At 45.0% G+C, this 143499-nt stretch overlaps 5 protein-coding genes across 11 annotated transcripts; 2 read left to right on the top strand and 3 right to left on the bottom strand.

The window, feature by feature from the left end:
* Positions 1 to 34340: 34340 nt before the first annotated feature.
* LOC121546042 (minor histocompatibility antigen H13-like) lies at positions 34341 to 44634 on the bottom strand. Of its 2 annotated transcripts, XM_041857032.2 has the most exons (13): positions 44257 to 44634; positions 43322 to 43357; positions 42174 to 42272; positions 41795 to 41877; positions 41598 to 41686; positions 41412 to 41497; positions 40929 to 41054; positions 40516 to 40573; positions 37122 to 37205; positions 36905 to 36941; positions 36708 to 36810; positions 36533 to 36618; positions 34341 to 35706 (listed from the first exon to the last, which is right to left on the bottom strand). In XM_041857032.2, the coding sequence occupies exons 1-13, from the start codon at positions 44482 to 44484 to the stop codon at positions 35634 to 35636; spliced, it is 1188 nt and encodes a 395-aa protein (XP_041712966.1). In that variant the 5' UTR covers positions 44485 to 44634; the 3' UTR covers positions 34341 to 35633. The 2 variants fall into 2 exon arrangements, with proteins under 2 accessions (XP_041712966.1, XP_041712967.1); XM_041857033.2 differs by lacking the exon at positions 43322 to 43357.
* Positions 44635 to 46127: 1493 nt separating this feature from the next.
* LOC121546791 (deoxyribonuclease gamma) lies at positions 46128 to 52827 on the bottom strand. Of its 2 annotated transcripts, XM_041858031.2 has the most exons (10): positions 52652 to 52827; positions 51355 to 51444; positions 49107 to 49261; positions 48786 to 48874; positions 48334 to 48420; positions 47997 to 48109; positions 47799 to 47911; positions 47472 to 47629; positions 47229 to 47325; positions 46128 to 47038 (listed from the first exon to the last, which is right to left on the bottom strand). In XM_041858031.2, the coding sequence occupies exons 3-10, from the start codon at positions 49245 to 49247 to the stop codon at positions 46886 to 46888; spliced, it is 951 nt and encodes a 316-aa protein (XP_041713965.2). In that variant the 5' UTR covers positions 49248 to 49261; positions 51355 to 51444; positions 52652 to 52827; the 3' UTR covers positions 46128 to 46885. The 2 variants fall into 2 exon arrangements, with proteins under 2 accessions (XP_041713965.2, XP_041713964.2); XM_041858030.2 differs by lacking the exon at positions 51355 to 51444 and having other exon boundaries at positions 52652 to 52826.
* An 18113-nt stretch (positions 52828 to 70940) lies between these two features.
* On the top strand, positions 70941 to 75053 carry LOC121546040 (sorting nexin-21-like). Its single transcript, XM_041857031.2, has 4 exons — positions 70941 to 71086; positions 72085 to 72367; positions 72778 to 72935; positions 73011 to 75053. The coding sequence occupies exons 2-4, from the start codon at positions 72097 to 72099 to the stop codon at positions 73779 to 73781; spliced, it is 1200 nt and encodes a 399-aa protein (XP_041712965.2). The 5' UTR covers positions 70941 to 71086; positions 72085 to 72096; the 3' UTR covers positions 73782 to 75053.
* Positions 75054 to 75135: 82 nt separating this feature from the next.
* Positions 75136 to 123402, bottom strand: LOC121546039 (inositol 1,4,5-trisphosphate receptor type 3). Of its 5 annotated transcripts, none has more exons than XM_045209486.1 (58): positions 122980 to 123402; positions 112409 to 112479; positions 111294 to 111415; positions 110638 to 110724; positions 104067 to 104225; positions 103762 to 103860; positions 103403 to 103486; positions 103093 to 103239; positions 102867 to 102962; positions 102308 to 102367; positions 102042 to 102181; positions 101827 to 101926; positions 101574 to 101734; positions 99952 to 100093; positions 99636 to 99797; positions 98764 to 98936; positions 98535 to 98654; positions 98200 to 98388; positions 94476 to 94727; positions 94206 to 94350; positions 93891 to 94035; positions 93498 to 93694; positions 93218 to 93338; positions 93049 to 93103; positions 92450 to 92615; positions 92075 to 92242; positions 91917 to 91991; positions 91683 to 91811; positions 91434 to 91556; positions 90483 to 90683; positions 90009 to 90260; positions 89700 to 89825; positions 89019 to 89144; positions 88277 to 88397; positions 87907 to 88082; positions 87448 to 87596; positions 87208 to 87316; positions 86921 to 87032; positions 83476 to 83651; positions 83006 to 83168; positions 82644 to 82798; positions 81748 to 81948; positions 81484 to 81594; positions 81276 to 81371; positions 80997 to 81098; positions 80787 to 80873; positions 79951 to 80061; positions 79602 to 79794; positions 79175 to 79294; positions 78852 to 79024; positions 78497 to 78661; positions 78167 to 78356; positions 77557 to 77655; positions 77261 to 77382; positions 76967 to 77132; positions 76720 to 76880; positions 76377 to 76538; positions 75136 to 75889 (listed from the first exon to the last, which is right to left on the bottom strand). In XM_045209486.1, exons 1-58 carry the CDS (start codon positions 123069 to 123071, stop codon positions 75761 to 75763), a joined length of 8034 nt encoding a protein of 2677 aa, XP_045065421.1. In that variant the 5' UTR covers positions 123072 to 123402; the 3' UTR covers positions 75136 to 75760. The 5 variants fall into 5 exon arrangements, with proteins under 5 accessions (XP_045065421.1, XP_041712961.2, XP_041712962.2 ...); XM_041857027.2 differs by having other exon boundaries at positions 77261 to 77379; XM_041857028.2 differs by having other exon boundaries at positions 91692 to 91811.
* A 12680-nt stretch (positions 123403 to 136082) lies between these two features.
* Positions 136083 to 139890, top strand: LOC121546038 (G-protein coupled receptor 37-like 1). Its single transcript, XM_041857026.2, is given in 3 exon segments — positions 136083 to 137109; positions 138161 to 138894; positions 138896 to 139890. Coding segments are annotated over 3 exon segments (1659 nt in total). The 5' UTR covers positions 136083 to 136293; the 3' UTR covers positions 139005 to 139890.
* Positions 139891 to 143499: the final 3609 nt, after the last annotated feature.

Below are 143499 nucleotides of genomic sequence, written 5' to 3'. Positions count from 1 at the left end.
AACAACAGACCTCGTTGAAGACCGAATGCGGCCCCCCGGGACAAAATGAATTTGACACCCCTGGGCTAGGGTGAAGAGTCAGTGAGGTGCGTTCAAACACAGATAACCGTTACAGGACCTGTGGAGAGGAGAGGCCTCATCATGATCCTTCCTTTATGGCCCAGCTGTGGGGCTGTGGAGAATGGACCCAAGGAGAGAGGGAGGGGGGGGAGGGGGGCTACCCCCAGCCCCCCCCCTAGCCCCCAGCCCAGCCACCACATGACCCCACAGAGGAACCCACATCTGGCCAAAAGGACATCATCCTCTCCCACATACATATCACTAGTCAAATCTGACAGTTTGAGATTACAAGGCCTTATACCACGGTTCTGGACAGAGTGTTGTTGATTATCCTTTACATCACTGGTCACCAAGTCAAAATGCAAGCCGAGATCTACCGTTTTTTTGTTTTTTTTTACATGACTTGTAAAAAATGTTAAGCCTATGCAACATTAACCTATTATAAACAGTAATGTAGTAATTCGTTTTGTGCAGTATGCTATAGGCCCAAAACATTATCACCACATATTGGCTTTGCTTGAATTGCCCTGCCAATGCATTGTTGTTCTTCTCAGACCATTTAAAAAAGCTATGTTTCAACATTTGAGGTAGGCTTTATGATCACACCGGTAATAGATCATTTGTTGTATTACTTGTGAGGCACAGCTGAGGTAGCATACATTTAAATTAGCTTTATTTTTATTTTACTGGGCTGATGGTGCCTGCATCTGATGGTCAGTCTCAGTGGAGGGAGAGGGCAGCAGACTGACGGTCCGCCTCTCAACGTCCTTCCGCTCTCCCTTTCCTCCACCGACACTGACCAAAAAGGGACACCGTCTTCCAGCTGATGACGAAAGTCGAGTTCCACCGCATTATTTCTGCCTCATGCACAAATTCATGTCTTTACTCCTATGACCAGAGAAAGTGAAATATTCCTCGATATTAAAAAAGACCCAAGCCACTAATAATAACAACACAAGCCTATCAATACACTTTCCTACTCATTCATTGCTGCACCACAAAGGATTGTGGGTGATATGAGACATGCGCTATGGGTGAGCAGACAGGCAAGCCCATGGGAAATGTGTGGGCCGTATGTGGCAGGGAGGCTGGGCTTGGCCTGACTGGGTTGTTCTGAGCTGGTCTTGGCTGGGTTGTTCTGAGCTGGGCTTGGGTTGTCTGTGGCACATCAGAGAGCCACATGAACACGACGGTGGCAACACAGTGCCGGGCCTCAGTGCCAACCAACTTTAACGAGAGGCGCTGAGTAATGACCCACAGCTGGACTGAAGGAAGAGGAGGGGAGGGGGGCAGAAGCCTCTTCCCCCTCAGGAGACTGAAAAGATTTGGCATGGGTCCTCAGATCCTCAAAAAGTTCTACAGCTGCACCATCGAGAGCATCCCGACTGGTTGCATCACTGCCTGGTATGGCAACTGCTCGGCCTCCGACCGCAAGGCACTACAGAGGGTAGTGCGAATGGCCCTGTACATCACTGGGGCCAAGCTTCCTGCCACCCAGGACCTCTATACCAGGCGGTGTCAGAGGAAGGCCCTCAAAATTGTCAAGGACTCCAGCCACCCTAGTCATAGACTGTTCTCTCTGCTACCGCACGGCAAGCGGTACTGGAGCGCCAATTCTAGGTCAAAAAGGCTTCTCAACAGCTTCTACCCCCAAGCCATAATAATCCTTAACAGCTAATCATGGCTATGCGGAATATTTGCACTGCCCCCCCACCCCCACCCCATCTTTTTACATTTACATTACATTTACGTTATTTAGCAGACGCTCTTATCCAGAGCGACTTACAAATTGCGCTGCTGCTACTCTGTTAATTATTTATGCATAGTCACTTTAACTCTACCCACATGTACATATTACCTCAACTACTTCAACTAGCCGGTGCCCCCGCACAATTACTCTACACCGGTACCCCCCCGTATATAACCTTCCTACTGTTATTTTATTTTACTTCTGCTCTTTTTTTCTCAAAACTTTTTTGTTGTTGTTGTTGTTTTATTTTACTTTTTTATAAAAAAAAGTAATGCATTGTTGGTTAAGGGATGTAAGTAAGCATTTCACGGTATTGTCTACACCTGTTGTATTCGGCACATGTGGCAAATAAAATTTGATTTGATTTGAGACATGGGGTTGCAGAGGCTGCTGTTGGGGGTTGTAGAGAGTAGACCTTTCCCTGGGGAGAGGGGCACCCTGAGTGGGAGGGGAGCCTCTCCCTGCCCCGCCCCTGGCCGGTGCCCCCACATCCCAGCCCAGACCCACTGGAGCCAGGCAGCAGGCCCTCACATCCTCCTGTTGTGTGTGACATCCTGCCGCACCCTGCTGATTAGGCCTTGAAGAGCTCTCTTCCTGAAGCCCGGAGTCCACTTCCTGTGGGCAGCTGCCGCCACAGCCAGCACTGGGGAGATAAATACTATTCTCTTCCTTTGTCAGGTTTTTTTTATCCTCTTCTTTTTCTAACCTCTTTTTCTTATATATACTCCCACTCCATTGCAAATTACAAGGCTGTGTTTTCTCTTACCAGGGCTGGTTAAAAATAAGAATAAAAACAACAAACAAAGGCAGTGCCGGAATTAGATGTGAACGTTGAGAGTGCTGTGTAGAGCCATTATGAGGTCATTTGTCACACAACACAATGAAAGGCCCTCTTCAAAGAGCAAGTGTTGAGACAACAGTGGGGACACCAAAACGTCCTTTGTCCAGGGCGATGTCCTGAGAGTGTAGCTACAGGACCCCTCCTCTGGAGTTAGTGCACTCATTCATAGAATATGTCAGTGAGGTAAGGGTCACTGTGCTTTTAGTCAACCCTCATGTGTTGAAGAACAACCTAGGAAACCTAGGCAACGAGGTTAAATAGAATGACTGGCAGTAATCTACCTGCATACAGTATATATATATTTTTGTTGAATTTTTTGTGTACTTTTTACCCCTTTTTCTCCCCAATTGGTAGTTACAGTCTTGTCCCATCGCTGCAACTCCCGTACGGGCTCGGGAGAGGAAAAGGTCAAGAGCCATGCATCCCCCGAAACATTACCCCACCAAGCCGCGCTGCTTCTTGACACACTGCTCACTTAACCCGGAAGCCAGCCACACCAATGACAGACAGACAGACAGACAGACAGACAGACAGACAGACAGGCAGGCAGGCAGGCAGGCAGGCAGGCAGGCAGGCAGGCAGGCAGGCAGGCAGGCAGGCAGGCAGGCAGGCAGGCAGGCAGGCAGGCAGACAGACAGACAGACAGACAGACAGACAGACAGACAGACAGACAGACAGACAGACAGACAGACAGACAGACAGACAGACAGACAGACAGACAGACAGACAGACAGACAGTCAGGCAGGCAGTATGGACAGTGTGGAGAGAATGGGATAAAACTGCAACTAACGAGAACACAGACATCCACTGATGCAATCCCGCATTGATGATTCATGGAATGTGGACAGACATGCTTCCTCTGTGTGGACAGAGTCCTAAGAGACAAAGTTCTGAAGGATGAGGGGCCGACACTGTGAGAGACTCCTCTTCAAATGAGCTGGAGACAAGGTAGATGCTTAATCACCTAGCACCATGTTCTCTCTCTATGTCTGTCTCTCTATGTCTCTGTCTGTCTGTCTGTCTGTCTGTCTGTCTGTCTGTCTGTCTCTGTCTCTGTCTCTGTCTCTGTCTCTGTCTCTGTCTCTGTCTCTGTCTCTGTCTCTGTCTCTGTCTCTGTCTCTCTCTCTCTCTCTCTCTCTCTCTTTCTCTCTCTTTCTCTCTCTCTCTCTCAATTAAATTAAATTCAAAGGGCTTTATTGGCATGGGAAACATGTTTACATTGCCAAAGCAAGTGAAATAGATAATAAACAAAAGTGAAATAAACAATAAAATGAACAGTAAACATTACACTCACAAAGGTTCCAAAGGAATAGAGACATTTCAAATGTCATATTATGTATATATACAGTGTTGTAACAATGTGCAAATAGTAAAATAAAGAAACATAAATATGAGGTTTGTATTTACAATGGTGTTTGTTCATCTTTTTAACTTCAGAGAACGATAGGAGTCAAACCTACAGTTGAAGTCGGAAGTTTACATACACTTAGGTTGGAGTCATTAAAACTTGTTTTTCAACCACTCCACACATTTCTTGTTAACCAACTATAGTTTTGGCAAGTCGGTTAGGACATCTACTTTGTGCATGACACAAGTAATTTTTCCAACAATTGTTTACAGACAGATTATTTAATTTATAATTCACTGTATCACAATTCCAGTGGGTCAGAAGTTTACATACACTAAGTTGACTGTGCCTTTAAACAGCATGGAAAATTCCAGAAAATGATGTCATGGCTTTAGAAGCTTCTGATAGGCTAATTTACATCATTTGAGTCAATTGGAGGTGTACCTGTGGATGTATTTCAAGGCCTACCTTCAAACTCAGTGCCTCTTTGCTTGACATCATGGGAAAATTAAAAGAAATCAGCCAAGAACTCAGAAAAAGAATTGTAGACCTCCACAAGTCTGGTTAATCCTTGGGAGCAATTTCCAAACGCCTGAAGATACCACGTTAATCTGTACAAACAATAGTACGCAAGTATGAACACCATGGGACCACGCAGCCGTCACACCGCTCAGGAAGGAGACGCGTTCTGTCTCCTAGAGATGAACGTACTTTTGTGTGAAAAGTGCAAATCAATCCCAGAACAACAGCAAAGGACCTTGTGAAGATGCTGGAGGAAACAGGTACAAAAGTATAATAATATAATATAATATGCCATTTAGCAGATGCTTTTATCCAAAGCGACTTACAGTCATGCGTACATAAATTTTTGTGTATGGGTGGTCCCGGGAATCGAACCCACTACCCTGGCGTTACAAGCACCGTGCTCTATCAGCTGAGCTATATCCACAGTAAAACGAGTCCTATATCGACATAACCTGAAAGGCCGCTCAGCAAGGAAGAAGCCACTGCTCCAAAACGGCCATAAAAAAGACAGACTACGGTTTGCAACTGCACATGGGGACAAAGATCGTACTTTTTGGAGAAATGTCCTCTGGTCTGATGAAACAAAAATAGAACTGTTTGGCCATAATGACCATCGTTATGTTTGGAGGAAAAAGGGGGGACTTGCAAGCCGAAGAATACCATCCCAACCGTGAAGCACGGGGGTGGCTGCATCATGCTGTGGGGGTGCTTTGCTGCAGGAGGGACTGGTGCACTTCACAACATAAATGGCATCATGAGGAAGGAAAATTATGTGGATATATTTAAGCAACATCTCAAGACATCAGTCAGGAAGTTAAAGCTTGGTCGCAAATGGTCTTCCAAATGGACAATGACCCCAAGCATACTTCCAAAGTTGTGGCAAAATGGCTTAAGGACAACAAAGTCAAGGTATTGGAGTGGCCATCACAAAGCCATGACCTCAATCCTATAGAGAATTTGTGGGCAGAACTGAAAAAGCATGTGTGAGCAAGGAGGCCTACAAACCTGACTCAGTTACACCAGCTCTGAATGGGCCAAAATTCACCCAACTTATTGTGGGAAGCTTGTGGAAGGCTACCCGAAACGTTTGACCCAAGTTAAACAATTTAAAGGCAATGCTACCAAATACTAATTGAGTGTATGTAAACTTCTGACCCCACAGGGAATGTGATTAAATAAATACAATCTAAAATAAATAATTCTCTCTACTATTATTCTGACATTTCTTAACATAAAGTGGTGATCCTAACTGACCTAAGACAGGGAATTTTTACTAGGATTAAATGTCAGGAATTGTGAAAAACTGAGTTGAAATGTATTTGGCTAAGGTGTATGTAAACTTCCGACTTCAACTGTATTGTGGAACATGTTTGTGAACCTGTTTAGATTTGATTCAAAGTGACTGTACAGCCTGTTCAAACAGAGCTGAGACAGTTGTTGTGGTTCTAAAATCGTATGATTATGACATGAACAATGTGGCCCCTTCCTATCCCCCAGGCCATAGCTACAGGAAGTAGTGGTGCTGAGGGTGCTGCAGCACCCTCTGAAAAATCACATATATATATATATATATATATATATATATATATATATATATATATATATATATATATATACAGTGGGGAAAAAAAGTATTTAGTCAACCACCAGTTGTGCAAGTTCTCCCACTTAAAAAGATGAGAGAGGCCTGTAATTTTCATCATAGGTACACGTCAACTATGACAGACAAAATGAGGAAAAAATATCCAGAAAATCACATTGTAGGATTTTTAATGAATGTATTTGCAAATTATGGTGGAAAATAAGTATTTGGTCAATAACAAAAGTTTCTCAATACTTTGTTATATACCCTTTGTTGGCAATGATACAGGTCAAGCGTTTTCTGTAAGTCTTCACAAGGTTTTCACACACTTTTGCTGGTATTTTGGCCCATTCCTCCATGCAGATCTCCTCTAGAGCAGTGATGTTTTGGGGCTGTCGCTGGGCAACACGGACTTTCAACTCCCTCCAAAGATTTTCTATGGGGTTGAGATCTGGAGACTGGCTAGGCCACTCCAGGACCTTGAAGTGCTTCTTACGAAGCAACTCCTTCGTTGCCCGGGCGGTGTGTTTGGGATCATTGTCATGCTGAAAGACCCAGCCACGTTTCATCTTCAATGCCCTTGCTGATGGAAGGAGGTTTTCACTAAAAATCTCACGATACATGGCCACATTCATTCTTTCCTTTACACGGATCAGTCGTCCTGGTCCCTTTGCAGAAAAACAGCCCCAAAGCATGATGTTTCCACCCCCATGCTTCACAGTAGGTATGGTGTTCTTTGGATGCAACTCAGCATTCTTTGTCCTCCAAACACGACGAGTTGAGTTTTTACCAAAAAGTTATATTTTGGTTTCATCTGACCATATGACATTCTCCCAATCCTCTTCTGGATCATCCAAATGCACTCTAGCAAACTTCAGATGGGCCTGGACATGTAATGGCTTAAGCAGGGGGACACGTCTTACACTGCAGGATTTGAGTCCCTGGCGGCGTAGTGTGTTACTGATGGTAGGCTTTGTTACTTTGGTCCCAGCTCTCTGCAGGTCATTCACTAGGTCCCCCCGTGTGGTTCTGGGATTTTTGCTCACCGTTCTTGTGATCATTTTGACCCCACGGGGTGAGATCTTGCGTGGAGCCCCAGATCGAGGGAGATTATCAGTGGTCTTGTATGTCTTCCATTTCCTAATAATTGCTCCCACAATTGATTTCTTCAAACCAAGCTGCTTACCTATTGCAGATTCAGTCTTGCCAGCCTGGTGCAGGTCTACAATTTTGTTTCTGGTGTCCTTTGACAGCTCTTTGGTCTTGGCCATAGTGGAGTTTGGAGTGTGACTGTTTGAGGTTGTGGACAGGTGTCTTTTATACTGATAACAAGTTCAAACAGGTGCCATTAATACAGGTAACGAGTGGAGGACAGAGGAGCCTCTTAAAGAAGAAGTTACAGGTCTGTGAGAGCCAGAAATCTTGCTTGTTTGTAGGTGACCAAATACTTATTTTCCACCATCATTTGCAAATAAATTCATAAAAAATCCTACAATGTGATGTTCTGGATTTTTTTTCTCAATTTGTCTGTCATAGTTGACGTGTACCTATGATGAAAATTACAGGCCTCTCTCATCTTTTTAAGTGGGAGAACTTGCACAATTGGTGGCTGACTAAATACTTTTCCCCACTGTATATATATATATATATATTCTCACAAAAGTAGTGCACTGGGCCTTTTCTATTCCTGCATTAGCGGGCGGATATAGCCGTCTGTAACGCGGCCCCAAAAAAATGTGGCTATGGGGAAGCCTCTGACCGGATCTCCCCTCCCTACAGGGCTGTTGGGGCCAGTCTCAGGCCGGGTCACCTTCTCTGTATGATCCATGTGTGTGACATGCCGGTAACAAAGCATGGCCTCCATACTGGTAGTGACGTCAGACTATGTCCCCTTGCCCCTGTGGGTCACAGTGATGAGTGAGGAGGGACAGGCAGATGGCTCGTCCCCTCAAACAATCAACTTCCTGTGCCACCAGCCTGCTCGCGTCTGGACAGGAAGTACCAACATTCCGACAGCAGCAGAACAGAGAGGCGACCAGCAGCAACAAGTTGTTTTCTCCCCTCTTTTGTTTTTCAGATCCTCTCATTTTATGGACGTGTGACCTAGGTGAGAAGTTTTGTGAGGGGACATGTGTGTCACAGATTAGCGTGAAGAGAAGGATGGACTGTATTGTTTATCATTTTGAAATGTAACATTAAATGGTAATAAAAAAAGGACCCCAGTTTGATTCATAAAGTTGGATGCTATAAAAATCAGTGTATTTTATTATTAACATCATATTTTCTCTAGAAAGAATTGAAACGTCTTCATTCATTCTAACTCTGAAACACAAGCACATGGATAATCCAGAGAGCAGGACCATCTCCAAATAAAACAACACATTCCTGAGTCACATTTCATATCAAGAGAGAGCGAGGGAGAGAGACAGAGAGAGAGAGAGAGAGAGAGAGAGAGAGAGACAGAGAGAGAGAGAGAAAGTAAGAGATTGAGAGAGTGATAGAGAGCGAGAGAGAGAGAGACAGATGAGAGAGACATAGAGAGAGAGAGACAGAGAGAGAGAGAGTGAAAGAGAGAGAGAGAGAGACATAGAGAGAGAGAGAGAGTGAAAGAGAGAGAGAGTGAAAGAGAGAGAGAGAGAGAGAGAGAGACAGAGAGAGAGAGAGAGAGAGAGAGAGAGAGAGAGAGAGAGAGAGAGAGAGAGAGAGAGAGAGAGAGAGAGAGAGGGGATAGGAATGGAATGAGTGAAAAATAGAAAAATGACTATGGTCTGAATAAAATTCACCCTAATTTCTCTGTTTTTACCCTCCCTCCCTCCCTCCCTCCCTCCCTCCCTCTCCCTCTTTATTGGGTCTCTGAGAACATGTCTTCCCCAGCTGTGCGGCCCCACAGACACACACAGGCCAGGCTCCCGGCTCTGAGCACAGCTGGCCAGACTTTGTGGAGCCAGTCGTCAGCCTGCATGAAGCCCTGCCCGCCCTCGCTTCCTACGCAAACATGCCCAGGTGTGGGGGGCCCGCTCCCTGCTCCCCTGTCTCCTCTCCCCCTCCGATGTGCAGCCATCCAGAGGGCCAAGCGGGGTGTGTGTGTGTGTGTGTGTGTGTGTGTGTGTGTGTGTGTGTGTGTGTGTGTGTGTGTGTGTGTGTGTGTGTGTGTGTGTGTGTGTGTGTGTGTGTGAGAGAGAGCTGTGTCCACACTGAGGGAGGGGGACACCCAGGGGGAGACTGTTAACAACAACAATTTCTGCTTAGTTCCAGCTAGATTACTGGTAACTAGCTTCACAGCAAGACTAACTACTGGGCAATATCATGTTGCAGAAAAAGTGGGAATAATTAACTTTCAATCTCTCTGAGAAGCCTCATGTTTAGACCAATGACTGTATGGTTTTTAGACCATTGTCAATAAGCAAAGCCCTGCTTTTAATTATCTGTAGAGCATACACTGGAAAACAGTTCAACCTATTCAAACTGTATTGGACAAATATTTCACATATGACAGATAATAGCTGTAATTATTCAACTTAAAATGAAGTTTCAATTGGCATCCTATTGTCATATCAGAGTAAAAAGCATTGTACCATATCTGCTCAAAGTTTCCAGTACCATTATTACAGTGTAATAATGGGGGCATTTTCATCTCTTGATTTAACTCATTAAGTAAGATACTGATGTCTGTGTGATACGAGCTCCTCCATCTCTAACAGCTGTAAACAACTGTAACTCCCCCTAGTGTGAGGGTAGATATCTGCAGAGATAGGAGAGATGGGGGAGAGGGACAGAAGACAGAGATAGGAGAGATGGGGGGAGAGGGACAGAAGACAGAGATAGGAGAGATGGGGGGAGAGGGACAGAAGACAGAGATAGGAGAGATGGGGGAGAGGGACAGAAGACAGAGATAGGAGAGATGGGGGAGAGGGACAGAAGACAGAGATAGGAGAGATGGGGGAGAGGGACAGAAGACAGAGATAGGAGAGATTGGGGGAGAGGGACAGAAGACAGAGATAGGAGAGATGGGGGAGAGGGACAGAAGACAGAGATAGGAGAGATGGGGAGAGGGACAGAAGACAGAGATAGGAGATATGGGGAGAGGGACAGAAGACAGAGATAGGAGAGATGGGGGAGAGGGACAGAAGACAGAGATAGGAGAGATTGGGGGAGAGGGATAGAAGACAGAGATAGGAGAGATGGGGAGAGGGACAGAAGACAGAGATAGGAGAGATTGGGGGAGAGGGACAGAAGACAGAGATAGGAGAGATGGGGAGAGGGACAGAAGACAGAGATAGGAGATATGGGGGAGAGGGACAGAAGACAGAGATAGGAGAGATGGGGGAGAGGGACAGAAGACAGAGATAGGAGAGATGGGGGAGAGGGACAGAAGACAGAGATAGGAGAGATTGGGGGAGAGGGACAGAAGACAGAGAGATAGGAGAGATGGGGAGAGGGACAGAAGACAGAGATAGGAGAGATGGGGGAGAGGGACAGAAGACAGAGATAGGAGATATGGGGGAGAGGGACAGAAGACAGAGATAGGAGATATGGGGGAGAGGGACAGAAGACAGAGATAGGAGAGATTGGGGGAGAGGGATAGAAGACAGAGATAGGAGAGATGGGGAGAGGGACAGAAGACAGAGATAGGAGAGATTGGGGGAGAGGGACAGAAGACAGAGATAGGAGAGATGGGGAGAGGGACAGAAGACAGAGATAGGAGATATGGGGGAGAGGGACAGAAGACAGAGATAGGAGAGATGGGGGAGAGGGACAGAAGACAGAGATAGGAGAGATGGGGAGAGGGACAGAAGACAGAGATAGGAGAGATGGGGAGAGGGACAGAAGACAGAGATAGGAGAGATGGGGGAGAGGGATAGAAGACAGAGATGGGGGAGAGGGACAGAATACAGAGATATGAGAGATGGGGAGGGGGACAGAATACAGAGATATGAGAGATGGGGAGAGGGACAGAATACAGGGATATGAGAGATGTGGAGAGGGACAGAAGACAAAGATAGGAGAGATGGGGGAGAGGGACAGAAGACAGAGATAGGAGAGATGGGGAGAGGGACAGAAGACAGAGATAGGAGAGATGGGGAGAGGGACAGAAGACAGAGATAGGAGAGATTGGGGGAGAGGGATAGAAGACAGAGATAGGAGAGATGGGGAGAGGGACAGAAGACAGAGATAGGAGAGATTGGGGGAGAGGGATAGAAGACAGAGATAGGAGAGATGGGGGAGAGGGACAGAAGACAGAGATAGGAGAGATGGGGAGAGGGACAGAAGACAGAGATAGGAGAGATTGGGGAGAGGGATAGAAGACAGAGATAGGAGAGATGGGGGAGAGGGACAGAAGACAGAGATAGGAGAGATGGGTGAGAGGGACAGAAGACAGATAGGAGAGATGGGGGAGAGGGACAGAAGACAGAGATAGGAGAGATGAGGAGAGGGACAGAAGACAGAGATAGGAGATATGGGGGAGAGGGACAGAAGACAGAGATAGGAGAGATGGGGGAGAGGGACAGAAGACAGAGATAGGAGAGATTGGGGGAGAGGGATAGAAGACAGAGATAGGAGAGATGGGGAGAGGGACAGAAGACAGAGATAGGAGAGATGGGGAGAGGGACAGAAGACAGAGATAGGAGAGATTGGGGGAGAGGGATAGAAGACAGAGATAGGAGAGATGGGGGAGAGGGACAGAAGACAGAGATAGGAGAGATGGGGGAGAGGGACAGAAGACAGAGATAGGAGATATGGGGGAGAGGGACAGAAGACAGAGATAGGAGAGATGGGGGGAGAGGGACAGAAGACAGATAGGAGATATGGGGGAGAGGGACAGAAGACAGAGATAGGAGAGATGGGGAGAGGGACAGAAGACAGAGATAGGAGAGATGGGGGAGAGGGACAGAAGACAGAGATAGGAGAGATAGGGGAGAGGGACAGAAGACAGAGATAGGAGAGATGGGGGAGAGGGACAGAAGACAGAGATAGGAGATATGGGGGAGAGGGACAGAAGACAGAGATAGGAGAGATGGGGGAGAGGGACAGAAGACAGAGATAGGAGATATGGGGGAGAGGGACAGAAGACAGAGATAGGAGAGATGGGGGAGAGGGACAGAAGACAGAGATAGGAGAGATGGGGGAGAGGGACAGAAGACAGAGATAGGAGAGATGGGGGAGAGGGACAGAAGACAGATAGGAGATATGGGGGAGAGGGACAGAAGACAGAAATAGGAGAGATGGGGGAGAGGGACAGAAGACAGAGATAGGAGAGATGGGGGAGAGGGACAGAAGACAGAGATAGGAGAGATGGGGGAGAGGGACAGAAGACAGAGATAGGAGAGATGGGGAGAGGGACAGAAGACAGAGATAGGAGAGATGGGGGAGAGGGACAGAAGACAGAGATAGGAGAGATGGGGGAGAGGGATAGAAGACAGAGATGGGGAGAGGGACAGAATACAGAGATATGAGAGATGGGGAGAGGGATAGAATACAGAGACATGAGAGATGGGGAGAGGGACAGAATACAGAGATATGAGAGATGGGGAGAGGGACAGAAGACAAAGATAGGAGAGATGGGGGAGAGGGACAGAAGACAGAGATATGAGAGATGGGGGAGAGGGACAGAAGACAGAGATAGGAGAGATGGGGGAGAGGGACAGAAGACAGATAGGAGAGATGGGGGAGAGGGACAGAAGACAGATAGGAGAGATGGGGGAGAGGGACAGAAGACAGTCACTCATGCTGCTAAGTGTTTAGATATCCACGAGACAGACACTGGTCACATGGTCAGGATATTGACAGTGATTTGCGTAGGGGATGAGACAACGCTCCCACACACACACACACACACACACACACACACACACACACACACACACACACACAAACAAACACAAACACAAACACAAACACAAACACACACACCGCAAAACAAGGGGTCATTTGTTTTCTGTAGGGCAAAATAAGTTAATGAAGCACTCAGCAGAATGAAAAGGAAGTATTGCCCTAATACCAACAAATTGGAACTATGTTCTAGAGCAGGGCTATTCAATTCTGGTCCTGGAGGGCCGACACACCTGGTAGTTAATTACACTCACCTGGTGTCCCAGGTCTGAACCAGTACCTGATTACAAGGAGAGGATGAAAACCAGAAGTGTTTTGGCCCTCCAGGACCAGGATTGAACAGCCCTCTTCTACACAGAGGTATCTTAGCTCAGGGACACCTTGTTAGTCAAAGTGGTAGGCCAATGTATTCTTTATTCACCAGGGTTGGGGTCAATTCCATTTCAATTCCAATTCCACATTTCCTCATTCAAAAGCATTGAAGAGAATTGGAATTACAGTGTACTTCCTGATTTCACTGGAATTTAAATGGAATTGACTCCAATCCTGTTATTCACAATCTATCTAAACAGTACTCTATCGTAGTGCTTTAGGGTCATAAGAAGGCAGAGACAGGGTAAATGTGTTGAACACATGCTCTGACAGGGTCACGCTGGGCCGGGTCACAAGGCCAGGGCTGAGGTCAGACACAGCCGTCAGCCAATCTGCTAGTTACTCAGCCCAGCCAGCCAAGACTCCAAGGATGGACAGACCCTAACTGCTAACCTTCTACCTCCACCAAAGCCCTCGTTAGGGAATCGAATCTCACACACTCCTACAAGAGAACAGCAGATAAGAGAGGGAGCTTATTATCCTCAAAGTGAGTGGTGGTGGTGTGTGTGTGTGTGTGTGTGTTTGTGTGTGTGTGTGTGTGTGTGTGTGTGTGTGTGTGTGTTTGTGTGTGTGGGTGTGTGTGTTTGTGTGTGTGGGTGTGTGTGTGTTTGTGTGTGTGTGTGTGTGTGTGTTTGTGTGTGTGTTTGTGTGTGTGTGTGTGTGTGTGTGTGTGTGTGTGTGTGTGTGTGTGTGTGTGTGTGTGTGTGTGTGTGTGTGAGTGTGTGTGTGCGTGTGTTTAGAAGAGAGTAGAAGGAATGCAAAAAAGCAACACTCATCAGAAACGCAGAGACTCCTGACTGGAAGGGAGGGAGGAAGGAGTGGATGGAGGGAGGGAGAGACAGAGAGAGAGAGCGGGGGAGGGAGGGTTTAAATTGATTCAGCAGCTTTCTGAGCAGGATGCGTGGGGCATCCATGCTCTCTCACCAGGCTTCTCTCAGAGGCAGACGTTTCCAAAGCAAAGCAATGCCTCAACAAACAGACAGACAGACAAACAGACAGACAGACAACACCCAGAATACTGTCTGAAGAGACAAAGGATGCTAAAACCAACAATGGATCTGGTCTCAGAAAGATGGACACAGCTGACACACAGAGATCTGATAATGAGAGCTATGGACCCTGGTGTTATGATAGACCAAAGGCCCCAGGTTATAATGGTGCCACTGCTAAAAGTGATATAGTGTTATTTTATTTTTAATTTTTTTTATTTCACCTTTATTTAACCAGGTAAGCCAGTTGAGAACAAGTTCTCATTTACAACTGCGGCCTGGCCAAGATAAAGCAAAGCAGTGCGATAAAAACAACACAGAGTTACATATGGGGTAAAAAACATAAAGTCAAAAATACAACAGAAAATATATATACAGTGTGTGCAAATGTAGCAAGTTATGGAGGTAAGGCAATAAATAGGCTATAGTGCAAAATAATTACAATAGTATTAACACTGGAATGCTAGATGTGCAAGAGATTATGTGCAAATAGAGATACTGGGGTGCAAAAGAGCAAAATAAATAACAATATAGGGATGAGGTAGTTGGGTGGGCTAATTTCAGATGGGCTGTGTACAGGTGCAGTGATCGGTAAGGTGCTCTGACAACTGATGCTTAAAGTTAGTGAGGGAGATAAGAGTCTCCAGCTTCAGAGATTTTTGCAATTCGTTCCAGTCATTTGCAGCAGAGAACTGGAAGGAATGGCGGCCAAAGGAGGTGTTGGCTTTGGGAATGACCAGTGAGATATACCTGCTGGAGCGCAGACTACGGGTGGGTGCTGCTATGGTGACCAATGAGTTAAGATAAGGCGGGGATTTGCAGTGATTTATAGATGGCCTGGAGCCAGTGGGTTTGACGACGAACATGTAGTGAGGACCAGCCAACAAGAGCGTACAGGTCACAGTGGTGGGTAGCGTATGGGGCTTTGGAGACAAAACGGATGGCACTGTGATAGACTACATCCAATTTGCTGAGTAGAGTGTTGGAGGCTATTTTGTAAATGACATCGCCGAAGTCAAGGATCGGTAGGATAGTCAGTTTTACGAGGGCATGTTTGGCAGCATGAGTGAAGGAGGCTTTGTTGCGAAATAGGAAGCCGATTCTAGATTTAACTTTGGATTGGAGATTCTTTATGTGAGTCTGGAAGGAGAGTTTACAGTCTAACCAGACACCTAGGTATTTGTAGTTGTCCACATACTCTAGGTCAGACCCGTCAAGAGTGGTGATTCTAGTCGGGTGGGCGGGTGCCAGCAGCGTTCGATTGAAAAGCATGCATTTAGTTTTACTAGTGTTTAAGAGCAGTTGGAGGCTACTGAAGGAGTGTTGTATGGCATTGAAGCTCGTTTGGAGGTTTGTTAACACAGTGTCCAATGAAGGGCCAGATGTATACAAAATGGTGTCGTCTGCGTAGAGGTGGATCTGAGAGTCACCAGCAGCAAGAGCGACATCATTGATATACACTGAGAAAAGTGTCGGCCCAAGAATTGAACCCTGTGGCACCCCCATAGAGACTGCCATAGGTCCAGACAACAGGCCCTCCGATTTGACACACTGAACTCTATCTGAGAAGTAGTTGGTGAACCAGGCGAGGCAGTCATTTGAGAAACCAAGGCTATTTAGTCTGCCAATAAGAATGCGGTGGTTGACAGAGTCGAAAGCCTTGGCCAGGTCGATGAAGACGGCTGCACAGTACTGTCTATTATCAATCGCGGTTATAATATCGTTTAGGACCTTGAGCGTGGCTGAAGTGCACACATGACCAGCTCGAAACCGGATTGCATAGCGGAGAAGGTACGGTGGTATTCGAAATGGTCGGTGATCTGTTTGTTAACTTGGCTTTCAAATACTTTCGAAAGGCAGGGCAGGATGGATATAGGTCTGTAGCAGTTTGGATCTAGAGTGTCACCCCCCTTTGAAGAGGGGGGATGACCGCGGCAGCTTTCCAATCTCTGGGGATCTCAGACGTTATGAAAGAGAGGTTGAACAGACTAGTAATAGGGGGTTGCGACAATTTCGGCGGCTAGTTTTAGAAAGAAAGGGTCCAGATTGTCTAGCCCAGCTGATTTGTAGGGGTCCAGATTTTGCAGCTCTTTCAAAACGTCAGCTGTCTGAATTTGTGTGAAGGAGAAGCGGGGGGGGCATGGGCAAGTCTCAGCGGAGGGTGCAGAGTTGGTGGCCGGGGTAGTGGTAGCCAGATGGAAAGCATGGCCAGCTGTAGCAAAATGCTTGTTGAAATTCTCGATTATTGTAGATTTATCGGTGGTGATAGTGTTTCCTAGCCTCAGTGCAGTGGGCAACTGGGAGGAAGTGCTCTTATTGTCCATGGACTTTACAGTGTCCCAAAACTTTTTGGAGTTAGTGCTACAGGATGCAAATTTCTGTTTGAAAAAGTTTGCCTTTGCTTTCCTGACTGCTTGTGTATATTGGTTCCTAACTTCCCTGAAAAGTTGCATATCGCGGGGGCTATTTGATGCTAATGCAGTACGCCACAGGATGTTTTTGTGCTGGTCAAGGGCAGTCAAGTCTGAGGAGAACCAGGGGCTATATCGGTTCTTAGTTCTGTATTTTTGAATGGGGCATGTTTATTTAAGATTGAGAGGAAATTACTTTTAAGGAACAACCAGGCATCCTCTACTGACGGAATGAGATCTATATCCATCCAGGATACCTGGGCCAGGTCAATTAGGAAGGCCTGCTCGCTAAAGTGTTTTAGGGAGCGTTTGACAGTGATGAGGGGTGGTCGTTTGACCGCGGACCCGTTACGGACGCAGGCAATAAGGCAGTGATCGCTGAGATCCTGGTTGAAGACAGCTGAGGTGTATTTAGAGGGTATGTTAGTCAGGATGATATCTATGAGGGTACCCATGTTTACGGATTTAGGGTTGTACCTGGTAGGTTCGTTGATAATTTGCGTGAGGTTGAGGGCATCTAGTTTGGATTGTAGGATGGCCGGGGTATTAAGCATATCCCAATTTAAGTCACCAAGCAGTACGAACTCTGAGGATAAATGGGGGGCAATCAATTCACATATGGTGTCCAGGGCACATCTGGGGGCTGAGGGGGTCTGTAGCAAGCGGCAACAGTGAGAGACTTATTTCTGGAAAGGTGGATTTTTAGAAGTAGAAGCTCAAACTGTTTGGGCACAGACCTGGATAGTATGATAGAGCTCTGCAGGCTATCTCTACAGTAGATTGCAACTCCACCCCCTTTGGCAGTTCTATCTAGACGGAAAATGTTATAGTTGGGGATGGACATTTCAGAATTTTTGGTGGCCTTCCTGAGCCAGGATTCAGACACTGCTAGAACATCAGGGTTGGCGGAGTGTGCTAACGCAGTGAATAACTCAAACTTAGGAAGTAGACTTCTGATGTTTACGTGCAAGAAACCAAGACTTTTGCGATTACAGAAGTCAGCAAATGATAGCGCCTGGGGAGTAGGAGTGATACTGAGGGCTGCAGGGCCTGGGTTAGCCTCTACATCACCAGAGGAACAGAGGAGGACTAGAATAAGGATACGGCTAAAGGCTTTAAGAACTGGTCTTCTAGTGCGTTGGGTACATAGAATAAAGGGGGCAGATTTCCGGGTGTTGTAGAAAAGATTCAGGGCATTATGTACAGACAAGGATATGGAAGGATATGAGTAAAGTGGGGGTAAACCTAAGCGTTGGGTAACAATGAAAGAGATAGTATCACTAGAGGCACCAATTGAGTCGGTCTCTGCGTGTATGGGGGTGGGACAAAGGAGCTATCTAAGGCAGGTTTAGCTGGGCTGGGGGATCTACAGTGAAATAGTACAATTAGAAATAACCTGAAACAACAATAAGCTAACCATGTTTGGGCTGAGGCTAAACATAAACAGGATGTAGTACCGTAAAAGGAACAGTCCAGCAGACATCAGCTGTATAGCTGAGTTATCATAAGGTCCGGTGAACAGCAATAGGATAGTTCGGAGGCTGCTAAAGCACTAGCAGGTAAGAGGCCACGGCTAGCGTGTGCTAGCGGGCGGGGCTAGCAGATGGAATCTTCGTGGTCGGCGTCGTCGTAACCACATCAGACGATTTCGTCGGCAGACCAGTCGTGTAGGATCGGGCGGGGCTCCGTGTCAACACTAGGTGGTCCCGTCCGGTTGACAGAGAGGTAGATAGCCGGGAGATGGGCCTAGCTCAGGATGATTAGCCAGACCACAGCGTCCATTTAGTTGAAGCTAGCTGGTAGCGATGAATCCGGAGTTAAAGGTCCAGTGATTCAGTGATTCCGGCAGAAAAACTGATATGTTCTGGGTCGATAACGCGCTGTGCAGACTGGCCGAATATCCGGTGATTAATATCCAGTGATTAAATAAATCCCGCAGAAAAAAAATCCAATGTTCTGGGTGAAATACCGCTAACTGTGGCTAATAGCAAGTAGCTAGTTAGCTGGCTGTCACACCCTGGCTCTGGGGACTCTATATGTTGAGCCAGGGAGTGTAAATTCTATGTGTTTACGTTCTGTGTGGGAGTTCTAGTTGTGGTATTTCTATGTTGGCCAGAGTGGCTCCCAATCAGAGGCAACGAGTGTCAGCTGTTGCTGGTTGTCTCTGATTGGGAGCCATATTTAAACAGTCTGTTTCCCTTAGTGTTTGTGGGATCTTGTTTCCGTTTTGGTTTGTTCCTTGTTGGTCGTGTTGACCGTAGGACTGCACGTTTCGTTTGTTGTTTTGTTCGAGTGTTTTTTCTCTTTAAATAAATATGTTTGCAACTAACGCTGCGCATTGGTCTACTCTCTACGACAATCGTGACAGAAGATCCCACCATACCAGGACCAAGCAGCGTGTCCAGGAGCAGGCAGCCTGGACGTGGGAGCAAATATTGGACGGGCAGGGGTCCTGGACCTGGGAGGAAATCCAGGCCGGGATGGATCGCCGTCCATGGAGTGAGACGGTAGAGGCGCGACGGAGAGAGGAGCAACGGCGTCAACAGTGTCGTCGTCGGACGGACGAGAGGCAACCCCTAAAAATGTTTAGGGGGGGCATACGTCATGGGCGACGGGGCAGCAGGAGGCAGCTACAGGGCGTAGTAGGAGGTTAGGTGAGGAGGCCACCAGGTTAAGGGGGCTATTGGCGCAGAGGGAGCAGGAGTTAGTGGTGCAGAGGGTGGAGCTATTGGAGGCGTTAAGGGAGAAGGTGAGAATTGAGGCACGGCGAGAGGAACTCGGTAGGCAGCTGAGGGAGCGGAGGGTTATGACGAAACCCAGTCCCGCTCCTCACACCAAGCAAGTGGTGTGCGTCACCAGTCCGGTCCGGCCCGTTCCTGCTCCCCGCACTAAGTGGATGGTGCGCGTCGCCAGCCCGGCCCGGCCTGTTCCTGCTCCTCGCACCATGCCTACGGTGTGCGTCGCCAGCCCGGCCCGGCCTGTTCCTGCCCCTCGCACCAAGCCTACGGTGTGCGTCGCCAGCCCGGCCCGGCCTGTTCCTGCCCCTCGCACCAAGCCTACGGTGCGCGTCGCCAGCCCGGCCCGGCCTGTTCCTGCCACTCGCACCAAACCTACGGTGCGCGTCGCCAGCCCGGCCCGGCCTGTTCCTGCCACTCGCACCAAGCCTACGGTGCGCGTCGCCAGCCCGGCCCGGCCTGTTCCTGCCACTCGCACCAAGCCTACGGTGCGCGTCGCCAGCCCGACCCGGCCTGTTCCTGCCCTTCGCACCAAACCTACGGTGCGCGTCGCCAGCCCGGCCCGGCCTGTTCCTGCCACTCGCACCAAGCCTACGGTGCGCGTCGCCAGCCCGGCCCGGCCTGTTCCTGCCACTCGCACCAAGCCTACGGTGCGCGTCGCCAGCCCGGCCCGGCCTGTTCCTGCTACTCGCACCAAGCCAGGGGTGCGAGTCGTCAGCCTGGTAAGGCCCGTTCCTGCTCCACGCACCAAGCCAGGGGTGCGCGTCGCCAGCCCGGCCCGGCCTGTTCCTGCCACTCGCACCAAGCCTACGGTGCGCGTCGCCAGCCCGGCCCGGCCTGTTCCTGCCACTCGCACCAAGCCTACGGTGCGCGTCACCAGCCCGGCCCAGCCTGTTCCTGCTACTCGCACCAAGCCAGGGGTGCGAGTCGTCAGCCTGGTAAGGCCCGTTCCTGCTCCACGCACCAAGCCAGGGGTGCGCGTCGCCAGCCCGGCCCGGCCTGTTCCTGCCACTCGCACCAAGCCTACGGTGCGCGTCGCCAGCCCGACCCGGCCTGTTCCTGCCCTTCGCACCAAACCTACGGTGCGCGTCGCCAGCCCAGCCCGGCCTGTTCCTGCCCCTCGCACCAAGCCTACGGTGTGCGTCGCCAGCCCGGCCCGGCCTGTTCCTGCCCCTCGCACCAAGCCTACGGTGCGCGTCGCCAGCCCGGCCCGGCCTGTTCCTGCCACTCGCACCAAACCTACGGTGCGCGTCGCCAGCCCGGCCCGGCCTGTTCCTGCCACTCGCACCAAGCCTACGGTGCGCGTCGCCAGCCCGGCCCGGCCTGTTCCTGCCACTCGCACCAAGCCTACGGTGCGCGTCGCCAGCCCGACCCGGCCTGTTCCTGCCCTTCGCACCAAACCTACGGTGCGCGTCGCCAGCCCGGCCCGGCCTGTTCCTGCCACTCGCACCAAGCCTACGGTGCACGTCGCCAGCCCGGCCCGGCCTGTTCCTGCCACTCGCACCAAGCCTACGGTGCACGTCGCCAGCCCGGCCCGGCCTGTTCCTGCTACTCGCACCAAGCCAGGGGTGCGAGTCGTCAGCCTGGTAAGGCCCGTTCCTGCTCCATGCACCAAGCCAGGGGTGCGAGTCGTCAGCCCGGTAAGGCCCGTTCCGGCTCCACGCACCAAGCCAGGGGTGCGCATCGTCAGCCCGGTCCGGCCCGTTGCTGCTCCACGCACCAAGCCAGGGGTGCGCATCGTCAGCCCGGTCCGGCCCGTAGCTGCTCCATGCACCAAGCCAGGGGTGCGCATCGTCAGCCCGGTCCGGCCCGTGCTCCACGCACCAAGCCAGTGCGCACGTCAGCCCGGTCCGGCCCGTTTCTGCTCCACGCACCAAGCCAGGGGTGTGCGTCGTCAGTCGGCACAACCCGTGCCTGGGTCACCGGGGCCTGGTCAGGTACCGGTCAGCTGCTCCACACCGGAACTGAAGCGATCCGCTCCTACGATGTCCAGTTCAGCTTCAGCCAGCGGGGCCAGACCGGACCAGGGGCGCTACGGGGGGATTATTGGAGGGTGGTGGTCTAGCCCGGAGCCGGAACCGCCTCCGAGGAGGAATGCCCACCCAGCCCTCCCCTGGTTTGTGTATGTTCAGGCGCGGTCGCAGTCCGCGCCTTTGGGGGGTACTGTCACACCCTGGCTCTGGGGACTCTATATGTTGAGCCAGGGAGTGTAAATTCTATGTGTTTACGTTCTGTGTGGGAGTTCTAGTTGTGGTATTTCTATGTGGGCCCGAGTGGCTCCCAATCAGAGGCAACGAGTGTCAGCTGTTGCTGGTTGTCTCTGATTGGGAGCCATATTTAAACAGTCTGTTTCCCTTAGTGTTTGTGGGATCTTGTTTCCGTTTTGGTTTGTTCCTTGTTGGTCGTGTTGACCGTAGGACTGCACGTTTCGTTTGTTGTTTTGTTCGAGTGTTTTTTCTCTTTAAATAAATATGTTTGCAACTAACGCTGCGCATTGGTCTACTCTACGACGATCGTGACACTGGCTAGCTAGTTTCAACTGGAGATTCTAGATAAAAGGTAAGTCAATAATAGAATCCGTTCCACATTGAGTGAGGCGGGTTGCAGGAAAGTATATTTTGTAGAAGGATGAAAAGTCTGATAGGGAAATACGAAAAATACAAAAAAACAGGGTATTTACAGGCTATTTACAGACACACGACAAAAACAGAACTGCACTACTTCGCATGAGTCATTTATAGTGTGTTGCTCAACCTGGGAGAGCATCCTTTCCAAAGGAGACCCCCTCCCTCCATTGATGATCCACTGTACCCATCACACACCATCAGCCGACAGCTGTGTTGAGACCACAGAAACACTCCACAGTTTAACACCCCACTAGGGAGAATGTTTGAGTCAGAGGAGAGTTATTAGTGTTTAAAGGTTTGGAAATCACTGGTAAGAGAGCCTGACCACAGGCACATCTTTCTTTCTCCCTGGCCCTCTCATTCTTACACAGACACATATACACATTGCCATGACAGTTGGGAAGACAAATACGGAAATGCGTACAGAAAACAAGCTCCAGAAGAGACCAGAAATTATTTTGAAAAAAAGGGATGAAAACTTGAAATCGAGGAATTTTAACAGCTCACACCAGGCCAGTTAATTCAAAACAGCATCCCTCTCCCTCCATCTCCCTCTCCCTCCATCTCCCTCTACCTCCCTCCATCTCCCTCTTTCCTTTTCTCTCCCCTCCCTCCCTCCCCCTCTCTGTCTCCCTCCCTCCGTAATTGAAGTCATCAGCTCTCCCTGCTCTCTGCTCTGTGGAGGAGCCGGCGTCTGACTGTCGACAGCCAGGCAGTGTGTTGGGGGCCTGGGCCCAGGATCTATGTGGCCGCTGCGCTCCCTATCCTGCGGGATCCTTCCCCTTGTAATTTAGCAGTGAGTCGATGACATGTGCTGGCGATATTTCCAGAGGAGCGCAAGGGGCCAGCAGCACACATCTGGAGTCTAGACCTACAGGCTCTATGGCAGGCCCACGCTCTCCGGCTCGGCCCGGGCCTTGGTATCCAGTGTTTGCATAGCTGGCTGTGTTTAATTGAAATTAAAAGTGGCCCTATTTTACCCGCCCCTCTTCTCCCTGCTCGACGAAGGAGAAGCTAACTGGAAAAATGACTATAAGTCATAGAAAACACGTTGGACGCTTCGGGAAATTATTATTCTTTTAAAAAGTCTGGCACCAGTTTTAGTGTCCACATTAGACAGGAAAATAATCTCTGAAGAATAGCTCTTTATAAATCCTTGCTACTAAAGGGGACAAACCCTGGAAAAACACACACACACACAATTTGAGTCATACAACACTAGTCTGGCAGTTTAAGCCATAGCTACAGTTTACTCCAGTGAAGTAGGTTATTAAAGAGATCTGGTTTTGAGAACAGTGTTTCAAACACTGTTTGTGCCCCGGGTGAACCATTACAGACCATGAGAGATTCACAGTATGCTTTTTCATAGAAGAGTCTAAGAATATTTTAAACGAAACAAGATAGATCAATTGATCTTTTAATTTGTATTTCTGTCTCCAAATACTTTTAGACTTTTACTCAAGTAGGATTTTACTTGAGTCATTTTCTATTAAGGTATTATTACTTTTACTCAAGTATGACAATTGGGTACTTTTTCCACCACTGCACGCACACACACCAGAACCATGGACAGCCACATATGTGTACTTGCTGAGGGGAGAGGTGAGGGTGAGTTGTCAGAGGGCCTCTCTCTCTCTCTCTCTCTCTCTCCTGTTGTCTGCCTGGTCTCTGAGCTCTGTTAGGTCTCCCTGCACCGCTCCACTGCTCCATTTTCCCATTGTGGGGAGGGAGTTCCAGGCCAGGGCCTGTCAACTGTGATTTTCCTGAACGAGCGGTGCAGATACCCCCGGGCGGAGGCGGATGGAGGAATGGACTGTGCGGCTGGGGCGAGGGCTTAACACCCTGTCAGATCTGGCTTCCCCCTCCAGTATGAAAGCAGGGCCTGGTTCTCTGGCCACTACAGGACAAATTAGTCCTGACATTAAACACAAGCGTACAGTAGCACACTCTAGTAGGAGCTACTCTAGTAGCAGCCATACAGCAGGCAGACCGAGCACACAGCCTGTAGAGCTGCTCTGTGTTGTGTTGTTTGGTTGGCTGTCCACTGTTTTGACTGTCTCCTGTGGCTGTAACAACTGGCTGCCAACTCTCTCTCTCTCTCTCTCTCTCTCTGTTTCTCTCTCTCTCTCTCTCTCTCTCTCTCTCTCTGTTTCTCTCTGTTTCTCTCTCTCTCTCTCTCTCTCTCTCTCTCTCTCTCTCTCTCTCTCTCTCTCTCTCTCTCTCTCTCTCTCTCTCTCTCTCTCTCTCTCTCTCTCTCTCTCTCTCTCTCTCTCTCTCTCTCTCTCTCTCGCTCTCTTTCTCTCGTTTCAGCTCTCCTAAGTCCCAGAGTAAATGTTTAAGAAACTCTAAACTGACTGTAATGTGCACTTGTATTTCACCCCACCGTTTAGCCCGCTGGGAGTGTGTGAACCTTGGACTCTCTCTCTTTCTTTCTTTCTTTCTTTCTTTCTTTCTTTCTTTCTTTCTTTCTTTCTTTCTTTCTTTCTTTCTTTCTTTCTTTCTCTCTTTCTCTCTTTCTCTCTTTCTCTCTTGCTCTCTCTCTAGGCTGAGGGAGCAGGGGGTGAGAGGGGGAGAGATCCAGGGGTGAGGGTTGGGTGCAGGGTGAGGAGCAGCCAGCAGCAGTTTATGATTGATTGTCCGTGAAAGCGAGAAGGAATACAGTGGAAATGAAAATAAATGCTTTGATAATCTTTCCCATGTGTGAAAGAGAGAGAAACAGTCCTACAAAGAGAGAGAGAGAGAGAGAGAGAGAGAGAGAGAGAGAGAGAGAGAGAGAGAGAGAGAGAGAGAGAGAGAGAGAGAGAGAGAGAGAGAGAGAGAGAGAGAGAGAGAGAGAGAGAGAGAGAGAGAGAGAGAGAGAGAGAGAGAGAGAGCAAGAGAGAGAGGAGAGAGAGCAAGAGAGAGAGGGAGAGATAAGAGAGAGAGAGTAGAGAGAGAGAGTAGAGAGAGATGTGAGGAGCAAGGGAGGGGGAGAGAGAGAGAGAGAGAGAGAGGAGAGAGAGAGAGAGAGAGAGAGAGAGAGAGAGAGAGAGAGAGAGAGAGAGAGAGAGAGAGAGAGAGAGAGAGAGAGAGGGGGGGAGGGAGGGAGGTAGAGAGAGAGAAATGTGAAGAGACAGGAGAGATACAAAGACAAATATGAGAGAGTGAGAGAGGGAGGGAGGGAGGGAGGGAGGGAGGTAGAGAGAGAGAAATGTGAAGAGACAGGAGAGATACAAAGACAAATATGGGCGTTGTTTTTTTTACAAGTTGAGCTTAAATTTTACACGTGAAACCATATCTTCACATATATTACATTTAGAGTTCACATGTTAACTCCACCTTTTCAAGTGAGGAGATAACTTGTTTTTACCTCACATGTGAATTGCAGTTTCACATGTTAAAAACATTCACATGTGAAAATCAGATATGCAGTTTTACATGTGAAAAACATTGACACGTGATTGTTTTTCACGTGAACTTGCAATTCCACATTTGAAAATCTAATTTGCAGTTTCACATGTATGTGGAATTGCAGATTAACATGTGGGGTTGAAATAATGTTATTCTCCTCACACGTAAAAATATGTTGTTAACATGTTACAGTAGCAATGTTTCCACCGGTGGAAATAGGGTAACCACATCTAAAAAGCCCAAATACGGGAAAAGGGAATGATTTTGCAGGACACTCGCAGAACAGTGGACAGACTGGTGTATGAAGGGCAATGCCGGTTAAAAGGGCAATCCTTAGTTGCTACATACATTTTGGGACTTATAAATTAATGATATGTACCTATTGATTCTTGAAGAATATAACATATAAATGCCTCATGAGCTTAGTCGTACCCCATCAGAACCCAAAATATAAGCTTATTTTACACCAATGTTTCTAAACAAAGTAATTGTAAGCAACCACTATATAGCTCAAAAAAATGGTTAAAACTATAATTTTGATAACATGGATGGTCAGTCCTTGCATTCATAGCATAGTCTATGGATTTGAGAGTGGTTGCATTTCTCCAGCCCCATCCCTCAGCCTTTTTATAATAATATAATATGCCATTTAGCAGACACTTTTATCCAAAGCGACTTACAGTCATGCGTGCATACATTTTTGTGTATGGGTGGTCCCGGGGATCGAACCCACTACCTTAGCGTTACAAGCGCCGTGCTCTACCAGCTGAGCTACAGAGGACCATTTACTGAAACTGTGATGGGTAGAACACTTTGTTAATGTTTCAATTAAGGATTGCTGCATTAAACACCGTTAATAGAGTAATAATGTTATTATATGGTGCAGAGAGTTACTTTTGTGTCATTAATATCAAGCAAAAGTCGAGCACAAAATGCTTAGTATTGCATACAAAAATAATGATATTGAAAGCGAAACATGAACCCAAAAGTATTGATAGCAAAATAAAATATTGCAAGGAAATCGAAATGCGAGAACAAATTAATGAAATGGATGCAAAAAAATAGTTTTCAGTTAATCTTTTTTTATGATAACGTGATTAAATAAAAAGCTTACCTCTTTCCTGTAAATTTCCCTATCTTTGGTTATGTTACCCTGGCCTTTGCTTTCGCTACCTTTTTTCCGGTTGCATGTTTTTGCACATTCATTACAACAACATAGCACCCTGCATCCCACTGCTGGTTTGCCTCTGAAGCAAAGCAGGGTCGGTCCTGGTCGGTCCCTGGATGTGGTGAAAAATATGTTTAAAAAAAACATAAACGTGAAACTTCACACGTGTCAAAAAACCACGTCTGACTCGTGAAAATGTAAACAACAACAAAAATATTCATGTGAAATTTTTCACGGGATTTGTTCACGTGTGTTTTTTTAGTACATGTCATTTTTTCATGTGCTTTTTTTGTAAGGTAGGGATGGGGACAGAGACAGCTATAACGACAAAGATAGATTGTTGCCTGAAAGCCTGTTGCCAGATCAGGTTGAAAGGCTCTGTCAGCACTGCTATAATATCATATAGGAACACTGAATCCATCACACTCAATGTAATCAACACTCTGTCCTGCTGTGCCACCTTTGGTATGGAAAATGTAGCCTAATATTTTTAACACTGTTTTATGGTTTACTCTGCCTAGACCGTATACAGGGGTTACTGTTGAAATACAACAGCTTCTCAATGAAATAATGGAAAATCCAGCCCGGCGTGGACACCCATGTGGAGAAAGGGCTGTCAGTTTAACTCCTTGGATGTGCTGTTGGTGAGTGGCGCAGATATCTAGGCTCTCTTTTTCCACAGTGAAAATGTCCAGTAATTGACGACCCGTCTAATATTTCAGCCCCTTAAATATGGTGGCCTACTGTGACCATAGTATTTGGTCACCCATCAAAAAGCATTATGTTCTCATGTTCCTTTGCTGTGTTACTCTCTTTTACCTCATTTTTCTGCCTCTGAATTACGTGACTAGTGAGAAACCTCCCCATAGAACAGAAAACAAAACCAATGTGGTCTTAACTCCTCAGATTACCAGTTCAAATGACTACCTTAGTGAGACAATTACACAACAGTTATAATTCCCCAGCCCCCTCCCTTGCTAGTACAGTCCCACAGGCATCTAACAGGAAGAGGTTTAGATTAGTTGAATATGTTTGTGGTTGGATCTAACAAAGCTATGAGCTAAATGTATAGCAGAAAAAGGAAATGCAACAAGGAGAAACAGATTAATTATTATAGACATGCATAACAACAAATGTTGATGGCTGTGACATTAGGGGTCTAGGCTCTGACATTAGGTGTCTAGAATGTGACACTAGGGGTCAAGGCCCTGACACTAGGGGTCTAGAATGTGACACTAGGGGTCTAGAATGTGACACTAGGGGTCTAGAATGTGACACTAGGGGTCTAGGCCCTGACACTAGGGGTCTAGAATGTGACACTAGGGGTCTAGGCCCTGACACTAGGGGTCTAGAATGTGACATTAGGGGTCTAGAATGTGACACTAGGGGTCTAGAATGTGACACTAGGGGTCTAGAATGTGACACTAGGGGTCTAGGCCCTGACACTAGGGGTATAAAATGTGACACTAGGGGTCTAGGCCCTGACACTAGGGGTCTAGAATGTGACACTAGGGGTCTAGGCCCTGACACTAGGGGTCTAGAATGTGACACTAGGGGTCTAGAATGTGACATTAGGGGTCTAGAATGTGACATTAGGAGTCTAGAATGTGACACTAGAGGTCTAGAATGTGACACTAGGGGTCTAGAATGTGACACTAGGGGTCTAGGCTCTGACACTAGGGGTCTAGAATGTGACACTAGGGGTCTAGAATGTGACATTAGGGGTCTAGAATGTGACATTAGGGGTCTAGAATGTGACATTAGGAGTCTAGAATGTGACACTAGGGGTCTAGAATGTGACACTAGGGGTCTAGAATGTGACACTAGGGGTCTAGGCTCTGACATTAGGGGTCTAGAATGTGACACTAGGGGTCTAGAATGTGACATTAGGGGTCTAGAATGTGACATTAGGGGTCTAGAATGTGACATTAGGGGTCTAGGCTCTGACATTAGGGGTCTAGAATGTGACACTAGGGGTCTAGAATGTGACACTAGGGGTCTAGAATGTGACACTAGGGGTCTAGGCTCTGACATTAGGGGTCTAGAATGTGACACTAGGGGTCTAGAATGTGACATTAGGGGTCTAGGCTCTGACATTAGGGGTCTAGAATGTGACATTAGGGGTCTAGAATGTGACACTAGGGGTCTAAAATGTGACACTAGGGGTCTAGAATGTGACACTAGGGGTCTAGAATGTGACACTAGGGGTCTAGGCTCTGACATTAGGGGTCTAGAATGTGACACTAGGGGTCTAGAATGTGACACTAGGGGTCAAGGCCCTGACACTAGGGGTCTAGAATGTGACACTAGGGGTCAAGGCCCTGACACTAGGGGTCTAGAATGTGACACTAGGGGTCAAGGCCCTGACACTAGGGGTCTAGGCTCTGACATTAGGGGTCTAGAATGTGACACTAGGGGTCTAGAATGTGACACTAGGGGTCTAGGCCCTGACACTAGGGTTCTAGGCCCTGACACTAGGGGTCTAGAATGTGACACTAGGGGTCTAGGCCCTGACACTAGGGGTCTAGGCTCTGACATTAGGGGTCTAGAATGTGACACTAGGGGTCTAGAATGTGACACTAAGGGTCTAGGCCCTGACACTAGGGGTCTAGAATGTGACACTAGGGATCTACGCCCTGACACTAGGGGTCTTGTAGAGGTAGTTGGAACCTGTTGAAAGCTGTTTCCCTACTGTAATGTAAATGTTATTACATTTGCATCATTTAGCAGACATCTTATCCAGAGCGACTTACAGTTAGTGAGTGCATACATTATTTTATTTTTCATTCTGGCCCCCCATGAGAATTGAACCCACAACCCTGGCGTTGCAAACGCCATGCCCTACCAACTGAGCTACGTGCCAGCCATTCCCTCCCCTACCCTGGACAACGCAGGACCAATTATGCACCGCCCCATGGGTCTCCCGGTCGCGGCCGGCTACGACAGAGCCTGGATTCGAACCAGGATCTCTAGTGGCACAGCTAGCACTGCGATGCAGTGCCTTAGACCACTGCGCCACTCGGGAGGCTATGAGGGATAGGCTTTAAGATGGACTAAGATGTACAATGTGGGATATCTATCCATTCAGCTTCCTCTCTGCATTCTCAAGTATGCTTTTCTTCTTTCACTTTACTCCCCTCTTCATGCTTATATAGACTTTTTTTTCTCTCTCTCTCTCTCTCTCTCTCTCTCTCTCTCTCTCTCTCTCTCTCTCTCTCTCTCTCTCTCTCTCTCTCTCTCTCTCTCTCTCTCTCTCTCTCTCTCTCTCTCTCTCTCTCTCTCTCTCTCTCTCTTCTCCCCTCTCTCTTTCTCATCTCCTCTCCTCTCTCGCTCTCTTCTCCTCTCTCTCAGCTCCTCTCTCTCTCTCTTTCCTGTCCTTAGTTTCTGTTTTGGCTACAGTCAAATGAAACGGAAGCCCCTGGCGTCTCAGAGGCTCTCTCTGGCTAATCCCCTTGACTAAGAGGACACATTTTGGTAAACAGAATTGGGTCACAAGACATAAAGAGGCAAATGTTCACCAATTACATCATAGCATTTCCTGTAAGAGAGTGAAAGAGAGAGAGGGGATGGTGTGTGTGCTTGACAGTGGGGGTGCAGGGGAAAGGGAGTTGTTGTGCCCCTGCTCCCGTTTCTGTGGAGATTTCTTTGACGATTCCGTGAGAAAAAGAGACATGTTGGAACAGAATTAAGTATTTCACATGGTTCTCTCTTCACCCCCTCACCCTCTTCTTCTTTCCCCCCTTCACTATCTTTTCCCCTTTCCCTCTTTTCTCCCGTCCCTCTTTTCTCCCATCTCTCTCACCGATCTCTCTCCCTCCTCTCTCCAGTTGAAACTGATTAACAGGGTAACGTGTGTCCTCTCTCTCCTGGCTGGAGGAGATTCCACAGGAAGCCATGATGTGACCCAGCAGCGGGCCATGAACCTGTTCTGGCCTGACCTGGTCTGGCCTGGTTGGACCTCCTCAGGCTTGTTGGAGGAACACTCTGTGACCCGTCACAACCAACGGAACCAACCCGTCACACGGACAGGAAATTTGTTTCCAGGCCTGAATCTGTGACTGGTCTGCTCCAAGCCAGGAGACTGATTTAGGCCAGGTCTGGGAGGATGTCAGCTGCCACATGGACCCTATGTCTGTCACTGTTGTTAGCCACCAGTCCTGAAGAGTGAGCAAGGTGACGTGGTGCTGTCTGGAGGATCTTGATACTGATGTACGGTCAAAATGTCTTCCCCACACACGTTTCAGTAGCAGCTGTTTTTGATAATGATAATAAAGATGACGTAAATATGACATGCTAATGGCTATGTCAGGCTGCTCTGAGCATACATAAGTCATCAGAGAAAGGTGGATCTGACGTTCTGTTTTTCTCCTCTATCATACCAGGCTCACTCCTGTCCACCAGCTGCGAAAACTAAGCACACACTGTTCCAAATATTGTAAAAGTGTGTTATTTATTCTTACTGAACGCACCAGATGTGGGACTATAAATCAGAGATTAAAAACACAAATTATTATTTTTCTGCAAAGGATGACTGTTGAACTGTTGAACATAGCCAGTAACTGTAAATTAAAATGTTGTCAAAAAATTGAACAGTGCTGCATGCATATTGACTATGGCTTTACCACTTGACAGGGTTAATAGACCTCCCCTGTGTGACCTATGACCCCCCTACTCTCAGTGGTCAGCTAGGGGCAGGGGGGTGGAGGGTGTGCCGGTGGGGGTGGTGTTGCATGGTGTACCGGTGGGGGTGGTGGTGGAGGGTGGGCCGGTGGGGGTGGTGGTGGATTGTGGGCCGGTGGGGATGGAGGTGGAGGGTGGGCCGGTGGGGGGTGGTGGTGGATTGTGGGCCGGTGGGGATGGTGGTGGAGGGTGGGCCGGTGGGGGTGGTGGTGGATTGTGGGCCGGTGGGGATGGTGGTGGAGGGTGGGCCGGTGGGGGTGGTGGTGGAGGGTGGGCCGGTGGGGGTGGTGGAGGATTGTGGGCCGGTGGGGATGGTGGCGGAGGGTGGGCCGGTGGGGGTGGTGGTGGATTGTGGGCCGGTGGGGATGGTGGTGGAGGGTGGGCCGGTGGGGGTGGTGGTGGATTGTGGGCCGGTGGGGGTGGTGGTGGAGGGTGGGCCGGTGAGGGTGGTGGTGGAGGGTGGGCCGGTGGGGGTGGTGGTGGAGGGTGGGCTGTTGGGGGTGGTGGTGGAGGGTGGGCCGGTGAGGGTGGTGATGGAGGGTGGGCCGTTGGGGGTGGTGTTGCATGGTGGTGGAGGGATCAGAATAGATCAAAATGAGGTTACCAAGAGAGGGAGAGACCAAGTCACTAGGCAACACCCTGACGACGGGCTGGGACTAATAAAGGGGGATTTCTTTAGGGAGCATGACATGGCCAGAGGGTAGGGTCCCTCTCCCTTCCAGTGGGCCCCCTCAGAAGCACACCTGCATGGGGGGTGGGGGGGGGGGGGGGGGGGGGGGCACAGCACAAAGACAGCCTGGAAACAGAGAAGCTTCACTACAGAGCCCCTAAGAGGAGAAGATATAGCAACATCTGCAGATGTTCCAGCTTTGAAACCTGACCCCTCCATTAACATCCTGCCTGCATTATTCAACTATCCCCTACAAACTGAAGTCACACAAACACACACACACACACACGGTATAGTGCATTGTTGCTGCGGACCTACTACAGCACCATCGTCACAACAGCTGGCTAGTGTTATATTCCTCTCTAAGTGTGTAGCTGTAGGTGTGTGTTCTTAGATCATGTTTCCCCGCCACAACGTTCAGGCCTGTTTGCTCTTCTTAGCCTCTCTGTTGTGGCTTCAGTCTCACCACACCGGAACAGGGGACACGGTTTGCCTGTTGTCATGACACTGGGAGTTGGTGCAGAGTGAATGCTGGGAACTGGTTTGCATCCCGGGACTCAGCAAACACAGCAGGGCAGAAACCCATGAACACCAGAGGAAGCCCCCCCTCCACACACACACCGGACCAGTCAGATATTAACTGAAGGGATACCATTTTACATTTTAATCACTTAGCAGGCGGTCTTATCCAGGACGACTTACAGTTAGTGCATTCATCTTAAAGTACATTTTCCTCAATAAAGCAGCATGGACAAGTCTGATAAGACCTTTTTACTCCTCTATCAGTGAGAGTAGCCTATGTATTGTATATCTCAAGCATCCTGTATCCTGCCTGAGGTGGAGGAAAGAGGGTATAAAGGGTTTATTATGTCCTCAATGATAATACATCCCCATTTCCTATCTACAGGTAATATCTTCATCTTCCTGTCTGTCCACAGAGATCATTGTGATTCATAAAGTACTTCCCCCTCACAGACACCTAGGTGATGAATGTCAGATGTAGTTGTCATGTTTTATTAGCAAACGGCTGGACGGCAGACAATAGGTCTTTACCTCAGACTCTTCAATCAGTATCACCTAGCTACCAGACTGTCGACACTCACCACCAGATTGACTGGAAGGGGGTCTTTTGACTGTTTAATCAGAATCACCTTTATTCACCAAGGACATTTACATATACCCAGATTTTGATTTGGTGAAATGGTGCTGCTACAGTAAACAGAGTATATAGACGATAAACAGAACAATAGATACTCATCATCATCACCCTTAGTACCAGCAGAACTAGCAGCAGTGTCAACTGTTTTGACACGAGTCACAAAGACCGATACACAAAAACGTTGTATTAGTTTCCTTCTAATCTTAAGCATTAGGAGTCCTGGGCAACATTCCTAGAATTGCTGTCCAATGTTAACAGTGCAGAGTGTAAAGAACCTATCTAGAGGATGTGGGGGGGTGTGACTAACACATTGAAACAGAAGGATGAATCTGGGGTCCTGCTGAGACATTTCCTCCTCTGCTTCCTCTCCTGTACTCGATCTCTCGCTCAGACCACACGGCTCAGTTGCAATGTGAACCACTACACCCCTTGTGGCATCTTTGCAATCCACAACCACTCATAAAATCCCACATTCCTTGAGACAATGTACCCTCTAACACTTTGCTACAGGAGGGACATCATGGTAATTCCTTCACACTTCCTCACTATCCAAGACACCAGATACACGTGTTGTCTTTTTTAATAATCACTCAGCAGCTCTGTTTATCAGTAGGGTGTGTCTGGGCGGCAGGTCTGGGCAGCAACTAGCCTAGCGGTTAAGAGCACTAGGCCAGTAACCGAAAGGCTGGTGGTTTGAATCCCCGAGCCGACTAGGTGAAAATTCTGTTAATGTGCCCTTGACCGTCGCGTCGTCAACAAACTTGGAGTCGTGCGTGGCCACACGGTCGTGGGCAAACAGGGAGCTAAACACACATCCCTTGGGCCCCCCGTGTTGAGGGTCAGCGCGGCGTAGGTGTTGTTGCCAACTCTCACCATCTGGGGACGACCCATCAGGAAGTCCACGATCCTGCTGTGTACTGAACAGACTCAGAGCTGCAGTTTTACAAGCAACACTGGAACCTAGATAATGTATATAATCCTAATCTCCTTCCCCTAGTCTTCCATTAGATGAGGTGCCCTCTGCTCTATCCCTTCTACAGCTGAGAGTGCACTTAACTGGTTTGTTTACATTTACATTTACGTCATTTAGCAGTGTTTCACTGATAACTACAGTATTTATGATCACCTGCTAAATAACCAGAATAACCCAGTTGTGGGTGTCAACCTCAGTACACCTAGATTAAAGAAATAGACACATTGATTATGCTCCTCTACGGTGATATACACCAACATTTATTGCAAATAAAAATAGATGACATATCAGATCGTGAACAAAGGCTCATAATAAAACTCTGACTTGCACAAGTACAATAGGAGAAAAAAAAAAGTATATTTATTTGAAATGATAGCAGGGTTACTGAACTTCACCAGGCAGGGCATGAACTTCACCTAAACTCATTACTACAAAACTGCTCAATCTTAAATCCCTAACACGAAAAAGCTCCTCCCCCCCCATCTATCTGGGCCTGAAACGCACTGCCACATTATGCAAAAGGCCAGAATACATGATCAAAGCAAAACAATCACAACCTAAAGCAAGAGGAATTATTTTGTCCCTTGGGTCTCCACTCTCTGAGGAGACATGGTTCAATTGACACCGTCTCCACCTGCAGGTACCTCTCAGTCACTGCACAGGACAACTCCTACAATAATTCATTTCCATATAACAGACTCCTCTGATTGGATATGAATGAGTAGGACTCACAGAAATAGCAGTGTCATAGCAAATGTCCATACAAATATCAAAATGTGATATCTTGATCGCCCAAGTTCAGTTACTTCCTTAATGCACTGATCTGAATTCGGAACAATTATTACCGTTACACTGACCAACATGTCAGGTGACATGTAATTACATGCACTACTAAATTGGCACAATTATACCTTGAGAATGGTAGGTCTTTAGGCTTACTTCCAGACCAGAGGACCGTGGCAAAGGTGAAGTTCCTTATAAAGCATGTGTATGACAATCGTAGACTCATCTCTAGCCTCCCTTACATCGTCCTATGATGTTTCACATTCTCGATGAGGAAGGGATTTCTATATGAAACCAAGACTAGACTTGGTGCAGAAACCAAACTAAACAATCTTTATAAAAACACATCTGAGACTCCGAGAGCAATTTCAAAAATGTTCAGCTTCCTGTGATTTCTCAAGATTCCCCCAAAAACAAAACAATAGTAAAACTTATTTGATTAAAACAATTCTGGCCTTTCAAGTGAAATAAAAACAAGAAATATCATATGAGAATGCAAAAAGGAAATGAATACAAAACAAAAAGGGAAACATACGCACCGAAAAGCTGTTTTACAAACCACTTAAACTACAAAATATCCCCAATGCTAAAACAGTTATTTAATTAAAATCAGCCATTTTCATGTACAGCACACGACTCATGGGAAACATGAAGACCCTCCTTGGATGTGTATAGAGAGGTGGGCTGCTGTGAATGTGGTGCTAGAGAGTGATGGACCAGCTTCTAAGACCTTTGCCGTCATTTGTCTTTTTTCTTAACCTCTGTGGTGTCTTCTTTAGCTGCAGCATCTTCCGCAGACACTTCCTCATACCTGTCAGAGGGGCAGAAAATAACAGAAATATATTTTAAGGAGACCAGGAAAGACATGACGAACAAAATGGGCGGGCGAGAGGGTAAAGAAGTGAATGTAAAGTGTGTCAAGTCCGAGACACCAGCAGTGTGACAGACAGGAACAAGTCAAAGTACACTGACCAGGCAGGTTGGCACGAAGCCTTGGCACTGCCAGCTTTGACCCCCAGGTCTCTTACCCTCTCTCCACATACTTTGTGCCACCCCAAGGTCACAGCTTTGTGGTTACCATGATGATTATGAAGCAAGGACACATTTCTGTCAGGAGAGGTTTGGGGAATGTTTCCTCTCCTTCCCCAGCCCAGACCCTGCGCAGGTGGTTGCCCCAGCTGGGTGTCTAAGCACTGTTATTATGGCTAACAGGCAGCAGTCACCCCTCCACAGCCCCAGGGCTAGGAGGACCAAGGCCCTGACCCAGCATGTGTGTGTATGGATGAGTAGGTACATGACCGGGGCATTTACAGTACACACAATACTCCAAGCAGCACTGGGTGAGAGGAATGATATCTATTTATTGTAATCATGTCAATGATCTTTGAGTCTGGAGGAGCAATTGTATGACGGGTGAAGACAGTGGAAAAAAAAAAAAGAGGCATCTCACAGTCTCGATGCTGAATGATCTTGGAGGCACAGATATTATGTCAAGCTAAAACGAGACAGGCAATCAATATCGCCATCTGGTGCTGCATGGTGAAACAGGCTAAACGTTCACTACCACTGGTGATGAGCCTGAGTGAGCTGGGCTGAAAAAACAAATGCCATGATGGAAACAGGGAAGGTGTTATTACCTGAACATTTCAGTCAGTTCTCCTTTCAACAGAGCTACAACCACTGGGAATCCAATACAGGCTGGGACCAGGTACAGCAAGGCAGGCTGGGAAGGAAGAGAGAGAGAGACAAGACAACCAGTTGGTACCAGCCAAGTCGACATAACGGTGACCTGGGAGTCAGAGCCTCTCTCACCTGGGCGTGTTTGAAGGTGTGCATGACCCAGATGGTCAGGCCCAGGCCGAAGATGTAGGCCAGGAAGCTGGTGTAGAAATAGGTCCTGGTGTTCTTCTTCAGACTGGAGGGAGCAGAGACAGAACATTAAACATATGGCAGGTAGGGAGGAGGGAGGACATGGGCCATGATATAAGAGGAGAGGAGTTAGAGCTCACCTGACATCAAAGCGGAGGAGTAAAGCAATGAAGATCCCTGAAAAATAAAACGTAATATTAACATTAACAAAGGGGACAGCGCTATTAGAAGAAAATAAGCTTTACTGGAGGTGGATCTAATGCTGAAGTACTACCATTATCTAGTGGATGGGACAAGTCAAGCCAACTTGTATGTAAAATTAGACACGACTGTTGACTGAAGAGAATGTTTACTTGCCTGGAATGACAATATCTCCCAGGCCCAGCATGGCAAATTGACTGGCACCCAGACCCTTCTCCAGCAGGTCCTGGGGAAACACCACTGAGAGAAGAGGAGGAGGAGAAAGAGGAAGAAAATCATGTGTCATATGTCAGATGTGAACCGATTACAGAGACCAAAAGCAGTGCGATGACACAGTGACTGACTGGCATGATTATTAAAATGGCGCTGGAATGCACAGCGGCCATTTTTTTACAGGCTCCTGACCAATTCTGCTATTTTGTCCGATTTTTTCGCTGATCTTAACTTTTTTTTGTACTGAATGTTTCAGCCAGTGTTTCCTATGACAAAAAATAGCTTCTGGACATCAGCGCAGCGATCACAAAATTCAAATTTGGATGAAGATTTCTACTTCAACGAGTTGGCGGCACAGGACAAACTGTTCACCCCGGACCAGACTCTAATCCCGACACTCGGAAGAGAAAGAGACAGCAATATATAAAGGTCACCGTAAGCGCAAGAGGGCTGGTGCGCAATCTGTAATATTAAGGAAGTCTCAAGGTTCTGCCTGCCCGAGATAGAATACCTCATGGATAAGCTGTAGACCGTACTATTTACCTTCTTCTAATCTATATTTTTCGCAGCCATCTGTTAACCGCCACAAATCGATGCTGTTACTAAGACCGCACTCAACGAGCTGTACAAGGCCATAAGCAAACAAGAAAATGCTCATCCAGAGGCGGCGCTCCTAGTGGCGGTACGGTCATTTAATGGAGGAAAACTGAAATCTGTTTTACCTCATTTCTACCAGCATGTCACCTGTGCATTTAGAGGCAAAAAAAAAAAACTGGATCACCTTTACTTCACACACAGAGACACATCCAAAGGTCTCCCTCGCCCTCCATTTCACAAATCTGATCATAACGCTATCCTCCCGATTCCTGCTTACAAGCAAAAACTCATAGGAAGTACCAGTGATGCGTTCAATACGGAATATGTTCAGACTAGAATATGTTCCGGGACACATCCGATGGCATTGAGGAGTTTACCACATCAGTCACCGGCTTCATTAATAAGTGTGTCGACGACGTCATCCCCACATTGACCGTACATACATCTCCCAACCAGAAGCCATGGATTACAGGCAACATCCGCACTGAGCTAAAGGGTAGAGCTGCCACTTTCAAGGAGCGGGACACTAACCCGGACGCTTATAAGAAATCCTGCTACACCTGTCAAAACATTAACATTTACATTTTAGTCATTTAGCAGACGCTCTTATCCAGAGCGACTTACAGGAGCAATTAGGGTAAAGTGCCTTGCTCAAGGGCACATCAACAGATTTTTCACCTAGTCGGCTTGGGGATTAGAACCAGCGACCTTTCGGTTACTGGCACAACCATCTTAACCACTAAGCTACCTGCCGCCCCATTAAACAGGCAAAGCGTCAATACAGGATTATGATCGAATCCTACTACACTGGCGCCGACGCTTGTCGCATGTGGCAGGGCTCGCAAACTATCACGGGTTACAAAGGGAAACCCAGCTGCGAGCTGCCCAGTGACGCGAGCCTACTAGACTAGATAAGCTAAATGCCTTTATGCTCGTTTCGAGGCAAGCAACACTGAACGATGCATGAGAGCACCAGCTGTTCCGGACGACTGTGTGATCAAGCTCTCCGTAGCCGATCTCAGTAAGACCTTTAAAACAGGTTAACATTCATAAGGCCGGACGGATTACCAGGACACGAACTCCAAGCATGTGCTGACCAGCTGGCAAGTGTCTTCACTGACATTTTCAACCTCTCCCTGACCCAGTCTGTAATACCTACATGTTTCAAGCAGACCACCATAGTCCATGTGCCCAAGAACGCCAAGGTAACCTGCCTAAATGACTATCAACCTGTAGCACTCACATCTGAAGACAAATGCGTTGAAAGGCTGGTCATGACTCACATCAACACCATCATCATCCCAGACCCAAGCCGCCCCAATAGATCCACAGATTATGCAATTTCTATTGCACTCCACACTGCCCTTTCCCACTTGGACAAAAGGAACACCTATGTGAGAACGCTGTTCATTGACTACAGCTCAGCGTTCAACACCATAGTGCCCTCCAAGCTCATCACTAAGCTAAGGACCCTGGGACTGAACACCTCCCTCTGCAACTGGATCCTGGACTTCCTGATGGGAGGGTAGGCAACAACGCATCCGCCACACTGACCCTCAACTCAGGGAAACCCCTCAGGGGTGCCTGCTTAGTCCCCTCCTGTACTCCCTGTTCTCCCACGACTCCAACACCATCATTAAGTTTGCCGACAACAAGTTTGCCTGATCACCGACGACGAGACAGCCTATAGGGAGTAGGTCAGAGACCTGGCAGTGTGGTGCCAGGACAACAACCTCTCCCACAACGTAAACAAGACAAAGGAGTTGATCGTGTACCACAGGAAACGGAGGGGCTAGCACGCCCCCATTTACATCGACGGGGCTGTAGTGGAGTGGTTCGAGAGCTTCAGTTTCCCAGTGTCCACGTCACTATGGATATATCATGGTCCAAACACACCAACATAGTCGTGAAGAGGGCACGACAACGCCTCTTCCCCCTCAGGAGGCTGAAAAGATTTGGCATGGGCAGCTGCACCATTGAAAGCATATTGACTGGCTGCATCACCACTTGGTATGGCAACTGCTTGGCATCCGAACGCAAGGCGCTAGAGGGTACTGCGTACGGCCCAGTACATCACTGGGGCCAAGCTCCCTGCCATCCAGGACCTCTATACCAGGCGGTGTCAGAGGAAGGCCCTAAAAATTGTCAGACTCCAGACACCCAAGTCAGACTTCTCTATGCTTCTCTTGGCCAGCACGGTACCGAGTCTAGAAACCAACAGGACCCTGAACAGCTTCTAACCACAAGCCATGAGACTGCTAAATCGTTAACCAAATGGTACCCAGACTATCTACATTTACCGTTTTTTGCACTAACTTCTACGCATCACATACGCTGCTGCTGCTGTTTACGATCTGTCACTTTATTCCTAGTTATATGTACATATCTACCTCAATTACCTCACACCCCTGGCACATCAACTCGGGACTGGTACCCCGTGTATATAGCCAAGTTATCGTTACTCATTGTGTATATATTATTACGCGTTTTACTTTTCTATTATTTCTCCATTTTCTTTCTCTCTGCATTGTTGGGACGGGCCCGTAGGTAAGCATTTCACTTAGTCCACACCTTTGATTTGATAGATGCAGCTTTTCACAGGCAGTCTAACAAAAAGTGAAGTGCATGTCTAACAGACATTTACATAGTACCCATTAAAGTAAAGTTACACATTAAATACTGTCTATAATTATTGACTGCATTGACTTCACAATAAATAAATAAAAGTCCCTTTACTCACACTTAATGGGTGCCTCGAACGACTTGGCCACGGTAACCATGACATTGGTGCCAAACACCTACAGGGATAACGGTTGTGTTTATTCAAGTGACTCATCCTCCCAGCTTAACGCTTTGACGGGGCCTGAGGGGTTTACTACAAAGCAGAATCAATGAGTTAGCCAGCTAACTCGTCTAAACATTTGGATATATATCTATCTATAGAGATATTTAAGATAAACTTTAAATTGGCATGGTCTAATTGACCCAACAACCAAAAACACATAGAAGTTTAGCTTTCTTAATGAACCTGAACATCAAGTTATTTTTGGTTGTTTATCAAAGTAGCTGGATAACTCATTGATTCTGCGTTGTAGTGTCCCCCTCTGGTGTATAACCTAGTAGTACAGTATTGGGGTCAGGTGGCAGACTTACCCAGAAGACATCATACACAAACAGTCCCCCCAGCAGGATGCAGCCAGTACTGATGTTGTTCAAGTGCAGAAGCTCCACCCCATTCAGGGCAAACGCCAAGCCAAAGAGGTTGTTGGCAATCCAGTGCTGGGAAGAACCAAAGAACACATGTTCAAAGAAGAACATACATAACACCCACACATACAGAAGACTAGGAACGCAAACATAAAATGTATGCATGCATGACTAGGTCGCGTTGGATAAAATAGTTTGCTAAATGGCATATATTATTCTAAGACAAACTCAGATGAACACAACCACAGAGTATTAAAATGAGGGAATTTTCTGCAACGAACTCCAGCCTGACCATTTGGTGTCTTCAACTTTTTATCTAGGACTAACTGTAAGCTTACACCATTACCCTCTACACTACCAACAAAATTGCAACACCATAAAAAGGCAAAATACACTACATTAATATACTGTAGTGTAACTTTAACTGACCTTCTTGAGGACGTACCAAACCCCAACCACAGTGCTGATGACCAGGCAGATCATGTCCTTGGTGTCAAACTCATAGTTGACTATTTCTGTTGGAGGGAGGGTCATCAGTGACTGATATTAAACATGTGCTTTTACAGTGTATTAACCACATTACTGTTTCTAGCTCTCATTCCGTTTCATCCTCACCTTCTTTGGTCTCTCCTGAGCCCTGAGTGAAGAGCAGCTGGTACTGCTTGATGGGAATGTTAGCAGGGAAGATCCTGTTCATGAAGGGACTAATGGAGAGACGGTGGGCAGAAATTATGTTGAGACTGTTTATCAGGCTATATCAGTGTCATATAAAGTGAAAGGAGAACCTAATAAAGTGATCAAACAAGCCTCACCTCATTGTATGAGACAGTGCCAAAATCCCCAGGACAAAGAAATACATTGACAGCAGCAAGTTGATGTACTCTTGTGAGAAAATCTACGATTGAAACAAATCCAATTTAGTACTACTCCACAGCATACAGTATCCCACCACTAGTCTCAGGGAGCTGAAAAGGGGAATCAATAACGACAGAGCATGCATGATGTGAGCATGGCGTGCAAGGCAGGATTAACGCAGATACAGCTGATCGTATGGTAAAGCAGAGGTACAGAGCTATGCGGGAGATTGTTGGAGGGGAAAGCAGTAGCTTATTCAATTGTAATACTGCGGGAAATGATTCAGGACAAAACACAAGTGACGCAGAGAGAGGTGGTGGGGGTGATGACACTCACTTTGAAGAAGAGATAGAGGCCGAAAAGGGTGCAGCTGGCGATGATGGGGAACCGTGCAGCATCTCTGCCTGTGATGGTCTCTGGCATGTCTGAGGAGTTCTGGGGAGAGAAACGAGGGTTGACGTGAGTGGACGAGCATAAGCAGCGCACTTCCTAAGTTCCTTCAAAACACAAATGAATCAATATGCAGGGTTTTTTTCTGCACAGAAAAGTATTGGGGGTATTTTTTAAATGTATTTTTTACACAGGTCGCCTATGTCCAGTGTGTAGAATAGCAGGAAATTAGCTTTAAAAACAGCTACATTTTGTCACTGCGTCCAACAGGAGGGCCTACCTCAGCCCCATTTTGATCCAGAAAAAATAAATGTTTCAATGCACATTGCCAAAGTTCCTCTTCAAAAGAGAAAGCACTAGAATGTCTTAATTTAATATCAACCTGCCTCTAAAAACACAGTCATAACCTTTAGTGGCTCATCGCATCACAGACTAATTCTTCACAAAATAAGTAGTTAGGTGAATGACAAACTCAGGCAGGTTACATGTTCATGTCCCACTAGAGATAGGCCTATCTGAATTAAATGAGCAAATCTGCACAGGGAATAGAATAAAAAAATGGGTCAATGTGGTGCGATGAGCAGCAAGGAACAAGACAGGACTGCAACGGGCAAGCGATTCATTCCATCCAACTCTAAAGACCACATGTCCAGTAGATTGGTCCTCTGTAGCTCAATTGGTAGAGCATGGCACTTGTAATGCCTGGGTAGTGGGTTCGATCCCCGGGACCACCCATACGTAAAAATTTATGCACACATGACTGTAAGTTGCTTTGGATAAAAGCGTCTGCTAAATGGCAAATTATTATATTATATTCTAGAGGCCTAAATGTATCACCTTCTGTGCCAGTTTATTCTATAGCACAGTCCTTGAACCTTTTCAGCTTACACCCACCCTGTTCAGTGTGATTCTGGTCCAGGGGACTTGCCCTGTACACGAAACGGACCCACATCCTCATTGATTATTAATTAACCTGTACCCCCCCCATCTTCCAGACTGCCACGAACAATGAGGTGTCAGTAAAAAAAAAATAGTTAAGCTAAAATAGAAAATACTGTCGACTGACTGTTCTGAGTATCAGTTCTAATACTCACTCTGTACTCATAATCGCAACCATTTTCTCCAGCAACCTAAGGACGAAATAAGTGCACAGAAAGTCATTAGCGGAGTATATTGTAAGAGCATAACGTTAGTAAGTAATCTATAGTAAGCGCCAGCCGAGATTCTGGATGAGGCAGCAACCAACCACAAATGAAAAGCTCGTTAGTAGAGTGCAAGTTAGTTCAACACACCAACAGAAAAGTAGCTAGTTTAGTTTCACGTCACTCAAAAAGCCTGTTCTCTCTAATCGGTCATGTCATCAGACAACCAAGTCATGCATCATCCGTTTCCGTCCACCCACCGACTGAAAGACCAGAAGTGATGGCAGTAAGGACACGTGTAATTAAGAGAATCAAACTATGATTAGCATATTCCTACTATACATTGAGCCCAGGTACCTTAGAGAAGAAACACATTTTTATAAAAACTGAACCTTGCACACATCTCTCAATCACCTACTACTCGCACAAGACTTGGCAGTGGCACCCTCCTGGCTGAAATGAATGATTCGAATAACATCTTGCCAACTAGGTAAATGTCATGATTAAAAATAGTATTGGCTACTATCAACAATAAACGAATCTAGTTAGCTAAGAGTAAACTACCAGGCAAATCGGCTTAACATTTGGCGCATTGACAGCCCAAGTCAAGGCCTGCCAGTCATTCATTGTAGTTACCTTAGCCATGATTAGATAACTGGCTGACTAGCTACATCAGACTTGTCTGGATGTGGAACAGAAACACGGAATGTGGAACGTGAGTGACAACTGGCTAGTGTTGCACCCTGGACAGACTACTGACAGGTGAATGAGGATCGTTGCATCCTTTGTTTATTGCCTAACAGGAACCAAGTTAGCTAGCTAGGTTCCCACTGTTAGCTGCGTAAACTACCTAGCTAGCTTGTAAATTGCATTCATGTTAACAATACCTTGCTTTTGCCACAGCTGACTGACCGCAGTGCACCGAAGAAGATCGGCAACAGAGCCATGAACACAAGGCTGCCATATGCCAGTGCCGTTCCCTCCGGTGTTGCCACAAACTTGGCCACAGTCGCGTTGACAGCTTCGGTACCATTTGAGTCGGTTGCATTCAGTCCGTCCAGAACGGGAGGTGAAGTTTCGCTTGGTAAAACCGATCCTTGATTAACATCGGCCATGTTTGCAAGTTATCCACCAACCCAACGGAGTCGTGTACGCTATTTGCGGTCTTTCAAGATTGCTTGTTTCTATTATGTTGGGTTCTCTTTTGCTAAGGCCACGTTTCCTAACTCTTTGGCAATTGACAAACCTCTTCTTTGTTAGTTCACTTGTTGTCAATATCGTTTCAAACCCGTACTTACTGCCGCCCAGTGGAATGGATGGTTTGTTTGAGTAGAGACGGATTTTAATTTTTATTTCACCAGGTAAACCAGTTGAGAACAAGTTCTCATTTACAACTGCGAACTGGCCAAGATAAAGCAAAGCAGTGCGATAAAAACAACAGAGTTACATATGGGGTAAAACAAAACAAAGTCAAAAATACCACAGAAAATATATATACAGTGTGTGCAAATGTAGCAAGTTATGGAGGTAAGGCAATAAATAGGCTAAAGTGCAAAAAAAATTACAATTAGTATTAACACTGGAATGATAGATGTGCAAGAGATGATGTGCAAATATTGATACTGGGGTGCAAATGAGCAAAATAAATAACAATATGGGGATGAGGTAGTTGGGTGGGATAATTTCTGATGGGCTGTGTACAGGTGCAGTGATCGGTAAGGTGCTCTGACAACTGATGCTTAAAGTTAGTGAGGGAGATAAGTGTCTCCAGCTTCAGAGATTTTTGCAATTCGTTCCAGTCATTGGCAGCAGAGAACTGGAAGGAATGGCGGCCAAAGGAGGTGTTGGCTTTGGGGATGACCAGTGAGATATACCTGCTGGAGCACAGACTACGGGTGGGTGTTGCTGTGGTGACCAATGAGCTAAGATAAGGCAGGGATTTGCCTAGCAGTGATTTATAGATGGCCTGGAGCCAGTGGGTTTGGCGACGAATATGTAGTGAGGACCAGCCAACAAGAGCGTACAGGTCACAGTGGTGGGTAGTATATGGGGCTTTGGTGACAAAACAGATGGCACTGTGATAGACTACATCCCATTTGCTGAGTAGAGTGTTGGAGGCTATTTTGTAAATGATATCGCCGAAGTCAAGGATCGGTAGGATAGTCCGTTTTACGAGGGCATGTTTGGCAGCATGAGTGAAGGAGGCTTTGTTTTGCGAAATAGGAAGCCGATTCTAGATTTAACTTTGGATTGGAGATTCTTAATGTGAGTCTGGAAGGAGAGTTTACAGTCTAACCAGACACCTAGGTATTTGTAGTTGTCCACATACTCTAGGTCAGACCCGTCGAGAGTAGTGATTCTAGTCGGGTGGGTGGGTGCCAGCAGCGTTCGATTGAAGCGCATGTATTTAGTTTTACTAGTGTTTAAGAGCAGTTGGAGGCTACTGAATGAGTGTTGTATGGCATTGAAGCTCGTTTGGAGGTTTGTTAACACAGTGTCCAATGAAGGGCCAGATGTATACAAAATGGTGTCGTCTGCATAGAGGTGGATCTGAGTCACCAGCAGCAAGAGCGACATCATTGATATACACGGAGAAGAGTCGGCCAAAGAATTGAACCCTGTGGCACCCCCATAGACTGCCATAGGTCCAGACAACAGGCCCTCCGATTTGACACATTGAACTAAATAGTTGGTGAACCAGGCGAGGCAGTCATTTGAGAAACCAGATCCTTCTCAAACCCACAACAAAAAGGTGTCCTACGTTTTAAAATCCAATTCGTTTAATTCAAATACTGTGTACAATACATGCATTGAACATTTAAAACAGTGACAATGTTAAAACCACATCACATTATCATAGAATGTTTTAAAAACCTAATTGAATTTGAAATATTACAACCATTAATTTACAAAATAGATTTGTTATTAAAAGCAAAGACGATTGTCAGAAGTGGTGGCTTCAGGAAGCTGTAGCCTTCCATTCAAGATATTGTGTGCCAAATACCTGAAACCACATGTCTGAGCAGAGCAAATTGGGATCAGTGATCCAACACCAGAGCAAATCCAGATATTAATTGAAAGAGGTGAGGGACATTATGCTGTCAACTTGTGTAGTGATAATGTTGCTGTCTCTAAACATCTACAATCTGCATGCAATCTCATTGGGACCAGTCAAAGATGGAATCACTGTTTATTAGAACAGTGTTTCTCAAACCTCTCCTCAGGGACCCCCAGCAGTTCCATGTATTTGGTCTATTCCAGAGCTAGCACACCTGATTCACCTTAGCAACTAATCATCAAGATATTGATTAGATATATCCGGTGAGCTAGTTCAGAGCTGCAACAAAATAGTGACGCGTCTAGGGGTCCCCTGAGATAGGTTTGAGAAACCATTGCACGAGTGAACTAGCTGCTCGTGGAAGTTTTAGATGTCTATACCATTATATTAGAATGAATGCTATTTCTATGATCCTCTATTTCTATGAGCCATACCCCTGAGAAGACAATCAGTCCTCCTCACACCATACTGGTTGAAGGTAAGATGTGCAGGACGGAGGTGATGACGGAGAGAGCGATTAGCAGGAGAGGCTGAACCGGAGCTTGAAGCTGCCCTGACGATTTAGTCTTCAGCTCCACCTCAATAGGGAAGTGGTCACTCACTTCCAGAACCTGAAATTAAGAACTCAAGTTTATTCTGTGTCGTGATATCTATGACACAGGAAACTGACATAAAACAGGTGACTTTAGCATGTCTGGGATGTTACATCTTCTCCTGTTTTTTTGTTTAAAAAAAATAAATGGATAGGGGTTTGAAAGACTAAACAAAAATATTGTTTGTAAAGAGAAAAGGAAGTATTACCCTTCCCATTGAGAGTTTATACTCATTAGCAATGTTGAAGACCTGAGCTGAATAAGGTTTGATGGCCTTCAGGAAGGGCTGTCCATGTACCACAATCCTAAGAAAAACAAAAGTGTCAAGTAAATAGAGCTGAAGAGTAATATCATGTTATTGGATCCATCAACACAGATAGTCTACAATCAAAATGCCCTCATTCAAACAATGTATCATTTCAGTGTAGCTTATTTTCGAATTTCCACCCACCTGTCATAGGCACAGCTGGTGGTATCCCCAACAATGGTGTCCGCCTGGTCCCTGATCAGCCAGAAAAATCCAGGTTTTGAGAAAAGTCGGATGTCCGCCTTGTCCTGCCTTGTCATGTGGCCACAACCAGCATTGAAGGCTCCAAGGAACATCACGTTCTATGGGACAGAGTGGCATTACATTGGTGAGAGGAGTATGTTCCAAAAGTTAGATATGGGAATCATGTAGCATGACAGATAAACAGTAACTGCATTCATCTTACTGACACACTTTATGGAAGAAAAAAAAACGAACAAAATACACCAACAGGTAATTGTCATGCCTCACCTCAGTATTCCACTTCATTTTGATTTCCTCAAAGACATCATAGAGCTTGTCAATCTCCTTGATTGCGTCAGAGGCCGTAGTGTGCAACGGGATCAGAGCAAAGTCTCCAATCACTGCTCAGAGGAAGATCATTGGAGTTATCCAAACAGTACAGTACACATTGAATTTCTTTATTCTCATGAACTTAAAAGAACCAACCTGTTTCCTTGGCTTGAAATCTAACAACAAAGGGGTCTCTTGAGAAAGCATCCACACCCCCCTCCTTTTTGTCAGCGTACTGGTACTGATCTGTCAACTCTACGGTTTCATTCCTGTGGAGGCGGTTAGTTATAGCACCATTCACTTGGGCTTAAAGTCAAGCAGGGTGACATACAGTTTATCTAGCATGTAGGGCCGAGATTCAAAAGGGTAGGACAGGGGAGGCGGCATATTTAGGATTTCTCAAATGAATGCAAGCTTATGTCATGAGAATAGCATTTATAAATGAAGGTGAAGTAAGAGCTCTGAAATACATGTAAAATAATGTATCCCTTACCTGTACAGATAGACATACTGCTCCTGGTCTTCAGGTGTTCGCCCCAGACCTCCACTGGCAACATATTTATAGTGATGGTTATCATATCTAAGAAGGAATTAACAAAAGGGGTCTGTCCATAAATTAAGTGAAACAAAGACTATCATAAATACATTATTTTCTTTATAATCAAAATCACAATTTATTTAAAGTGCATTTAACAAAAGCCTCAATACACTTTACAGGAAACAATAATCCCCACCCCACCCCCATTCAACCCCACCAGGGACTGTTTTAGACCTGGGACACCAGGTGGGTGCAATTAGTTATCAGGAAGAACAGAAAACCATAAGGCTCCGGACCTCGTAGTGTAAGATTGGAATACGCTTGAGGTAGAGTATTAGATACTTGTTACATTCATAGAATCAAATGGATTTTATTTCTATGGTAACAGTATCCAGATGCAACTGTACCTGTTGAGTGTTCCCACCAAAGTTTTAATTGCATTGCCCCGTGTGTCTTTAACCTCCTGAAGGACACAGATGTCACAGCGAGACACAATCTGTGGACAATCAACAAACCGGGTCAGAACAAGAATGTCTAACAATCATGGAAAGATACCTGGATGATGATGATGATTATTATTATAATAAATAGTAATAATAATACATGTAATTGAGACTGATTTACCCAACAGTATGCAACTATAGTTAAAATGTTTAAGTTTAGTTCCCTCCTTGGCCACTCGTCAAGAAAAGCTACTGTATGATTGTGAAAAGACGAGGCAGTCTCACCCTGGTCAGAGTGTGCATCACCCTGAAGTTGGCAGATTTGGCGTCGTCAAAGTTCTGGACATTGAAGGCACAGATCTTGAAGGCTGAACATGGCCCAAAAATACCAAGGAGAAGGAGGAGGAGAGGAGAGTGGCAACTCATGACTGAGCTGCTTGCTATGAATGGAAAAAACAGATGTGAGATTACTGGTCATGCACATATTCATTGTTCCTTTTGTTTTTACTACACTGAACAATACACTATACAGTGCATTCGGAAAGTGTTCAGACCCCTTCCCTTTTCCACATTGTTACATTACAGCCTTATTCCAAAAAAAAGGATGATGCCCCCCCCAATCTACACACAATACCCCATAATGACAAAGCGAAAACGGGTTTAGACATTTTTGCAAATGTATTAAAAATGACAGAAATACCTTATTTACATAAGTATTCAGACCCTTTGCTATGAGACTCCAAATTGAGCTCAAGTGCATCCTGTTTCCATTGATCATCCTTGAGATGATTCTACAACTTTATTGGAGTCCACCTATGGTAAATTCAATTGATTGGACATAATTTGGAAAGGCACACCTGTCTAGATAAGGTCCCACAGTTGACAGTGCATGTCAGACCAAAAACCAAGCCATGAGGTTGAAGGAATTGTCCATAGATCTCCGAGACAGGATTGTGTCGAGGCACAGATCTGGGGAAGGGTACCAAAACATTTCTGCAAGAACACAGTGGCCTCCATCATTCTTAAATGGAAGAAGTATGGAACCACCAAGACTCTTCCTAGAGCTGGCCGCACGCCTAAACTGAGCAATCGGGGCAGAAGGGCCTTGGTCAGGGAGGTGACCAAGAACCCGATGGTCCCTCTGACAGAGCTCCAGAGTTCCTCTGTGGAGATGGGAGAACCTTCCAGAAGGACAACCATCTCTGCAGCACTCCACCAATCAGGCCTTTATGGTAGAGTGGCCAGATGGAAGCCACTCCTCAGTAAAAAGGCACATGACAGCCCGCTTGGAGTTTGCCAAAAGGCACCTAAAGACTCTCAAGACCATGAGAAACAAGATTCTCTGTTCTGATGAAACCAAGATTGAACTCTTTGGCCTGAACGCCAAGCGTCACATCTGGAGGAAACCTGACACCATCCCTACGGTGAAGCATGGTGGTGGCAGCATCATGCTGTGGGGATGTTTTTCAGCGGCAGGGACTGGGAGACTTGTCAGGATCGAGGCAAAGATGAACGGCGCAAAGTACAGAGAGATCCTTGATGAAAACCTGCTCCAGAGCACTCAGGACCTCAGGCTGGGGCGAAGGTTCACCTTCCAACAGGACAACGACCCTAAGCACAAAGCCAAGACAACGCAGGAGTGGCTTTGGAACAAGTCTCAATGTCCTTGAGTGGCCCAGCCAGAGCCCGGACTTGAACCCGATCAAACATCTCTGGAGAGACCTGAAAATATCTGTGAAGCAACACTCCCCATCCAACCCGACAGAGAAAATAATGGGAGAATTTCCCAAATACAGGTGAGAGGGAAAAAACAGTGCATTCGGATAGGATGACCCATCAGTAGGGGGCAGCACAGAGACCGTGAGGGATGACTGCTCTAAGATTTCCCTCATTAAAATGCAAATCAATTTATAACATTTTTGACATGTGTTTTTCTGGATTTTTTTGTTGATATTCTGTCTCTCACTGTTCAAATAAACCTACCTTTAAAATTATAGACTGATCATGTCTTTGTCAGTGGGCAAAAGTACAAAATCAGCAGGGGATCAAATACTTTTTTCCCCTCACTGTAAGATTTCGGAATTCAGTCTTCAATACATCTTACACAAAGTGTTCCATGACTCTGACAATTATATATTTTGAATCAGTCGAGGATGGACAAAAATCCACAGCTTTCATTTTAAATTTAAAAAACCCAATCTAAATCATAGTCATGGAACGCTTTGTGTAAAAGCTATTGAAGATTGAAATCTGAAATCTTATTATAAAAAAGTGGATTTTTCTCCATACACCCGATTCAGAATATACATTTTAGTAATTTAGCAGACGCTCTTATCCAAAGCGACTTACAGTTAGTGAGTGCATACATTTTTCATACTGGCCCCCCGTGGGAATCGAACCCACAACCCTGGCGTTGCAAGCGCCATGCTCTACCAACTGAGCTACAGGAGGCCCATCTTCATAGTCATGGCATGCTTGGTTCAATAGCTATTGACGAGAGAAAACCAAATATCCAATATAAAACTAATTGTACCTTGGTACTGCTGGTATAATTCCACTCCAGGGCCCGGTTTCCCATAGCAATGGTATTTAGGCTTACCAATGCTCCGCCATATCCTTGTTGCTAAAATTCCAATAGTTCGCCTAATTTCAGTTTGTTGACAAAACTAGCAATGTAGAGTGTGGAGAATCATTGTACCATCTAAACCGCTGTGAAATATATTTTCAATAACCAAAAATATTGTATTTTCAACTGGTGCACAAAAAAACGTAACGAGAAGCATCGAAATAGCGCACAAGGCATATATATTGCGTCTTAGACTTGCGTTAAATGAAAATTACATCTAACTAATATTTCTAGGTGAATTTGTCGGGGCACAAAAAGTTTCATATTGCAGCTTTAACATTAGAATTATTCCACAATACTGATGATGGATCAGCTCCTAAAAATTATGGAAAATTATTAAACACAGAAGAAAGAAAGAAAGATACATAAAATATCTATTTTTTCTTAGTACATTTTTGGGGGAAGCCACCCATGAATATGCGCCACTGCTCCTATAAAGATATCACGTATGGCTGCACGTATTTGGCACGTCATTGCGCAAATTAGGTTACACATCATGAAATATATTGAGACAAATTACAGACAAGTAGCATACAAGTATCAAAATAGAACTCAATTGATTGAACCTGTAATGTATTTCAATATGATTGAAATAGGCCTATAGACTACTTTAGGCTATTTATATTTTAATGCAGTCATCTCGGTTTTAATTTGAAGCATATTGTGAGGCGGGTGGGCAAAAAAGAATCTAATGACGCACTTTGCTGTTCTTCGAGTGGTCTTAGGCAGGCGTCATGTGCAACGTTAATAGAGATGGTTTTGGGAAACAGCTCTGAGATTTAAAGATGCTCCTACGAAGGATCTAACGATGAACTTAGAATTAAGATGTTTTGGGGAAACCGGGCCCAGGCTGTTTTGTACGGTTGGATTCATCAAACTAGAGTCCCACTGTGATCTATGTTCCAAGATGGGGGAGGGGGGCTCTAGAAATGAGGAAAAGTCCAGATGAAGTGTTTACCAAATAAAATAAACACACCCAACATGACCCTGATTAAAGTTAGATATAAGTCTGAGAATTCAAGAATTGTCTCTAAACATTCACACCTGAGGAAATATACTGCAGCAGACTCAAAAAGAGTAATTTCCTCCATGAGAGTTTGTAGGCTACAGCAAAGGCATTGAAGCAGAATTACATTTAGAAGCTTTTGGTGAGCAAGGTGAAGATACAATATTTGAACAGAAACAGTGACTGTCATTAGGCTACCTTGTTTGAAGAGAATTTGGTAAATTCCAGGTACACAGGTGTTGAATTAGGCTAATCTTTAAATAACTTCCCAAAACTCCCGTCTGGCTGCCACTGTGTGTAGGTCAGGTATCAGTTTTCACCACACCTTCAACACATCTTCCTGTCAGGTGATGTCCCGACCCGCTTCCTCTTTTTGTTCGTGTAAAACTGGAATCAACCAACCTGTATGAGTCAACGGCATTTGTTATATATGTCTCTAAGGGGCAGTAGAGAGCTGAGGGAGCATGACTATGACTGTGCTACCGATTATTGGTTACACAGTCTGACACAATGCACTCCACAAATATGGAAAGTTTCCACTCAAGCCAGAATGTTGAATTCAATTATATTTGAACGTACTCTACCGGTTGTCTGTGCGGTTGGTACTTGTGTGGATCTAAATTAGATACAATATATCTGAAGTAAAGTATTATTTACCCGAATTTTTAGAGCGCCGGTAGGTATATGGTTTTGTCAGCTTGTATTTTCAATCTCCTGATGCATTCGCATGTGATGCACACTATGTAAACAATCGCCTAATGTAACAATCGCCTAAACCTTGCTTTTTGCAATCTTACTGCACATCACCCGATAATATAATAGCTCATCTGTCGTTCGGTTGGCTATTGTTTATATGTTGTGCAAGTGTTTACTTTGCATGCATCAGTAGATTGAAAATACAAACCAGAAATACAAACCGCCTGAACCATATACAGACCAGCGATCTGAAAGTCGGGTTTTTAACACTTTACTGTAGATATTGTGTCTCAAATTTCCACTCACATAAGGATGAAATCAGTGGACAACAGGTAAAGTTCAAATTACGTTTATTCAACATTCTAACTTGTAAAGGGACTGTTTGGAATTTGTGACCCTATATGTTAGAGAAGCGTGAGGAAGGAGACTTCCACAGGGGCAGAGATGTTAGAGAAGCGTGAGGAAGGAGAATTCCACAGGGGCAGAGATGTTAGAGAAGCGTGAGGAAGGAGACTTCCACAGGGGCAGAGATGTTAGAGAAGCGTGAGGAAGGAGAATTCCACAGGGGCAGAGATGTTAGAGAAGCGTGAGGAAGGAGACTTCCACAGGGGCAGAGATGTTAGAGAAGCGTGAGGAAGGAGACTTCCACAGGGGCAGAGATGTTAGAGAAGCGTGAGGAAGGAGACTTCCACAGGGGCAGAGATGTTAGAGAAGCGTGAGGAAGGAGACTTCCACAGGGGCAGAGATGTTAGAGAAGCGTGAGGAAGGAGACTTCCACAGGGGCAGAGATGTTAGAGAAGCGTGAGGAAGGAGACTTCCACAGGGGCAGAGATGTTAGAGAAGCGTGAGGAAGGAGAATTCCACAGGGGCAGAGATGTTAGAGAAGCGTGAGGAAGGAGACTTCCACAGGGGCAGAGATGTTAGAGAAGCGTGAGGAAGGAGAATTCCACAGGGGCAGAGATGTTAGAGAAGCGTGAGGAAGGAGATTTCCACAGGGGCAGAGTGAGCAAACTACACATATGAGTCAGTCATGGCCACTTCTCAAAATCTTTAAATAAAAAAATATAAACATGTAATTCTTATGTGACAGCTTTACAAATTCTCAAATAATGCTTCTTACATAAACACATTGTTTCATGTGGGCGATCAATTAATTTGGGACTTTTAGCCAAACTCACAATTAACACCAATACAAATAATTTATATTTTTTATTTAAAGATATTTGAGAAGTGGCCATGACAGCAATCCACCAGACTGTCTAGTAAATCTCAAAAACTCTTAAATTGTTCTACTGAGAAAAAAAAAAATTATCCTCAGTGGAAAGCAATCTGAAAGTGATATCAACTATGCAATGAAAATGTAATAGTCTTATCAATGCTTTGTAGAAGGCACACTCATATTGGTAGAACATTTGCACTTTTTCTCAACCAGATTTCAAGCATTGCAGTTAATGAATCAATGTTTATCAAGCATCCCACCCAAACATTCAACTGTCTGCAATGTTATGTTTTCAAGTGTGATTATGTCTGTGCACGTTCCTCTGCCCAGGCATTGCTGACACAGGAGGAAAGTTTGGCATGGGCCCTAAAATCCTGAAAAGGTTCTACAGCTGTACCATTGTGAGCATATTGACTGGCTGCATCACTGCTTGGTATGACAATAGCACCGCCCTCGATCGCATGGCGCTACAGAAGGTTGTGCGGACAGCCCAGTACATCACTGGGGCCTAGCTCCCTGCCATCCAGGACCTCTATATCAGGACAGCCCAGTACATTACTGGGGCCGAGCTCCCTGCCATCCAGGACCTCTATACCAGGACAGCCCAGTACATCACTGGGGCAGAGCTCCCTGCCATCCAGGACCTCTATATCAGGACAGCCCAGTACATCACTGGGGCCGAGCTCCCCGCCATCCAGGACCTCTATATCAGGTGGTGTGAAAAGAAGGCCCGGAAAATCGTCAAAGACCCCAACCACCCAAGCCATATAATATTTTCTGTGCTGCCGCACGGCAAGAGGTACCGGTGCATCAAGTCTGACACCAACAGGCTCTTTAACAGCTTCTATTCCCAAGCAATACGACTGATAAATAGCTAACAAAATAGCTACACGGACCGAGTTTACCTTGTATCGTTATTGAACTTTTATTTCAATATTTGCACTGTCTCTATGCACACTCATAAGGCCCTACACACTTACACACACTGTCACTCCATCATTTGCTCACTCACACATAATATACACATACATTTTATACTGACTCTACACACCCGCACACCATCCTGTTGCCTAGTCCCCTTACCCCTATACATATCTACCTCCATCACTGCAGTATCCCTGCACATGTACATTTGAAATTGTAACTGACTTTTAAAATATTTTCTGTTCTTACTTACTTTGTGTATTTCTTATTCTTCGTGTTTTTTTTCTAGTAATACATTTTTATTGATTATGGCATTGTTGCGTTTTGAGTTCGCAAGAAAGGCGCTGTACTTGTGCATGTGACATTAAAACTTGAAACATGCCTGATCTTACAATGCCTGGATAGGTATTTTATGTATGAGCTAACCATGCATGTCATATGTTCTAGCAATCAGTTGATGATGTGGCACGCCACCATTGGTTGAAGCGTGCAACGTCTGAGCAGGGGATGCGACCTCTGATAGATCCACCACAGATAGAACATCTTTGGATCCATCCAGGATGATGACAGTGCACGATAATGACGCTTCGCTCCAGACCCGACTAGTGATGGGCATTCCGAGTCTTTGCGGTGAGCAGGCTCATTTGGCTCCTAAATGTGTATATATTTTTATTTTATTTAACCTTTATTTAACTAGAAATCGACCTAGAACCATGGAAAAAAATGCAAATATCCAATGTAAAGCCCAAAAGGTAGACGATCATTATGTCAGATCGTGAAATGCGCGTTCAAATAAATGTGTACCAGTCCAAATTATTAGATGGTCTGCAAAAAAATCAACTTTGTTTATTCACTGAAAAAATCAACATTGACCAGATTGATGCGCTCTCCGCACTATTTATTGTTTCTGCAGTGAGGATTCACCCTCTTTAGATAATTATTTTGTAATTTATCTGCAGAAAAACGTTGTTTTGAGCTCAAAAAGCAGTAGTGGCAGCAGAGATACTTTTGAGGAGATGAGAAACTCAATTGCAATCATATTAACGCCCATTGTGTACATTGCCCATGCGTCGTCAATGGGCCGCGCGGTGATTCTGGGACAAGGAGAGCTGTCCTTCAGGGAGTGAATTTGAGTCAATTGGGCGCTAGCTCAAAAACCCAACATTAGCATGAATTTCGTCAACATGAAGTACAACATTAAATATTTTCCGAGGTGTTAGATAATTAACTTGTTCTCTGTAATATCGTATAGCTTTGGAATTGTGACATTACGTACTTTAGAGGAAAATAAGCAGGTTTCTCGACGTATACCCTGAATTAAAAAAGGTATTGTGTTGTGATTAGCTTAGCATCTACGTGACGCCGCATGATAACGTGAACGCGATTGGTCGACCGTCGATAGCTGCAGTTTATTAGAGCCCGACGGTGGAGGTGTCATATTTACATTTACGTCATTTAGCAGACACTCTTATCCAGAGCGACTTACAAATTGGTGCGTTCACCTTATGATAGCCAGTGGGACAACCACTTTACATTTAAAAAATATATATTTTCCTAATTTTTTTATTCTTAATTTTTAGAGTATATTTTACATTTTCATTTGTTTTATATATATATTTGTTGTATTTTTTTATTATTTTTCCCTATTATTTTTTGTGTCTTTCTACTATTTTCTAAAAATATTTATAATTTTATCCTCGTATTTTTATTTATTGTATTATTATTATTATTATGTGGGGGTGGGGTGGGGGTAGAAGGATTACTTTTATACTATCCCAGGTATTCCTTAAAGAGGTAGGGTTTCAAGTGTCTCCGGAAGTTGATCAGTGTCCTGGCGGCGAACAGTTTTGACTGGGCTGAGCGGGAACTGTGCTTCCGCAGAGGTAGGGGGACCAGCAGGCCAGAGGTGGAAGAACGCAATGCCCTCGTTTGGGTGTAGGGACTGATCAGAGCCTGAAGGTAAGGAGGTGCCGTTCCCCTCACAGCTCCGTAGGCAAGCACCATGGTCTTGTAGCAGACGCGAGCTTCAACTGGAAGCCAGTGGAGTGTGCGGAGGAGCCGTGTGACGTGAGAGAACTTGGGAAGGTTGAACACCAGAAGGGCTGCAGCGTTCTGGCTGAGTTGTAGGGGTTTAATGACACAGGCAGGGAGCCCAGCCAACAGCGAGTTGCAGTAATCCAGACGGGAGATGACAAGTGCCTGGATTAGGACCTGTGCCGCTTCCTGTGTAAGGTAGGGTCATACTCTGCGAATGTTGTAGAGCATTAACCTACATGATCGGGTCACCGCTTTGATGTTAGCGGAGAATGACAGGGTGTTGTCCAGGGTCACGGCAAGGTTCTTTGCACTCTGGGAGGAGGACACAACGGAGTTGTCAACCGTGATGGCAAGATCATGGAGCGGGCAGTCCTTCCCTGGGAGGAAGAGCAGCTCCGTCTTGCCGAGGTTCAGCTTGAGGTGGTGATCCGACATCCACACTGATATGTCTGCCAGACATGCAGAGATGCGATTTTCCACCTGGTTATCAGAAGGGGGAAAGGAGAAGATTAATTGTGTGTCGTCTGCGTAGCAATGATAGGAGAGACTGTGAGGATATGACAGAGCCAAGTGACTTGGTGTATAGATAGAATAGGAGAGGGCCTAGAACTGAGCCCTGGGGGACACCAGTGGTGAGAGCACGTGGCGCGGAGACAGATTCTCGCCACGCCACCTGGTAGGAGTGACCTGTCAGGTAGGATGCAATCCAAGAGTGAGCTGCGCCGGAGATGCCCAACTCGGAAAGGGTGGAGAGGAGGATCTGACGGTTCACAGTATCAAAGGCAGCAGATAGGTCTAGAAGGATGAGAGCAGAGGACAGAGAGTTAGCTTTAGCAGTGCGGAGAGCCTCCGTGACACAGAGAAGAGCAGTCTCAGTTGAATGACCAGTCTTGAAACCTGACTGGTTTGGATCAAGAAGGTCATTCTGAGAGAGATAGCAGTAGAGTTGGCGATAGACGGCACGCTCAAGAGTTTTGGAGAGAAAAGAAAGAAGGGATACTGGTCTGTAGTTGTTGACATCAGAGGGATCGAGTGTAGGTTTTTTGAGAAGGGGTGCAACTCTCGCTTTCTTGAAGATGGAAGGGACATAGCCAGCGGACAAGGATGAGTTGATGAGCGAGGTGAGGTAAGGGAGAAGGTCTCCGGAAATGGTCTGGAGAAAAGAGGAGGGGATAGGGTCAAGCGGGCAGGTTGTTGGGCGGCCGGCTGTCACAAGTCGCAAGATTTCATCTGGAGAGAGAGGGGAGAAAGAAGTCAAAGCATAGGGTAGGGCAGTGTGAGCAGGACCAGCGGTGTCATTTGACCTAATAAATGAGGATTGGATGTTGTCAACCTTCTTTTGAAAATGGTTGACGAAGTCATCCACAGAGAGAGGGGAGGGAGGGGGAGGAGGATCCAGCAGGGAGGAGAAGGTGGCAAAGAGCCTCCTAGGGCTAGAGGCAGAGGCCTGAAACCTAGAGTGGTAGGAAGTGGCTTCAGCAGCAGAAATGGAGGAAGAGAATGTAGAGAGGAGGGAGTGGAAAGATGAGAGGTCTGCAGGGAGTCTAGTTTTCCTCCATTTCCGCTCGGCTGCCCGGAGCCCTGTTCTCTGAGCTCGCAATGAATCGTCAAGCCATGGAGCAGGAGGGGAGGACCGAGCCGGCCGGGAGGATAGGGGACATAGAGAGTCAAAAGATTCAGAGAGGGAGGAGAGGAGGGCTGAGGAGTCAGAATCAGGAGATCGGAGGGAGAAGGATCCAGCAGAGGGAAGAGATGATATGATGGAAGAGGAGAGAGTAGCGGGAGAGAGAGAGCGAAGATTGCGACGGCACATTACCATCTGAGTAGGGGCAGAGTGAGTAGTGTTGGAGGAGAGCTAGAGAGAAAAGGATACGAAGTAGTGGTCGGAGACTTGGAGGGGAGCTGCAGTGAGATTAGTAGAAAAACAGCATCTAGTAAAGATGTGGTCAAGCATATTGCCTGCCTTATGAGTAGGGGGGGCGGTGTGAGGGTGAGGTCAAAAGAGGAAAGGAGTAGAAAGAAGGCGGCAGAGAGAAATGAGTCAAAGGCAGACGTAGGGCGGTTAAAGTCACCCAGAACTGTGAGGGGTGAGCCATCCTCAGGAAAGGAACTTATCAAGGCGTCAAGCTCATTGATGAACTCTCCAAGGGAACCTGGAGGGCGGTAATTGATAAGGATGTTAAGCTTGAATGGGTTAGTGACTGTGACAGTATGGAATTCAAATGAGGAGATAGACAGATTCTGTAAAAGTCCAAGTCCATATTATGGCAAGAACAGCTAAAATAAGCAAAGAGAAACAACAGTCCATCATTACTTTAAGACATGAAGGTCAGTCAATACGGAACATTTCAAGAACTTTGAACGTTTCTTCAAGTGCAGTCGCAAAACCATCAAGCACTATGATGAAACTGTCTCTCATGAGGACCTTCACAGGAATGGAAGAGCTAGAGTTACATCTGCTGCAGAGGATAAGTTCATCAGAGTTACCAGTCTCAGAAATTGCAGCCCAAATAAATGCTTCACAGACTTCAAGTCACAGACACATCTCAACATCCACTGTTCAGAGGGGACTGTGTGAATCAGTCCTTCGTGGTTGAATTGCTGCAAAGAAACCACTACTAAAGGACACCAATAAGAAGAAGAGACTTGCTTGGGCTAAGAAACACAAGCAATGGACAATAGATTGGTGGAAATGTGTCCTTTGGTCTGGAGTCCAAATTGGAGATTTGTAGCTTTCTGAAACGCGGTGTTGGTGAACGGATGATCTCCGCATGTGTATTTCCCACCGTAAAGCATGGAGGAGGAGGTGTTATGGTGTGGGGGTGCTTTAACCAGCATGGCTACCACAGCATTCTGCAGCGATACACCATCCCATCTGGTTTGGGCTTAGTGGGACTATCATTTATTTTCAACAGGACAATGACCCACACACCTCCAGGCTGTGTAAGGGCTGTTTTACCAAGAAGGAGAGTGATTGAGTGCTGCATCAGATGACCTGGCCTCCACAATCACCCGACCTCAACCAAATTGAGATGGTTTGGGATGAGTCGAACCGCAGAGTGAAGGAAAAGCAGCCAACAAGTGCTCAGCATATGTGGGAACTCCTTCAAGACTGTTGGAAAAGCGTTCCAGGTGAAGCCGGTCGAGAGAATGCCAAGAGTGTGCAAAGCTGTCATCAAGGCAAAGGGTGGCTATTTGATTAGCTGTTCAGCAGTCTTATGACTTGGGGGTAGAAGCTGTTAAGAAGCCTTTTGGACTTAGACTTGGCGCTCTGGTACCACTTGCCATGTGGTAGCAGAGAGAACAGTCTATGACTAGGGTGGCTAGAGTCTTTGGCAATTTTTAGGGCCTTCTCTGACACTGCCTGATATAGAGGTCTTGGATGGCAGGAAGCTTGGCCCTCTGTATCGCCTTGCGGTCGGAGGCCGAGCAGTTGCCATACCAGGCGGTGATGCAACCAGTCAGGATGCTTTCGGTGGTGCAGCTGTTTAACTTTTTGAGGATCTGAGGGCCCATGCCAAATCTTTTCAGTCTCCTGAGGGGGAAAAGACGTTGTCATGCCCTCTTCATGACTGTCTTGGTGTGTTTGGACCATGATAGTTTGTCTTGATCACGTTGAGGGAGATGTTGTTGTCCTGGCACCACACGGCCAGGTTTCTGACCTCCTCCCTATAGTCTGTCTCGTCATTGTCAGTGATCAGACCGACCACCGTTGTGTCGTCGGCAAACTTAATGATGGTGTTGGAGTCGTGCTTGGCCACGCAATCATGGGTGAACAGGGAGTACAAGAGGGGACTAAGCACGCACCCCTGAGGAGCCCCTGTGTTGAGGATCAGCGTGGCAGATGTGTTGTTGTCTACCCTTACCACCTGGGGGCGGCCCGTCAGGAAGTCCAAGATCCAGTTGCAGAGGGAGGTGTTCAGTCCCAAGGTCCTTAGCTTAGGGATGAGCTTTGAGGGCACTATGGTGTTGAACGCTGAGCTGTAGTCAATGAACAGCATTCTCACGTAGGTGTTCCTTTTGTCCAGGTGGGAAAGGGCAATGTGGAGTGCAATAGAGGGCATCATCTGTGGATCTGTTAGGGCGGTATGCGAATTGGAGAGGGTCTAGGGTTTCTGGGATGATGGTGTTGATGTGAACCATGACCAGCCTTTGAAAGTACTTCTCGGCTACAGACGTGAGTGCTATGGGTCGGTAGTCATTTAGGCAGGTAACCTTGGGGTTCTTGGGCACAGGGACTATGGAGGTCTGTGTGGAACATGTAGGTATTATAGACTCGGTCAGGGACAGGTTGAAAATGTCAGTGAAGACACTTGCCAGTTGGTCAGCACATGCTCTGCGTACACGTCCTGGTAATCCGTCTGGCCCTGCAGCCTTGTGAATGTTGACCTGTTTAAAGGTCATACTCACATCGGCTACAGAGTGCATGATCACACAGTCGTCCAGAACAGCTGGTGCTCTCATGCATGCTTCAGTGTTGATTGCCTCGATGCCCACATAGAAGTCATTTAGCTCGTATGGTAGGCTCGTGTCTCTGGGCAGCTCGCAGCTGGGCTTCCCTTTGTAGTCCGTAATAGTTTGCAAGCTGCCACATCCGACGAGCGTCGGAGCCGGTGTAGTAGGATTCAATCATAGTCCTGTATTGATGCTTTGCCTGTTTGATGGTCCGTCGGCGGGCATAGCGGGATTTCTTATAAGCTTCCGGGTCAGAGTCCCGCTACTTGAAAGCGGCAGCTCCAGCCTTTAGCTCAGTGCGGATGTTGCCTGTAATCCATGGCTTCTGGTTGGGGTATGTACGTACGTTCACTGAGGGGATGACGTCATCGATGCACTTATTGATGAAGCCGGTGACTGACGTGGTATACTCCTCAATGCCATCGGATGAATCCCGGAACATATTCTTGTCTGTGCTAGCAAAACAGTCCTGTAGCTTAGCATCTGCGTCATCTGACCACTTCCGTATTGAGTGAGTCACTGGTACTTCCTGCTTTAGTTTTTGCTTGAAAGCAGGAATCAGGAGGATAGAATTATGGTCAAATTTGCCAAATGGAGGGCAAAAGAGAGCTTTGCATGCGTCTCTGTGTGTGGAGTAAAGGTGGTCTAGAGTTGTTTTTCCTCTGGTTGCACATGTGACATGCTGGTAGAAATGAGGTAAAACGGATTTAAGTTTCCCTGCATTAAAGTCCCCGGCCATTAGGAGCGCTGCCTCTGGATGAGCATTTTCTTGTTAGCTTATGGCCTTATACAGCTCGTTGAGTGTGGTCTTAGTGCCAGCATCGGTTTGTGGTGGTAAATAGACAAAAAATATACAGTGGGGGAAAAAAGTATTTAGTCAGCCACCAATTGTGCAAGTTCTCCCACTTAAAAAGATGAGAGAGTCCTGTAATTTCCATCATAGGTACAAGTCAACTATGACAGACAAATTGAGAAAAAATTATCCAGAAAATCACATTGTAGGATTTTTAATGAATTTATTTGCAAATTATGGTGGAAAATAAGTATTTGGTCACCTACATACAAGCAAGATTTCTGGCTCTCACAGACCTGTAACTTCTTCTTTAAGAGGCTCCTCTGTCCTCCACTCGTTACCTGTATTAATGGCACCTGTTTGAACTTGTTATCAGTATAAAAGACACCTGTCCACAACCGCAAACAGTCACACTCCAAACTCCACTATGGCCAAGACCAAAGAGCTGTCAAAGGACACCAGAAACAAAATTGTAGACCTAAACCAGGCTGGGAAGACTGAATCTGCAATAGGTGAGCAGCTTGGTTTGAAGAAATCAACTGTGGGAGCAATTATTAGGAAATGGAAGACATACAAGACCACTGATAATCTCCCTCGATCTGGGTCTCCACGCAAGATCTCACCCCGTGGGGTCAAAATGATTACAAGAACGGTGAGCAAAAATCCCAGAACCACACGGGGGGACCTAGTGAATGACCTGCAGAGAGCTGGGACCAAAGTAACAAAGCCTACCATCAGTAACACACTACGCTGCCAGGGACTCAAATCCTGCAGTGCCAGACGTGTCCCCCTGCTTAAGCCAGTACATGTCCAGGCCCGTCTGAAGTTTGCTAGAGTGCATTTGGATGATCCAGAAGAGGATTGGGAGAATGTCATATGGTCAGATGAAACCAAAATATAACTTTTTGGTAAAAACTCAACTCGTCGTGTTTGGAGGACAAAGAATGCTGAGTTGCATCCAAAGAACACCATACCTACTGTGAAGCATGGGGGTGGAAACATCATGCTTTGGGGCTGTTTTTCTGCAAAGGGACCAGGACGACTGATCCGTGTAAAGGAAAGAATGAATGGGGCCATGTATCGTGAGATTTTGAGTGAAAACCTCCTTCCATCAGCAAGGGCATTGAAGATGAAACGTGGCTGGGTCTTTCAGCATGACAATGATCCCAAACACACCGCCCGGGCAACGAAGGAGTGGCTTCATAAGAAGCATTTCAAGGTCCTGGAGTGGCCTAGCCAGTCTCCAGATCTCAACCCCCATAGAAAATCTTTGGAGGGAGTTGAAAGTCCGTGTTGCCCAGCGACAGCCCCAAAACATCACTGCTCTAGAGGAGATCTGCATGGAGGAATGGGCCAAAATACCAGCAACAGTGTGTGAAAACCTTGTGAAGACTTACAGAAAACGTTTGACCAGTGTCATTGCCAACAAAGGGTATATAACAAAGTATTGAGAAATGTTTGTTATTGACCAAATACTTATTTTCCACCATAATTTGCAAATAAATTCATAAAAAATCCTACGTGAATTTCTGGAATTTGTTTTCTCATTTTGTCTGTCATAGTTGACGTGTACCTATGATGAAAATTACAGGCCTCTCTCATCTTTTTAGTGGGAGAACTTGCACAATTGGTGGCTGACTAAATACTTTTTTCCCCCACTGTAGATTAAAACTCTCTTGGTAAATAGTGTGGTCTACAGCTTATCATGAGATACTCTACGTCAGGCGAGCAAAACCTTGAGTGCTGTGTTTCGTGTAGGCTTACCCTGGCCTGATAACCATATAAATCTCTCTTGGACAAGGTGACTTATCAATATATTTGGCTCTATTTACTCTCAGATTCGAAAATGCTAGTTAGCATCAAAGCAGACATAATGCAAGACTACAAATCCCTGCAAGCTCCTGCACATCATCTCAAGCTGACACCTTTGCGAAGATGTATTATGTCAATTTAAGACAGTTCAAAGAATTGTCAATTTAAAGAAATGTGGCCAATTTATTCATTACTAAATGTAGCTAACATTTGATAGTTAATCCAGAGATTCTTACCTTTGCCTCGATTCGGCAGTCTCGTTCAGATCATGGCATTTGTAGTTATTTTTGATAGCCAATTTAGCAGCTAATTAGCATTTCATTTTTGTGGGGTAAATACAGGCAAATATATTGATAAAAGTCACCTTGTCCTAGAGAATTTATACGGTTATCAAAACGTCACGCCAGGTTAAGCCTACACGAAACACAGCCCTTATTTTAAGTGTTTCTAAAATCCCCTATGGGAAAAATGAATGGTTGAAAAACGATTGGAACCATTTCATTGTTTGACAGCTGGTTTTTATGGGTATTATGACTCATAGTGTGGTACTCGATATGGCAACCAGAGTATGGTCAAGTGGGTGTGTTGAAAGGAGTGGGTGTATGGAAAGCAAATCAGCTAATTCAGCTTGGTCTCATAGACTAGACGTAATATAATAAATGTAAATCTGGGCCACTCAAATTAGTATGATATGTTACGTTTGGTATGGTTGCGTAAGACAGATGGTTACTTAAAGGAAAAATCCACCCAAACCACTCATTCCTATAATTTACAGTGGTACATAACAGTATGTGAGAACAATATTTTTTGTGAACAAATGTTTCATTTTGTCGTTATAATAAGGTTGGTAGCAACGTGAAAATCATTGTGGAAATATGTCGGCTACAAAACCCACAATGCAATGCTCTCTCTATCGGCTAGCTAGTTAGGTAGGTAGGCAGGTAGGTAGGTAAGTACAGTGGGAAAAAAAAGTATTTAGTCAGCCACCAATTGTGCAAGTTCTCCCACTTAAAAAGATGAGAGAGGCCTGTAATTTTCATCATAGGTACACGTCAACTATGACAGACAAATTGAGAATTTTTTTCTCCAGAAAATCACATTGTAGGATTTTTAATGAATTTATTTGCAAATTATGGTGGAAAATAAGTATTTGGTCACCTACAAACAAGCAAGATTTTTGGCTCTCACAGACCTGTAACTTCTTCTTTAAGAGGCTCCTCTGTCCTCCACTGTTACCTGTATTAATGGCACCTGTTTGAACTTGTTATCAGTATAAAAGACACCTGTCCACAACCTCAAACAGTCACACTCCAAACTCCACTATGGCCAAGACCAAAGAGCTGTCAAAGGACACCAGAAACAAAATTGTAGACCTGCACCAGGCTGGGAAGACAATCTGCAATAGGTAAGCAGCTTGGTTTGAAGAAATCAACTGTGGGAGCAATTATTAGGAAATGGAAGACATACAAGACCACTGATAATCTCCCTCGATCTGGGGGCTCCACGCAAGATCTCACCCCGTGAGGTCAAAATGATCACAAGAACGGTGAGCAAAAATCCCAGAACCACACGGGGGAACCTAGTGAATGACCTGCAGAGAGCTGGGACCAAAGTAACAAAGCCTACCATCAGTAACACACTACGCCGCCAGGGACTCAAATCCTGCAGTGCCAGACGTGTCCCCTGCTTAAGCCAGTACATGTCCAGGCCCGTCTGAAGTTTGCTAGAGTGCATTTGGATGATCCAGAAGAGGATTGGGAGAATGTCAGATGAAACCAAAATATAACTTTTTGGTAAAAACTCAACTCGTCGTGTTTGGAGGACAAAGAATGCTGAGTTGCATCCAAAGAACACCATACCTACTGTGAAGCATGGGGGTGGAAACATCATGCTTTGGGGCTGTTTTTCTGCAAAGGGACCAGGACGACTGATCCGTGTAAAGGAAAGAATGAATGGGGCCATGTATCGTGAGATTTTGAGTGAAAACCTCCTTCCATCAGCAAGGGCATTGAAGATGAAACGTGGCTGGGTCTTTCAGCATGACAATGATCCCAAACACACCGCCGGCAACGAAGGAGTGGCTTCATAAGAAGCATTTCAAGGTCCTGGAGTGGCCTAGCCAGTCTCCAGATCTCAACCCCATAGAAAATCTTTGGAGGGAGTTGAAAGTCCGTGTTGCCCAGCGACAGCCCCAAAACATCACTGCTCTAGAGGAGATCTGCATGGAGGAATGGGCCAAAATACCAGCAACAGTGTGTGAAAACCTTGTGAAGACTTACAGAAAACGTTTGACCTGTGTCATTGCCAACAAAGGGTATATAACAAAGTATTGAGAAACGTTTGTTATTGACCAAATACTTATTTTCCACCATAATTTGCAAATAAATTCATTAAAAATCCTACAATGTGATCTTCTGGATTTTTTTTCCTCATTTTGTCTGTCATAGTTGACGTGTACCTATGATGAAAATTACAGGCCTCTCTCATCTTTTTAAGTGGGAGAACTTGCACAATTGGTGGCTGACTAAATACTTTTTTTCCCCCACTGTAAGTAAGTAGCTAGCTATCTAGCTAGCTAGCAAGCAAGCAAACGTAGCTACACACAATAATACCAAAGTCAATATCAGCATGTGAAGTAGCTAGTTAACTGTAAAATCGCCTAAACAAACTGCACTATCAATTTAGGAGTCTACAATCTCACCATGTTCAACCTGCAGATCGATGTACCTCACAGAGTGGAGTCTGACATTTGCAACGGCACCATGCAATAAACCCTGGACTGAAGAGGCAGACAAATAGGATACATGTGTTAGACCCTCTGTATAACGCAAATGTCTAGCAACTCAAAGGTTGTGAGTTCAAATCTCAACATGGACAACCGTAACATTTTAGCTAATTAGCAACTTTTCAACTACTTACAACTTTTTTGCTACTTCGCAACTACTTAACATGTTAGCTAACCCTTACCCTAACCTTAACCCTTTTAGCTAAACCTTCTCCTAACTTTAACCCTTTAACCGAACTCCTAAACTTAACCCTAAGCACACACATACATACAACGCATGAAGCAACAGTACACCCATCATAAATACTTTTAATAAAAAGTAATTAATCATCAGTTTTATAACTGAAAATGTACAATTATTTGTGTAAAACTAATAGTGAAATACGACTCGGACGCATTGCAGATCGCTTTCCACACGCCCACTACTTTCCTTTCAACACACGCTCCATCTTCTCCCACTGTCGGCCACTGGGATTCCTCTCATCACCATATATTTGGTAGTGAGCTGAAACCCCAACCGGAAACTTCACATTTATACATCTGGTGAAATGTCTGGCTCATTGTTATATCTGTGGTTATATCTTCCTCCATTTATTGCCCAATGGGATTCCTATCTCCTCCTTTCTCCAATATCTCAGGTAGCAGTATTGAAAGTAGAGAATATTATGAATAAACATGGTATGGGGGATTGATTTACACAGGCCACAGGAAACATCTGGTGAAGGGGAAGAACGTGAGGAAATTGAGTGACGAGAGTGAGGATGAATTAGATGTGGTGGCAGGTGCAGTGACTGTTGAGAAGAAATTGATTGTAGCTCAGTTGGTAGAGCATGGTGCTTGCAATGCCAGGGTTGTGGGTTCCATTCCCACGGGGGACCAGTGTAAGTCGCTCTGAATAAGAGCGTCTGCTAAATGACTAAAATGTAGAGGGAAACAGTGTGGCGAGGAAAATTGGCATAAAGTGTGCAAAGCTGTCATCAAGGCCAAGGGTGGCTATTTGAAGAATCTCAAATATATTTTGATTTGTTTAACACTTTTTTGGTTACTACATGATTCCATGTGTTATTTCATAGTTTTGATGTCTTCACTATTATTCTACAATGTAAAAAATAGTAAAAATAAAGAAAAACCCTTGAATGAGTAGATGTGTCCAACCTTTTGACTGGTAGTGTACCAGTCAAAGGTTTGGACACCTATTCAATCTGTCCGGTATGATGAGTCCAAATTTGAGATTTTTGGTTCCAACTGCTGTGTCTTTGTGAGACGCAGAGTAGGTGAACGGATGATCTCCGCATGTGTGGTTCCCACCGTGAAGCATGGAGGAGGAGGTGCTATGGTGGGGGGTGCTTTGCTGGTGAGACCATCTGTGATTTATTTAGAATTCAAGGCACACTTAACCAGCATGGCTACTACAGCATTCTGCAGCAATACGCCATCGCATCTGGTTTGACTATCATTTATTTTTCAACAGGACATTGACCCAACACACCTCCAGGCTGTGTAAGGGATATTTGACCAAGAAGGAGAGTGATGGAGTGCTACATCAGATGACCTGGCCTACACAATCCCCCGACCTCAACCCAATTGAGATGTTTTGGGATGAGTTGGACCGCAGAGTGAAGGAAAAGCAGCCAACAAGTGCTCAGCATATGTGGGAAGCATTCCAGGTGAAGCTGGTTGAGAGAATGCCAAGAATGTGCAAAGCTGTCATCAAGGCAAAGGGTGGCTACTTTGAATATAAAATATATTTTGATTTGTTTAACACTTTTCTGGTTACTACATGATTCCATATGTGTTATTTAATAGTTTTGATGTCTTCACTATTGTTCTACAATGTAAAAATAAAGAAAAACCCTTGAATGAGTAGGTGTGTCAACTTTTTTGACTGGTAAAAAAAGAAACGTCCCTTTTTCAGGACCCTGTATTTCAAAGATAATTCGTAAAAATCCAAATAACTTCACAGATCTTCATGTTAAAAGGTTTAAACACTGTTTCCCATGCTTGTTCAATGAACCATATACAATTAATGAACATGCACCTGTGGAATGGTCGTTAAGACATTAATAGCTTACAGACGGAAGGCAATTAAGGTCACAGTTATGAAAACTTAGGACACTAAAGAGGCCTTTCCACTGACTCTGAAAAACACCAAAAGAAAGATGCTCATCTGTGTGAACGTGCCTTAGGCATGCTGCAAGGAGGCATGAGGACTGCAGATGTGGCCAGGGCAATAAATTGCAATGTCCATACTGTGAGACGCCTAAGACAGGGAGACAGGACGGACAGCTGATCGTCCTCGCAGTGACAGACCACGTGTAACAACACCTGCACAGGATCGGTACATCCAAACATCACACCTGCGGGACAGGTACAGGATGGCAACAACAACTGCCCGAGTTACAGCAGGAACGCACAATCCCTCCATCAGTGCTCAGACTGTCCACAATAGGCTGAGAGAGGCTGGACTGAGGCCTGCCTGTTGTAAGGCAGGTCCTCACCAGACATCAGCGGCAACAACGTTGCCTATGGGCACAAACCCACCGTCACTGGACCAGACAGGACTGGCAAAAAGTGCTCTTCACTGACGAGTCACGGTTTTGTCTCACCAGGTGATGGTCGGATTTGCGTTTATCGTCGAAGGAATGAGCGTTACACCGAGGCCTGTACTCTGGAGCAGGATCAATTTGGAGGTGGAGGGTCCGTCATGGTCTGGGGCGGTGTGTCACAGCATCATCGGACTGAGCTTGTTGTCATTGCAGGCAATCTCAACGCTGTGCGTTACAGGGAAGACATCCTCCTCCCTCATGTGGTACCCTTCCTGCAGGCTCATCCTGACATGACCCTCCAGCATGACAATGCCTCCAGCCATACTGCTCGTTCTGTGCGTGATTTCCTGCAAGACAGGTATGTCAGTGTTCTGCCATGGCCAGCGAAGAGCCCGGATCTCAATCCCATTGAGCACATATGGGACCTGTTGGATTGGAGGGTGAGGGCTAGGGCCATTCCCCCCAGAAATGTCAGGGAACTTGCAGGTGCCTTGGTGGAAGAGTGGGGTAACATCTCACAGCAAGATCTGGTGCAGTCCATGAGGAGGAGATCCACTGCAGTGCTTAATGCAGCTGGTGGCCACACCAGATACTGACTGTTACTTTTGATTTTGACCCCCCCTTTGTTCAGGGACACATTATTCAATTTCTGTTAGTCACATGTCTGTGGAACTTGTTCAGTTTATGTCTCAGTTGTTGAATGTTGTTATGTTCATACAAATATTTACACGTTAAGTTTGCTGAAAATTAACGCAGTTGACAGTGAGAGGACGTTTCTTTTTTTTGCTGAGTATATATATATATATATATATTATATAGATTGGGCTATTAGTTGGCGGGATAATTTTTCCTTTCCCCAATTTTATAGTACAGTATCACAAATAAAATAAATGTAGGTAGGTCGTGAATGGCCTCACACTTCAGTACATTAGGTGGCGGTGTATCTACATTAAATTGGATGCGATCCGCCAACACAATCCCAGGATGAGATCTAGTATGAGGGAGAAGGGGATACAGGAAATTAGTTTAAAGAGTATATTGAGTAGAACGTCATTAGATATAGTCTCAATGTTGTTATCATTTTTAAGAGCAATGGGGCTGGTAGGTAGGATTTAGATTCTCCCTGTCTCTGGCCCACACTCCAGCACAGTAGGTGGCGGTAATGCACCATAACGTTGGATGCTAACCGCCGATAAACCCCACTGAAGAAGAAACACAATCCCAAAGAAGAAGAAGACAATGAGCGCTGTAGCCAGTGGTAAAGAGGTCGGATAGACTGTCCTGTCCTAAATACGTTTGGGAGAGAGACCGAAGCTGCATAATGCTGATGAAATAAGGACGGGTGCTTTACTGATCCATCATAACAGTGAGTAAGAGTTGCAACTCCGTTAGCTATAGCTACTTTGTAGCTCGACCGCTAGGTTTATGAAAATGTATGCACTCACTAACTATAAGTCGCTCTGGATAAGAGCGTCTGCTAAAATGAAGAAAAAAAAAAAAGTTTAGCTAGCTAAATAAAGTAGCTAAATTAGCTTACCTAACTACAGTAGCATGTTGCATAGTTGCTATAGCTACGTTAGCAAGCTAACTAGCTAAATAAGCCGACTTGACTTGCTAGCTAGCTAACGATAGCGATTTGTATTATTTGCTAGCTTCGCTTAACGACCTAGTTAGATGGTCCCTGCTATCTGGGATCCTTGGGACGTCCCTACCCCACCACTGACGTTGACATTTTAAAGTGGTTAGGGTAAGGGTAGGTAACCCTGCTTAGTTAGATTGGCTAGCTCGCGAGCCTATTTTGCATTCGTAACTAGCTAGCTTGTCTGCTACTGTAACTAGCTAGGTTTTCTTTACCTTCTAGTTCAAGTCAGTATGAAAAATTTATGTACTCACTAACTGTAAGTCACTCTGGATAAGAGCGTCTGCTAAATGACTAAAATGTAAAGTCGCTGACAATACATTTGCACGTTGGAGCGCTTGCCTTGGTTCTCCATCTTGCATGCATGGCTGTTATAGTGTTTAAACAATCAGGCAAAGGCAATATTCAAAGAAACGCTAACTAGTTAGATACAAAAGTATATATTTTCTTTATTAAGACCCATACTCGGAAGTGTCTAGTTTCAGGATTTCCATTATTCATAAGCTAACGTTACAATGTTTCCATCCGAACTTGCTAGCGGGGGTGTAACAGTAACGTTAGTAGTCAGAGTTAACTAGCTAGTTGATCTGACACGTTACCATACAAAATAATGATTATGATGATATTTACCATTATAAGCTGACTTACACCTACATGGCTTTCTTGTAGGTTGTACACTAAAATATACTATCTGAAATCAAATCAAATGACAAACTATTTCCTAGTGGTCTGATGGGATGGCTTCTAAGCTATTGGACAGACTGCGACGGACACTGTTCAAAGAAGGAGAAGTAGTCTCTAGGGAGCCAATTGATGTACAAGAGGACAGCTTCCCAGAGAGTTCTGAGTTAGAGGACGATACAGAGTGTCTATCAGAGCGGCTTGGGGGAACACTCCGCTTCGATGTGGAGAGCGCCATGGAATCAGAAGACCCAGGTGAGGCCTCAGGACCAGACAGTGATTCGGACTTCCTTGGAGAGTCCGTAGAGGATGGATTCAGCAGCACAGGTAATGTAGACCTTAGCAGCAACTGAAATAGGTGCCGGTACTGTTTTTGTGTTTAGTTGCAGGAACTTCGCAATACTTTTAACCCAATATTCTACGAGGTGCAGGAACTCAAGCAGTAGAATATTTGAGGTGCCGGTACTCAGTTCTGGCTCTATTCACAACTGTGATATGTATGGACAATAATGTACTATTAGGCCCAGTAAACTGAAACAGTCTGACCAGAATAACAGTAGCATTCATTCATTCCACAGTATCATGTTTTCTTGAAATTGCAAATTTCACTTCAGGTTTTTCAGTCTGTGATCTTTCTCAGTTTAGATGAGCGGTTTTAGGGCAGTCTGATCTTTTTCAGTTTAGATTAGCGGTTTTAGGGCAATCTGAGCTGACATTTCTCTGTCTTTCTTTCTCAGACACCAGCCCAGTGGGCCCATCTCCAGGAGGCTCATCCCTGCTCACACATCAGCTGCAGGAGAGCTGGAGGAGCTGGAGGAGCCGTAGTGTGCCTGACAAGCTGGTGTTTGAAGTGACTGATGCCAGTGTGGTGCAAGAGAGCTCCTCCAAGTATGTGGTAAGTGTGAAAACAGCAGAGATGAAAGTCTAGTCCCTGACTAAGCCTGTGTGTGACACCTCTCCCCCTCCTCAGCTCTACACCATCCATGTGATCCAGTCTGGGATGTTTGACAAAACCCCCGCCGTCATCACCCGGCGATACACCGACTTCGAGCGTCTGCACAGCCGACTTCGTCGTTGTCACAGGGTCGACATGGAGCGCGTCTGTTTCCCCCGCAAGAAGCTGCGTAAGAACTTTGTGGCCGAGACCATCGCCAAGCGTAGCCGGGCGTTTGAGCAGTACCTGACCCACATGCACTCGCTGGCTGAGCTACGGAGCTCGGCCACCTTCCTGGAGTTCTTCTACCTGGGTGACCTGCAGGCTGGTCAGATGCTGATGCGTATGGGCCGTTACCAGGAGGGCCTGGGCCCTCTGCTCAACGGCCTGAGGCTCCAGGAGAAGCTAGGCTGTGAGCAGCAGGGGAAGCAGCAGCCTCACCACCAGCAGCGCACTCACTGGCTCTTCACCCTGCTGGCCCTGGTGACCTGCTTCCAGGAGCTGGAGCAACTGGGGGAGGCCCAGGAGTACTGTGATCGAGCCTTGAAGGACCTGGCCCCCTCACCGGAGGCCCTGCAGCAGCACCACTTTCACCCACTGCTCATCCCGCTCCTCCAGGCAAACGTCAGACTGTCGTGGAAGATCTCCAAGGATAAGCGGCGGTGGGAGGTGCTGCTGCAGGAGATCCAGGACTCTGGGGCTGATGTAGGGAACCAGCCCAGCCTGAAGGAGTACCTGATAAAGGAAGCCCTGGTGGAGAGCGAGGGAGACACTAAGGCCAAGGTCAAAGGGGACAACATCACTTAATCCAAAGATAATGGTACTCATAGTTAGTTATGAGGAATGCACTTCATGTAGCCTATCCTAGTAATGAGGGCGTTGGTCTCTTTTGACATGTATTTCTCCACAGCACTCTAGAGCAGTCTGGATTGTTACTGACGTTCTAATTAATACACTCAACTGACCAAGTCATGCACAATAAGTAGAAAACAATCAAGTATTTACTTTGCTTTACCTTGTAAATTGAAAACACTAAAGTTATTTTGATCATCATTATATTTATGATACAGCTGCTTTGTAGCAAATACAAATATTTTTATTAAACTTATTTTCCCAGGTCAATATTTCAAGTATTGCTGCTTTTAAAACCTTTTTTATTTCTTACCTTTTTAATTAATAACTTTTAGGATGATAAAAGGATCGAACAGTTAATTTTGATAAGGGAACAGGAATTTAAGGCAAATCTTCCACTAACTATGTACACGCAATAGTGAAAGCAAGACAGAGTAGTTAAATCATTTTCTACCTGTTACAGGTGGATATTATTTGCTTGTTTACACATTAAAGAATGAAGGGAAAACAAATGTCAACAAAGCACTCCTACTCGTTAAATCGGGAAATTCAATACCTTTCGGCAAGGAATTGGGGTAATTCCTAATAGCCCAGATTATTCAGAGAATGTTTTTATTGATATAGTATTATGCTTCATGAGTATGCAGCCTCTGTACTTTTATTAGATTTTAGTCACTTTGTCAGTATAGATTTGCATGAGGGAAAAGCATGCTAGTCTACGGTGAGTTCCAAATCTCCGATTAGAGCCGAATCGGAACGCACCGCTGGAATTGTGTGTGAGTGAATGTTTTAGACTAAAAGGTATGACTTATTTTTGCCTTACTTTTGTAACTAAAATAGGTCCTGTATCACTAAGGCCATTATTACAGAGTACAACTACAATAATCCTGTGAAAGTGCAAAAAAGGTACCTCCCTACTCTGCGAAAGAACAGGCTAGTAGTCTTCATACTTTAATTACTTGAGTGTCAAAATTCCAAACAAACTTAACATAATCTAGGCTATTGACAAAATAATTAAAATACTAAGCACTTGGAACAATGCTTTCTCTGAAAGTGCCTGCCTTTTTACCTTTATATATTATGAACTCTAGCCTTAACTCTGTTTATACTTAACAAAATCATATTTTCAGAAAGTACTTCCTCAGTTATGTCCTTTGTCTATGTATTAACTTGTTTTCTAAAATGATTGGAATGTATTTTGTTGAATAAATCTATCCTAAAAATGTAGTGAAGGTTTTACTTCCTCATTTTTCATTTGGAAGAAATTGCATACTATACTGGCATGTTGTATAGAAGTGAAAACAAACAGTTAAAATCAAATGAATTTTACTGATGCCTGTCAGAAGATAACATTCAGTTGTCAAGTTTCAATTTCTGAGTGCAATGGAGACATTTCTCAGAGGGCCAATACAATGGCTCTGTGACAAGTGAACGTGTTCCAAATCTCTGCATGCTTCAGACAATCAAACATTTGGTGGTACTCATGGGCCTACTGTAGTAATCTGTAAATCATTACTATAGTTATAAATAATGGATGGATGTGTTGCCATAGTATCACTTTCCCATGTTGTCGTCATGTGGTGTGTTTACAACTGTACAAATGCCATTAATAAATAGCTCTGAGGACATGAACATGCATGGACCAAGAACCGAGATTGATAATGTTCCTCTATTTCTTCAGACATTACTGGAGGTGCTGAAGGAGCCCCTTTTTTAAGGAGAAACAAATGGAGTGGATTTACAAAGAACCCAACAGCAGTAACTCAGTCCTGTCAGCATCAGTCACAACTGAGAACATCTCCACTATGTTTAACACATGATTGATGATTCCATCACAGAGTGTTGGCTGATCTTGGATAGTATCGATAGGCTTGGCGGACTCCGTCTATGGCAAAGTGTGGCGGCGATGGTGATGCAGTAAGATAGGACATCGATCAGGGTTTGTTGGACATCTGATGGTTTCCTCCAGCAACACTGGGTGACATGCTAGCAGCACCTGCTCCTCCTCCCGACTGGACATCCACAAAGCCCATCCTCTGCCGCCTCTTCCTCTGATCCGTCATCTACACAGGAAACAGTATGTCAGCCAGCCAGGCCAGGGGCATCCTCCTGGAAACACTAGCCTATCATGAGGACATCAGTTAACCAAATTGTACTCCAGACTTTTTTTTCTCCCAAATAGATCAGCATCATAGGCATCTTATTCATTTATCATTATACAGGTCATTTTTATATTACGTTGCTTGCCCTGGATAAGAGATCATGTGAATACGTGCATTGTATTTTGTGTGCTGTGTTATCGGGGTAACCAGAACCAAATATTGTTCTGGAGCTGGCCAGCTCCTCAATGTCTCTCACAAGAGACTAGGGGCTAGATTCTATCCGTATTGCTTTAAAGCTGTGACATCATGTAATTTCCGATTGAGCTGACATGCAGCATTTACCGTGAATGAAGGCTCCGCGAACACAAGGACATTGCCTTTATATTTCAATCACACTACAGCGCGGATCTTCTGCAATACGGATCGAATCTAGGTCTGTGTGCTATACCTGCTCTTTGAGCTCTGTTAGCTGTCCTGTGAGTTGGCTGACCACGATCATAGTGGACGTCAGTCTGTCCTGCAGGTTCCTCATCTCGTTCTGGTCCCCGTCTCCATCCGTCACCACCAGGGACATGGCCTGCATGCGGGGGAACCAGTCCAGGTTCTTACTCTGAGACAGACCGGGGAGGACATGTGGAGTCAGTGGCAGTGCTCTTCCCTAGCAACATGACCCCAGAGACCAAGGTATCCAATGCTACATACAATAAGGAGACGTAAACTGGTTTCAGTGATAATTATTCTAGAGGTGGTTGTGTTTCCAATGAAACTAGAACCAAACCTGCTTACTGTACCTTTATCATGAGTGCCACATAACTCTCTGGTCCAGTGTAGTCAGTCTTGTTCTTCTCGCGAACAAGCACAATGAAGTAAAGGTACTTCCAAATGTTGTGCTCCAACTTTATGTGCTCCTCAAACGACACGGTTTTATTGTCAAACTTGTCCCTCTCCAGACCTACAGGGAGTTTCACATTGCATAACATGAGCTCATATCACACAATTTTTTTTCCCCCTCCTTTCTAAAATCTATTGGTCTCTCACCACAGATGAAGCAGGTGGTCTTGAGGATCTCCTCTTTCTTCTGTTTCTCACTACGCAAGTCAGCGAAGGTGTCGATGATGACGCCAAAGATCAAGTTGAGTACGATGATGATGACGATGAAGTAGAAGAGGAGATCGTAGATGACGCGGGCTGGGAACAGAGGCTCCTACAGGGTACAATATGACGTTGGCTTGTGGAACATTTTCTACTCTTTGACATGATGTGATACTGATTTGTGTACGAGATGGATTGTAAGTAGGTGAATGTGTGTCGGGGGGGGTCTTTTGTTCGTACGTTTTTGGAGGGCCTGCGTAGCACGTCTCCCACCCCGCCGCCGTTCCTCAGGCCGTGGTTCAGCACAGTGACAATGCACATGAGCAGAGTGTCACAAGCCCGCTCCGAATTGTTCTCCTCTGCTAAACCGTAAATTGTTTAGCTATGTACCTCTCATTCATCATCTGACATCCAAAATGTGTTTTATATTATTTAACATGTATTTCCTGGCCAAACCTGTAATACAACGAGGGCGACTTAACAATAAAAGGAGCAATAGATTATTTACTAAGTGTAGACAATAGGTCGAGACTAACCCTCAGGTTCAGCAGGGAGTCCTGCCTTGGCAGTGCAGCTGACTCCATCTCTACTGCAAGAGTTCAGGAAGTCTTGGGACGCCTCATTGCCATGTCCTCCTGTAGAAGAGATCGCAAATTAATCACAACCCTATAGTATACCATACACCGACCATAAAGTACATGTTTTCGTAACTAACCTGGTTCAGCTTATCAACCAGCTAGTTATTAGAATCAGGTGTGCTAGATTAGGGTTGGAGCGAAAACCTACAGGATGGTAGCTCTCCAGGAACAGGGTTGGAGTGAAAACCTACAGGACGGTATCTCTCCAATACTCAAATAAAAGTACTTGTTTTGGGATGTGTATTTGAAAATACTCAAATACACAAAGTATTTAAATACCAAACCCAGGTCTGAACAGGACACTATAGTCTATTGCAGGGCCTTAGGCTCAGTCTATCTCCTTAATGCTGAGTGCCAAGCAGAGATGCATCGGGTCCCATTTCTTGCAGTCTTTGGTATGACTCAGCCAGGGATTGAACTCCCAATATCAGACACTCTAACCACAAGGCCACTGAGTTGGTGACGGTCCAGTAAGTCAGGTGTCTGTCTGAGTCTCATGGTCCAGTACCTGAGGTTATCTGAGGCAGGGGGTCCACCTCCATGATGAAGTCGTTCTTGAGGCAGAGGAAGCCCACGATGGAGAACAGGTAGACCAGGATGAGAGCCAGCAGGGCAGTGAGCAGGATGGAGCGCCCATTACGGGTCACACTCTTTATCACGTTGAACAGCGTCTCCTCTCGGTAGATCAGATCAAACAGCTACACACACAACAAAAAGAGAAAAAATAAATCCTAGGGTCTTTGTGTGTGTGTGTGCTGAATGATGTATTGCCGGGTGATTGGTACTTCATGCCAGTAGTATTATTAACATAATATTGTGAGTCATGAGGGTTACCCACCAGGAAGCTGTAGAACAGCTCGTGGACACAGAGCCCCAGGGTGCTGGTCAGAACGTAGGCCAGGTGGTAGAGGAACTCCACGTCCATCACCATCGCACGGTAGCCCATGATAAATGTCCCGTTGTTGCCCACGAAGCTCACCACAAACACTATCTTATTTATCAGCTGTGGAGAGGAACAGATGAACAGTCATTGGATCACCATGTTGTCATTGATATTCAGCACATCATCAAGATTCATATTTATCAATAAGTTTAACAGAACCGGCTCTGGCCTAAGAGGCCAATCCTAACCTCCACGTAATGTAAATGTTTCACTTAGTCTCCCAGTTGGAATTCACTCGAGTGAGTCTTACATTGAGGGTGCCCAGTAGGACGAGAGTGGGGCCGATGCCAAAGTAGTATACGGAGCGCAGTATGAGCGCCACGGTGAAGGGCCTGAGGCCGTAACCCTGGGAGAACATGCCCATGACAGACAGACCCAGGAAGCCCCAGAACAGCATGGACAGCATCGAGTCGTCTATCGCACCTAGGGGATAGCAATCACAACAGGATGAAATCAATATATGAAACATTTAGTTGTTTTCATGTGTTTGGTACCATTCACTCCATTCCAGACATTATTATGAGCCGTCCTCCCCTCAGCAGCCTCCACTGACACACACAAGCAGAGCCTCACCTTGGCCTGAGTCATAGGGGTAGAAGAACGCGATGATGAGGTTGATGAAGACCGCCAGGTTAAAGGAGATGCTGCCCCAGGTGCTCATCCTGCGAGAGAACCAAAACAGCACTGGCATACCTGAAACACAAACATCCTTCAGCCTTCTATCATCGCACAACATCCAAGAGAGAGAGAGAGAGAGAGATTCAAGACAGTAGAAAACACACAGGAGGATCAGAAGAGCCAAGCTTACATTTGAATCATTTAGCAGACACTCTTATCCAGAGCGACTTGCAGTTAGTGTATTCATCTTAAGATAGCTAGGTGAGACAACCACACATCACAGTCAGTACATGTTGGTCTCAATAAGAAGTTATCAGCAAAGTCGGTGCTAGTAGGAAAAGACAAGTGTGAGTGTTAGTTCCTTTTCTGTTGTTGTGCTTACTGCGGAGCTTCTTCTGCCACTCCATCTCGTTGTGGAGGAAGGAGGCCTGCTGGAAGAAGTGTGTGATCTTGCTGCCCTGCTCGTCCTGCTCTGTGGTGTTGAACACACGGATCTTGGACTCCTCCATCAGGAACTCACAGATGGGATGAATGGGGAACACGATCTGCTCCATGCTGCGGTCCTCACGCACAATCTGACCGGACGACACAGACGGACAGGGACAACAAGTTAGGATTGTGGTCTTTTGCAGTGGGCACTTCAGTTCAAGTGAACTTCAGACTATTTACAATGAGCAAGATTGACTACTGTAGTATGGGTGAATTGAGGGGAGAAGTGTGGCTGTGGAGACCTCGATCTGTGAAGTGTGTTGGTCATAGAACTCCAGTGGGTCCTGCTCTTCGATCTCCACCGGCACCGTAGATTTCAACATCTGAGAGAGAGGCCTGTTTTTCAGGTTCAGCTGCAGGAAGTCAACAGGACAAACACTATTTTTGAACTTTTCCTTTTGAAAAACAATATCCCATGTATAAATACAGTAATGTACACACACTTAACGGTACAAAATATATAGTTTTTGAGCAAAATAATGTTTAGACAATTGCAAACTTCATTGAGTAGGCCATTCAAGGAGTGAGTCTGATGGTTCCCTCTCATCAGCCTCTCCCCTTGCTTGAGGAGCAATAGAGAACAAAAGGAAAGCCCCTCCACACCTACTACTTCAAACCATTTCCAGGCATGTAAATGAAGCACGGATATGCAAATATCCCCATGTGACGGCATGGTGCTTGCAACGCCAGGATAGTGGGTTCGATTCCAGGTCCCACCCATATGTAAAAAATGTATGCCCACATGACTAAGTCACTTTGGATAAAATCGTCTAATTGGCTTATTATTATTATTATTATTATATTAAAATCAGTTGTTAAAGTTTGCAGTGAGTCTGCTGCCATTGATGCGAGCAGCTGTAGCACAGACGTAGAGGTAATGTGAAGTGAGGCTGTTCACAGGACAACTTACTCCATTAATGAGAGAACCAGATATGCTGAAGCTTGCCTTGTTCAAACAAACTGACTTCAAATAAACACATGTTAGAAAGGCTACAAAGAATTCTGCCAAGTAGGGAATTAATAGACAAAAGTGATCAAATGAATGCAAAGCCTGACTCAGAGAGAAAGAGACACTAACCATAGAGGATATGCCCTCCTCTCCCTCCTCCTTGGTCCTCTTTGCAGGTTTCAGCAGATTGAGCAGGATCTTATTGTGCCTCGCCAGCTGACGAAAACATGGCCCACAATCATAAGCAAAACAGGTGAAAGCATTATTCTCTAACATTAACTTATTACATTATTATAGGAGTGCATAAATATACTCCATTAATCTGAAGGGGAGCGTTACCTGAAGTGCCAGGATGTAGATGTTGTGGCCGACCTCTTGAGGCGACACCTCTCCACCTTCACACTCACTCTCCTGCTGGTAGGCTTTCTTTATTACCTTCACCTGGGGACAGAGTGGAATAGTGATATTGGCTGAGGTCTTCTGTACTATTCTGCCCCTTCCTGTGTGTATACAATGGCTGTACACAATGGCCGTTTTAGAGGCTAGTTATGAAGAAGAATGAGGAGCTAGAATAGAGGGAGAAGAAGAAATAGAGATCGGTCTTTGCTTTGCTCTGACCAGTTCCTGAGGTCGGAGGTTAAACAGTATCCTCTCTGCGTTCTCGCTGTCATGGCGACTCTCCATCAGAGCCAGCAGCAGCTTGGAGGCGTTGTCCTGGAAACAGGAGAGACAATACCGTCACTGACCATGTAATTTCAGAGGTAGGACACAGAGGAGTTAGGACACACAGATCTGTATTTATAAAGCAGAACAACAGGAAGTTAACCTTGAGCTTCAGCACCATCTCCATGCGGTAACAACACAGAGGACTGATGTCGTTCAGTATGAGGGCTGTGATGATGTCGATGCCGTTGGACTCATGGGTCACTATACAGGTCTACAGAAACACAGTTATTATCACAACATGACAAAGTATCTGTGTTATGTCTTCAAACTCACAGAACTTTTAATAAACCTAATTTCTGGCAATATTATCAAAGTATCTGTCTGAAGTAATCATTTCCGTAGCACTGTGTGCGATTTATCTGACCTGGTTCTCGTGGCAGGGGCCCTGGCAGTACTCTGTGAGCGTCTCCAGGGTCTGGGTGATGAGGCCCACGTTGCTCTCGTTGATGTAGAGGCCCAGCAGGCCCAGGCCTCCCGTGGTGCTGCCACACATGATATCCAGAAACTGCAGCGTCTCACACACCAGGTTGTAGTTGGTCTTGTTGTTCTGGCAGCGCAGGAAGTTCTGGGAGGGAAAGGGAAGAGTCATCTAGGGTCGCTGGGTTAAACAGAACATTTTCAGCTTCATCACCCGTAGCTAGTAGCTACCTCATAGGTGAGTTCTGTATAAAGACGTCTGTCTGTTTAGACCTCAGCAGAGAGTAAATGGCAGTATCAGTAGTAGTAGCAGCAGCAGTAGTAGCAGTAGTAGCAGAAGCAGAAGCAGCAGCAGTGGTAGTGGTGGTAGTAGTAGTAGCAGCAGCAGTAGTAGTAGTAGTAGTAGTAGCAGTGGTAGTAGTAGTAGCAGCAGTGGTAGCAGTAGTAGTAGTAGTAGTAGTAGTAGTAGCAGAAGCAGCAGCAGTGGTAGTGGTGGTAGTAGTAGTAGTAGTAGCAGCAGTAGTAGTAGTAGCAGTGGTAGTAGTAGTAGTAGTAGTAGCAGCAGTAGTAGTAGTAGTAGTAGTAGTAGTAGTAGTAGTAGTAGTAGTAGTAGTAGTAGCAGCAGTAGTAGCAGTGGTAGTAGCAGTAGTAGTAGCAGCAGCAGTGGTAGTAGTAGTAGCAGCAGCAGTGGTAGTAGTAGTAGTAGTAGTAGTAGCAGCAGCAGTGGTAGTAGTAGTAGTAGTAGTAGTAGTAGCAGTAGTAGTAGCAGTAGTAGTAGCAGTAGTAGCAGCAGTAGTAGCCGTTTCAGCTGAATCAGTGGTACTTGTTCTGCCTCTCACCCACCTGTAGGTCCTGGTTGTGGTTCTCACAGAGCAGCTGGAGGAAGCGTAGGATGGGTTTCATGATGATAACTGCAGGGCCCATCTCTGTCTCCTGCTGCTCAGACTCAGAGGCCGGGACAGGGACAACGGAGCTGGGTGGAACCGACCCACCAGAGCCTGGCAGGCCACATAGCAGGAAGGGAACCATGAATAAAGTGAAATGATAGTTTAAAAACACCAACAATATATCCATACCATATAGACTTACGTACAATATGTAGTCATTGACACACAGTCATTGTTTTTTCAGCAAATTACCATAATTATTTCATAATCACTACAGTCACTACAGACTAAATGAGATCAGAGTAGTGTCCCTCTCACCAGTCTGGAGGGCTTCGTTGTCATTGGCTTTGTTAGTCATCTCTCCTACACTGACTGATACGTTGGCCTTAATGTCCATCTGGGCGTTTCTCATCAGGTCGTAGAGGACCTTGAAGAACTTCTCTGACTTGTTGTCCCCCATCATCAGCTTGTAGAAGGAGTTCTGAAGTAAATCCACAGAAAGAATGAGGATCAGTGTGTTGCCCCCCCCTCCAGCAGACATATGGCCAGCTGGATGCTCTCCTGTGTTATATCCTACCTGTATCTCTGTGTTGCCCCCCTCCAGTAGACATATGGCCAGCTGGATGCTCTCCTGTGTTATATCCTACCTGTATCTCTGTGTTGCCCCCCTCCAGTAGACATATGGCCAGCTGGATGCTCTCCTGTGTTATATCCTACCTGTATCTCCGTGTTGCCCCCCCTCCAGCAGACATATTGCCAGCTGGGTGCTCTCCTGTGTTATATCCTACCTGTATCTCCGTGTTGCCCCCCTCCAGCAGACATATGGCCAGCTGGATGCTCTCCTGGAAGATCTTGTTGTTCTTGGTACTCATTATGAGGTCAGTGAAGAGCTTTGTCCCACCTTCCCTGTCCAGACGACACTGAATAGCAGCTACAGCCGCCCAGTCCCTCTCCTGCTCAGCACCTAGACATGAATACATTAAAACACTAAGTAGGAACACATTCCGTAGACATACACATGAATACAATAAAACACTGTAAATAGGAACACAATCAGTATAGACATACAGTGGGGGAAAAAAAGTATTTAGTCAGCCACCAATTGTGCAAGTTCTCCCACTTAAAAAGATGAGAGAGGCCTGTAATTTTCATCATAGGTACACGTCAACTATGACAGACAAAATGAGAAACATAAATCCAGAAAATCACATTGTAGGATTTTTAATGAATTTATTTGCAAATTATGGTGGAAAATAAGTATTTGGTCAATAACAAAAGTTTCTCAATACTTTGTTATATACCCTTTGTTGGTAATGACACAGGTCAAACGTTTTCTGTAAGTCTTCACAAGGTTTTCACACACTGTTGCTGGTATTTTGGCCCATTCCTCCATGCAGATCTCCTCTAGAGCAGTGATGTTTTGGGGCTGTCGCTGGGCAACACGGACTTTCAACTCCCTCCAAAGATTTTCTATGGGGTTGAGATCTGGAGACTGGCTAGGCCACTCCAGGACCTTGAAATGCTTCTTACGAAGCCACTCCTTCGCTGCCGGGCGGTGTGTTTGAGATCATTGTCATGCTGAAAGACCCAGCCACGTTTCATCTTCAATGCCCTTGCTGATGGAAGGAGGTTTTCACTCAAAATCTCACGATACATGGCCCCATTCATTCTTTCCTTTACACGGATCAGTCGTCCTGGTCCCTTTGGATGCAACTCAGCATTCTTTGTCCTCCAAACACGACGAGTTGAGTTTTTACCAAAAAGTTATATTTTGGTTTCATCTGACCATATGACATTCTCCCAATCCTCTTCTGGATCATCCAAATGCACTCTAGCAAACTTCAGACGGGCCTGGACATGTACTGGCTTAAGCAGGGGGACACGTCTGGCACTGCAGGATTTGAGTCCCTGGCGGCGTAGTGTGTTACTGATGGTAGGCTTTGTTACTTTGGTCCCAGCTCTCTGCAGGTCATTCACTAGGTCCCCCCGTGTGGTTCTGGGATTTTTGCTCACCGTTCTTGTGATCATTTTGACCCCACGGGGTGAGATCTTGCGTGGAGCCCCAGATCGAGGGAGATTATCAGTGGTCTTGTATGTCTTCCATTTCCTAATAATTGCTCCCACAGTTGATTTCTTCAAACCAAGCTGCTTACCTATTGCAGATTCAGTCTTCCCAGCCTGGTGCAGGTCTACAATTTTGTTTCTGGTGTCCTTTGACAGCTCTTTGGTCTTGGCCATAGTGGAGTTTGGAGTGTGACTGTTTGAGGTTGTGGACAGGTGTATTTTATACTGATAACAAGTTCAAACAGGTGCCATTAATACAGGTAACGAGTGGAGGACAGAGGAGCCTCTTAAAGAAGAAGTTACAGGTCTGTGAGAGCCAGAAATCTTGCTTGTTTGTAGGTGACCAAATACTTATTTTCCACCATAATTTGCAAATAAATTCATTAAAAATCCTACAATGTGATTTTCTGGAAAACATTTTTCTCAATTTGTCTGTCATAGTTGACGTGTACCTATGATGAAAATTACAGGCCTCTCATCTTTTTAAGTGGGAGAACTTGCACAATTGGTGGCTGACTAAATTCTTTTTCCCCCCCACTGTACACATGAACACACTGTAAATAGAAACACAATCAGTATACAGTCGTGGTCAAAAGTTTTGAGAATGACTCATTAATTTTCACAAAGTCTGCTGCCTCAGTTTTGATGATGATAATTTGCATATACTCAAGAATGTTATGAAGAGTGATCAGATGAATTGCAATTAATTGCAAAGTCCCTCTTTGCCATGAAAATGAACTTAATCGCCCCAAAACATTTCCACTGCATTTCAGCCCTGCCACAAAAGGACCAGCTGACATCATGTCAGTGATTCTCTCGTTAACACAGGTGAGAGTGTTGATGAGGACAAAGCTGGAGATCACTCTGTCATGCTGATTGAGTTAGAATAACAGACTGGAAGCTTTAAAAGGAGGGTGGTGCTTGAAATCATTGTTCTTCCTCTGTTAACCATGGTTACCTGCCAGGAAACACGTGCCGTCATCATTGCTTTGCACAAAAAGGGCTTCACAGGCAAGGATATTGCTGCTAGTAGGATTGCACCTAAATCAACCATTTATCGGATCATCAAGAACTTCAAGGAGAGAGGTTCAATTGTTGTGAAGAAGGCGTCAGGGCGCCCAAGAAAGTCCAGCAAGCGCCAGGACCGTCTCCTAAAGTTGATTCAGCTGCGGGATCGGGGCACCACCAGTGCAGAGCTTGCTCAGGAATGGCAGCAGGCAGGTGTGAATGCATCTGCACGCACAGTGAGGCGAATATTTTTGGAGGATGGCCTGGTGTCAAGAAGGGCAGCGAGGAAGCCACTTCTCTCCAGGAAAAACATCAGGGACAGACTGATATTCTGCAAAAGGTACAGGGATTGGACTGCTGAGGACTGGGGTAAAGTCATTTTCTCTGATGAATCCCCTTTCCGATTGTTTGGGGCATCCGGAAAACACCTTGTCCGGAAAAGGTGAGCGCTACCATCAGTCCTGTGTCATGCCAACAGTAAAGCATCCTGAGACCATTCATGTGTGGGGTTGCTTCTCAGCCAAGGGAGTGGGCTCACTCACAACTTTGCCTAAGAACACAGCCATGAATAAAGAATGGTACCAACACATCCTCTGAGAGCAACTTCTCCCAACCATCCAAGAACAGTTTGGTGACGACCAATGCCTTTTCCAGCATGATGGAGCACCTTGCCATTTAAGGCAAAAGTGATAACTAAGTGGCTCGGGGAACAAAACATAGACATTTTGGGTCCATGGCCAGGAAACTCCCCAGACCTTAATCCCATTGAGAACTTGTGGTCGATCCTCAAGAGGCGGGTGGACAAACAAAAACCCACAAATTCTGACAAACTCCAATTGATTAATTGACAGCATGCCACGGCGGAATGCAGAGGTCTTGAAAAAGAAGGGTCAACACTGCAAATATTGACTCTTTGCATAAACTTAATGTAATTGTCAATAAAAGCCTTTGACACTTATGGAATGCTTGTAATTATACTTCAGTATACCATAGTAACATCTGACAAAAATATCTCATAACACTGAAGCAGCAAACTTTGTGAAGACCAATACTTGTGTCATTCTCAAAACGTTTGACCACGACTGTAGACATACACATTAACACACTGTAAATAGGAACACAATCCGTAATAATCTCATTCTAAGCCTAATATAAACAAACCTGTTGCTCCAAGTTCAACCAAATCTGCCTTGTTGTTGTTGTTGTTGTTGTTGTTGTTGTTGTTGTTAGTGAACAGGTAGTTTTGTAGCAACACCTTCCTCAGTGCAATCCCCTTATTGATGAGAAATTCAGCCACACACAGACATGGTTAGCACCCTACACACACTGGATAGTTTCTTACCCAAATAGGACCTCAATACGCACCTTCATAAAACCTTTATTAAATACACGCAGATATTATATTGGTTAATCTACAAGACCTACACTGACTGGTCATAAGTCTTTACCTTCTCGTCAAAGTCCAGTGTACGTATGAGCATCTCCTGCAGCGTCCTCAGAACCTTGATACAGAGCTTCTCCTCAGAGTTCATCAGGGCTTTAGTGTGCTGAATCAGTCTGGGATTCACACGTACACAGTGTTAGACCTCCTCCAACTAAAACTATTCCTGGAATGCTCCTTCTTTAACTTAGCATTCGTAAATATTTGTACCACCCCCCCCAGCCACAAGGTCAGTCCCTTGGCTTACTTTGAGATGAAGCCTCCTGATTCGCAGCATTGCCGTGCGTCCGTTCCCTCCAGGAAGAGGAGTTCAGGCTGCTGCAGGACGTCCACCAGAACAGACAGCTCAGCGTTCACCAGCGGTTTCAGACGCTGCTCTAGAGTGCTGATGATGTCCTGAACATAAATCAAATCTAGCTTTATTTAAAAAGGTGCATTAAACATCGCAACACACTTTAGTTAAACAAAAAATGAAGTAGATAAAAGATAACATCAGTGTAGAGGAACAATGTTTACATCACAGACAAACCGACAGAAGGGACAGGGTTATATCCACGCTGTCAAACACCAAACCCTCAAGAACAGGAAACAAACCAGAGCGACAGAGGCCAAGGAAATGTGTCATTTCTCATTCTGTTGTGGCTATGGCTGAATAAAGTGATGGATACAGGAGGGGAATGGGAGCAGGGTGGATTATGGGTCCAACCTGCAGCTTCTCAATGATGTTCTTGTAGTCCCAGGGGTTGTTGGGGGGGCGGCTGGAGCGGGTGGAGCTCTTGTAGTTGGGGTTGGAGCGGGACAGAGAGTTGGTGGCACTGCTGCTCAGCATGGTGGTGATCTGAGACTCCAGCTCCAGGGGCAGGGAGATGGAGCGGTTCTTCGCTGCACACATAAGATTGGAGAAAGTCATCACTGAGTTCAAAAAGGTACTCGCACTCAAACAAATGTAGAACAATCTTAAGTAACATTTACAAAGAAGATGAAAGGAATGTGACCTCAATTTGACCCTGCGTGTCTAGGCCCAGTATGCCCCTGAATGTAGCCCGCCTCTGGGCCCTGCAGTAGGTCCGTCTCACCTGTCATGGCCAGGGTGCGGATGCAGGTCTCCACCAGGCCTCTGTGTTGCTGCTGCAGCCAGGGACAGTCCAGCAGACGCATGCTTGACTGGAGCAGCTGTGTCACTGTGGTGTGGTGGGTCTGGTTACAGGCACAGAGGAAGGAGAATCACAGGATGAGAATTCATTACACATCACGACTACACAAATACTGTTAAGACAATACAAAAGAAAATACACGTGCTCTACTAAAACAGTGTAATACAGTAAACGTTATAGCATGACAAAGCCTCTGGGTAGGCAGCGTCACTGAGCTGACTGACCTGTAGAGAGGTGCTGTTTTCAGAGACTGAGCTGACTGACCTGTAGAGAGGTGCTGTTTTCAGAGACTGAGCTGACTGACCTGTAGAGAGGTGCTGTTTTCAGAGACTGAGCTGACTGACCTGTAGAGAGGTGCTGTTTTCAGAGACTGAGCTGACTGACCTGTAGAGAGGTGCTGTTTTCAGAGACTGAGCTGACTGACCTGTAGAGAGGTGCTGTTTTCAGAGACTGAGCTGACTGACCTGTAGAGAGGTGCTGTTTTCAGAGACTGAGCTGACTGACCTGTAGAGAGGTGCTGTTTTCAGAGACTGAGCTGACTGACCTGTAGAGAGGTGCTGTTTTCAGAGACTGAGCTGACTGACCTGTAGAGAGGTGCTGTTTTCAGAGACTGAGCTGACTGACCTGTAGAGAGGTGCTGTTTTCAGAGACTGAGCTGACTGACCTGTAGAGAGGTGCTGTTTTCAGAGAAGGGAGAGCTGAAGAAGGCATTGATGGTGTCAAACACCACGTTGATGATGTACTTCTCCAGGATAGGGTCAGTCAGATGCTTCTCTCTCTTGTTACACACCTAGAGAGGGAAGAGAGATTAGAGAGGACAAGAACTGTAGATGAAAGGCCGGGGTCACTTTACCCAAAGACCCACGGGTCACATCAGGCAGTATGACCCTGGTAGGGCCCTCTGTGTTGCACAATCATGTGACATGCCTGGATTTCAACCTTTTATTGAAAGCTTTTTCATCAAACTTTTATTTTCATGTTAGATGGACCAGCACCATCCTCAGATAATCGCTTTCATGTTTGGTCTAATTCTCATTTCTGGATAAGGCTTAAAATACAGGATAAAATCGTGCTATGTCATATGATTGCGCAAAACACAGCGAGGATGAGACTTACATTTACATTACATTTTAGTCATTTAGCAGACGCTTATCCAGAGCGACTTACAGGAGCAATTAGGGTTAAGTGCCTTGCTCAAGGGCACATCGACAGATTTTTCACCTAGTCGGCTCGGGGATTAGAACCAGCGACCTTTCGGTTACTGGCACAACGCTCTTAACCACTAGGCTACCTGCCGCCCACTTGTGGGTGAGAGTGGTCCCATTGATTGGGGAGTGAGACTTACCCTGGCCATGTCCACGATGAAGTCCTCAAACAGTTTCCAGATGTGGTTGCTGGTGTAAATCTCCTTCATTTCTACCTCTGTGTCTACGTAGCAGTGGTTCACAAAGTTCACATAGGCAACCTTCACCTGAGGAACGCACGCACACGCACACAGCTGGGTCAGGGGTCTATACATTTTGGAATGATAATGTTAACATTATCTTTGCAGTTGTATGTCTGCAGATCATTGCACGCTGCTGTGGTTTTTCTAAATGAGGACGATGTAGGGTACTAACTAACTAATGATATGCCTGTTCCATTTCAGACGTACCTCTGTGATACAGTCCTCGTGTGTGACCACTCTCACCGCGTCCTCTAGGGGCAGCAGCGAGGTACATTTGATCTCCGTGTAGACGTTTTTGCCCTCAGCGCAGGCAGCCAGCAGCTCCACCAGAGAGATGTGGTAGCGCAAGGGGCTGTGCTCTTGAATCCCCTCCCTGGACTCTGCCATCAGCTCCAGCATGGTGAAGAACGACGCCTTGTCGTTATAAAACACCACCACATCCTCACCGGCGTTGGTTAACTAGAGGGGAGACATTGCTGATATGATTAATGCGGCTTGTCAATGGCTGGGAGGTGGTTCATCTTTTATTTTAGCAGGGTTTCACACAAACTTTGGATTGTAAAACAGACTAGACTAGATAAACATTGAAAAACTGCAGCATTATTTACAACTTTCAGAGGTTGATTCCATACCAATGAAAAGGGCAGGGTTAAAAGCAGGTTGTGGGGGAGGTTCCCTTACCTCAGTCATGATCATGTCCTGACACTTCTTCACATACTTCCCCTCGGCCTTGATGATGGTGTGCAGGAAGTTGAGGTACTGGACGTGGCGTCCGTGAGTGGCCAGGCAGTGGATGAAGTGCTGCAGCACGTGCTCACTGATCTCTGCACACAGCTGGTAGTTATTACTGAAGATGTGCTGCACCGTCTCAGCCTCTATGAGCTGAGGAGAGAGAGGGGAAAGGGGAGGGAGAGAGAGGGGAAAGGGGGAGGGAGAGAGAGGGGGGAGGGGGGGGGAGAGAGAGAGAGGGGAGGAGGGAGAGAGGAGGGGAGGGGGGGGAGAGAGGGAGAGAGAGGGGGAAAGGGAGGGAGAGAGAGGGAAGGGAGGGGGGAGAGAGGGGAAAGGGGAGGGAGAGAGAGGGGAAAGGGGAGGGGGAGAGAGGGGAAAGGGGAAGGGAGAGAGAGGAAAGGGGAGGGGGAAAGAGGGGAAAGGGGAGGGGGAGAGAGGGGAAAGGGGAGGGGGAGAGAGGGGGAGGGGGAGAGGGAGGAGGGGAGAGAGGGGAAAGGGGAGGGGAGAGAGGGAGGGGGGGGAGAGGGGGAGGGGGAGGAGGGGAAAGGGGAGGGGAGAGAGGGGAAGGGAGAGAGGGAAAGGGAGGGGGAGAGGGAAAGGGGGGGAGAGAGGGGAAGGGGAGGGAGAGAGAGGGGAAAGGGAGGGGGAGAGAGGGAAAGGGGAGGGGGAGAGAGGGGAAAGGGGAGGGAGAGAGAGGGGAAAGGGGAGGGAGAGAGAGGGGAAAGGGGAGGGGGAGAGAGGGGAAAGGGGAGGGGGAGAGAGGGGGGAAAGGGGAGGGGGAGAGAGGGGGGAAAGGGGAGGGGGAGAGAGGGGAAAGGGGTGAGAGAAGGAGGGGTCATTATTATGTCTGATGAGAACAGGATGAATAAAGTAGAAAACAACAAGGTGTGTGAATTCACTCACTCCTGGGTTCAGGAAGAGGCTGAGGTTCTTATGAAGCAGCACCTGGTTCTCCGGGTTCCCCATGCAGAACTTATGCAGGAACAGGTGAGTGCACCTGATGATCCCTTGCATTTTGGTGTCATGCTGAAACCCAGGAAGGTGTGTGAGAGAGAGACAGAAGTCATGTTATTTTGGGTGGTTTTAGTAGATATGTTAGTATTGGACTATGTGTTTGGTTGTCAGAGTGGGGGTAAGACACCGTTCACGTACATCCCTCACCTGATCGTGTGACACCTGCAGCAGGTCGAGCATCACTTTGTGGGCTCCCATGTTTTTCAGGAGTCTCTGCTGCTTCTTCCACACCCCCGTGCTGCACATCTTATTCAGACGCTCCATGATCTGGGGGAAAACAGAACGTCTTCAAAAATACAGCCCAACACTACAATGGGACATGCTAGCCAGTGTGAAGGAAAACGTGACAGTTCCAATGGAAAAGAAACACACCTCTTTGACCTTCTGGTAGTTTTCATTGCTCTTATCCGACATCTCTTTCTTCAGGGTCACATCCTCTAAGTCCATCTAAAAGGAAATCAGAAGTACTGTTAGCATGGTGTAGTTACTACACTGGTAATAATGGAGTTCCTTCAACCTAAAGCCCTCACCTCTACTTTTTCATTTTTGTCCTCGTCTTTCTTCCCCTCCGCTCCTCCAGAGCCGCTCTTCTTGTTCACCCAGAGCTCAGACTTCTCCACCATGGTGCGGAGACAGTCAAGGTCACTCTTTATCAGCTTGTAGTTATCAACATCCTGACCCGAGATCAGCAACTGGACCTGAGAGAAAGAGAGAGCATATATAACAAAGCTGTATAACAAAGAGACATTTAGCAGACGCTCTTATCCAGAGCGACTTACAGGAGCAATTAGGGTTAGTAATAGAGAGAGTACTGGCAGATACTGTACCAACTTTATATTGGAGTGCAGGTCATTATTGGCCGCCCCTTTGTTTGCCTTCAGTGATTTCAGAATGTATCTCCTTACCTGTTTAAAGGTGTGCAGGACCTCCTGTCTCTGGCTGAAGTGTTTGAAGAGCAACTGGAGCGCCCCAGACACCAGGGGAGGGTACTCATGCATGGTGAGGTGGATCAACACCCTCAGGAACATACAACCTCCCTCATCATCTACCTCTAGTATGCTGTTCCCCTTCCTGACAGGAGGACACAGTCACAGGTTAGTATCCTGTTCCCCTTCCTGACAGGAGGACACAGTCACGGGTTAGTATGTGCTCCTCTGTAGCTCAGTTGGTAGAGTATGGCTCTTGCAATGCCAGGATAGTGGGTTCAATTCCCGGGACCGCCCATACGTAAAATGTATGCACGCATGAACGTAAGTCGCTTTGAATAAAAGCGTCTGCTAAATGGCATATATTATTATTACTATATTTTTACATTGACATTTTAGTCATTTAGCAGACGCTCTTATCCAGAGCGACTTACAGGAGCAATTAGGGTTAAGTGCCTTGCACATCGACAGATTTTTCACCTAGTCAGCTCGGGGATTAGAACCAGCGACCTTTCGGTTACTGGCACAACACTCTTAACCACTAAGCTACCTGCCGCTATATATAGTAGTGAACCTACCCCACGCCAAACATGGCCTCTGCTTGATCTCCTATGTGCTGCAGGTTGATGGTGGCTGTTGAAAGACAGAGTTAAGAATGTTATGTATTGAGGTGGAGAGAAGCTATTCAAAGAGGAATACTGTATAAGGCCTGGTTAGTGGAGAGCGATGGGTCCCTCACTGCACTACCTGCTTGCTCCATTGATGTTGTAGCATCGGCCTCTGCCATGGGATAAACATCAACAAACTCCTTCTTGAAGACAGACAGCAGGAAGGAGAGCCGATAGTCCAGGCGGACATTCAGGATAAACTGAAGATCAACAAGAGATAAAGAACAGCGCTTAGTATAAAAGGGATACATGAAGGGCTATGACTTGTTTTCCATTACGAGCATAAACCCAACCCTTTGCCACATCTCTGTGTTAATTGTCATGAGAAGATGTCGTAGTTTCCAGTAGGTTTATCGAACCTGCATTATTTCCAGTATTTTCAGCTTGGTGTCCATGACTGTGATGTCCTGTTTGTCGATGCTGTCCTTGCTGCGGTTCGGTCCTTCTATAATGGAAGCACTCCTCCCTGGACCTCCAAACATGGACTGTTTCCTGCTCAGTACCATTGTGGACATCATGTGACCCACGCCATGGATGGAACGCTTCATGTTCTTTCCTAAAATGGAGAATGGGATATGTAAAGAACCTGAAACTCTACTTCATCACATCATTATTACGGATATGGTGAAAACCATGAGGAAACCCGAATATGAACGTCATTTGTACCAATTTGTTTGATAAAAATGACACTGTGTCGTAGTTCTCCCGTAATACTGTTAAATGCAGAGAACAGGTGTTTCTCATTATCTTACCACTGCCATCGTCCTGGAGCATGGGGTTGACCAGTGAAGGTTTGGGGATACAGTCGATGATTCCCAGAAGTGTGCGTGTCAACCTCAGCAGCTCAAATAAACTGTAGAAACCGAAGTAGATGAGGTGTCTGGCCAGGCTCACCACCTGAGGGCACAAAACATTCTAGCAGTTATCATTCTAGCAGTTATCATTCTAGCAGTTATCATTCTAAAGTGGTAGAGAGCCAGAGAGTAATTTTCCATGACCAAATATAGGTGTTTTTGAAGTATTCACAGTATTGTTAATGAGAATAGGAATGAGGTGTGAATTGACACCTCATAGGTCAGCTTGTTCTTCTCCTCGTCAGCGAAAGGCAGGTCTTCATTGAGGACGACGTTGAGGTACTCCTCCATGAACACCATGGTGTTGGCAAACTTGTTCTTCTTATTGTCCCGCAAGTCATCCATGTTGGAATCATAACTAAGCAAGGGAAGAGGTAAAAAACATAGAAATAAAATGCCCTTAGTTGCACTGTACCTCAATGTTAACAATGCAATGACACTATGCACAAAACATTGATCTGGGAAAAAAATTCGAAGTCTAACTCTTTAATTGAGATGGAGGTTGGGATCTCTGTCCAGAGACGTGCAAACTTGACGGGGGTCACCAGCTCCTGAGGGTCTCGGTCGACGTGTGTGTGCAGCATGAGTCGGCAGAAGGAGGCTCTGAGGTCAAAGGGCAGCGTCTCGTCCATCATACACAGGAAGATGAGCTCCACATCCAGCTGCTTAGAGATCTCATCTATGGCCAGGTACTGGCGGTCCAGACATATCCGTGCATACAGCTTCAGCTGGTACCTGCAGGGACAAAGGGGAAGGTTTGAGAATGAAGCATACACAAGACTTCAAAGTAGGTCACAGGGTTGAAATACTTCAGATTAGTACAATTTCCTTTTCAAAAGATTCCCTGTTTACATTACCTTTAGTAACAGTACATTCCCATATCTAGGAAATCATAACGGCAGGGGTGCAACTTTCACTGGACGGGGGGACATGAAATTGCATTTTTGTCCAGTTTTATCATTGCACTGTGATACAAAACACACGGCACGGTGTGCTTTAGGACCATGCTGATGCCTCAGAGCGGTCGGTTAGGTTGTGTGAAGGCAAAGCTTCTGATAGGACCAGCATGGGAAAGATGAACAGAGGCAGCTGCTGTCTGTGTTGCGCTTTTTCAATGAGTTGTTCAAAAGCAAGCAGAGCAGAAACTGGCTACTCTTTAGTTAACTGATCTAGCTGGCAACTGCTGTTTTGACAGAAAAAAGTATTTATTCCCAATGCTGAGCTAGTAGTGTGACTGACATGTTAAATGTTCGCTAATGTTTCATTTTTTTACATTTTAGTCATTTAGCAGACGCTCTTATCCAGAGCGACTTACAGTTAGTGAGTGCATACATTGTTTCATCCACTCTCGACTGAAGTGAATGAACTACTAGCAGCTAGTTAGCTAGCTAGTAGCTACCACAGCCAGTTCAGCTCTAGCTAGCCTCTAACTATGTCAGGTAGCAGTATCTAACAACTTTTCTTGTGTGTATGGAAATGTTTTGTAGCCTTAGTTTTGTCCCATTTCAGTAGAAGTAAATGTGATGACGTACCATTAGCTAGAGCTAGCCAAAGTTGGCTAACACTAGCTAGCTCACTAACTTGAGCTATTATTGTTGTCTCAATCACACTAAACCTGAATCAAATGATGAAACCAGAGGAAAAACGATTGAAAACCGACATTATATTTGTTTTTTCAGCGCAATGTGAGTTATTATTAGTCAGTATAGCAATGTAACGTCATTGATCTGTCAGTTTCCCTAGCTAATTCCCTCATTTTTCACACTGACACGGAATAAACAGCTCTACATGCTTCACTGTCATGGTGCACAGTCAGTACACAACACTATGCTCATCATATGTCTTAGCAGGATCAGATGGTGACAGGTCTACCTGCAGGGTCAGACAGCCAGGGAAGACCAGTCTACGGAGCTCAGGTGAATTTTGCAGTATATTATAACAATCAGTGACTGGATACAAAAGTTCCATCTCAAGTTGATGGGTACAGTCTGGGATCTGGGAATAATGGTCATTTCAATTATTTAACCATTTCTATTCTTGGATAATATATTGTATAAATGTACACCAAGGTAATTATTTGTCATGCCTCATCTGAGCAGAATCAGATGGTGACAGGGTTCTCATCAGGCAGCCAGGGAAGACCAGTCTGTGACGTTGCAGAGTTGAACTTTTGCAGATACAACACTTTATTCTCTTTGTGCAGTAAACAAGATTGAAACTATTTTTAAGGCAGTCTGACAAACCTCTAAAGTTGATTTCCAAATGGTTCAAGGGTTGATAGAGGCTTTTCCCAATGACACAAAACATGTAAAACAAAAAATGTGAGGAAGACCTGGGAGACGCTATTGATGATGATGAATGGATACAGATATGTTAGAATTCCCAGTCATGTTCATATAATAACAGACACAAATTACTGCAGTTTAAGACCATCCATAGAACGTACTATATGCCAGTGAAACTGAATATCATGCACTCAGAAATGTAATTATTCTGCTAGAGGTGTAAAACACAAAAGGGAACATATTTGCATATGTTATGATCTTGTGAAGGCTGGCTGAATTCTGGCAAAGAGTGTGTTATTTTATCTCAGCATGTCTACAGATTCTCCCTTCACCCTGTTTTTGTTTGCTTGCAAATGTTGATACTTGGAGCCTGTTATCAGAAGAAACTGTGTAACCTAGAATTTATAGCGGCTAAGAAATGCATTGCCATTAATTGGAAGGTTGGTTATCCTCCCACAACGGATGGAAGAAAATGTCAAGTTATGTATCACTAGATTTGATTTATTACAAGATGAAGGGTATACTGTGCAACTATCATAATTTATAGATGCCTTATATGGAATACAGTACGACTAAAGGAGTCTGCATTGAAAACATGCCCACGTCAGGGGAGATCCCTATTTAGGCAATCCCTAGCTGCTGGGCTGCTCAGTCCCGGCCCTGGGGGTCTGCCATACTGTTGGTTGTCACTCTGGCCTTGGCCTAACACACCTGAAAACAATAATGAATGTTTCACTAAGATCATAAAGCTGAGTGGGGTGTGTTGGGTTGGGGCACTGCAGGGCCGTGGACCCCTATGGGCAGGATGGTGCGACCCAGCTGTATTGTGTGCAAGTAAAAAGACCTCTACAGTACTATTAGGCCTATGATATTAATTATATGGAGGATGTACTTTTTCTGTGTGTTAATGTGTAGGTGTATGTGTGTTTGTATTAAACTTTTGTTTTCCTAAACTTTCCCTTGAGACATACAAAAAAAAGACAGGAAGGAAGTTGTGTTGGGGAGAGAGTTGAGTTGTTGACTACACTGTAGCTAGCTTAGGCCTCCTGTAGCTCAATTGGTAGAGCATGGCGCTTGCAACGCCAGGGTTGTGGGTTCGATTCCCACGGGGGGCCAGTATGAAACATTTATGCACTCACTAAACTGTAAGTCGCTCTGGATAAGTGCGTCTGCTAGATGACTAAAATGTAGACTGGTGGGGGTCGGGGAGAGAGTTGAGTAATTGACTAGACTGGTGGGGGTCGGGGAGAGAGTTGAGTAATTGACTAGACTGGTGGGGGTCGGGGAGAGAGTTGAGTAATTAACTAGACTGGTGGGGGTCGGGGAGAGAGTTGAGTAATTGACTAGACTGGTGGGGGTCGGGGAGAGAGTTGAGTAATTAACTAGACTGGTGGGGGTCGGGGAGAGAGTTGAGTAATTAACTAGACTGGTGGGGGTCGGGCGTGCAGGTGGCTCGGGCTGGCTGGGTGGTCTGGCTGAAACTTGATATAGAGGATGTCTTAATAAAGAGAACCAAAAGTTGTCTTTGTCCTTTATTTGTAAGAGTTGTTCATTTGTTAGGCTATTGGTTAAAGGTGCAACACAACATTGATTATTGAACTATCATAGATCTAGTTCAGTGTTAGCAATCACTTAAACATATTTAATAACGATCTCTTACCTAGCTTGATGACTGTGGCCATTTTTGCTTACATTTTGTTGTTCTAAATAGAGACAGTTAAAAAGGGCCATGGGTCATATTAGATTGTATAGAAATGCAGGAAAAATAAGCTTTAGATGTCCCCCCAAAACAATGGGAGGACACCCAGACCCCCCGCCAAGTTATGTCCCCCCCACTTCTTATACCAAAGTTCGCCCCTGCATAAGGGTACTGTTAGTCTCCTTCAGGATAAATAAAGGTGAAATACTATAAATAAATCTACCTATAGTATGTGAGCACGTTCTCGTCATGAGCGTTCCCCTGTCTGGCCTCCTGGGCTAGCTGTCTGATGCCCTTCTCTTGCTTCTCATTGGTCTTGTCAGTCCAGACCAGCCACACCTCATCATCGTCAGCATACTCCTCCATGCCCATGTATTCAGTGGGATGGGGCATCTCTTTGGGCACACGCCGTCTGCATGGGCAAACACAGGCATAGACATTAAATCATGAACACTCAACCCAGAAGAAAACACACACACACACACACACACACACGAGAGAGAGAGAGGCCGTCGCATGTCAACTGTTTGTTTGTGTGTAAAGAAGAGCACCACTCACTCAGTCTTGATGAGAATGTCTTGGTTCTTGGGATCCAGCACACACTTACAGATCAGCTCCTGAGTTACAGAAATGGCTACGTTATTGGACACACACAGATCTGACAGGTAGTCCAGAAACCTGAGGGGAAACAGGCCGATGTTTAAGTTACACCACAACAGTTTTGAATAAACATGGATATTATTTGAATGCACAAGTTGAGGGGGGGGGTGGGAATCGCTCTTCTCACCTGGGTTCCCTGTTCTTGCGGACCAGGCTAACGAAGGTCTCCACCTCCGTCTTGGTGATGTGCTTCTCCAGCAGCTTGCGGTTGTTGTGCAGCAGAGCAGTGATGGTGTCCTCAGCCAGGATGTCATAGCCAATCTGAGACTGCATCAATCCAAACTGCTTGGCTATGTGCTCCTGAGGGGGGGAAAGCAAGAGTGGGGATTTTTAGTGGTGTAAGTCACTTTTGTGTATCTCCAAGTGGCCTGTTGCTCTACATTTAGCTTTAGCAGCAAAGGAGGCCCAGGTATCAATCATTTTATATTGGGCCAGGAAAAGTACCGTATTTTCCGCACTATAAGGTGCACCGGAGTATAAGCCACAGCAGCTAAATTGAATGATATTGAATGATGTGTACATATTTAAGCCGCACTGGACTATAAGCCGCAGGTGTTTTAATGTTTAATTACCATATTTAAGGGTTCGTGCACAGAGGGGATTGTCGGGAAAGAGACAAACTGTCTCGCTCTCGTAATGTCTGTCTGTCTTGCTCTCGTTCTGTCTCTCGTACCACTCTCGGTTCCACTTTTACTTTTGCCGCTTACCTGTCTCACTCTTTTCCGGCCTCCAGCTTTTCCTGCTGGAGCCCGCCGCTTAAAGGTGGGGGGCGCGGACCGGTCATAGAGCCCATAGAGTTAAAGTTGGTGGACTGTAACCTGTAAAATCCATAGATTTAGGAGGTCTTCTAGTGGCCGTTAGCTGTAAAAATCCATAGATTAGCCGCACCGTTATATAAGCCGCAGGGTCGAAAAATGGGGAAAAAAGGCGCGGCTTATAGTCAGAAAATTACGGTAATCTACCCTGTTACAGAATGTGAGTCAATGTGGTGTACAGTACCTGGTTCTTGCGGTAGTCCTCCTGTGAATGTCGCAGCAGCCGGTAACAGAGACGAAACATGTACTGGTAGGGGGAATTCTTTTGGTCTGACAGCTCCTCCAATCGCAGCAATGGGCCTTCTGCCCCTTTATCCTTGAACGGGGCCTTCAGGATCCCAAAGATCTTCAGCGGGACAAAAGAATAGAGGAATATTCAAGGTAACATGTGACAATATGGATATAATTACGACAAGAAATGATAGACCTATATGTCATCATCAATCTGATGTTTAGGGAGGTGCCATTACACTAGGCTTGTTTAAAGTGGTTCTTCTGACCTGTTTGAGGATGTTTTGTTCCCTCATGAGTTTCTGTCTCTCTCGGTTGACCTTGGTCATCACCACATCCAGCACAACCTGACCGCTGTTCGGCATGTCCACCACAAAGAACACCAGGTCCTCCAGCAGCTTAATGGCAAACCTGCAGTGTCAAAGACGGGACACAAACACAGCTCTTACTGGTCCGGCCCGGTTGGTCTGGGCTAGGGAACTAACCCTCATGACTGTGTTACGGTGCCAGCTCTGAAAATGCTGACATCAATCAAGTAGAACGGAGAGCAAACAGACCAGAAGCTTTCTTTCGCAAAAGTTGTTTGATTTCATTGATGTACACTACCAGTCAAAAGTTTGGAAACACCTACTTATTCAAGGTTTTTTTTCTTTATTTTTAAACCAAAATATATTTTATATTTGAGATTCTTCAAATAGCCACCCTTTGCCTTGATGACAGCTTTGCACACTCTTGGCATTCTCTCAACCAGCTTCATGAGGTAGTCACCTGGAATGCATTTCAATTAACAGGTGTGCCTTCTTAAAAGTTAATTTGTGGAATTTTATTTCCTTCTTAATGCGTTTGAGCCAATCACTTGTGTTGTGACAAGGTAGGGGGGTACACAGAAGATAGCCCTATTTGGTAAATTACCAAGTCCATATTATGGCAAGAACAGCTCAAATAAGCTTCTTAAGTTTCTTCAAGTGCAGTCGCAAAAACCATAAAGCGCTATGATGAAACTGGCTCTCATGAGGACCGCCACAGGAATGGAAGACCCAGAGTTACCTCTGCTGCAGAGGATAAGTTCATTAGAGTTACCAGCCTCAGAAATTGCAGCCCAAATAAATGCTTCACAGAGTTCAAGTCACAGACACATCTCAACATCAACTGTTCAGAGGGGACTGTGTTAATCAGGCCTTCATGGTCAAATTGCTGCAAAGAAACCACTATTAGACACCAATAAGAAGAAGAGACCTGCTTGGGCCAAGAAACACGAGCAATGGAAATGTGTCCTTTTGTTCCAACCCACACGTGTTGTTCCAACCGGTGTGGGTGAACGGATGATCTCTGCATGTGTAGTTCCCACCGTAAAGCATGGAGGAGGAGGAGGTGTTATGGTGTGGGGGTGCTTTGCTGGTGACACTGTCCGTGATTTATTTAGAATTCAAGGCACACTTAACCAGCATGGCTACCACAGCATTCTGCAGCAATACGCCATCCCATCTGGTTTGGGCTTAGTGGGACTATCATTTGTTTTTCAACAGGACAATGACCCACACAGTGAAGGAAAAGCAGCCAACAAATGCTCAGCATATGTGGAAACTCCTTCAAGACTGTTGGAAAAGCATTCCAGGTGAAGCTGATTGAGAGAATGCCAAGAGTGTGCAAAGCTGTCATCAAGTCAAAGAGTAGCTATTTGAAGAATCTCAAATATAAAATATATTTTGATTTGTTTAACACTTTTTGGGTTACTACATGATTCCTTATGTGCTATTTCATAGTTTTTATGTCTTCACTATTATTCCACAATGTAGAAAATAGTAAAAATAAAGAAAAACCCTTGAATGAGTAGGTGTGTCCAAACATTTGACTGGTACTGTATTTTAAGCCTTTTCTGCAGACACTTTACCTTCTGTCATTGGGGCTGATAAATCCCTCGTTAAACCTGTCCACTACGGTGCTCAACATAAAACTGGCATCGTTGGCAAAGTCCAGGTCCCAGATCTCCATCACTGGCACGGACACGATGGCAAAGGCCTCCTTATCCTCCTTGGTAGGACAGGTGCCCAGCTGAGAGCGGGACGGAACAGAAAGACTGTCTGTGTCTGACAGGAAGTCGGTGTCAAAGTTAGTCAAGCGACTGTGCAACAGGCTGTACTTACCATGAGCCTAATAGGTCTCTCCTCATCTAGATCTATGGGCACGTTGGTGCTCTGGATCCATGTGTTGGTGCATAGGTGTCTGAGGCGCACATACGAATTCCTGAGAGGAAGAACGTTTACAATAGAGAGCCAGTGAAACATACTGTAAGTCTTTACTTTATTGTACAGTCTGTGCAGATGGCTTGAAGAGGATTGGAGTTGATGCAGTATAGTACCTTGGCACAAAGGAGTCTGTTTTCTGCAGTGTGGTGGGGTCTAGCTCAAACAAGGAGGCAATGTCATTCCCATGAGACACAGCCGCCAGCTTGTACTTGATCCTCTCACCCAACATCTTCAGTTTTCGTCTATTGTCCAGCTACAGAAGGCAGGGGTCAAGGGTCAAGGGTCAGGGTTTAGCACACTGACTGTCATATCAACTGGATGAATGACAGCATCACGCTGGCATGAGTAGCACTAGACAGTCATAATATAGTATGCTTACCGTTTCTTCAATCACCGAAGTCTGGATTTCAACGCTGTCACCTTTGTAACCCGGATTTTCCTAAAGCAACGACAACACGGGTGCTCTATGAACTAAAACGACTCAACATCAATACAGCCTGTATAATGACCACAACATGGTGACCAAAAGCCATGGTCCAATAACCAGTAGTGCAGTAAAGCCATGGTCCAATAGCCAGTAGTGCAGTAAAGCCATGGTCCAATAGCCAGTAGTGCAGTAAAGCCATGGTCCAATAGCCAGTAGTGCAGTAAAGCCATGGTCCAATAGCCAGTAGTGCAGTAAAGCCATGGTCCAATAACCAGTAGTGCAGTAAAGCCATGGTCCAATAGCCAGTAGTGCAGTAAAGCCATGGTCCAATAGCCAGTAGTGCAGTAAAGCCATGGTCCAATAACCAGTAGTGCAGTAAAGCCATGGTCCAATAGCCAGTAGTGCAGTAAAGCCATGGTCCAATAACCAGTAGTGCAGTAAAGCCATGGTCCAATAGCCAGTAGTGCAGTAAAGCCATGGTCCAATAACCAGTAGTGCAGTCGTGTTTTACCTCAGCTGCCAGGTAGTTCCCTGTGGCAAGGTGTTTAAAACGATACAGAGTGTTCCAGTGTCCAGCCCCTCCTCGACACGGATCATGATGCACCACCTTGGAACAAATCACATCATCAAAACAAACCTCATTCATTCCTGAAACCATTTAGCTACTGTACAACAGAGCATATTGAAACTGTACTGTAACAAAGCCAATAATGTGGTGTGTGTGTGTGTGTACCAACCTCCACTTCCCACAGGGCATTGGAGCTGGTGGCGGAGGTAGCAGACTGGCGCAGGGTGGTGCGGAGGAACACATGCAGCTTGACCTTGTACTCATCACAGGTCAGGAACTTCTCCTGCTCCGCATGGAACAACCGCACTACATCCCCCTTGACCAGACACACCAGGAAAGAGATGCATTCATCTAAAGCTTAAGGTTCTAATGCTATTATTCGTGACAGTGTTAGGGTGTGAAAATGATCAAGAATCAATCACAGTGATAGAAGTTGATAGATGGTATATACACACACACGGACGTTACAGGAGACTTACTCCTTTCAAGACTTCATCCTTATGATCACTGAACATCATGAACAGGTTGATCTTCCAGCTAGTGTTGCAGTTCACAGAGTTCACCTGCAGAGGGACACACACACACACACACAGCTTCAGCATGGCACACCTGCTGCATCTACAGTAGATTAATCTTGGTTAACCCAGAGCTAAAATCTCAATACGCGTAGATCTGTCCACGAGAGATTAAACATTACAGCTATTTTCATTGCTGTCAGTAACAACCGTTTTGCGTGTGTGTGTGAGATCGGAAGTGACGGTCAGAAGCCTCACTCTTCCAGAGAGTTTGCCATGGATGAATCAGACAGTGTGGTTATGGTGACAGAACTCTCCATTACCTCTTTACATCCAGTGTGGTCGGAGAGCTCATAGTTGCTGGCGTGTAGGGGCTGGCCTGCATTCACTGGGTTCAGGATCACCTTGTCTCCCACCACTACCTGCAGAACAACACAGAGGACCAGACTGGTTGAGGTTATGTACCTTGAATTACTGTTTATTCTGACCAATGTCTGTACTCTGTACCCATTATACTAAAAACCTTATGGATGGTGGTTATGGTACTTTTCTTGGTGAAGCTAACATTTAGGTTAGTGTGTATTAATGTAATTTGAGTCTGTACTGTAATACGAGTTAGGTGAGTTACATTGTCTCCGTTGGCCCTTAGCTTCCAGAAGGGTTGGATGAACATCCAGGAGCCCTCATTCCCCGTTCCGTCCAGGGTGACCCGCATGGCATTCTTCTCCAGCAGGGCAGGCAGACGCTTATTCACAGTCAGGAACTTGTTACTCTTCATATGCAGGAGCTGTCAGCCAGGGTACATTACACACAGAAAGACAGGCACACGGGCCACTGTTAAACCTCCACTCACGCACTTTCATATCGTGTCTGTGATAATGTGCTGTTATGGTGGTAGGTTGACATAGATCGAATAGACCACTATCCCATTCAATAAATGGGAACCAGCCAGCCAGGAAGGGAACCACTTAAGTAAGCATGGTTGGAAGACCAAGATGAATAGTACTAAAACCATGTATCAACAGAGAGGATCCCCCAGATGTTGTCATTCAGAGACTATACGGTCTCAGACATTTCAATAAGAGCAAATGAAGGGAAAGTAGCACACCTGTCCTCACTGAAGCTTATTATGGTTAGAAGAGACTAAGGAGAATTATGGTTGCAAACTTCCGGGAACTTTCAATAAATTCCCTGGTTTTCCAGAAATCCTGGTTGGAGGTAGACGGATTTCCTACTTATTCCCTCCCGATTCCGGGAATCCTCCAACCGGGATTTCGGGAAACCAGGGAATTTATTGAAAAATTCACGGAATTTTGCAACCCTAAGGAGATTAAAGGACTGGGGGAAACCTGAGGAAGGGTGAAGGTGTGTCCAACCCTTAGAAGAACTTCAGTAAATCCTCAAAGCTACATTAGACCTTACTCCCTGGAAGATAAAGTGACTCAGCAGGTTAGTTGTGCTGCATTGTATGCTTGCCCTTGTGATAACCCCCAAGGTGTGCTGTGCAAACTTGCTGCACAGCCGTTAACATATTACAGCTATTGATCTCCAGAGAGAGAGAGAGAAACAGACTCCTCCTTTGTCTACAACCCTCCCCTCCCTCCTCAGCCTGTCTGAATCAGAAGGACCTCTACACTACACAGTTGAATCACAAGGAATCATACCTATAATGTCTGCCCGGATCAGCGAAGGCTCTTAACATTGACCCTTCACCTGTACGTCCCACGGTTCTGTAAGTGCATTACATTTAGATCTTATCCAGAGCAACTTACAGTTAGTGCACTCATCTTCAGATGGCTAGGTGGGACAACCACATATCACAGTCATTGTAAGTACATTTTTTCTCAATAAAGTAGCTAATCAGCTAAGTCAGTGCTAGTAGGAAAAGACAGGAGCACAGCCCTCTCTGTTGCAATAAGGCCTAAGAGTCAATATTGACCAGGTACAGGTTCAGTGGAAATCCTGGTGCCTAGACCTCAGTCAATAAATACATTTCTCATAAGATATTGACACTGTACTGTACATTTTCCTGGGAATTATTGACTCTCTTCATTGGGCCTTCAGTGATGAAAACAGGGGTTGGAGATGTCTGATAATGACCATCAACTGTAGCCCATCTATGAAATGAACAAAACTCTAAAATATGTTCAAGTTCAGACAAATGTTCTTGGTTTGATAGACCTGTTGAATTTAAGAACGTTTTGTTTAAGAAACTCAATATCTTGTCTATTTACAACATTAATGTACCCCAATTATGCACTTTTATCTACAAATACTCATACCTCCCAGACAGTTTACCTAAACCCTTAAATGGATTCTTCCAGGTTAATTCTGAAATCCATCTTATATAAACACAAGACACTGCGATAACCTTCACCCTCCCCACATCACAGACAATTCTCTATCAGATACATACGCTGTAATTCTTATATTCACATTGCCAAAACATCATCATCCCTCTAACTTCAAGCGAAGACTAGGGGTCAGCCTGATTAACCAAACTACTCCGTAATCTCCTCCACATAGCCTAATTCTCACACATTTAAACAAAACAAATATATATTTTTTACTGATCAATTCATTTATAATTAGTAGGTTTTGTTATCTGTTTTAACAAACCTTCTTTATTTTTGTACTTGCAAAAGTATTCATCCCTCTTGGTGTTTGTCCTATTTTGTTGCATTACAACCTGTAATTTAAATGGATTTTTATTTGGATTTCATGTAATGGACATACACAAAATAGTCCAAATTGGTGAAGTTAAATGAAAAAAAGTACTTGTTTCAAAACATTCTAAAAAATAAATAATGGAAAAGTAGTGCGTGCATATGTATTCACCCCCTTTGCTATGAAGCCCCTAAATAAGATCTGGTGCAACCAATTACCTTCAGAAGTCACATAATTAGTTAAATAAAGTCCACTTATGTGCAATCTAAGTGTCACATGATCTCAGTGTATATATACACCTGTTCTGAAAGGCCCCAGTGTCTGCAACACCACTAAGCAAGGGGCACCACCAAGCAAGCGGCACCATGAAGACCAAGGAGCTCTCCAAACAGGTCATGGACAAAGTTGTGGAGATGTACAGATCAGGGTTGGGTTATAAAAAAATATCAGAAACTTTGAACATCCCATGGAGCACTATTAAATCCATAATTTAAAAATGGAAAGAATATGGCACCACAACAAACCTGCCAAGAGAGGGCCGTCCACCAAAACTCACAGACCAGGCATTAATCAGAGAGGCAACAAAGAGACCAAAGATAACCCTGAAGGAGCTGCAAAGCTCCACAGCGGAGATTGGAGTATCTGCCCATAGGAACACTTTAAGCCGTACACTCCACAGTGCTGGGCTTTAAGGAAGAGTGGCCAAAAAAAAGCCATTGCTTAAAGAAAAAAATAAGCAAACACGTTTGGTATTCGCCAAAAGGCATGTGGGAGACTCCCCAAACATATGGAAGAAGGTACTCTGGTCAGATGAGACTAAAATTGAGCTTTTTGGCCATCAAGGAAAATGTCTGGCGCAAACCCAACACCTCTCATCATCCCGAGAACACCATCCCCACAGTGAAGCATGGTGGTGGCAGCATCATGCTGTAGGGATGTTTTTCCATCAGCAGGGACTGGGAAACTGGTCAGAATTGAAGGAATGATGGATCGTGCTAAATACAGGGACATTCTTGAGGGAAATCTGTTTCAGTCTTCCAGAGATTTGAGACTGGGACGAAAGGTCACCTTCCAGCAGGACAATGACCCTATATACAGTGGGGGAAAAAAGTATTTAGTCAGCCACCAATTGTGCAAGTTCTCCCACTTAAAAAGATGAGAGAGGCCTGTAATTTTCATCATAGGTACACGTCAACTATGACAGACAAAATGAGAATTTTTTTTCTCCAGAAAATCACATTGTAGGATTTTTTATGAATTTATTTGCAAATTATGGTGGAAAATAAGTATTTGGTCAATAACAAAAGTATCTCAATACTTTGTTATTTACCCTTTGTTGGCAATGACACAGGTCAAACGTTTTCTGTAAGTCTTCACAAGGTTTTCACACACTGTTGCTGGTATTTTGGCCCATTCCTCCATGCAGATCTCCTCTAGAGCAGTGATGTTTTGGGGCTGTCGCTGGGCAACACGGACTTTCAACTCCCTCCAAAGATTTTCTATGGGGTTGAGATCTGGATTTGGCATGGGTCCTCAGATCCTCAAAAAATTCTACAGCTGCACCATCGAGAGCATCCTGACTGGTTGCATCACCGCCTGGTATGGCAACTGCTTGGCCTCTGACCGCAAGGCACTACAGAGGGTAGTGGCGTCGGCCCAGTACATCACTGGGGCAAAGCTCCCTGCCATCCAAGACCTCTATACCAGGCGGTGTCAGAGGAAGGCCCTCAAAATTGTCAAAGACTCCAGCCACCCTAGTCATAGACTGTTCTCTCTGCTACCGCACGGCAAGCGGTACCGGAGTGCCAAGTCTAGGTCCAAAAGACTTCTCAACAGCTTCTACCCACAAGCCATAAGACTCCTGAACAGCTAATCATGGCTACCCGGACTATTTGCACTGCCCCCCCCACCCCATCCTTTTTACGCTGCTGCTACTCTGTTAAGTATTTATGCATAGTCACTTTAACTCTACCCACATGTACATATTACCTCAACTACCTCAACTAGCCGGTGCCCCCGCACATTGACTCTGCACCGTTACCCCCCTGTATATATAGCCTCCCTACTGTCACTTTATTTTACTTCTGCTCTTTGTTTTTTCTCAACACTTTTTTTTTGTTGTTGTTTTATTCTTACTTTTTTTGTTTAAAATAAACGCACTGTTGGTTAAGGGCTGTAAGTAAGCATTTCACTGTAATGTCTGCACTTGTTGTATTCGGCGCATGTGACCAATAAAATTTGATTTGATTTGATCCTTGGGCTTCCAACCTGCACACAGTTTTTTTTTTTTTTTTTTTTAATCTGTATTGTTGTTTATCACTTGTTTTCTTTGGTGCAAATAAATTACAACTAGTACTACACACATGCAGTAAATTAGTCTTTGCTACATATGATTCAACGCACTATTACGTTATGTTGTTTATGACATGGTAGTAAAAAGGCGCATTTCATGTGGAATGCCCAGCGGTAGGGATCACTGAGAAACCGATGCGGTCTGTTCTCTGTCATCACTTAGAATTTCTTTAGAATATGAACACACTTAAGAGGAAAATCTAGGCGGACTTCACCTGTCTATGGCGATGACAACCTGGCACATAGGCTGTCTAAGTTTCCATACAGGGTGACATGCAGAAACAAGCCGTTATGGATCAGCTATTAGGAGTCATGATGATTACTAACTGTAAGTCGCTCTGGATAAGAGCGTCTGCTAAATGACTAAAATGTAAAATGTAAATGAGGAAGCTTGGGTTGCGAAACACCTGACTATCATCACACCAATCCCTGTAACTTGGAGGTCAATAACTCCCATTAGTGAGTGATGCTACCCACAGCTAGCACATTTGGGTCCTTGTTTTTTGGTTTCACATTGGTTGTGGGAATGAAGACATACGTTTCCTGACTGATAAAACTGAACGTTTTTTAAAACATTCTGAGAACAGAAGTGAGGGAGGTTCTGAGAACGTTTTACGCTGGTTCCTTGAAAGTTTTCCTGGGAGGTTTTATTAACGCTCTGAGAACAGAAGTGAGGGAGGTTCTGAGACTTCCTGGTTCCTAACGTTTTCCTGGGAGGTTTTATTAACGCTCTGAGAACAGAAGTGAGGGAGGTTCTGAGAACGTTTTACGCTGGTTCCTTGAACGTTTTCCTGGGAGGTTTTATTAACGCTCTGAGAACAGAAATTATAGGTTATTTAGAGTTATTTTAATAACTTCCTTAAAACTTTCACTGAATGTTTCAATAAGACTTTTTTGAACTCCAAGCACAGATAGGTCACATGGAAATTAATTTGCTTCAGCATTAATCATTCAAACACATTTCTTTTTTTATTGTGACACAGCATCAGTGAGATTCAAACCTATAATCTTCTGTTCTCTATCCGTGGAATTAGTCCACTGCGCCACCAGGATGGAGCTAGCATGCCATGTTTTTTTACGCATACAAAGCTGTTCATTTTAATCTATTCAAACAGACCCCATTTCAAAGGAAACAAGCACTCATTAAGATCTGGTGTAGCCTATTAGTTTGTGTGGCCAACACACAACATGATAGAGGATAGAGAGAATTTTGTTGATACTGAATATATGTTTTTAAATAACGTTCTTTAAACGTTCTCGGAAACGTACAAAAGTTTTGTTAATGTTCTCTGAACAATTTGGACACATTACTTTAAATAGAACCTGTAGGAAACGTTATGCTGAAGTACTGAAATTCCCACAGAAGAATGTTGTTTCTTAACGTTCTCTGAACTATTTGAGAACATTCCCAATGTCAAACCAGTTGGAGAACGTTCCTAGAACATTACTAAAACTGAAATTAAATGTAACCATGTTTGAACTTTTAGGAAACGTTCTGTTAAAGTAAATACTTAGAAAATAATGTTTGTTGTTTAATGTGCTGAGAATGTTCCAAAGCCAAGCAACTATCCTGCATCTTTCCCAGAATGCTGTGGGAAGGTTGTATGCAAAATAACTATAGGACAACCACGCTCTCACCAAGCCCTAAGAAACATATGGTTCTCAGAACGCTATGTGCTAGCTGGGTGCATACTTGCTGAAAGTGATTCAAACACAGGTATTCTGGGACCCCTCCCTGATTGATACTGTGCAGGTGTGCTCAAACCCTTTACCAGACACATACTGATTGGTGATCTGCAGACCCATCACACTGAGAATGTGCAGGTGTGCTCAAGCTTCCCCTCCGGTACAAGACCAGCCATTCATTGATATCGGCCTGATCCCATTACATTACATTTACAGTAATTCCATTCACCAGAGCAGGAAGAGGCATAGGCTGTTGAACACCTGAGTGTCGGCTTATCTCAACAGCAGTGGAGGCTGCTGAGGGGAGGACGGCTCATAATAATGGCTGGAACGGAGCAAATGGAATGGCATCTAACACATAGAAACCATGTGTTTGATATATTTGATACTGTTCCACCAATTCCGCTCCAGCCATTACCACGAGCCCGTCCCCCCCAATTAAGGTGCCACCAACCTCCTGTGCTCAACAGTGCTGCTGGGAACTCAGACCTTACCTGAATGACAGTGCCGTATTTTACTACACCACCGTGGACCTTCTTGTTTTCTGTCTCGTTCTGTTTCTGCTCCAGATTAGAGGCATGCTGTGGAGAACAAGGAAAAGTTGCATCAGTGTCAGTGAAAATCCAGTGTACTGTCTCTAACCTGGTGGTAAGAACCTTGTTGTACGGTCTCTAACCTGGTGGTATGAACACTGTTGTGCTGTCTCTAACCTGGTGGTATGAACCCTGTTGTGCTGTCTCTAACCTGGTGGTATGAACCTTGTTGTGCTGTCTCTAACCTGGTGGTATGAACCTTGTTGTGCTGTCTCTAACCTGGTGGTATGAACCCTGTTGTGCTGTCTCTAACCTGGTGGTATGAACCTTGTTGTACCATCTCTAACCTGGTGGTATGAACCTTGTTGTGCTGTCTCTAACCTGGTGGTATGAACCTTGTTGTGCTGTCTCTAACCTGGTGGTATGAACCTTGTTGTGCTGTCTCTAACCTGGTGGTATGAACCTTGTTGTGCTGTCTCTAACCTGGTGGTATGATCCTTGTTGTACCGTCTCTAACCTGGTGGTATGAACCTTGTTGTGCTGTCTCTAACCTGGTGGTATGATCCTTGTTGTACAGTCTCTAACCTGGTGGTATGAACCTTGTAAGTATCTTTTACCTGTAGTTTCTGAAGTAGTACCACATCAGCGATCTTGTCCTTTTCATGCTTGGCCTGCTTGGCTTTCCAGAACTGTTTCTGTGCAGAGTAGCGGTTCATGGGACACACTTTGAAGAGGCAGTCTGAGACATAATAGTGTGATTAAAGGGTTAAGATTGCTAATAAGGGGACTGGTGAGTATTCAATGTTATAGATGTGTTGGTTTCAAATATTAAAAACCTGTGAAGTATAATATGGGGGGCAGGGGGCTAGTGATGCACTATTTTAACATTACTATGCCAAGATGGCTGCCATTCTCCCGAGCATCTATGTTCTTTATAGCAAAGATGTGCTGTGTCACTGTCTGAGCAAGTATATATCGCTTCCACATAAAATGAATAGTTTGCTTACCATAGTGGACAGTGGATCTGGGCCAATATTGACTCTCCCTATCCTCAGAGGGATATCCTGTTTTTAAAGCAGCCTAATACTAATATTGGAGATAAAGGACTTTATCAGCTGGCTGTCTGTGTGCTCTGCTCTGTGAGTACAGTAGTTGTTATCTGCCACACAGGGCTGGCAGGAAGGTCATAGCGGCACCATAACAGCAAACATCCTTAAAATGCAGGTCGCCCCTCAGTAATATTGAAATGTCTTATTTGATACAGTCGAGGTGTGGCAGGCACTGGAGGCTGTGGCACCTTAATGGGGGACATGCATTTGGTAATGGCTGGAGCGGAATGGTATAAAATACAAACTGTTTAAACTGAGATCCAAGGGTAGGACATCGATGAACCTTTGATCAGAAAGAAATGCTCTGAATGTGATGTCACCCCAGTGATGGAATCGGAGAAAACTGAGTGCGGGTTTTAAAAAATGTGTCTGCTGTCTGATTTGGAGTCTGTTCTCTCTGGTGCCCATATCAGGCCGAGTAGGCAGAGACCTGTACATTCCCCATATGTCATAGTCATGGACACACTTAGTCACAAGCAAACACACAATAACATATTGGCAATCACTCTCACAAATACACAGGGAAGTACGCATGCACACATTTAAATAACACTCCCACAAAGAGAGACACACACACCCACGCACTACGTTGCAGGCCTAAATAATGTCAATACTCATCTGACCTCTGAACTTCTTGGGGGGATTGTCCAGATCCCCTGCAGCTGGCTCTACCACACATCTGTCATCCACCAACCTGGAGAGAAACACAAAACACAGGAGATCAACACTTGCACTGCAGTGTTTGTATACATACCCCTTAAATCCACAGCTTCTTCCCCACACTTCCCCTCTAATCAGGGTGCAATTAATTATCAGGTGAAGCATGGAGGAGGTGGTGTGATGGTGTGGGGGTGCTTTGCTGGTGACACTGTCTGTGATTTATTTAGAATTCAAGGCACACTTAACCAACATGGCTACCACAGCATTCTGCAGCGATACGCCATCCCATCTGGTTTGCGCTTAGTGGGACTCTCATTTGTTTTTCATCAAGACAATGACCCAAAACACACCTCTAGGCTGTGTAAGCGCTATTTGACCAAGAAGGAGAGTGATGGAGTGCTGCATCAGATGACATGGCCTCCACAATCACCCGACCTCAACCCAATTGAGATGGTTTGGGATGAGTTGGACCGCAGAGTGAAGGAAAAATAGCCAACAAGTTCTCAGCATATGTGGGAACTCCTTCAAGACTGTTGGAAAAGCATTCCTCATGAAGCTGGTTGAGAGAATGCCAAGAATGCAAAGCTGTCAAGGCAAATGGTGGCTATTTGAAGAATCTCAAATATAACATATATTTTGATTTGTTTAACACTTTTTTGGTAACTACATGATTCCATATGTGTTATTTCATAGTTTTGACATCTTCACCATTATTCTACAATGTAGAAATGAGTAAAAATTAAGAAAAACCCTTGAATTAGTAGGTGTGTCCAAACTTTTGACTGGTACTGTATACATACATGTTACAGCCTTACTCTAAAATGGATGAAAAAAATCCTCAACAATCTTCACACAATAATGACAAAGTGAAAACATATTTTTATTTTTAAAAATCTGCAGCATTGAAGGTTCCCAATAACACAGTGGCCTCCATCCCTCTTAAATGAAATACGTTTGGAACCACCAAGATGGGAGAACCTTCCAGAAGAACAACCATCTCTGCAGCACTCCACCAATCAGGCTTTTATGGTGGAGTGGCCAGACGGAAGCAACTTCTCAGTGAAAGGCACATGACAGCCCACTTGGAGTTTGCCAAAAGGCACCTACAAGGTGTTCCAAGCTTGTAGCGTCATACCCAAAAAGACTCGAGGCTGTAATCGCCGCCAAAGGTGCTTCAACAAAGTACTGAGTAAAGGGTCTGAATACTTATGTAAATGTCATATGTGAGTTTATTTCTTAAAATAAATTTGCAAACATTTCTAAAAACTGGATGTTGCTTTGTCATTATGGGGTATTGTGTGTAGATTGATGAGATTATTCTTTTTTAAATCAAAATGTGGAAAAAGTCAAGGGGGTCTGAATACTTTCCGAATGCACTGTATATCAAAATAATCTTGTATACGTTAATTCCAAAAGTTAAAATCACATTGAATGATATTCATTATCTATGTGAATTAATAAAATGACCCTAAAGTTGAAAATAGTTTTTTTTGTTTTTATAAAGACCTCAATTCCTGAGTTGTGAGTGATTAATGTGCAATGCAAATGACCCGGGGAGCACTCCAGACTCTAGCCAAAGCAATGAACCCACAATAGATAGAAAATACCTCACCTGGCTGCTAGGTAACTCCCATTGATTATGTGAAGGAGGGGGACATAGAGACATAAACCAGAGACAACCCTCTGCACGCAAACATCATTGTACAGACTGATGGTAAAGATGTAGGATTAGCTTGTAGGATTACCTTTCAGGCAGTGTCTTCAAGATACATGAACCCTTTTTGCATATTTCCACTGCATTGTGTGAACTGTGAGCCTGTCTTGTGTTTGTCATATCTACCATGGAAATATCACCTCAGCATGTTGTTTCAGACAACTTTGGGTAATGGCTTCTATGGGCACTCTAACGCTGAGCAGCCCAAAGCATTCAGAGTACTTTAAGAAGCTTTGTAGTGACGTCATCCTGCAGTATAATAGGCTATAGATTACAACCTACAGTGCCTTCAGAAAAAGTTCACACCCCTTGACTTTTTCTACATTCTGTTGTGTTACAGCCGGAATTTAAAATTGATTAAAATGTAGATTGTATCACTGATCTACACACAACACCCCATAATGTCAAAGTGGAATTATGGTTTTAGATTTTTTTTTTTTTACAAATTAATATATAAATGACAAGCAGAAGTGTCTTGAGTCAATAAGTATTCAACCTCTTTGTTATGGCAAGCCTAAATAACTTCAGGAGTAAAAACATGCTTAGACAATAAGTTGCATAGACTAACTCTGTGTGTAATAACGGTGTTTAACGTAATTTTTGAATGACTACCCCATCTCTGTACCCCACACATACAATTATCTGTAAGGTCCTTCAGTCGAGCAGTGAATTTTAAGCACAGATTAAACGACAAAGACAGAGAGGTTTTCGAATGCCTCGCAAAGAATGCCTCCTATTGGTAGATGGGTAAGAAACAACAAAGAAGCAGACACTGAATATCCCTTTGAGCATGGTATTATTACATTTTGGGTGGTGTATCAATACACCCAGTCACTACAAAGATACAGGTGTCCTTCCTAACTCAGTTGCCGGAGAGGAAGGAAACCGCTCAGGGATTTCACCATGAGGCCAATGGTGATTTTAAACCAGTTACAGAATGAAATGGCTGTGATAGGAGAAAACTGAGGATGGATCAACAACATTGTAGTTACTCCATAATACTAACCTAAATGACAGAGTGAAAAGAAGGAAGCCTGTACAGAATAAAAATATTCAAAAACATGCATCTTGTTTGCAACGAGTCACTAAAGTAATACTGAAAGAAATGTGGCAAAGAAATTAACTTTTTGTCCTGAATACAAAGCATTATGTTTGGGGCAAATACAACACAACACATCACTGAGTACCACAAGCATGGTGGTGGTAGTGGCTGCATCATGTTATGGGTATGCTTGTCATTGGCAAGGACTAGGGAGTTTTTTTGGATAAAAATAAAATAAATAGAGCTAAGCACACACAAAATCCTAGAGGACACTGGGAGACAAATCCACCTTTCAGCAAGACAATAACCTAAAACGCAAGGCCAAATATACACTGGAGTTACTTACCAAGACGACATTGAATGTTCCTGAGAGGCCTAGTTACAGTTTTGACTTAAAATCGGCTTGGAAATCTATGGAAAGACTTGAAAATGGCTGTCTAGCAGTGATCAACAACCAACTTGATAGAGCTTGAATAATTTTTAAAAGAATAATGGGCAAATATTGCACAATCCAGGTTTGCAAACCTCCTTAGAGACAACCAGAAAGACTCACAGCTGTAATCGCTGCCAAAGGTGATTCTAACATGTATTGACTCAGGGGGTTGAATACTTATCTATCTACAGTGCATTCGGAAAGTATTCAGACCCCTTGACCTTTTCAACATTTTGTTAGGTTACAGCATTATTCTTAGGGGTGTAACGATTCGTTTTAACAACGATTCGATTTGTATCACGATTCGTGGTTGTCGATACGATTCAAGGACGATATTGGTTCATTTAGAACGATACGATCCGAAACGATTCAGTGACTTGAAATCGATTCAGTAACCTTTTAGCCAAAAATTCAACCAGTGTGACTGAAATAAATACCTGGATACTGGACAGTGCAGGTGAAGTTTCCTAGATTCCTGTTTCTTGTAAGGACCGCAATGGTGGCTTGATAATTTCTCGCTCGTCGGCTTCTCCTCTGTCGTCCGCCATGCTATGTTTTGTTGTCTTGGCGCCTTTGCGCTGCTGCTGGCGCGATGACGTCACGGATAGGCAGACTGAATCGAGTAATGTTTAAAGCCTTTATCATTAAAAGTGCTAAGAAAAAACATCCATATAAACAGGGGTGCACATACCTTTTTCAGTGAGTTACTCAGGTGAGTACCAGCAGATGGTGTCTGGTACTCACCCCATATGTAGCGTGGTCTTAATAAGTACAGTCTTCCTCACTGTCCTCTTCAGTGTCGCCCCCCACTGTCCTCTGCTTCAGCTTCCTGCATGGTAGATGAAGATGCTGCAGATACACCTCCCTGTCCTTGGTTGAGCCTCCGATTAGCTGTCTCCATCCACAGGTCAACAGCAAGCTTTGGGTCAAATGTCTCTGTGGTCTGCTTTGACAGGTGAATGTGCATCAGGGCTGAGAGACAGGCATGTGACAGACAAGATCTGTACTTGGTTTTTATTATGTTGAGATGTGAGAATCCCCTCTCACAAGCTGCACTGCTTAAAGGCAGTGTAAGAGACAGCTTAACCACCTTGTTGATGTTGGAATAAGCATCTGGGTTACTTGTACTTACTATTTGGACCAAGTCATACACAGAAGAGGCTCCCAGGCGTTTTCCTGCCTGCTTTAAGCGCATCCATTCTGTCACAGTGGTATCTTTGTCAAGTTGCAAGGTGGCCTCATATTTCTTGAGAATGCTGCAAACTGTTGTGTTTCCAAAACTGTGGAGGTCTTGCATTTCCTGAGGCCATGTTGAAGGATCAAATACTAAGAAATGATCACATGACTTGAGGGAGTCATATCTGATTTCAAACTCTTCAATTAACCCCCTGAGTAAGTGTGTCTTGTCTCTGTCAGCATCAGCATTGGAAACAGTGTGTGCCCTGTGGCTTTCACCATCAAGCAGAAGTGTGAACTGTCCAATGGCCACCATGAGTTCATCCTTACATTCTCCAATGGTCAGCTTTTCCTTCTGAAACCTAATGGATGTGGTCTTCAAAATGTTGCAAATGTCAAGCATGTTTGACAGAAAGCACTGAAAACGCTCTGTGCAGATATGCTGCAAGTCACTTATCACTCGTAACCAGTTGCATTTTAATGGCTGGCAATAGTCTTGATATTTAACAGTGTTTCATGCCTCCATGCAGACCATCTGGTATTATGAAACTTACCCAGTTCCACAAAGGAGATCCCATTTTCTTCACATAACTTTATTCAGTGCAGCAGTTTTTTTTGCTCCACCTTTTTGTAAATAAAACTGCAGCAGCTTGACCACAGAGCGATGAAATGTCTCACAGTAAGGAACGTTGCGATCAGCTGATTTCGCGCAATTCTCCAGTGTGTGTGCGGTGCACAGAATGTGCACAAGGGAGTCTCCAACCGCAGCATGTTGCCGGAGTTTTGGCACAACGCCGTTGTAGATACCTACGTTGACAGCAGCCCCGTCTGTGCACACAGCGACCAACTTTGTTGTCCAGTCATCCAAGCCTGTGTCCTGGAAAAGTCTCACAAGTCCGTCTGTTATGGCCTGTGCGGTTCGGTCAGCACCCAATTCAATCAGTCCAATAAAGTCCGAAGTAAACTCTCCGTTGCTGGACACAGACACAATGTAAACTATTTCCTGCTCAGTTTTTGTGATGTCCTCAGATCCATCAAAAAGCAGCCCCCAAAATTCAGCAGACTTCAACTTGGCTCGTAACTCCCCGCTGATGGTGTGAGCGATGCTCTGCATGATCCGTGTGCCCCCTTCACGTGAATGATATGCACCTCCGACATTTACTCCTAGCCGCTTCAGTAAAGGAACATCCTCAGAATAGGAAGACATGGGACGTGCGTGTTTAGCTTTATGGAAAGAGAAAAATATTAAACAGAGCTTGCCGCTGTTCTTCATTCAGCTTGTCTCGCCATCTGGCAAGTGGGCGACTGGACATTTATTATCGGCTAGCTTTTAGCAATGGCTTGCGCCACATTCGTGTGCTCCTTGCTCTTTTCATGTTTGTCAAATAAAGGATGGTTGAAATTCTTTGAGCCTTTATAAAATGCACCTGTTTTGTCTGCTAGATGTGGATTTGAGCGGCAAATCTTGCACCACATTTCAGTGCGCTCATCGTTAGCTTCAAGCCACTGCACATCTTGGAGCCACTTTTCCGAAAAAAGTATTTTCTTCGGCTCTGGCTCCAGTTGGCGTTTCTTTGTAGGTGGCGAAACGCCAAAGAAGCTGCTTAATGTCTGTTGCTTTTTGGACATCCCTGACAGTAGTTGACAAGCAACATGTCATGTGTAAGGTTAGATGAGAAGATCGGTCAAGTACGCAAAGGCGCGTAGTAACACAAGTGGCATTACGCATTCCTGATTTTTGTCGCGCTTGCGTATCTGCGTACCAGTTATGTGCACCCCTGCATATAAAGTCTGACGTGCTTAAATCCAATGGGTTATTTCCTAGTATCGATACAATCGATTTATTACATTTTAAAACGATGTTAGATCGATATATGTTGTCCAAAAGGCCAACTCGCCGAGCACAAATCGATGTAGTTGGATCATAGGAATATAAATCGATACATCGATGTAGTAGATGGATCGTTACACCCCTAATTATTCTAAAATTGATTAAATTGTTTTTTTCCCCTCATCAATCTACACCTGTATTTGGGGAGTTTCCATTCTGCAGATCCTCTCAAGCTCTGTCAGGTTGGATGGGGAGCGTCGCTACACAGCTATTTTCAGATCTCTCCAGAGATGTTAGATCGGGTTCAAGTCTGGGCTCTGGCTGGGCCACTCAAGGACATTCAGAGACTTGTCCTGAAGCCACTCCTACGTTGTCTTGGCTGTGTGCTTAGGGTCGTTGTCCTTTTGGAAGATGAACCTTCACCCCAGTCTTAAGGTCCTGAGCGCTCTGGAGCAGGTTTTCATCAAGGATCTCTGTACTTTGCTCCATTCATCTCATCCCAGGCTGTGTCACAGCCGGCCGTGACCGGGAGCTCCATAGGATGTCGCACAATTGGCCTAGTATCGTCCGGGTTAGGGGAGGGTTTGGCCGGGGGGCATTCCATGGCTCATCGCGCTCTAGCGACGGGCCGGGCGCCTGCAAGCTGACTTTGGTCATCAGGCGGACTGTGTTTCCTCCGACACATTGGTGCGGCTGGCTTCTGGGTTAAGCAAGCAGTGTTAAAAAGTAGCGCGGCTTGGCGCATGTCTCAACCTTCGTCTCTCCCGAGCTCGTTGGGGAGTTGCAGCGATGAGACAAGATCGTAACTAGATTGGCAATTGGATATCACGAAACAGTGGAGAAAAATTGGGTAAAATATGTTTTAAAAACTGTCAGGTCCCTGCTGATTTCATTCATAACACAGATCTGCACTGTGTTCTCGTGTAAATAACTCAACAGGTACCGACACATATGCCGTCAAAATATTTACAAATCATTTGTCCTGCTTCTTCTGTCATTACAGGCATCATGTGTTATACAGTAAGTGAGACTTAAAGCAGCTTTAGATATTTTGCTCTGAAGTATGAAACATGTATGCACTCACTAACTGTAAGTCGCTCTGGATAAGAGCATCTGCTAAGTAAATGTAAGTGCAGCATCCATGTTTTAAATACAAGTATTAAATATAAGTGCGGAATGTATTATAATTATTAGTAGTAGCACATTACAGAGTCACATTACCGAGTCACATTATGTGGCTTCTTACAACTTAGATGTAACTTAATTCTGAAATAATATTTTATTCTGTAAGGTGTTACGAGCTTCGAGGCAACCCCTGTGTAAACAATACAAACTTTCTCTGGATGGAGACCTGATGTGAACCTAAAAAAAGTACATCACAGTGTGCTTCCTTTTACTAGTGACAGTCAAGACACTTGCTAAAAGCTATTTGACATACTGAGCTGGAACATTCTAATAGGCCCTATGTTGTCAGACAGTCAAAATGTGTGTCCTGTCCTCGACAGAGAGATTTCACATGAGTTACCCGCTGCGCCATCCCTTGTTGTGACTGATTACAGCCGTCATTCCCAGTGTTTGAATTTATGCAAACTAAGCCTACGACCCCATTCTGATTTTAAAAGACATGCTATTGTACAGTCCTCATCTGCCCCTGTGTTATAGGCTACTATCCACTTCCCCATCGTTCCTTCAGAAGGAAGCAATTGTGTCTCTCCACAGATGATAATTTAAACATTAACTAGATATTGTTACAAATATGACTCAGCCAGACACTTGTAGGCTACTTTGCGATAGTGGATTTGAACAGTGTGAAGTGAATAAACTAAAGTGTGGCTAAGAGGTGACTCAAGAAGCTGTTTGAACAACCCTGGAGCTGTCTCAGTGGCTGACTGGACAGGGCTGCACTCTTTGTTTGTCCCCATAGGAGAACCCTTTTTGGTTCCAGGATGAACAATGTGATGGTGAAAAAGTTTCTACTCAGAACTTTTTAATTGGTGAAAAATGTTCCACGTAGAACTTTGTATTAGTGAAAGTGTTCCACTTGGAACCATAAATAGTTATTTTCAAAGGGTTCTCCCATGGGGACAATTGAAGAACCCTTTATGGTTTCATATACAAAAAAAAAAATTATGCACGCATGACTGTAAGTCGCTTTGGATAAAAGCGTCTGCTAAATGGCATATTATTATTATTATTATTATTATTATGGTTTCAGGTAGCACCTTCTTTTCTAAAAAAAGCTTTGTGGGCGGGCAGCAGAGGCATCGTGCCCATAGGGGGCACAGGGGCAAGTGCGTCCTCAGATTTGTCTTGTAAATAAACAATTAAAATAAATACTTGTTGTTGTTGTTTCTCTGTAAAACTACTAACAACCTAGCAATTTTATGAAGTTGACTTTAGCTAGCCCAGATAGGGAACCTATCTCCCAGCCTCATAACTACCAAGAAGCCATTTCAGGCTATCAATCACGTTAAAGTAGCTAAGTTGTCTAACTATCTTAGCTGGCATGCCTGCTGGCAAGGCTGGTAGACTTTAGAAAAGCAAGCAATAACTAAATGTACTGAATAAGACTCACATTCCTTCTCAATATTTTACCCAGATTTTGGCAGAGAACCATATTTTGTTTCTTTAAAAAAGAAACATATATATTTTTTTTACATAGAATTAAGCATAATGATTATGGTCTAGATTGCAGGAAAAAGCAGTTTCTGGTTTTGAAAAATAAAATTATTCTCCAACTTCCGGACGGGGGGGCCTAGCCCCACTCCGGACCACCCCCAGCCATCCTCACATACTTTGTGCCCCCTCACATTTTTGTGGTGCCTGACGCCCCTGGCGGGCAGCTCCAAGTGAGCACAAAGGGCACCAGAACACATAGAATGCTGCTCCTTCTCAGGCAGCAACTGGAGAAACCACAGGAAGCAATATGAATAGAGAGCATTTGAATACATTGCAAATGGCAACGTATGCCCTACATAGTGCACTACTTTTGACCGGAGCCCAATGGGCCCCGGTCAAAAGTAGTGCACTTAATAGCGAATAGGGTGCCATTTGAGACAGATATCCCATTGGGCTCTGGTCAAGTCCCAGGTGACGAGAGCACCACTCCTTAGGAAATCTCCAAAGGACACACTGGAATCATTTCCTGATCCTGCCATAATCCCTTCTCAGGCAAACAATAGAGTGTGGGGGGGCTGCAGTGTATATGTGAACATAAACAACAACATAGAATACTGCCAGGGGAATATATCCAGGGACAAAGTTGTAAAATAGTGCAGCCATGTTTTCACGCCTTTCACTAACAGAGAAAGGTCAGTATTAAACCAATAATGTCTATGACCTTTTTTCAAGGACATGTTTCTGACTAGAGGAAATGCACCGCTACTTTAGACATATACCTGCACAAAATCAGGTGAAACGACCCTATTCATCAACGACGACGTAGGCCTAGTGCAACCCTTCTGTCTAATGCCTTGCGTTGTGAAATACAGCTTAAAGCGGGGCTCTCCAACCCTGTTCCTGGAGAGCTACTGTCCTGTAGGTTTTCGTTCCAACCCTAATCTAACAATTAGCTGGTTGATAAGATGAATCAGGTTAGTAGTTACAACTGGGGTTGGAGTGAAAACCTACAGGAGGGTAGCTCTCCAGGAACAGGGTTGGAGAGCCCTGGCTTAAAGGATTAGTTTCACTATTTTACAACTTGATGTTTGATGGTTCCTCACCCTGAAAGTAATCCATGGTTCAATTCTCTGACTAGCCATTACAAACTTCAGCTAACTTTAGCCACTGCTAGCTAAAAATCTATGGAACATAAAGTTGTAAAATAGTGAACTACTCCTTTAATGAACTCACTGAACACAACAATTGCACTATCTTTACTAGATAACAGATGTTTCCATATGGGTATGCTTGACTATCTAGATATCAGACTCCATGGCACACTTTGCCATAGTGAGACTGGGTATAACTGAGTTTGTCATCAGCTGATGAAATAAACAATTGTCTCTCCGAGAGACACTAAAACTCAGAAGCAATGATCTCATGACTGGAATTGTTATAATAGCTTACTGTGCTGTGTAACATTAACTACATAAATACATGAAGCCTAAATCACGGATTCGTGGAGTTTTGTCTCGCTCTGTAAAGTTAATTCACTACGCAGAGCGCAAAACTTGACACAGAGGCTACAAGAAGTGAAGGAGATAAGAGTCTCGATTCGAAGTCGGCGTGTGGACAACTGATGGGTTAACATTAAGATATCATCTGTCAAAATGACAAGACTGTAAACGTATAACCACAGGCAAGGTAAAGTGTTTGTAGGGACATGCACATACTTACCCAAGTGTACTTATAAAACCATTGACAGAGCCCTCCGCGTAAAGGGAAACGATGTCCCCAATGTGCAAAAAGCTGGACATTGAATCCGACATATTCAGTGTCTTTCCCGTTGACAATTATCAACTGAAATACAAACTTGATCCTCTTCTGTATTCTCCACTTGACTGCTGCAACTTCTTGAAGCGCTACTCGTATCTGATCTCGCTCTTCCTCCTCGTGCACTGAGGGTTAAGAACCATCATTCGAACTAATGTAGTTAATTAAAATGATAGTTTTCATTGTTTAATTAAATAAAGTTAAAATTGAAAATGAGCAATGACAAACCGATGTTAATGGAAGCAGAGAAAGTCAAAATGTGTCAATGAAGTCCTCATGTTGACACTGCACCTGAAGACAGACAGCATTGGAACCAGGAAGTGTGTTATCTCGATAACTCCTCAGTTATCTGTTCTTGGTTCAGTTATCTTCTCAGTTGCCTGTTTTGACTAGAAAGTACAAGAGAAAGATCCACACGCCCCTTTATACCCTCTCTTGCCTACCTACATTAATGCACTGAGAATTGGTACAAATTATGATAGTAGGCTCCAGTGCACAGGTTTTTATTCAGTGAACAAACATTATTAGGTCTATCTGCTCGTTATAGAGTAAATAAAAGTCAGATTATTTAAATGGTTTCAATAAACCATCATTTAAACTATATTAACAAATAAACCATCATTTAAACTATATAAACTAATAAACCATAATTAAGAGATAGAGTTGACATTTAGTTGATTGAGTTTACTATGAACATATTTATTTGTAGAGGGTTTTAAGTTCAAAAGTTGATCACCGCTGCACTACTGTCTATGAGTGGGATTCAGAAGATTCCTTTTTCATTTTCTCTTTTATACAAGCTATAGTGACTAGTTCCCCGTTTAACTGGAATTATATAAGAGGAGCCTCTACTTCTGAATATGTTGCCGTACACTGCTGGAGTTTAACTAGGCCTATTTCAGACGTCACTCTCTCACCATAGTTTACCATCTAGGGTTCTCGCTTACTACATCCTCAGAGTTTTGGCCTTTCTAAAAGCTTGAGTTTAAAGTATTGAACAACATTTAGGAAGCTTTGTAGCAAACAAATACAGCCATGTTTTTTTTTTCCGCCCACTATTGACAACTCATAGTGGCAGGCGCGTCATGATCAGCCTTTGGCCTGGACTTCCTGTGCAGTCAAGGGGTGATCCAGGTTGAGGCTGAGCCAAGCTGTTACTGTAGGAGAGAGGTCTTGCTGCTTTCCTCACACAATACAATATGTACTGTAGGCCAATCGAAATATAGCCTCTCTTTCATGGTTTTCTAGAGATTTTCTAATCCAAGTTTATCATTTTAAAAGGCTAATTGATCATTAGAAAACCCTTTTGCAATTATGTTAGCACAGCTGAAAACTGTTGTGCTGATTAAAGAAGCAATAAAACTGGCCTTCTTGAGACTAATTGAGTATCTGGAGCATCGGCAATTGTGGGTTCGATTACAGGCTCAAAATGGCTAGAAACAAATAACTTTCTTCTGAAACTCGTCAGTCTATTCTTGTTCTGAGAAATGAAGGCCATTCCATGCGAGAAATTGCCAAAAAACTGAAGATCTCGTACAACACTGTGTACAACTCCCTTCAGACTGGCCAATAAAAAGAAAAAATTAAGATGGGCAGTCTGAGATATGGCTTTTTCTTTGCAACTCTTCCTAGAAGGTCAGCATCCCGGAGTCGCCTCTTCACTGTTGATGTTGAGACCAGTGTTTTGCGGGTACTATTTAATGAAGCTGCCAGTTGAGGACCTGTGAGGCTCCTGTTTCTCAAACTAGACACTCCAATGTATTTGTCCTCTTGCTCAGTTGTGCACCGAGGCCTCCCACTCCTCTTTCTATTCTGGTTAGAGCCAGGTTGCGCTGCTCTGTGAAGGGAGTAGTACACAGCGTTGTACGAGATCTTCAGTTTCTTGCATGGAATAGCCTTCATTTCTCAGAACAATAATAGACTGACGAGTTTCAGAAGAAAGTTATTTGTTTCTGGCCATTTTGAGCCTGTAATCGAATCCGCAATTGCTGATGCTCCAGATACTCAACTAGTCTCAAGAAGGCCAGCTTTATTGCTTCTTTAATCAGCACAACAGTTTTCAGCTGTGCTAACATAATTGCAAAAGGGTTTTCTAATGATCAATTAGCCTTTTAAAAATATGAACTTGGATTAGCAAACACAACATGCCATTGGAACACAGGACTGATGGTTGCTGATAATGGGCCTCTGTACGCCTATGTAGATATTCCATAAAAAATCAGCCGTTTCCAGCTACAATAGCCATTTACAACATTAACAATGTCTACACTGTATTTCTGATCAATTTGATGTTATTTTAATGGACAAAAAAAGTGCTTTTCTTTCGAAAACAAGGACATTTCTAAGTGACCCCAAACTTTTGAATGGTAGTGTGTGTGTGTGTGTGTGTGTATATATATATATATATATATATATATTAACCTTTATTTAACTAGGCAGGTCAGTTAAGAGCAAATTCTTATTTACAGTGACGGCCTACCAAAAGGCCTCCTGCGGGGACGGGGGCTGGGATTAAACATTTAAATATAGGACAAAACACATATCACGACAAGAGAGACACCACAACACTACATAAAGAGAGACCTAAGACAACAACATAGCATGGCAGCAACACATGACAACACAGCATGGTAGCAACACCACATGACAACAACATGGCAGCAGCACAACATGGGAGCAGCACAAAACATGGTTCACCTGATATCAAGAACCTTGTAAAGGCCACTAAAATGTGCAGTTTTGTCACACAACGCCACAGATGTCTCAAGTTTTGAGGGAGCGTGCAATTGGCATGCTGACTGCAGGAATGTCCACCAGAGCTGTTGCCAGATAATTGAATGTTAATTTCTCTACCATAATCCGCCTCCAACGTTGTTTTAGAGAATTTGGCAGTCCGTCCAACTGGCCTCACAACCGTAGAACACGTGTATGGCGAAGTGTGGGTGAGAGGTTCGCTGATGTCAACGTTGTAAACAGAGTTCCCCATGGTGGCAGTGGGGTTATGCTATGGGCAGGCATAAACTACGGACACAATTGCATTTTATCGATGGCAATTTCAATGCACAGACCGTGACGAGATCCTGAGGCCCACTGTCGTGCCATTCATCCGCTGCCATCACCTCATGTTACAGCATGATAATACACTGCCCCATGTCGCAACGATCTGTACACAATTTCTGAAAGCTGAAAATGTCCCAGTTCTTCCATGGCCTGCATATTCACCAGACATGTCACCCATTGAGCACGTTTGGGATGCTCTGGATTGACTTGTACGACAGCGTGTTCCAGATCCCGCCAATATCCAGCAACTTCGCACAGCCATTTAAGAGGAGTGGGACAACATTCCACAATCAACATCCTGTATAATTTATTATCTATTTGTTTTGTCTTACATACAATACCGTGTGGTGCCTGGGCTTTTTCCTGGAGTGGATTCTTGGAGAGAAACAGAATTCCTTTGCATGCGTGTGTCATTGTAGCAGAACTGTATCTCTCTCGATGGCTTGTACATTATGCTGGATTTCAAGCAGAAGATGACTCAAGAGGAGCTGTTTGATGTCAGTTTGATCATGACAACACTCATCCCACAGCTGTTCAAGTGTTCCCTGAACTTACTGTATGTTTCTTTGGAATGGCAATTTCATCATGTCCACCTCTCCCATCATCTGCTGATCACCAGTTCTCTTAGCTACAGATTGTTACACCAGATAATGTGATTTAACCAAAGTTTTTTGGTATCCATTACTGGGAGTTACAGGATAGGTACTGTTTGGAGTAGCACAGGATTTTCGACCAACCTTAGCTTGGCGATGCGGTCTTCGTCGTCGATTCGTGAAAACAGGAGTCTCATAAAATGTCTGTGTCCAGTTGCAAGGGACCAGTTTGAATTTAGAAAATGCTCTGTTATTAAAACAAATACTTGTTTTGCTCCATGAAGTAATCCAACAATGTGTACGTCGCCATCTTGTCTATTTCAAGTCTTCTCTCATTGATCGGGACAGGTGTCTGTCATCATGACATGCAGAACTTTGGGGTGGACACCCACCTGTCTCGATCAATGAGAGAAGACTTGAAATAGATAAGATGGCGGGGTACACTGTTGGATTACTTCATTGTTTAGGGACAATGAGGGACATTGAGAGCTGCTTTTGAGAGGAAATATCAGTCAACAATGTGAATGGACACAACAATGCATTTACTGTCTCTAAGCACAGCCCTGCAAAACCGAAACCCCTTCCTAATCTCAAAGACCTATCTGTAAACATCCCCCGGCCCATTGACTTTGACAAATAATTAGTGTCAATAGTAGCCCTTGGCAGGGGATTTTTTTAGGCGTGTCTTTATATTGTGTTTTGAGAATCTGCAGAGAGAAGAAGGAGGTGGTTGTGTCATTACTGTTGTATATGTGTTTTGTCATATATTTTTATCACGACAAGAGAGACACCACAACACTACATAAAGAGAGACCTAAGACAACAACATAGCTTGGCAGAAACACTTGACAACACAGCATGATAGCAACACCACATGACAACAACATGGCAGCAGCACAACATGGTAGCAGCACAACATGGGAGCAGCACAAAACATGGTACACCTGATATCAAGAACCTTGTAAAGGCCACTAAAATGTTGTCACACAATGCCACATATGTCTCATGTTTTGAGGGAGCGTGCAATTGGCATGCTGACTGCAGGAATGTCCACTAGAGCTGTTGCCAGAGACTTGAATGTTCATTTCTCTACCATAATCCGCCTCCAACGTTGTTTTAGAGAATTTGGCAGTCCGTCCAACTGGCCTCACAACCGCAGAACACGTGTATGGCGTAGTGTGGATGAGAGGTTTGCTGATATCAACGTTGTGAACAGAGTTCCCCATGGTGGCAGTGGGGTTATGGTATGGGCAGGCATAAGCTACGGACACAATTGCATTTTATCGATGGCAATTTCAATGCACAGACCGTGAAGAGATCCTGAGGCCCACTGTCGTGCCATTCATCCGCTGCCATCACCTCATGTTACAGCATGATAATACACTGCCCCATGTCGCAACGATCTGTACACAATTTCTGAAAGCTGAAAATGTCCCAGTTCTTCCATGGCCTGCATATTCACCAGACATGTCACCCATTGAGCATGTTTGGGATGCTCTGGATTGACTTGTACGACAGCGTGTTCCAGATCCCGCCAATATCCAGCAACTTCGCACAGCCATTTAAGAGGAGTGGGACAACATTCCACAATCAACATCCTGTATAATTTATTATCTATTTGTTTTGTCTTACAGACAATACCGTGTGGTGCCTGGGCTTTTTCCTGGAGTGGATTCTTGGAGAGAAACAGAATTCCTTTGCATGCGTGTGTCATTGTAGCAGAACTGTATCTCTCTCGATGGCTTGTACATTATGCTGGATTTCAAGCAGAAGATGACTCAAGAGGAGCTGTTTGATGTCAGTTTGATCATGACAACACTCATCCCACAGCTGTTCAAGTGTTCCCTGAACTTACTGTATGTTTCTTTGGAATGGCAATTTCATCATGTCCACCTCTCCCATCATCTGCTGATCACCAGTTCTCTTAGCTACAGATTGTTACACCAGATAATGTGATTTAACCAACGTTTTTTGGTATCCATTACTGGGAGTTACAGGATAGGTACTGTTTGGAGTAGCACAGGATTTTCGACCAACCTTAGCTTGGCGTGCGGTCTTCGATCGTCGATTCGTGAAAACAGGAGTCTCATAAAATGTCTGTGTCCAGTTGCAAGGGACCAGTTTGAATTTAGAAAATGCTCTGTTATTAAAACAAATACTTGTTTTGCTCCATGAAGTAATCCAACAATGTGTACGTCGCCATCTTGTCTATTTCAAGTCTTCTCTCATTGATCGGGACAGGTGTCTGTCATCATGACATGCAGAACTTTGGGGTGGACACCCACCTGTCTCGATCAATGAGAGAAGACTTGAAATAGATAAGATGGCGGGGTACACTGATGGATTACTTCATTGTTTAGGGACAATGAGGGACATTGGGAGCTGCTTTTGAGAGGAAATATCAGTCAACAATGTGAATGGACACAACAATGCATTTACTGTCTCTAAGCACAACCCTGCAAAACCGAAACCCCCTTCCTAATCTCAAAGACTTATCTGTAAACATCCCCCGGCCCATTGACTTTGACAAATAATTAGTGTCAATAGTAGCCCTTGGCAGGGGATTTTTATAGGTGTGTCTTTATATTGGGTTTTGAGAATCTGCAGAGAGAAGAAGGAGGTGGTTGTGTCATTACTGTTGTATATGTGTTTTGTCATATATTTTTATCACGACAAGAGAGACACCACAACACTACATAAAGAGAGACCTAAGACAACAACATAGCTTGGCAGAAACACATGACAACACAGCATGATAGCAACACCACATGACAACAACATGGCAGCAGCACAACATGGTAGCAGCACAACATGGGAGCAGCACAAAACATGGTACACCTGATATCAAGAACCTTGTAAAGGCCACTAAAATGTTGTCACACAATGCCACAGATGTCTCATGTTTTGAGGGAGAGTGCAATTGGCATGCTGACTGCAGGAATGTCCACTAGAGCTGTTGCCAGAGACTTGAATGTTCATTTCTCTACCATAATCCGCCTCCAACGTTGTTTTAGAGAATTTGGCAGTCCGTCCAACTGGCCTCACAACCGCAGAACACGTGTATGGCGTAGTGTGGATGAGAGGTTTGCTGATATCAACGTTGTGAACAGAGTTCCCCATGGTGGCAGTGGGGTTATGGTATGGGCAGGCATAAGCTACGGACACAACTGCATTTTATCGATGGCAAGTTCAATGCCCAGACCGTGAAGAGATCCTGAGGCCCACTGTCGTGCCATTCATCCGCCGCCATCACCTCATGTTACAGCATGATAATACACTGCCCCATGTCGCAACGATCTGTACACAATTTCTGAAAGCTGAAAATGTCCCAGTTCTTCCATGGCCTGCATATTCACCAGACATGTCACCCATTGAGCATGTTTGGGATGCTCTGGATCGACTTGTACAACAGCGTGTTCCAGATCCCGCCAATATCCAGCAACGTCGCACAGCCACTGAAGAGGAGTGGGACAACATTCCACAATCAATAAGATCACAATCTTGTTGTGCTCCATAACGGCAAGGTGTGTCACCCCCCTCATGCTCGTGTACGCATACATTAGTGAAAGGACTCCAGATAACCTGAGTTTTACAAAGAGAAAAGGTAAAAAGAGAAAAGGGGTAGACTAAATGTATGACATGGTCTGGAAGGTTCTCTGTGGTCCTCATGCTACCTCTAACCACCTGTAACCCCATAACACAAACCCAAACAAACACTACCCAATTCATGTTTATGCCATGCTTACTGTAAATCTTAGCCGTCAGCTTGTAAATATTTTTGCCAATTTACCTTACCCTTATGCAGAGCTAATGGAATGGTGGAATCAGATTATGTACCACCTACAACAAAACACACCACAATACACAATTTAACCACCCCACTAATTGTATTGATCTCTATTAGACTGGCTAGTTTAGCACACCTAACATGGACATTTCAATATTGTCAGCTTGCTGTTAGCTAGTTAGTGTCAGCTGAGAACCAACTAACCAACCATAGACAACTTATACACATTCATCATTAGTACCAACACACCGAGAGTAAGTTAGCTATATCAACAATTCTATTTTTACTAACGGAGTGTTGGAATAGATGGCTACCAGATTGAGTTACTCTTATTTGCTAATGTTAGCTAGCTTACGTTAGCTAACGTTTGTCAAACTGGTATTGCATCACTTCCCAGCTGTCGTTTAAATGGATTCCGTTCAGCCTGAAAACCCTTCTGATAATCTTGTTGTTCGAAGTAAACAACGGCATCAACCAAGTTTGTGGGCCCCATCTACCTATCGGAGCGTAGGAAACATCCAAACATCCAACTGCCAGTCAACAGGTAGCCTACTATTTCCTGGACCAGAGAACTCCTTCCTGTAGCTGGCCATCTATCTATTACATTTTAGTTATATTCTGCCTCATTAGGGCATAGCATTACGCATTTCAGTCTGACCCCAAAACTTAGCCTCTCTGGGGTCCTTGCCACAGATGACACATGAAAAAGCCTATGTCTTGCCCCTGCATCCACAGCCAATGACCACCATGTATAGGTAAAAGGTCAACTAGATTATGAAATATGTCGGCCAACACAGGTGTAAGAGTGAGAATACCAACATAGTTTTGTCAACCTGGAACAGAAGAGAGCTTCAAGTTCCTTGGTGTCCACATCACCAACAAACTATCCTGGTCCAAACACACCAAGACCATCGTGAAGAGGGCACGACAAAGCCTATTTCCCCCCAAGGAGACTGAAAAGATTTGGAATGGGTCCTCAGATCCTCAAAAGGTTCTACAGCTGCACCATCGAGAGCATCCTGACTGGTTGCATCACCGCCTGGTATGGCAACTGCTCGGTCTCCGACTGCAAGCCCAGTACATCACTGGAGCCAAGCTTTCTGCCATCCAGGACCTCTATACCAGGCGGTGTCAGAGGAAGGCCCTAAAAATGATAAAAGACTCCAGTCACCCTAGTCATAGACTGTTCTCTCTGCTACCGCATGGCAAGCGGTACCGGAGCGCCAAGTCTAGGTCCAAAAGGCTTCTTAGCAGCTTTTACCCCCAAGCCATAAGACTCCTGAACAGCTAATCATGGCTACTGTCACGATCGTCGGATACAGAGGACCAAGGCGCAGCGTGGAAGGTGAACATACTTATTTATTAAATGATTACACGAACAAAACAACAGATCGATACGTGACGTCCAAAGGGGCAAAACACAAACCTACACAGGAACAAGATCCCACAAACACTGTTTGAAAACAGCCTGTCTAAATATGGTTCCCAATCAGAGACAACCAGCAACAGCTGACACTCGTTGCCTCTGATTGAGAACCACTCTGGCCAACATAGATATACATGAACTAGAATAAACAAAGAACACTCACACCCTGGCTCAACATACAAGCGTCCCCAGAGCCAGGGCGTGACAGCTACCCGGACTATGTGCACCTTTTACACTGTTGCTACTCTGTTTATTATCTATGCATAGTCACTTTAACTCTACCCACATGTACATATTACCTCAATTATCTCGACTAACCGTTGCCCCCGCACATTGACTCTGTACCGGTACCCCCTGTATATAGCCTCCCTACTGTTATTTTATTTTACTGCTGCTCTTTAATTATTATTTATTTTTTCAATTTTTTACTTAACACTTTTTTTCTTAAAACTGTATTGTTGGTTAAGGGCTTGTAAGTAAGCATTTCAATGTAAGGTCTACACCTGTTGAATTCAGCGCATGTGGCAAATACATTTTGATTTGATTTGATTTTTTGTCACTTTATTCTATTGTATATATAGCCTCCCTACTGTCACTTTATTTTTACTTCTGCTCTTTTTTTCTCAACACTTTTTTGTTGTTGTTTTATTCTTACTTTTTTGTTTAAAATAAATGCACTGTTGGTTAAGGGCTGTAAGTAAGCATTTCACTGTAATGTCTGCACCTGTTGTATTCGGCGCATGTGACCAATAAAATTTGATTTGATTTGATTTGATTTGATTTGAAGAGGAAATCATAGCCTATTAGGTGACATTTTGGCCTTTTGGTAAATTCTATAACCCCCTTCATGAAAGGTGTTTGTACTTAAAATATGGTCTCCACCTCTGAGGACACTACTCTCTTAGAAAAAAGGTGCTATTTAGAACCTAAAATGGTTATTCGGCTGTCCCCATAGGAGAACACTTTGAAGAACCCTTTTTGGTTCCAGGTAGAATGCTTTTGGTTCCAGGTAGAACCTTTCCACAAAGGGTTCTAACTGGAACCCAAAAGGGTTCTACCTGGAAACAAAAAGGGTTATCCTATGGGGACAGCCAAAGAACCCTTTTGGAACCCTGTTTTCTAAGAATGTAGAAACATACCTGAGGCTTAGGAATGCACCTTTACCGTGGAACCTGTTCACCCATTTATTTACATAAAAAGATAGACTCATCCCATCACCCCGCTCTTTACAAACAGGGAATGATAATCCTGGTTCCCTGCATTGAGGCGCAGTGTGAATATGGGACTGTGTGTATTTTAGAGAGATTTTGTGTGTGTATTCATTTATTTTTATTTTATATTTTTATTTCACCTTTATTTAACCAGGTAAGCCAGTTGAGAACAAGTTCTCATTTACAGCTGCGACCTGGCCAAGATAAAGCAAAGCAGTGCGATAAAAACAACAACACAGAGTTACAAATGGGATAAACAAAACGTACAGTCAATAACACAATAGAAAAATCTATATACAGTGTGTGCAAATGTAGTAAGTTATGGAGGTAAGGCAATAAATAGGCCATAGTGCAAAATAATTACAATTTAGTATTAACACTGGAATGATAGATAGAGATACTGGGGTGCAAATAAGCAAAATAAATAACAATATGGGGATGAGGTAAGTGTTCGGGCTAATTACAGATGGGCTGTGTACAGGTGCAGTGATCGGTAAGCTGCTCTGACAACTGATGCTTAAAGTTAGTGACGGAGATAAGAGTCTTCAGCTTCCGAGATTTTTGCAGTTCGTTCCAGTCATTGGCAGCAGAGAACTGGAAGGAATGGCGGCCAAAGGAGGTGTTGGCTTTGGGGATGACCAGTGAGATATACCTGCTGGAGCGCATACTACGGGTGGGTGTTGCTATGGTGACCAATGAGCTAAGATAAGGCGGGGATTTGCCTAGCAGTGATTTATAGATGACCTGGAGCCAGTGGGTTTGGCGACAAATATGTAGTGAGGGCCAGCCACCGAGAGCGTACAGGTCACAATGGTGGGTAGTATATGGGGCTTTGGTGACATAACGGATGGCACTGTGATAGACTACATCCAATTTGCTGAGTAGAGTGTTGGAGGCTATTTTGTAAATGACATCGCCGAAGTCAAGGATTGGTAGGATAGTCCGTTTTACGAGGGCATGTTTGGCAGCATGAGTGAAGGAGGCTTTGTTGCGAAATAGGAAGCCGATTCTAGATTTAACTTTGGATTGGAGATGCTTAATGTGAGTCTGGAAGGAGAGTTTACGGTCTAACCAGACACCTAGGTATTTGTAGTTGTCCACATATTCTAAGTCAGACCCGACAAGAGTAGTGATTCTAGTCGGGCGGGCGGGTGCAAGCAGTGTTTCGATTGAAGAGCATGCATTTAGTTTTACTAGCGTTTAAGAGCAGTTGAAGGCTACGGAAGGAGTGTTGTATGGCATTGAAGCTCGTTTGGAGGTTTGTTAACACAGTGTCCAATGAAGGGCCAGATGTATACAAAACGGTGTCGTCCGCATAGAGGTGGATCTGAGAGTCACCAGCAGCATGAGCGACATCATTAATATACACAGAGAATAGAGTCGGCCCGAGAATTGAACCCTGTGGCACCCCAATAGAGACTGCCAGAGGTCCAGACAACAGGCCCTCCGATTTGACACATTGAACTCTATCTGAGAAGTAGTTGGTGAACCAGGCGAGGCAGTCATTTGAGAAACCAAGGCTATTTAATCTGCCAATAAGAATGCGGTGGTTGACAGAGTCGAAAGCCTTGGCCAGGTCGATGAAAACGGCTGCACAGTACTGTGTTTTATCGATCGCGGTTATAATATCGTTTAGGACCTTGAGCGTGGCTGAGGTGCACCCATGACCAGCTCGGAAACCAGATTGCATAGCGGAGAAGGTACGGTGGCATTCGAAATGGTCGGTGATCTGTTTGTTAACTTGGCTTTCAAATACTTTCGAAAGGCAGGGCAGGATGGATATAGGTCTGTAACAGTTTGGATCTAGAGTGTCACCCCCTTTGAAGAGGGGGATGACCGCGGCAGCTTTCCAATCTCTGGGGATCTCAGACGATACGAAAGAGAGGTTGAACAGGCTAGTAATAGGGGTTGCAACAATTTCGGCGGCTAATTTTAGAAAGAAAGGGTCCAGATTGTCTAGCCCAGCTGATTTTGTAGGGGTCCAGATGTTGCAGCTCTTTCAGAACATCAGCTATCTGAATTTGGGTGAAGGAAAAGCGGAGGGGGCATGGGCAGGTTGCAGCGGAGGGTGCAGAGCTGGTGGCCGGGGTAAGGGAAGCCAGGTGGAAAGCATGGCCAGCCGTAGCAAAATGCTTATTGAAATTCTCGATTATCGTAGATTTATCGGTGGTGACAGTGTTTCCTAGCCTCAGTGCAGTGGGCAGCTGAGAGGAGGTGCTCTTATTCTCCATGGACTTTACAGTGCCTCAAAACTTTTTGGAGTTAGTGCTACAGGATGCAAATTTCTGTTTGAAAAAGCTATCATTTGCTTTCCTAACTGATTGTGCAAATTGGTTCCTGACTTCCCTGAAAAGTTGCATATCTCGGGGGGCTGTTCGATGCTAATGCAGTACGCCACAGGTGTGTGGACATACGTTGGTGCAGGAAAGAGGTGTGAGTAACTGCTGAGACACATTCCAATAGATTGTAGATTAAGTAAATTACTCCACCTCTCCTACGGGCAAATCCTGTTTTATGAATAGTAGGGGGGCTGGACTGTTCATGTGGATTTTGAAACAGGACACAGTTCCTACACTAGGAAAATATACTGCACCTTTGGTTAACACAACAGATCTGGTAAAATATACAAGGCACACAAGAAAGCCATCTGCATGTCACCTTATTGATGTCCTTATTGATGTTGTACTACCTGGATGTAATATTGAAATGAATGGGGCCAGATCGGTATTTGGGATTGGTGTACTTTTTGGAGACATGCACTGCCCTCTATGTGCACAGCATGAAACTGCAACTGATAAGTATTTTGACCAGCAGAGGGCACAAACGTTTTGCTCCGTTTGGGGATCCACAGAGAGAAACAGACGGGGTTTGCCTGTTGTCTTTCCCTTTTCAAAGGGACCAGCCACCCATGTCTGAGCAGGCAGTGTACTTGTTAACAGACTCACAGACCCGCCTATGGGACTGCAGCCACAGGACGCAGAGAGAGGCAAGTTCCCCAAGCTTCAGCATCCCACCACAGATTGGCACCGTCTTCTTCTCTCCTAAATGAACTTCTGCTGAGGGGCCTCATTTTGACAACGTCTCCTACAGTGATCAAAGTTTTGGAATTTAAAAGAAAAGCTACTTTTCAGGCTCTCAAAAATGATTCCCTCTATTTCACTGGTGGTACTATTGACTGTGTGGGCTTCCGATGCGAAACAAATTCCACAGACAAACAGTGCATCTCTTGAAAAGGATATGTTAAATCTCAACATTCAAGTCATTCAAAGCCATGGTTATGGTGATGAGGATGGAAAACGACTGGAATGGGACAAGCAGCACAAGAGAGTACCACGGGGTGCAGAGGACGAGGACACAGACGCAGGTGAACCTCAGTCTACCTTCTCACGGTCTTATGAGAACGAGTTCACCACACCCAGAGCTACCCAGTTCTCTAGCTCAACCCTGGACACTGAGGCCAACACAGACTCAACCCTGGACACTGAGGCCAACACAGACTCAACCCTGGACACTGGGGCTAACACATACTCAACCCTGGACACTGGGGCCAACACAGACTCAACCCTGGACACTGGGGCCAACACAGACTCAACCCTGGACACTGGGGCCACTGGGGCCACCACAGACGGGGACCAGGGCAACAGCAGCACCACAGAGAAGGGGATCACCAACATCCACAACCCTCTGTACCCGGTGACTGACAGCTCCTACACTGCCTACGCTGTCATGTTCCTGTCCCTGGTGGTGTTCTCTGTGGGGATTATAGGGAACCTGGCTGTGATGTGCATCGTCTGGCACAACTACTACATGAGGAGTACCTGGAACTACATCCTGGCCAGCTTGGCTTTCTGGGACTTCCTGGTGCTCTGCTTCTGTTTACCTGTGGTGGTCTTCAATGAGCTCACCAATAAGAGGCTGCTGGGGGACATCTCATGCAGAGTGGTGCCATATATGGAGGTGGGTTTGATTCCCTTAGCCCCCCCACCACCACCACAAACCTCCCCACACACCCCTCAACTCAAACCCCTTATGCCATGGTGGAATCACATGAAAATGATTAATGAACACAACTATTTGTACATGGCTATATGATTATTGGTCCCTAATGACAAGTTTAGTACCTGTTGTTGCCTAAAACAATCATACATTTATTTTTGTTGTTCTTTTGATGATACAATTATTGGATATTTACACTGATTTATTACTTTGTTGCAAACCAGCCCGTGAAAGAAGGTTATGGGTTGAATTATGTTTATGGTCCACATAGTATTGTGAAATGTTGTAAATGTTTAATACTTTTACCAATTGAATCTGTATAGTACATTATTTTCTGGTAAACCAAAGTTTATTAACTGATTACTGTCTGGTAATAAACAAAACATTACACAGTTGTATGTAAGCCATATATTATATGTACTATTTTGATGTTATCAATATAGATACTCCAAATTAAACTCATCATTGTATATCTCGACAGCTAATGTAACAGGTCAGAAAGACTTCTTCCATATTGTAATTTAAATTACAAGTAAAATGCCCTCCTACTATAAAATCATGTTTTACCACAGGGGCCGCATTCGGTCATCAACAACGTCCAGAGGGCACCATTGAACATTTGTTATATTTCCACGCAGTCAAAAGAATTTATACAAAATTGTCCTCTGGCCATCACTTTGGGAATTGCTGATGCTCCCTGACTGTCTAGCTTTCATTTCTGTGATTATTAGCGAGCTAGACACAGTCAATGAACTATATGAATGTAGGTCCATAATCATTTCTACACAGTTTCGATTTGGTTTTAGTCATTTTCAAGGATATTGAGTTCGTCCCCCCCTAAACAGTGTGTGCAGGATGTGAAAAGTAGAGTTTTTGCAAATTCCACCCACATTTGTAGATTGAAAGATTACAACAGTCATAGAAAAACACAGATAAGCAGAAAGAACAGCCCATCATGAAAGATCTAGCATATCTGACAATTTCTTCCTCTTTGCTCCATATAACTATCCAGGTGACCTCCCTAGGGGTGACATCCTTCAGCCTGTGTGCCCTGGGTATTGACCGCTTCAATGCTACCACCTGCTCCCAGCCCAGAATTCGGCGGGTGGAGCGCTGCCAGTCTATCCTGGCCAAGCTGCTGGTCATATGGGTGGGCTCCATGGTGCTGGCGACCCCAGAGCTGCTGTTGTGGCAGCTCAGCCAGGCCGTGTCTCCAGCCACGGGGGCCGTGGTGGACTCCTGCACCATGAACCCTACCTCCAACCTCCCCGAGTCCATGTACACCCTTGTCATTAACTACCATGAGTGCCGCATGTGGTGGTACTTTGGCTGCTACTTCTGCCTGCCTGTGGTCTTCACCCTGTTGTGCCAGCTGGCCACCTGCCACGTGTCCAATGATGGTATCCCCCAGCGCCTGGAGGAGCACTCCCCCTCCAAGAAGCAGAAGACACAACACAGCCAACAGGTGGAGCGCCAGCTCAACTACACCGTGATGGCCCTGGCCGTGGTCTACGGCATCTGCGCCCTGCCGGAGAACGTGTGCAACATCGTCCTGGCCTACACTGCCATGCCCATCTCTGACAACACTGCCACCCTGCTGGCTCTCATCAACCAGTTCTCCCTGTTCTTCAAGTCGTCGGTGACGCCTGTGCTGCTGCTGTGCCTCTGTAAGTCCCTGGGTCAGGCTTTCATGGACTGCTGCTGCTGCTGCTGCTGTGAGGAGTGCCAACCCAGTGGCTCCCATTCCCTCTGGCACCGAGGCCAAACTCAAGAGCACCAACGAGATGTCCTCCTCCATCTTCTTTGACAAAGCCAAGGACAGCTCCACCATCCTGTCGATCAGCGGGTCCAGCTGAGCTGGCCTCTCCTGCCAACCTTTCTTTCCCTCAGATCACCTGACCTGGTTAGACGTGGTAACGAAGCAACTCACCTTTCAGCAGTGGACATTCAAACCTCAACCTCACCCCCCTTTCCTCCTACCACACAGGGATCAGATGCTGAATCTCTCCATGGACACACCTTTGTTTTCAGTATTGTTAGTCAGAAGATAGGGACCATTGCCAGCGTCACCTTCTCTACCCTTAATGTCTGTAATGTCTCTCCTTCTGATGTTCTCTCCAAATAGAAACCACAACCCATCCAGTTTTAAGGTGGTTCATTTTACAGGAAGTTCAGACTAAATGCAGACTAGAGAGAAGAAGGAGAGAGCTCCATTTAATATCCTTGTAGAAGTGTCACCCCAATCATTTGTATTCAAAAATAAACTGAGTCTTATGTTAGATTATTATGCTAGGTTTGACTAACAACCCCAGAGTATCCAGCACTGAGATCATTCTTTTGTTGATGTCGCAGCCTATTAACATATCTGTTAAACGATGTGTGTTGGCTCTTTAGCCTACACAGACAAGTGTGCCTTTCTTTATGCCCCCCAATTAGTGATGCAGCTACTTCATCTTTAGCCATCCCCGTGTCATTGTATCAATTATTGTTTTGAGTTATATTAATAATCAAGAGGTTTAGACATGGTAATTTCCATCAAATCAAAGTTCTGTGAATAATGCAACATTATTTTACTAGATAACCATGAGAAGTCACTGTACAGAAGTCAAGGTTATAAACCGGTTAGAAGGAGGTTAGGAGGGAAGTCAGACAGAATTTTGTGATTAAGAGAAAAAAAGTTCTGAGACCTAAATCCACCAGCTGTAGTTGTCTTTAATTTATCCAATAAAGGTTTGTAATTTATCAGCGCTTGTCATGTTTCTCGCAAAAAGATTTAATAAACGTTAGTAAAAAAAAAAAGCGTAACTGATTACTAAACCAGATGAAGGGATTTGGGGTGATTTGTGCTTGACGGCGCATCCCATTGACCTTCTGAAACTTAATAATGGGGTCCTCCCTCTGAGCTGGAGCATATTTTTCTCTCACTGATTCAGGCTTTGGACAGCAGCAGAGCTACTCTCATAAGGGTATTATTGTTCACCAGAGGCCAGTGGAAGCCTCCACTCTGAGGCCCTGGGAGTGGAACTACAGTTGAGTTGCCAGGTTACCGTCCCAAAATTCACGGGTATTGCAGACGGGCCAAAGCCTGGGCAGGCCTTCCACCGTTTTTTCACCCTGTCTTGTTCCCCTGGTAACAGGGGTATTTACTGTCCAAATGAACATGGGGCACTGCTGCATGTTCTCTCATGTTGTCATGAAGGTTTGAAAGAAATATATGTTGTTGTTTTTAAAATTAAAAAAATGGAGATGGACATTGGCTTGCTGATGTGAGAAGTTTCCTATGTGATGGACTAGGTTCAATCAGAGATTACCACCACAGCACAGACACCAGGATTATGTAATGTGTTTTTTCCAACATACAATGAAACTCAAGCAAACTTGATTGGACAGCATATCAAAAGATCACCAGTAAGCTAATAGAGCGCAATAGCAATTCCGTCTTTTTGTAGACATTAACAGAGGCTAACTCTGTTAATAAGGAAAATAAGGTCTGAGGAGATCTTATACGTTTTGTTGTATGAGATAATCTTCATCAGCTAACCACAGTGTTCATTTTCAGATTCCTATGCGTCTTTTGCAGTTAGTTATTTGAATTATTTGAACCCTTACGAAAAAAGATTGCAGTTAGAGTGCAGTATAAAATAACACTGTTTATTTTTTTACTACAGTAGTTTTGCAGTGTAACTGCAGTTACAGTGCAGTATAAATGTAGTTCAACTGCAGAACACTTCAGTCATTCTTTAATTACTGCGTCCAAAATACCACAGTCGACTGTAGTTACTGCACTTTTACTGCAGTTTCAAAACTGCAATCTTTTTTTGTAAGGGCACTTTTTGTGAATTTTGAAGCATTTATGTCATCAAAACAAGCACATAAAGGCTTCATAATTCATGAAGGTCATGTTAACTGACTGATATTATCTCATAAAACCAAACGTATAAGATCTATTAATGCTATGTTAACCTCAGACCTTATTTTCTGCGTATATCCCAAAACCCCATTCTTTCCCCATTAATTTTCCTCATAGGAATGGCCAACAAACCAGAGGTAGAAAATGCTAACTCATTAAAACATTTTAGGACTACAAGCTGGTGAGCTCTATAGGGCCTACCAATACCCAATTGTGATTCACTTAGAAGTCAGTTTGAATGTACAGAGACAGTCTGTTTCCACATTAAATGATGCACTGATTGAAGGGTTTAGAGAGAGAGGAGGGTATTTTTTTTGGGTGTTGGTTGACCTCTTTAGAGTTTCTCTCTCTGGGTCTTGGAGCCTGTTCAGAGGCTGTCAGGGCCTGGGCAGATGAGTGTGTGAGAGAGAGGTGCTGCAGCCTCATTAGCAGTGATCAGAGCTCCTTACCAGCTCCTGTGGACACTAATGACTGAACAGTGAACAGTCGCCTCTCTGTTTCATTAATGAAGCCACCAACACAATTCAACAGACATCCCCTGCCACAACATCCAATGCCAGTCTGCTAACATACAAAGACTGAGGGAGTGGGATGATTTATGAAGCCCTGCAACAGGTGAATAAATAGAAAGCTTCATTCCAGGATGAAAAGTTGACTACATGATGACACAGTAAGCTGGCATTACAAGCAGAAATAGGACAGAAGTTATCAACTTTATAGATCAGATCATGTGCACTCATTTGATTGATACTGTAAGTACATTACTAAATGCCTGATTAAATTATTTTGCGTTAAACTACTTTTTTTCTGCATTGTCAGATTATCGCAAACATTAAATGCTAAGCAAAAAGTAATTGTGGAGAAATCCTTGGTAGTCTATTTATGAAACACCGAAGACAAGTGTGCCGACGTGAATGGACCTATCTTCTGGCACTGCCAGTGTGTGTTTTGTATGTACTGTTAGAGTGCACACTCTCCGTGTGTTTGTGTGAACGTGAGACTGCATGTGAATGTTTTTTTTAATGGTGAGAGGCAATACTGTATGTGTTCCTGTTTGTCATTGAGAGAGAGAGAGAGAGAGAGAGAGAGAGAGAGAGAGAGTGTCTCTCTCACATGGTGCATGTCCTCTTTGGGTTGGCTCAGTGAACGCAGACTAATATGACCTGAATGTCCCCACTTATGAACACAGAGCTGCCTCTCCTCCCCTGATGCGGGGACAATGTTTGTTTTGTTCTGTGGGAATATTGACGAGGGTTGGGGGGGAGCTCTCAGAGCCATTCACCCCCGTTGTCAAGGCAGAGGCCTGACAGAGAGCTTTGGCCCTCCGAGGAACACAAATTGATCTGAATCAGAGAGGCTGGCGCGGATCCTCAGCATGAACGTCCACACACACACACACCAGTCCGCTCCGGACCCCGGGCCTCTATAGCCACCGGACTGGACCACCTTGTTCTCTTATACAGGAAGACCTGGTATGCCTCATTATTGTGATGCCAAGGAGTGACAAGAACAGAGCTTGTTGTCACAACTCGTTCGTATTCATGGCCAATTGTAGCTCAACCCAGAGAAGAAGGAGAGTAGAGAGGGAAGTAACTTCTATTCAGCTTTAGTCTGGGCCGTTCTGAGATCACCACTCTCATAGTACCTCTATGGTACCCACAGTTCCTCCCCTCTCTGGGGTCTGGGTGCTTGGGAAGCCCTCCAAAACACCCCAACACAACTTCTTTACCACATTGGTCCTGAGATTTGCCATACACAAAGGCTTTACCCACTTGTTGAAAAACAGCATTGAGAAAGGGGTGAGAGAGAGTGTTGTAGGGGGAGAACACACTCCCCATACTTGTGTAGTGTAAGCACGTTAGAACTTGCGTACTGGTTTAGGAGTTCTTGGTTTACAAATCCCTCTTCCATACCAGCCTTTGACTAAATCTAAAATGGCTATTTTTATATAATGAAATATACAGAGAAACAATACACAGGAACAACAGATCTCAAAAATCTACGATATGAAACTAAAATGTGTGAAAGTGCCAGTCAGTGGAATTAATTTTCCACAGGGCAGCATTGTGTGCAACAGACAGAAGTCACATAATGGTCCGACCCGGTAGACTGCTCAGCCTGCTGCCGGGCTTTACTGCAGCAGTAGATAATCTCCAAGTGACAGTCCTGAGGTTACTAACCATGAATCCTGCTAAACTTCCTGTCTAATGCACAACCTCCAATAATGAGCAAACTGCCCCCAGAATACTCATTATAACGCTGTGATCAGAAGTAGTTTAGACCACACACAGACACATTCAGACCATGTATGTGTTTAAAATAGTTTTAGAGGGAATGACTGCCTTATGTACAGTCGTGGTCAAAAGTTTTGAGATTCTTTAATTACTGCGTCCAAAATACCACAGTCGACTGTAGTTACTGCACTTTTACTGCAGTTTCAA

This window comes from Coregonus clupeaformis, chromosome 30, assembly GCF_020615455.1.
Source record: "Coregonus clupeaformis isolate EN_2021a chromosome 30, ASM2061545v1, whole genome shotgun sequence".
Classification (NCBI taxonomy): Eukaryota; Metazoa; Chordata; class Actinopteri; order Salmoniformes; family Salmonidae; genus Coregonus; species Coregonus clupeaformis.
Note: the sequence above shows the minus strand (reverse complement) of the source record. Positions and strands in the feature narration are given on the sequence as shown.

What these genes read in the sequence shown, in the direction of transcription:
- LOC121546040 (XM_041857031.2), top strand. Translation starts at nt 72,097, where the DNA reads ATGGCTTCTAAGCTATTGGACAGACTGCGACGGACACTGTTCAAAGAA. An exon ending in GGATGGATTCAGCAGCACAG is followed by an intron (nt 72,368 to 72,777) that starts GTAATGTAGACC and finishes TTTCTTTCTCAG; the next exon opens with ACACCAGCCCAGTGGGCCCA. An exon ending in AGAGCTCCTCCAAGTATGTG is followed by an intron (nt 72,936 to 73,010) that starts GTAAGTGTGAAA and finishes CCCCCTCCTCAG; the next exon opens with CTCTACACCATCCATGTGAT.
- LOC121546039 (XM_045209486.1), bottom strand. Translation starts at nt 123,071, where the DNA reads ATGTCGGATTCAATGTCCAGCTTTTTGCACATTGGGGACATCGTTTCC. An exon ending in CCGCACCCTGGCCATGACAG is followed by an intron (nt 88,083 to 88,276) that starts GTGAGACGGACC and finishes TTATGTGTGCAG; the next exon opens with CGAAGAACCGCTCCATCTCC. An exon ending in AGATGGTGCTGAAGCTCAAG is followed by an intron (nt 81,372 to 81,483) that starts GTTAACTTCCTG and finishes TCCTGTTTCCAG; the next exon opens with GACAACGCCTCCAAGCTGCT.
- LOC121546791 (XM_041858031.2), bottom strand. Translation starts at nt 49,247, where the DNA reads ATGAGTTGCCACTCTCCTCTCCTCCTCCTTCTCCTTGGTATTTTTGGG. An exon ending in CAGTATGTCTATCTGTACAG is followed by an intron (nt 48,110 to 48,333) that starts GTAAGGGATACA and finishes CCGCCTCCACAG; the next exon opens with GAATGAAACCGTAGAGTTGA. An exon ending in ATTTCAAGCCAAGGAAACAG is followed by an intron (nt 47,912 to 47,996) that starts GTTGGTTCTTTT and finishes TCCTCTGAGCAG; the next exon opens with TGATTGGAGACTTTGCTCTG.
- LOC121546042 (XM_041857032.2), bottom strand. Translation starts at nt 44,484, where the DNA reads ATGGCCGATGTTAATCAAGGATCGGTTTTACCAAGCGAAACTTCACCT. An exon ending in GCCTCTATCTCTTCTTCAAA is followed by an intron (nt 41,878 to 42,173) that starts GTGAGTGTCATC and finishes TTTCAATCGTAG; the next exon opens with ATTTTCTCACAAGAGTACAT. An exon ending in TTTGGTACGTCCTCAAGAAG is followed by an intron (nt 41,055 to 41,411) that starts GTCAGTTAAAGT and finishes GGTTCTTCCCAG; the next exon opens with CACTGGATTGCCAACAACCT.